Source organism: Haliotis asinina, chromosome 4 (assembly GCF_037392515.1).
Source record: "Haliotis asinina isolate JCU_RB_2024 chromosome 4, JCU_Hal_asi_v2, whole genome shotgun sequence".
NCBI classification, from domain to species: domain Eukaryota; kingdom Metazoa; phylum Mollusca; class Gastropoda; order Lepetellida; family Haliotidae; genus Haliotis; species Haliotis asinina.
In genome coordinates, this window is record NC_090283.1 from 10,565,468 (window position 1) to 10,709,646 (window position 144,179).

Below are 144,179 nucleotides of genomic sequence, written 5' to 3' on the forward strand. Positions count from 1 at the left end.
TCTATATAATGTTTTTTTGTGAACTGCCTGTGTTTATTACTGTATTACTTATGTTTATGTCTTCTTGGAATGCAGTTCAAGTAATTTGTATTATATCAAGTTTATTGTGATTGTGTAATCTACTATATTTGTACATATGTGTTATAGTTCTTTCATTGATTAATGTTGTTATGTTACAGGGTGAAACCCAAACAGATCATTTAATAAATTGTGGCTGCAAGTCGTAACTCACACCCTTGCAGGGGTTGGTCATCATTTAACAGCACCACCTTTACCCTGCAACATTTGCTTTCTGAAAACCCAGCTGATAGTTATATGAATCTGTGGAAGCAATAATTGACTATGAGATAGCATAAACCTGGTGACAGCTGTGAAATATCTTGTAACTGTTCAAACGGTTATAGGCATGGCTCGCATGGGCGACATGTCTACAATCAAGGGAGATCACCCAGACAGCTCTATCTATGTCACCACGACCTCATGATATTGTCAAAACAACTACTTCACACCTTCACCCTTAAGTTTATTCACACACACACACACACACACACACACACACACACACACACACACACACACACACACACACACACAAACAAACAAACAAACAAACAAACACACAACAGAAACAGAATATGTGGAACCAAGCATAAGAGACAGCATAAACCTGCTGACAGCTGTGAAATAGGGAAGACACAATATCTTGTGTAACTGTTTTAAGTTTATTCACACACACACACACACACACACACACACACACACATCTGTGGTTACAGTAAATTTGTACATTTCCTGATTCACTATTTAAATGTGCACATTTCCTAAATATTGCAGGAAATTTACACATTTCCTGGAGGGTCTGATATTTTTGACATGGCATGTTTAATTTGCATTGAAAACGGGATAATGGGCCACTGCTAATTATTCAAAGCCAGTCACAAAACATACACGCCAAAACGAAGAAATGGCAATGTTGAGAAGATATTGAGGTTATAATAACAAATCGCTTTATCTTGTTGGTAGGGAATGCGCTAATTATTTGAAGCCAGTCACAAAACAAACAGACGAGCTTAATCTTTTGACATGAAAACAGAACAATGACAATGGTAGGAGGATAATAATTATGTTACAAGATGACCTCCACGCGTCTACATTCAGCACACCACCAGAATTGATCAACGTTACAGAGTCGCAGTTCTTACCACGAGCAACACACCAACAGGACCATCCATCCACTGCCGTGTCACCATCATCATCAGACATCTCACTGTTTGAGGAGCTGCATCAAAACATCCAGCTAAATCACAAGAGAGCTGATGATAGACAATTGCTCAAGCTGAACGGATGATGAAACGCAGTCGTTTGTTGTTGCTAGGAAATACCAGTCCCCATTGTAGATCGTGTGTGTGATAATGGATAGAAACGAGAATGACTTGTATCGAGTTGCTGTGAGATCTGGCCCCGATTTCTCGAAACGAACTTAAGTTTTAACTCAAATCTCAAACTGAGAAGGGTACACAGGATTTTGCGACGACATTTTGCTTGATTCAGGGATCTTTTGTATATAAATGTGAGATGTAAGTAATCAGAATTATTCTGACTATCTGTGTATTGTGATTTGTTCTTATCGTTTACATTGTAAATGACGGAAGAAGCCAGATATGCCGATAAGTACCGTTGTCGTTCTGCGTGATTTTGCGTCAGTCATGGCGTCACGCTGCACTAAAAGTTTGACAGTTTCTTATGAATTACCAAATTATTTCATTGTATCTATTTTCAATTTGCTATTTTTTGCCACGATACTCTTCCCCTGAATATACTAAGCGTATTGAGCTGTTGTAAGCAATGATTAGAGGGCTGGATGTTAGGAAATTTCCGAAAATGCTACGCAGTGTAAAATTGGATTTTTTCTTTGTTTACATTTCAGTCAAGCGCTGTCTTTCGAGCACAGCGTTCGTTTTCATACAAAGTATATTTCGTTTCGTTTTGTCTAGACAGTTGGTATTGGTGACAAAGACCATTTGTAATTTGATTCTAAGATATATGGGGAATTCAATGATGCATTTGTCGCAGCTAACTATGAAGTATACATGATGTAATGGGCTTCTCAATACCGGCCTTCTCGAAACGTGATTTAGTAAACACTATCCAATATGGCGGAAAGCGCACTTCGGCGTTCGTGTAAGTGTATTTTCGAAAACATCCCAACCGATTCTGGGTACATCGGTGACGTTTCAGAATTATCATTCCGAGTTACATGAAAACTTGATATCAGTGATCATTAATATGCTATTTTTGAAATTCATTACTCCCAGTAATTATCCGATTTTCACATTTCAAAACATACTGCAAATAACGCTGTGAATCTCGATTTTGTACAGTTTGAAAAATGGCGACATTTACGAAGAAGCCTATTTTGAAAGGCGATTTTAAGCACTTTCGCTTGGTCTGAGATAATAGTGGATGGTATCAAGAAACTGGGAATTTTCCGCAGAATTCAAAACTGTGAAGTATTTATATATGCGTGGTATATTTAGAATTTTATTCGACTTCAAAGTGAGGGGTGAAGAGGAGGGACATATATGTCCCTGTGGCATCCAGGGGGTTAAGTCGTTTACCAAGATAGCAGGCGTAGTGACGTCATTACAGTGTGACGCCATGCAAAAATATAGAACAGTACAACATTCTTCCGCAACGTCTTCTGAAACCGGTTTCGGTTTGAAACCATAAGAATAACAGAAATACGCTATTTTGTCATTGTAATGCATGTAAAACGTGGATAATAAATATTATCTTACCTCACACATGAATGTAGCTTTCATTATTTCCAATGTACCCCGCTTACAGGCGATGTATTATTTTCAATGTATATCGCTGGGAATTCCGAACTCTTCTGGTGCTTCATGGTAGTACTTCTTTGTCTCGAACAACATTGAATCACACATGAAACACAGAAATCACCGATGTTTTGCGATTGAAAATCGACGGAAGGGAGATAACTCTAAATCTGTTTACCTTGTGTCGTCTGCATAATGGCGATTCGCCTCGCATCCGACAGAAGTGCTCCAAACAGTTTAAAATTAATATTCAGGTGTTCTGTAAGACACATACGTTGTTCACTGATCCCTCAGGGGCCATGAGCTCATGTACCCTCGAAGTCTGTTTATGTTCCTGCGGGCTCGAGGAACATAAACAAACCTCGAGGGTACATGAACCCATGGCCCCCTCGTGACCAGTGGACAACTTATTTATAAAATACCACACTCGGTCTCACCACTATGTGGTCTCTGGTCTCACTACATACGAATTATACGAAACGAGTGACCTTCCTCGCTTTCGCTCGGCCAGATACCATAGGAAGGTATTCGAGTGTAGTATTCTCCATGTCTTACCTACGAGGGCGAACATATATGGGTTTTTCATACAATGCCATTGGGCAAAATATCACTTTGTCATGGTAACGTGACGTCATTGAAGAATGCCACGACGTCACGGCTCCACATGCGGCGACGGCGGGCAGCCTGATTCCCTGGGTCTGATGCGCCTGCGCTAACGCTCCGACACTGACCCAGGCAACCACTGCCGAATGACGGCCTTCAGTGCAGGGAGACGCGCCATACATTTACTATAGGAATTTCGAAACACGAAATTCATCGTTACATGGGCGATATGCAATTAATGTCAGACCCCCTATTTTCATCGCCGACGTGTGTTTTAATATTTCGTGTCAGCCCGCTATTACCAGGTAATAGTACACTTTCTTCATTTGAGCAAATTTGATGACGAAAATATCGGCTATTATGTTCCGTGTCATCAATTGTTTCAGGGTAGGTTTAGCGGATATACTTTTCGATCCCCTTACAAGGTATTACAAGGTAAAGCGTTTAGGAAGATATGAATGATGTTATCGACAGCTAGGGTGTGTCATTCTGATATTTAGCCATAACACAACATGAAATTGTTGACATATGGACCAATATCATTCAGAAATGTTTATGATTATAATAAACATAGTGAATCAAATGATCAATGTACAAAAATACACACACCTATACAGCTAAAAACAATGAAATTGCGTTCTACATGCGGCGACGACGGGCAGCCTGGTTCCCTGGGTCTGATGCGCCTGCGCTAACGCTCCGACACTGACTCAGGCAACCACTAAACTGAATATCCAGAAATGCACGGTATGGTCAGCGTGTTAATACATTGGTATACGTATGTTGGAAGAACTTTTTAGACAGATGAACATTCCAATATTTGTAAACTGTTGAATTAAGAAGTAGTAATTGTTATGGCTTGAAGCCAGCATCTGCGTATACATCTGCTGTACATTGATTATTTTTCAAATGATAACCCTGGTGTTATTAGAATACATATAATGCAAATCATCTGACATCAGCAGTTATTCAGTCAGATATTAGTTACGCAGTTGGTTGAATGCTGTTATGGACGTTTTGCTCGTGTTTTCCTATAGTAAATGTATGGCGCGTCTCCCTGCACTGAAGGTCGCCATTCGGCAGTGGTTGCCTGCGTCAGCATCGGAGCGTTAGCGCAGGCGCATCAGACCCAGGGAACCAGCCCATGTTTGAAAGTAGATTTGGGTTCATTTTCCTCAATTTAACTACTTCGGTAATAAACAGAATATTATATTCGCGCCCATCAAATATACTGTGTGACTTCCCTAAAGGTGAAATTGGATAAGATGGGTTTTTTTTAACTATCTAATGTTCCTGGTTGATTTCAAATACGTTCGATTCTAGTTCCTGCCAAGGTTTCTGTGGAACTTCATTTTGAAGTATCGGTTCTCTCGGTTGCTAGTTTCTGTAGAACCAACAGATACCACACTGTGAGAGCATGTCCCTAAACTGTGCAAATATGTCTCCATTCCCAAATGACTCTGACGAACTTGCCTGAGCATTTGTCTTCGTGTTCTATGGCAAAATGATGCTATCACATTTCAACAGCAGTCCTCTTGAAACGTGATCTGTTACCTGGAATTAGAGGTGCAGATGAATTGTAGATACAGGTGAGGTACTCACGGTATGCACTGCAGTGTCTCCCTCATGCGTTCCTTCAAGGTGTGCTCTACCCAGTGTGTCTGGAATGTAAATCTCGGCTCCAGGTTTGTATTGAAGTCTCAGACCATGCTTCTGTAACTTCAGTATCATCTATTGAATCCTGGATATTTCCACCGAAATGGAAGAGATAGTCTAACCTAAAACCGCAGTGTTCAAACTGTTTCTGTTTTAAAATGTATCTTTTTAGACGTGAAATGTTTAATGATTCCATGAATGCTTCAATGTGCTCATTTCTGCGATAAAGTCGGTGGGGGTTTTGAAGGGAGGTGAATATAATTATGTACGCTGGTTGATAATGCCAGCGCACAGTAATTTTGCCAATCAAAGTCAAATTGCGTTTGGGCCAATATGAGAGAATTCTTTTGATATTGTCTGGTCTCTTTCTGGTGTTGATAACCACAGGTTTTGCTAAGAAGCGTTCAGTGTTATTCCCAACACATCAAAGTTTCCTACATGCCAATCTAAATTTTAGATTAAGGTCAAGGGTTAGTTTTATCCTACTTCCAGCAAGTGATCCAAGCCAAACTACTTTGGTTTTATCAACGTTTATATTCAGACCAGACAATTTATGAAAGCTTGATAGAGTATCTATGGCTTCCCCAAGAGAATTCTCTGATCCATCTACAAATAATTCCGTATCATCAGCATATTGACCTATTATGTATTCGATATCGTTTAAGGTGACTTAAGGTCTCATATGATAATTGGTCACACTTGAATCTCCCAAAGTGTGCTATATGCTTATATGCAGTGATCCATTGTACCCTCCTCATCTAATTCTGTCTAGTAGAATCCCTGTGGGTTTGCCCTTGAATCTCCCAAAGGATGTGTTATATGCTTATATGCAGTGATCCATTGTACCCTCCTCATCTAATTCAAGCTAGCAGAATCCCTGTGGTTGGCCCTGTTTGTAGGATGTAAACCTGTTTAGATCTTTATGTTGTGGTGCTGTCTAAAATGTGACCGCAGATGAATTCACGCAGAGATAACTCTGATGAATGTTTTTCCCAGCCAAGGCATAGTGGATGTTTTATGTTTCCATATTGTTTCACCAAAGGGTTTGCTGTTTGTCCCCAAAACGATAATAATTCCTGCTCTCATCCCGGTGTCCAATCAAGTTTTCCGGTTTCTTCTGAATGATGAAGTTGTTCCTAGTGATGAAGTTGCACATGCGACTAGCATCAGGGCTTCTGTCGTGTTCTGTCAAGACAACTCTAGACAGTGTGCGTGAAGCTGGGTATAGACAACTTTATTGGTTTTATTAATGAAATTTATCATTTTTGTCATTTTTTATTACCGTGGCCGTTTTACTCGGAAACGAACACAAGGACGCATCCTTTAGTTCCCAATATTTGCTACAGGAGTAAGGATGGGTGGGTGATGTAGTTATCGTGATTTTCTTGTATGATAGAAGTACTGTTAGTCATATAGCAACAACGTATGTATGTATGTATGTATGTATGTATGTATGTATGTATGTATGTATGTATGTCTGTCTGTGTGTGTGTCTCTCTCTGTGTGTGTGTGTGTGTGTGTGTGTGTGTGTGTGTGTGTGTGTGTGTGTGTGTGTGTGTGTGTGTGTGTGTGTGTGTGTGTGTGTGTGTGTGTGTGTGTGTGTGTGTGTGTGTGTGTGTATGTATGTATGTATGTATGCTTTATTCAGTAAAATGGCCACCGGCCGATTGTACACATGCATGACAGATGAATTCATTAAATAACACGAAGAGCCATAAAAATAAGTGTGACGGAATGGACGCCGAGGGGTAGCTGTTCAGGGATGAGAATACAAGATTAGCTAGATACGTTTTTCCATAGGTAGGAAAATATACTTAGCAAGTTTGTTTATAACAATGCTGTTCCGGTAGGTAAACAGAAGAGCTAGCTTGTTTTCAGAGGGATATACATAATAAAAACGTGGTATGAGAGATGCTCTCAGATCGTCATAGAATGGACATTCAAGGCAAAAATGGTTGGAATGACACACAATGGACATGAACGTTCAATACGTGCAAGTTTTAAACGTCTTCCATGTTCAATCATTAACATATGATCTGAACTACGAAATCGACAGAGGGCAATACGATACCTTCACATTGACAGCTTTAATGTAATATTCTTCTGTCACAGTCATTTTTATTTGTCTAAAAGAATCTAACTTAGTATAGCTTAGCTTAGTATAGATCTGAAGCCCATGTTTGGAGATCAATGTCAATGCACCTATGCTTAAATTGTATAAGGAAATTGTTAACATTTGTAATTAGTTGTTAAATCCACACATTTCCAAAACCATAACAGAAGAGAAGTTTCGTAACTCTCAAAGCCCAACAATCAAGGTTCTTTTCAGCTGAGCGATACTGATATTTATATACCTCATACAGAATAGAATTCTCATTTTAATTTATTAGTCTGGTCCAATATTTCACAATTTTATAATAAGCATTAACTTTCAAAGAGTAACGACCTAATTCACTACGTGCAGTATTATTTGCAGTAGTACGTGACAGGTGAAGTATTTGCTTACAAAACTTGTCATGGACATTTTGTATATTTGGTGAGGGATGGAACGCCCAAATTTCAGAACCATACATCAAGACTGGAAGAATTTTAACATAAAAATATATAATAAGACTTTCAATGGTAAGTTTGTGAAATTTTTCATAGAAGATCTATCAATAGAGAGTACTTTCCATGCTTGTTCGGCTTACGTTTTTTGAGTTTGATACCAACTTCCAGAACACGATAAGTGAACGCGGAGATATTTAAATGATAGAACTGTCTCTATAGGGGTTCCGTTTTAAAAGAATTTTTCATATGTCCTAAGTCTGTCTGCTTTTCTAAAAACAATAATCTTAGTCTTGTCTATATTTATTTTATATTTCCATTTGTTGCAATAGGAATTTAACTTATCGATTCTCTTCTGCAGCCCCAAAACTGTACTATCAAATAGAACAATGTCATCTGCGAACAACAGAATAAACAGCTCTATGAAGTCTAGATTAACGCACCTCTGTTTATCAGTAGACAAATATTCTACTACGTCATTAATAAAAAGAACAAAAAATGGGGATAACTGGCATCCTTGACGCACTCCATAAATACATTTTAAAAAGGAGGTATAGCCTGTTTTAAGTGAAACACATGACTTTACATTTTATATACATGTATATATGAATACAACCCTTTCAACGCCTCAGTGGGACCCTAGCTTGCAGCCTCTTAAGTTGTGCTTCGGATGACATTGTCATCACACATATATATACTGTATATTTCCCAAGTCAGTATAGCTATAAAGTTAGTCTGGCTTGTCTGTCCATTTTTATGTTAATAATATTTGAAATCTTGGTGGTATATATTCTATGCAAGAGCCTGTCAATCTGATTTTGTAGATCCTCCTCACACTTACACACGTGTGTCCGCAGACACATCTTACCTTATCCATATTTTTATTTTTATAAACCAACTATCACAAATGCTGGAGACTGACGGTGGAAGAGACATCTTATATCTTCTCAAGCCAAGGATGTTTTCTGTCTCCTATTTGCCGATGATGTCTCATGTGTATCTGACAGTGCTGTACAGCTCCAAAGGAAAATCAAGGTTGATGAAAAGTTCTGTGCAGGCACTGGAACGAAGGTGAATTTGAATAAAACTAAAATAATGTTTTTTTCGCAACGCAGGTACTCCCAGGGATTATCAACATTGTTTTTTAAATGGAATACAAACTGAGGTTGTTCACATATATAGATACCTAGCTAGTGTGTGTGATTATCATGGACAAAAGCGAAAACGTGTTTATCGTTTCAAGCGAGGAAAACCATAGTTTCTATCAAAAATCATCAAAAACAGTTTGGATATTTTAACCATTATGAAGATATTTGACTTTATAATTCCACCAATACTCTGTTATGGATCTGACATATGGGGAGTGAATTATTGAAATTATTGAAACTGTTCACACCAGGTTCTGCCATCCTCGATAATCTCCAGGGTATAGGTCAAGACTTATCGGAACGTATACTCTGGAGATATCGAGGATGGGTTCTGCAAGTTTTTTCTTAAAGTCAGTAAAACTACCAACAACAACATGGTTCTCGGGGAGTGTGGGAGAGCTCCCCTCCACTATCAATATACATATATCTCAAGAGCAGTCACGTGCTAGTGCAGACTGATGCAGCTTCCTGGAAACAGACGTCCTTATCAGTCAAATCAAAAGATGAAAACTCTGAATGTTAATGGTAAAATAACATGGACTTCTCACATTAGGCTGGTAGTATTTCAGTGTGTGTGTGTGTGTGTGTGTGTATGTGTGTGTGTGTGTGTGTGTGTGTCTGTCTGTCTGTCTGTCTGTCTGAAGACATAGGCTGTATATCCACTTTCATGGGCATGTTTAAACAGAGATTCTATGACTGCTTCACTCAATGCTGGCATCTCTATCTTCCACATCCAAATGTAATTACTATTCACAATTTAAATCATCGCAACTGACCAATTGCTCCAGAGTGACCCCTGAGTAATTATAGTCAATGCCCGCTTGGTGGTATATATAAGCTATGCAAGTGCCTGTAAATCTGATTTTGTAGATCCTCCTCACACTCGCGCACGTGTGTCCGTAGGCACATCTTGTACATATTTGACCAGAGACCATATAATAGATTCACTGCCAAATAGCATGTACTTCATTTGAACAGGCACCTGTGAAAAGTCACCTCCTCTTGGTGGGTGCTGGGTAACGCTAGGTGCTCTTCTCCCGTGTGGACCCGGGACAGAAAGTGTCCATAGCACCCCATTGCTGGGGAGGCGACCAAATTGGGCAACCTGTTTGCCGTGGGTTGCGTCCCGTGTCGGTGGAGGACGGTAGCCTGGTGGTTGAGGGCACTGGGAGCCCGAATCGTGTTCCTTTTCCTCAACACTCCACTTCGGCCCTTACTTCACCTAGACGGGTGGTAGAATAGGCCCGATTCTATCAATCGGCTGGTCACGCCAAGCGCTGTGTATGGACTTTATTTATTTGTCATTACACAAATTTGATTTGAATATGTTAACCTTTCGTCTTTGCACAGTTGTTCTCATAAGATGTTTATGATTTTGATATATAATGTTTTGCACTTTGCCTAGTATTATGTCTTATGGCTCATGGACCAATCTGGTGGATTTGGTTTTTGTAACTCTTCTTCTAGAGTATATCATCCTAGTATCCTTGGTGCCGTAAGTTGGAGACCCACTCGTTTTTTAGCATTGTCCTTGTGATACACCATGATGCGGATGATGAACTGATGAAAATTAACCATGGCTTATCAACCCCCACCACCACCAATGGAATTGTAGGGGAATAAGGACTAATTTCCATGAATTACAACTGTTAGTCCAAGATTTATCACACTCAGCGTTCTGTCTGCAGGAGACATATTTGAAAGATACAGATGCTCTTAGCCCGCGTTCGATCAGTGCATACCATTGTTTTTCGCCTCAGGGTGACGGGGCTACTGCAGGGTCTTCAATTCTAGTCAAACAGAACGTTATCCATGGCCCAGCTACACTTACTACTAATCTTCAGGCTGTTGCAGTGCGACTAACGTTGCTCGTTGCGTTTACACTATGTTCTCTCTATGTTTCTCCGTCTTCAACTTTTCACAAACTCGATCCTCAAGCTCTATATGATCAACTCCCAAAGCCCTGTATTATTATGAGAAATTCTGGGGTAGTGCAAGTATAAATGGTAAAGTACTGGGGGAATTTTGTTCAGATAATGATTTATGTATTTATAATGATGGTTCCAATACATAATACCGTCCTGGTTCTGATCTCGACGTATCACTCACTAATTCAGAACTACTAAATGAATTTGAATGGTCTGTTCGCGATGACCTCTGTGGAAGTGGCCATTTTCCTACTATGCTAAATCCTGCAACTCCATCTGATGTTCCTCCGTCATCAAGGCGGAATTTTAAAAACTGGACTTAACATGAAACACTGTGTGCTGCAAAGCTTAAACCTGGACGTTTTATTGACGTTCCTGATGCGATTAAATGATTTTCTGACGAATTGAATTCCATTACTGATGAATGTATAAAGTCCTCTGCAGTTCAACATATTCGAAAACCGTGGTTCAGCGATGAATGCAAACAAGCTAGGAAGGCAAGGAAAAGCGGGAAATTATTTCCGTCGCCATACTATGGTGCATAATTTAAATAAATTCAAAATTTTAAATGCTTAAGCACGGCGTACCTTTAAACAGAATAAACGACAATCTTGACAAAACAGAATAAACGACAATCTTGCCAAAATAGTGAGTGAGTGAGTGAGTTTAATTTTACGCCGCACTCAGCAATATTCCAGCTATATGGCGGCGGTCTGTAAATAATCGAGTCTGGACCAGACAATCCAGTGATCAACAACATGAGCATCGATCTGCGCAAGTGGGAACCGATGACATGTGTCAACCAAGTCAGCGAGCCTGACCACCCGATCCCGTTAGTCGCCTCTTACGACAAGCATAGTCGCCTTTTATGGCTTGCCAAAATAAATTTTCGAACGCCTATGTCCACGGTATGGAACATGGTCCAGAAAATTAAAGGTAAAGGTACTAAATCTACTGCTAGACACATAATAGATGATCCTGCGCACTAAACGCATTTGTGACAAGAGAGGCGGTACAACGAATTGGGCGAGTACACTTGGCTGCTACTGGTAGCCTGACGATTATGCACGTGCAATACATGCTAACCGTGACATGAAATCAACACCGCATATTCCTTCGAATGATAAGACGGCAATTTCAGGCATAAGATACTGATATTCCACGCTAACCTTTAGTTACGACGAAGACAAATAGATGATTGGGGCATTGACAAGCATTTTAGATATTCAACAATTTTGTTTAAAAAAAAACAGGAAAAAGTCATTTGCTTCGTGAAATGGATCGGTGGTCCTAAACATATTTGCTCAGTATATTGTGTTGTTTCAATTCGTTGGGATTGTACCTGTTCCCAAATCGAGTGTGCTGTAACAATTCATGCGTGAAACGCACGGGGATAATTAACTTCTCGATATTTATCAGACAACCTGTCTCCCTCTTCCTTCAAGTGGATCGTTCTGTGGGGTGTTCCCAAGTATGCAAATTGGGGTCAGTTGTCAGGTCGTGGATCATCTTATATGTGTTTACCACTAGCACCCATCATCTTAAACATGGAGATAAGTTACTAACCGATAAATCAGATATTGCAAATACATTGGGTGAAACCCTTGCTAAACACTCTTCCTCTTTCATTTATGTACCTAAATTCCTACAATATCAAAAATAGCAAGAAAAGAAACCTATTAATTTCAATTCAGATAATGAGGAAGACTACAATGAACTATTTTCTATTCATGGGCTCCATACTGCTCTTGGACAATCACATGATACCGCTACAGAGGCTGATTCATTATCATCTCCTAAGGCACCTACCGGAATCATGTTTAGAAAGACTCTTGAACATTTTTGATGATATTTGGACGTCTGGAAACTTTCCTTCTTCATGGCGCGATGCTATTATTGTACCCATCCCGAAACCAGGACGTGATCATACTGATCCTTCGAATTATCGACCCATTTCCCTAACTAGCTGTGTTTGTATAACCATGTAACGCATGATAAATAATCGACTTGTTTGGTACTTGGAAACAAATAACCTTATAACGGACATACAATGTGGTTTCCGTAAGAACAGGAGAACAGTCGATCACTTAGTGCGTTTGGAAACATTTTTAAAAACGCTCTAGTTAATAAACAACACGCTGTGTCAGTCTTTTTTTACCTTGAAAAAGCATATGTCACAACATGGAAATATGGCATTTTAAAAGATTTACATGGCTTCGGATTGCGAGGCCTTTTGCCTCAATTTATGGCCAACGTTTTAAAGGAGAGGCAATTTCAAGTCCACGTGGGTTCTACCCTGTCTGATCATTACAATCAAGATAAGGGTGTTCCACAAGGCAGTATTTTGTCTGCCACACTCTTTAGCATAAAGATAAATAGTTTATCAAAATCTTTAAACGATTCAATTGATGGATCGTTATTTGTGGATGATTTTAATATTTCCTGTCGTGGTAGAAATATTGAACGGCAAATGCAGTTGTGTTTATTAAACAAGATTAATAAATGGTGTCTTGAAAACGGCTTTAATTTTTCTCAATCGAAAACTAACTGCATACATTTTTGCCGTAAATACAAACCACATAAAGACCCTGAACTATCTCTAGATGGCTCGCCAGTTAAAGTTGTGAAGGAAGCCAAGTTCTTGGGTCTAATCTTTGATTCTCACTTAACGTTTTTGCCACATATTAAATCCCAAACTTAATGCCCGAAGGCGCTTGACATGTTGAAAGTGTTTTCAAATTCTAAAAGGGGAGGTCATCAAGCCACCCTTCTCAATCTATGTCGATTACTTGTCCGTTCTGAACTTGATTATGGCTCCATCGTCTATGGTGGAGCCTCCAACAGCAACCTAAAGCTTGGGTCTTGGGTCCTTTGGAACCTCACCTGATAGCAGTCTCTACGTCGAGGCAGATGAACCATCTCTTAGACAAAGCCGTATAAAATTATCTTTACAATATATCACGAAACCTGTCTCTAACCCTGCATATAACTGTGTCTTCATTCCTCTCTATGAGTCTTCTCTTGTTCCGCCACTGTCATTGGATCCAGGACAATATCTTCTAGATTACCAGATTAACAGCTCTATTTTTGAAAGCTGAAGCAAACAGCTCTTAAATATATCCAAAGACACCCTAAACGTAAACAATATATAACCTGTCCAGACTCTCTTTCTTGTCTTCAGGCGATTAAAAATTTATCATGTAAACATCCACTTCTAATAGAAATTATTGAATTGTATAATAATCTTGCTATTGGCGAATGCGACGTCGTCTTTTGTTGGTTACCCAGCCAAGTTGGTATTTCTGGGAATACGATGGCCGATCTTGCTGCAAGAGATTACAAAGCTTGCATTAGAACGTATATCAGTGATCTGATGCAGAAGTGGGACACTCAAGTAGGTATCAATAAATTACATGCTATAAAACCCTACATTGGTAACACCTACTTGGGTTGTCAGTCCAGATTTGAGGAGGCCATTATGCGACGATGTGGCATTGGCCACACAAGATATACACATGAATATTTGCTTAAAGGTGAGGATGCTCTCTTTTGTATCCCTTGTGATGAAAGAATCAGAGTCAAGCATGTCTTGCTTGACTGTGTTGAATATTCCATCACAAGGGATAAGTATTTCAAATCCCAAACTGTGAAGGGTCTTTTTAATGATGTCAGTTATCATTTAATTATTGCATTTTTTAAAGAATCAGATTTATCAAATGACTTGTAAATAATTAAATATTTTATTATTGGTAGTTTATATTAGTAACTGAGATTGGTAGTGGCTGTATCCTCAAAGGGGGGCTGAAGTGTTGTAAAATTATTGTAATCCTGAGAGTAAGTCCCGAAACATTCAAAGTAAATTTAAACTTACTAGACTTTTTAAACGTAGTATTCTTGTTGTTTTAATATTGGCAGATATTTCCCACATTCGCCAGTAGCTAGGGTCCATGCAGGCAGCAAAGGTACTGTAAGTCCCATGGTCCCTAGTATGGTGATCTACCTTCAGTTGTTGGCGATCTATAGCCCCGTGTTTTTACTGTATTGTCTCCTTTAATTTCAATGTTTTAGTTTTACATGCTAGCTTTATATTTATATCTGTGATATTCTAGTATTTTACTGTCCATCGTAGACAGTTTCTTATAGTGTACATATATTCCATTTCATTGTGAATGTTCTCGTCACGATATGGCTGAAATATTGCCGATGTGACGTTAAATACGAACTCACTCACTCATTTGAACATGTTTAACTGTTAAGTCAACGCGAACATGGCCCTGCTCAACTGACATTTTACATTTCAGACAGGGGTATTATCTTCTGTATAGAACATAAGATATATTAATAAACACAGCAGATGTTACTTTACCGGTAGAACACTTTCTAACTCTCTGGCGTACACATTATTTCATGGTGTAGTGTACATACCATCCTACGCTGTACAGAACAACACACAATTTAACAACATATAAAGTGTTTTCACGTACACCCTGTAAGAAATCATAACAGCTGTGCGTTTATTGCTGTATGTAATGTCAAAACGGGATCGCTTTGCCAGAAACGTTCAGAAAAATGTCCGATTTTCTTAATCATATTTCGTGAATAGTTTGTTTCATGTTTTTTTTTTTTTTCAAGTTATATGACGGTGCTCTATAATGTCTGACCCACACAAACATGTGACTGACCTGACTGTCGATCTGTCAACTCGGATACGATAACATACATCACCCAAACAAGTGAGCCTAACCACCTAATCCGTCAGTCGCATGCATTGCTGAAGATCAGCTGTAGCACGACTGAAACAGTCCTCGTGCCTTCGCTGGAAATAAATATTCATCTGTGATATCTATGCGTGAATTCCTCTGCAGTCACATTTCAGATAGCATACCAAACTTCATTAAATAAAGTATATCGTACATTATTAAAAAGCATCTACATACACTCTCCTGCCCAATGCTGCTTTTTATGCTCCACGTAACAACGTGAGGGAACGCGATTATGCCTTGATTATGCAGAACACAAGTTTTGTGAACTGGTACTGTCAGTTGAAGGGAGATAATATTGTGACGACTGTCCACCAGCGAGTAAGGTTTGCTCAACAGTCGAAGGGAGATAACTGAATTACCCAGTGGTGTATGATAATGTGACAGCATTATACCGACTAGATTTTCAAAAGGATATAAATAACAAATGTTGTCACAAATTGGTATTTTAGTAGCATACAATGCATACAGAAAATGTTGAAGCGCACATAAAAGTATTTGCACAAGACAGCACCAAATTCCTCGGACCATTTGTATATAATCACACGCAAAAGATATTGTGATTCACGCAAAACGTATGCCCATGTTTGTGGATTTTAGCTCAGCTTTTAATACTATGCAGCGTCATTTGATGCTACTTAAACTGTCTAATGGGAGTAAATCCTCCTATTTCTCTCTGGATAAAGAACTTTTCAATCAACCGTCTGCTATATGGGCGAGTCAATTCGGCACACTCTAAAACACGTGCCTTAAACACAGTCGCTCCGCATGGATGTGTACTTTCCCCAGTCCTATTTACATTGTATACTAATGACGGCAGAGGTGATGTGTATCCAACCCTAACAGTAAAATTTGGCTGCATTTGTTATATTAGTAAGAAGCGACGATGATTCACATTACCACCAGTTTAAACAACAGGATATTTCTGTAATATGTGTCATGACAAGCTGGTTCTTAATACGAAGAAAACAAGGGAAGTGATTATAGACTGTAGAGGAAAGAAACGAACGTATGGACCTGTTCTGATATATTGCATCATCGAAGTTGTCCCTGAATACAAATATCTCAGCACCATCATTGATGAAAAGTTCAGTTTTACTACGAACATTGAGAGAATCTACAAGAAATGCCAACAAAGGCTGTACATTTTACGGAAACTCAATTCTTTTAATGCCATTTCTTTCACACAAAACAAAATAAAACGTTCTTTGTTTTAACATACAACTCTGAAAAATAAAACAAATTGTCAAAAATCATTAATCAAGCCAGTAAGTTATCAGGAGTCTCCTTGTCCTTGGAGAATCTAACTCTTTCAGGCACACGGTATGTTGAAAAAATAGCTTCCAAAATTGATTACGACCTCATGCATTTTCTACATAACTAATATATACTCCTACCTTCCGGACGCAGCTTCCAAACATGACTTTTCAGTACTACCAACCAGCATTGCTATTTTAAACCAGTAACTTTATTCCAACTTTTAATCAGCTTTATTCTCATTCGTCAACCTCAAGTTTTACGCCCCGTGTTTATTATCCTCTGTATTTTTAATTAGCAGTTGTAGCATTCATTTAAATCAATGTCGTTTTGTTCACTCTTCTTTCATAACCTGTTTTGAATGTTAATTTTTTTCTTTATATTTGTTTAAATTATACATCACTTACAAAAAACACTCTCTCACCCAACTGTACATTTGTTGTATTTGAATGCAATACTTGTTATGTGTATCATGTCATAGTCCCCTTGTGCAAGCATTGTGTTGTATAGTGATTTTCACAATGTTACATATGCTGTCTGTTTGTTGGTCTTTAAACCACAGCAGCTGATGTTTCAACCAAGAATACAACATTCGCCCAAACGCAACATGGTCCCGATAACAACACAGCTGTCCGAAAACTTTATACGTTTTGTAAAACTTGAAAAACGAAATTTAGGGAAATTGGACCAAATGCGCCTGCATGTTTGTGACATAATGCCGACGATGGATAGAGCTGACGTGCAGTAACCAAAACAGCTACAAAAATGCCAAGACCAAGGGTAGTGAGACAGGGCGATGCAGATAAAAATAGTACGCTAATTACTTGAGCCATGATTGTCACCCCTATTCAATGAATGGCTTGGTCCACACTTTCACAATTGTGGAGAACACAGGACTGTGTAGACATCAATGTCAAACATCAGTGGAGCAATCAAAATAATGGACACAGGTTTCTTTAAACATATCTACTTCCAACGTGGAAGCGGATTGGTAAATAAGCAAAATGCCATTTATTAAAAGAAGAATTACTTACACCGCGGTATACCGTTTCACCCTTATTGGTATTGCTGGTATACGAACCTGCAACCCCTTCCGTTGAATGGCCTTGGCCCGTTTACACCGTCATCGCAGACGACGTCAATTGTACGTCGGAGGCAGAGGGAGTGCTCCTACAGAGGAGATGAGTTGCATTATTATGTCTCATCGGAACTATATCAGCCACACAGAGACCAAGTATGCGTTCGGGGGCGTAGCTACCATATGTAAAGAGACCAAGTATGCATTCGGGGGCGTAGCTACCATATGTAAAGAGACCAAGTATGCATTCGGGGGCGTAGGTACCACATTTAAAGAGACCAAGTATGCATTCGGGGGCGTAGGTACCATATGTAAAGGGACAAAGTATGCATTTGGGTCCGTAGCTATCATTTGTAAAGAGACCAAGTATGCATTCGGGGGCGAGGCTACCATATGTAAAGAGACCAAATATGCTTTCGGGGACGTAGCTACCAGATGTAATAAGACCAAGTATACATTCGGGGACGCAGCTATCATATGTAAATAGTCTGGGCTTAACCAGATTCAGATTTGGTTCAGTACCTCAAAGAAATCACCTATATTAATTAGGGCTGAAACAAATCCGCTGTCGGGTGAGTGAGTGAGTATGGTTTTACGTCGCTTTTATCAATATTCCAGCAATATCACAACGGGGGGACGCCAGAAATGGGCTTCACACATTGTACCCATAGGGGGAATCGAACTCGGGACGTCGGCGTGACGGGCAAACGCTTAAGCCACTAGGCTACCCTATCGCCCAGCTTCACATAAGATGCTTGAGACAAGAGCACGTCACTCCATACAATGGTTTCTTTCTCATACTCTGCGTCAGACTACACTGGAATATTCCGGAATGGACACAGAAATGTACACAACAGTTCAGTCTCTCTGTGTCGATAACCAACACATCCCCTTAGTTGCCTCTTACTCATGTATTTTGTGTCGATTCTATTGTGATCGCCTATGGCGCTGCAGTTGTCTGTCCTGAGCTGCGTCATCATTAAATACGTTAGAGATGTGTCCTGTGATATTTTCAGATTTTAATGTAATAATTCATATCTAAATTATTTATGTTAGACATGCTAGAAATATTGGAACATTGGCATAATGTTTCGATGTAGTAACTATACATTATTTCTTATTGTAAATACATCATGGTATAACTTATGTAAGTACATTGTGTTATCTCAAAATAAGTACGTCAATAACAATGTGATATTAGGTTATATTAGGTAATATGAACGCAATACTAATATGTAAGTATCTTAAAAGGGGTCAGACAGCTACTTGTTGCCTTTCTTACTTTAACGGCAGATTCCACACACCTTAACACCTCTCCTTTTCTTAAATGACAACAAAAAGCGGTTTAAAACCTAATGTTTGTGGTCCACCTATGGTTTTCGAAAACATGTTTATACATGCAAATGCTACACAGACTGGTCTGTCATAAGAGCCGATCTTACAGATTGTCTCATACAGATGATCGTTTTTCCGTGGTGAAGTTGTATGACTATGTCTAATAACAATGGATAGACTGGGATGGTTTCGACGTCAAAACCTAAACAATAACACGTGACACGGACACAGTTTATTTATGTCAAGGGCTATTTTTAGCACAACAACCCCGTTACGATTCCTAAGCGGGTCAGTGAACTTTCGCTTCTTTAGAACCAGTGTGTTATACTTGCTTTTTCTTGATTGACTTACAAGTTTGCAGCAGGCTATTTTCACCGTTTAAACCTTTCTTGGTTGAAAAATTAGAAATTAATTTGGAAGTGTTTCAAACCGGAAGTAGTTATATGCGTGCGCAGGTGTTACCAGATCATCTGTGTACGTCTAGTTTGCAAATTCGATGAAGTAGCAAGGAGAAATTCCAGATTTTCCAGTATTGCTTTATCTTATCATATCTACAGATAGTAACATAGTATGTATACACATTTATCTTGACAATTTGTGCCAAATGTGTGTCGAAAACTGTCTTTGTTTTCAGAAAACTGCACTTTTGTGCTCGTACTTCTGCTCGTCATTAGATTTATTCGCCAGGCTATCGTCTTTGTGTCGTCAGATTATCAGATCAAAGATGAAACTAACACTCTTGATTTGAATTTTTTTAAATATTTAACATTTTATGAACTCATATGTTTCATTTCGTACACTGATATGTGTCTCGAAAAGCGAATTATTTGAGACAAAATTCGTGTTTATTGGGAACGCTAAACCATCATGGCTGACGACCAGCTGACGCTAGATGTGATCATTTCATATGGAACACATTGTCATATTTTGCAAAGTATAACGTGCACTTGCAGTCATATATATGTGGTTAGTTCACCTGAGATTGTGTCTATGCCTGGCAATGACAAATGCATTGTTAAGAAATGTCTGGTATGAAATGTACATTATTTATGCAAGACAACTAAGTCACTTGAATCTTTTTGAGAAAGGAAGTAGCCAAGCTAGCTGGTCAGGATGACTTTTTCCAAGTCCCCTTCATTTATTGAATGGTAGATTGTCACAGGTGGATTTGTGTTTCAAATTCATGTTTAGGTTACAGGGAAGGTTACTTTTACCTATATAATTCTCACCTATAATATGTAGAGCGTATCAATTGTGGAACTTTATATTCCAAGTTGTGTTCAAATACAGTTGTTCAAGTAATCCTGCATATGGTTTAATCTTAAATTTCATGTGGCACTGTTTCACAAATGCTAGGTATTATTAAGCATGTATTCAAGTTCATTCTGAATATCATGGAGTTGATCTGATGACTGTACTTATGTTGTCCTTGCTCTCTTGCTGCCAGCTTAAAACTGGAATATTGCAGAGTGCAGTGTTAACAAACTTACTGCCATCTGTTCTATATGCACTGCTCTGTGTAAGACTTTGCCTTACGGGTTTCATATTTTATGATAAGTTTTGTTTTCTCCTTCCATAGCTTCAAGTAGAACATTGGACCCGTGAAGATCTGTGGTAGAATAGAACCTCAGCAATCTATGCTTGCCATAAAAGGCAACTATGCTTGTCATAAGAGGCATCTACCAGGACTGGATAGTCATGCTTGCTGACTTAGTTCACACCTGGCATCAGTTCCCAACGTGATACTCATGCTGTTAATCAGTGGATTGACTTGATTATTCACAGACCGCTGCCAAATAGCTGTAATATTGTTGAGTTTGGCATAAAACTAAATTCACTCACTCACTCAAGTAAACATTGCATTAGAATCAGATTGTTCTAAACATTGAAAACTAAACTGTCAAGCTTGTGGTTTTAGTCTTGGAGGGTGGTGCATGTTGTCACGTGTGCAAAGTTAATATTTTCTAGGACTATAGAGGGGAGTGATGAAATAAGTATGCAAGCAAATTGCAGTATGAACATATGGCAGGACAATTATTGACAGCTTGTTTTTCTCAGCCCCTAAACAAATAATAATATGACAAGTAATGTAGACATGATAGTAAATTACAGAAAATGGGAAACTTTACTGTCCTATTATGAAAGAAACTGATTATGACAAAGGTAAAGTTGTTGCAATATAGGGACAGTCTTGAACTGGTTGACAGGAACATAAATAAGAGTGTGAATACAGATAAAATCTAGCCTGCCATGCAACTGACTTTGATTCGATGGTAGATCCTTTACTGGCCCCACTGCCCTTTACTGACCATCAGCTGGTCGACCAACAGTCAATAGCATATGTTCTTTCAGTTTCGGAAAATTTATTTTTGTCATTGTACACTGTAGGAAATTGTTTAGTTTTCATTATTTTGTGAAAGGGGCAGAAAAATATGCCCAGGATTTCAAATTTGGTAATTTTATAGAAGCTAGTGTGAAATGTTGAAACATTTTGAAAATATGTCTGGATGGTATTTGCCCCAAGTCTATCACTGTCAGTTGATTTCATAAAGGTTGGATATCCAAAATGTTGTTTGAACCAACTGTCAAATGGTATATTGCCATTTAAGGTTATTTCTAAGTGTATGTTTTAGGGGAAGACTGGCAAAATATGCTGATTTGGTCAAAGTAGTGGGTTATGCAGGGTTTGTGAATGCAGAGCTGAAGATAATTTTTCAACATGAGGAGCATGTACGTCTTATCTTTTCAATATATGAGTAGTAGAAAAAGTTAAGAGTACTTTCAGTGTGCTGAATGGAATTTAATGGCGTGTAAGTAATCTTGTGCTTTGTTTCTTATATGCACCACAACATTGCTACTCTTGTGTGAAGAGGTTGGTCAACAATATAGCAATACTTTTTCAGATAAATACGCTCGTAAATGATTCTACACCATTTCTGTGGTGCATATCTGTTGTGTATTCTGATTGTTTACCTACTGTAGCATGCATATTTTTTATCCGTACATACGCCATTACGGTCCGTTATCTGGAGCTCTGTGAATGCTGGAAGAGAACATCAGCACATAAGTGTAGTTTGGTATGTCACTCATCGGTACAAATGCCTTAGTGTAGCAGATATTAAAGGTGTTTAACAGGTATATCATGCCTTTAACACTGATACAATATTTTTCTTAGGAATTTCAGACAGAACATCCACTTGACGTCACACTTGACTGCTTTTATTAAACAAAGGGTTTATATATTCTGAAACCAATCAAATGTTAGCTGTTTAGGAAGGTTCATCTTCATATCTAAATTCTTGATACAGCAGTTTTGATTTTAACAATTTTGCCATTTTTATAAAAGTGCAACTTTAGCTGATGCCTGTTAAATACTTGTTACAGATCAACATGACATACTTCCCCAGATACCATGATTTTTAATGAACAGGCCCAAGTGACAGTCGAGGTAGAAAAAAAATCATGCTAATCATGTTCATATATATGTTGTTACAGAATTCTTAGCAGTCGTCAGTAATCTCATCAAAAACGAATGGAAATTCACAGACCAGGAGTAATACTTGCTGCAAGGAAACCATACAAATAGTTGCTAGAATGTGGCGGTTTAAATAATGATATTTTAACCACTTTTGCTGATATATATTATGAAGAGTGTTCCAGTACATAGCATGCTTAGAGGCAGGTTTTAACAGACTTCACACTTTGAAAAAATAAAGTTGGACACATATGTTGAGGAGGTTGTTACTAGCATGAAATAACATGTCAGTAATTCCAACTGTGGTCAATATGGCCATAATAACAATGGTTTGTCTTGAATGGAAATGCTAGTTGTTTATTAATGTGTTATTTGGAAGGGAAGTCACCAGTTTAGACTACTGCTACTGCCACCACCACTACCACCTAACTTATGAAAGCTTCTTTCTGATTGAGTGAGTGAGTGAGTGAGTGAGTTAAGGTTCATAAAGCATGGGCTTTAAGGGGATAATAGTGTCTTACAGTACTTCAACTCCCTATGAGGATTCTTGTTGTCTGATGTTGACTTCCTGTTAGTCATCTCCATGTTCAGTCAAAGTTCATAAATAGTCATTCTGATGTGACCTGTATGTCATAAAAACTTTCAGTGGAAATCTTTTAAAACATTTTTGGGTGCAGGGTGCCCCCCCCCCCCCCTTTCCTTATCTAAGGCACATTAATAAATGAGGACAGCCAGAGGTTTGCTCTTAGTTCAGTGCAAATGTGCATCATAACCTGAACGTTGGCAATTTCAGATTTGCTTTATTTTTTATTGTTGTAATTGCAGTGATGGTTGGGCAAAATGGGGTAGGGGTGGGGATAATGTACACTCATGGAAACTAATAAGGGAACACATGAAGGTCCAAGTCTTCCTTTATTTATTTCCAGAATTTCACCTATAACAGTACAATACAAAGCTTGTGAAGCAACCTGGAAAAGAATAAAGGGACACTTGTACTTTCAGGTGTTCCCATATTTGTTTCCAATAGTATAGCTGGGGACAGATCCTGATCTGTACTTGTACATATCCTGAAACAAAAATAACCAAGAAAGTCCACGCAAGTCTAGAAAATGTGGCAAGTCTAGATTTCCACAGCTTCAGAAAATGAAAAAAAAATCTCAGGGCTCCTTTTTATTTCATTTTAGTTTCTTTCACTTTGAACATTTTTCAGTATATGTTCATTTCAGAGACAAATTGTTAATCTATTCATTTTCTAGAACCTTGTCTATTTTTCTGCCAAAATGTCTAGAAGATGCATTGCAAATTTGGCACTGGCGAAAGAAAGTCCTTTTGTAAGTTGAAAAAATCATTGAAATGTACTATTGTTAATGTTCTCAAGCAGAATCTCCTCCGCATGCGTTGTGGACATATATATTTATGGTTTAAATATGCTGATTAGGGAAACAAGTGTGTAGGTCAGTGACTGTAGGTACATAGCTGCCACTAGAGGAACATATTTTGAAAGCCTCAGGAACATTTTACTGTTGATCAAAGGCAGCATTGAAAATCATGGGTGAATATGGGGCTTACTCTAAATATGGTAAAGCAATTATCAGATGCACTTTCAGATTAGGGTGTGGTTTGTTCTGCTGCCTAGCAACCATAGCCAGCTTGGCATCAAGTCCATGTTTTTCACTAACAGCAGCATCACATAATGAAAACTAATGATCTCATTATAATGATCATATGATTTTATTTCTTGCTGTCCTATGTGAATTTATCATTATGACAAACAAATTTATCATTATGACAAACAATTCCATCATGGAAATCATTATTTAATGCCTTTATAAAAAATCACATCTGGTCTGATTTCTTTGTCATTCTAATTGGAGAAAGTTTTTAAAGAGAGGCAATATGCATTCACAGTGAATTTAATCATTTAAGCATATAGTTTGATCATTGATGATGGCATAAGTTTCATAATACAGCACATTCTGAAATTTCTGAAAATAGTAGATCACTGAGAGGTAGGTAGTTATAGGACCATGTTAAGCAATTTCAAAGGCTTCAGTTTTGCCCCACATGTTTGCTATCTCCTATTGCATGTGATTTGTATGGCATAATGATTTGCCACCATTCACCTGAAATGAAATGGTTGAGATTCTTCACTCAATCCCATTACTCACCTACTATGTAGAGAAGACATTTGGGTAGCCAACTGGTTAAAGTGTTTGCTCGTCATGTCCCAAGTTTAATTCCCCACATGGGTGTAAAGAGTGAAGCCCAGTTCATTGTGACCTTTCAAGTAATGTTTTTTTAAAAAATACTCCAAAATGTCTTTGATTTAATTGGAATTTCAAAACAATGAATTAAAATTTGTTGTCCAATATTTTTGTCATATTAGGCCTCAGACATAATGTAATACTCTGGAACTATTAGAACTAGGTGTTTCTGAATATCACCTCATGACACGTTAATACCTAGAAACCAGAGAAACCTCTTAAAGAGACATTTAGAATTTGGAGCAGGAATGATGGATAGCAATGTATCCTTCCTTACAAGTGATCACTTGCTTTGTAATGGTGTCAGAACCCACACAGAAATGTTGCTCTCACTGTAACAGTCATCCTCGATATCTCCAGGGTATACGTTCCGATAAGTCTCCACTATACCCTGGATGCATCTACGGCTTGGTCCACAAATTTTATTACCTCCCTTAACTGGCTCGCATGTGTATGTGTGTGTGTGCACGCGCGCACGCGCACACACACACACACACACACACACACACACACAGAGGGTATAGTTGAGACTTATCAGAACGTATACCCTGGAGATATGAAGGATGTGTAACAGTGTAATAAAGAAGTTGTTCATACATTTATTGTTATCCTTTCTTAGAGAGCAAAGCATGCAATTCATGCTAAAATCTCTCTAATGACAAGTTTTGTTGACTAAAAACTCATTGCTGAATTCATTCGTGAAGTACAGAAGGTCATTACTATATGTGACTTATAAGAAAGTTTCTAAAGCTTATGATATTTCTCTTTAGGCTCATTTAAGTATTAAGCTGGCTCACCTTTTAGGGCAGTTATTCATGTTGTATTGATTGCTTTGTAGATTCTGGCATGAGCCAGATTACGGTTGCCGCCTATGGCCGACCAACCTGAGTTCCAGCCCGGGGGGTCACGTCGACGAACACATCGTCACAGTGGGGCTGAGCCACGCACAACAGACACTCTGACAAAACTGCTGAGGTAAGAACTTTTTGTTTTAGAACACCATGTATTTCACAAGGGCTTGCTTGTGGTTGGATGTACAGGTTACATGATGTAAATGTGGTGTCAGCTTTTGATAATACAGTTACATGTGATGATTGAGACTTCTCAATAATTTCATTGCAGCACAATCTAATGAAAGGTATGATATGCCTCTTACACATGTTTGGGGTGGCTGTGTAGTTGAAGGATTCGCTCACCATGCCAGAAATCCATTTCGATTCTCCATGTGCTGACAAAGTATCCAGCACACTTCTGGGGATTTCACCAATGATATTTGTGGAATATTGTGCAAAACCATCTGTGGACATTTTCTGATACATGATTGGATGACAATGAAGGTCAAGGTTACTTGAGAGGGAAGAAGATGTGAGTTAAAAACATCAGGCAAGGTTACATGTTTTAAGACACATGACTTTAATTAAGCAATACTTTTCTTACAATACTTACTGAACAGGTATATACCTCCTTCGCATAGCTGTGTTTTTGAATAAAGATCTATGTTGTAACAAGCAAATTTAGATTGTTGTTAAAGGTTTGGGCTAGCACTGGGTACTTAGAAAGATTACTTACATAATGGGAACCTGTGAAGTTCTGGGTTAGAATATTGGCCTTCAGCAACCCATGCTTGGTGTAAAAGAGGTGATTCACAGGTGGTTAGGCTCACTGTCTTGTTTAACCCACCCATCATCGGTTCCCAAATTGTGCAGATTGATACTCATGCTGTTTACCGCTGGATTGTCTGGTCCAGACTTGATTATTTACAGACTGCTGCCATATAGCTGGAATATTGCTGAGTGCCACTTAAAACTGAACTCACTCACTTGAGTAAAGTAAAGATGTATATGTAAGACACAGTGTTCATGATCTTTTGAGTTTAGTCAACCTTTGGACATCAGCATTATTCTGTTCAGGTAACAATAAGAAAACAAGGCTGGAATTTCAGAATTTTTTATGTTTAATTCATGAAAATTCAAAGTATCTTCCTGTCAGCCTGGATTAATTTTAAATATGCAAGTTAACGTTACTTGTGGATCATGATTGAGTCAAATGTCAAGGTTACGGACTCATTAAATGTCTTGTAAATAGTTTCATGGGGAAATTCTTGCATGTATGGTTTGGAAACATCACTTTGCAAATGGATATGTTCTTTTACATGTTGTATGTATATGGAAGGCTTAACTTGAATATTTATGACCCGAATTCAATGAAACAAGTGTTGAAGAACATTTACAGGCTTGCTGAAGATAATACTCGAAAGATGTATTATCAGAAGATGCAAAAGATAAAATATCTTCTTGACATTTGGACATTATCTAGGACTTGTTCTTGATGGAGACCCAATATTTTAAAGAGAATGTAACTCCCAAATGTCTTTGGTGCTGCAAGTCATTATGCAGAGTCACAGGCCAGAAATTCATTGCTGTAACTTTGAATCACTGATCACCTTGATTGTTTGAGCTTGTATGTGGTCATATGTGTGGTCATGGGTTTCTCCATGGTGTTAAACATCAGAAATTTGCCTGCCTTCCCTTATTAGGCTCAAAAGCCCTGCCATAAAGTGGAATACTGTTAAGAGCATTGTTATTACGTTAACCCAAACCAAATTACTCATTAGTAATCTTGCTATGATTTTTATTGCAGTGGGGCTGAAGACCCAGCACCCACATCATCTGCAGTACCACCCTGCATTCTCAGTACGAAACAATTGGCCAAGTCAAAAACAGAAACAAAAAAGCCTAAGAAAAGACAGAGCTCTGGGGAGTCCATTGATTCAGAACCTAAAGTCAAAACAAAGAAGTCATTTCATCACAAGTCAGACAGCAGTCGGAAGCTTTCTCCACACAAGACTCACAAAGTCTTCAAGAATAACAAAGTCGCTTCAAAAGCTGTTCCTGATACTTCCAGCATCCCTTTGGCCGATACAAGTGACCCTGCTTCAGGGTCTCACATAATAGCAGATACTGTCACCATACCTTTACTGCCAGGAAGTCCGTCCAGATTCAGTCCAATCAAGAGTAAGTTGAGATCCAACATCAGAGCTACACTGAGTGAAGGTATCTCCTACTTCTCACGGAGACGATCATCAGTCAAAGGAAAAAGCAAAAGCAAAAAGATCAAGAGTGCAAGAAGATCTGAAACAATCACTTCAGAAGACAAAGCTGAATCTGATCCAAAACCAGAAGTACAGCTTGCTACCACGTCAAGATCGGAGGCCGAATCGGATCTACCACCCAAACGACAGTGCCTCAGGTCATCCATACCAGAAGCAGAATCTTCCATTACTCTGAAGGTTTCAACCCTAACTTCTAGAGGTGAACAGCCAACTGCTGAAAACCTCACGACTAAAGCACCTGCTGGTGAGAGTAGTAGTAAACACAAGAGGGGTTCAAGAGGCAAGAAAACGGGATCCTGTGCTAGTAGCAGGTATGAGACTAATTGAAAATACTGTTAATCGTTACGATCTATGTATAACCATGTGGTTGACTTGCACATCGACTTATCTGCTGTTGACAGTCTGGATGCTGTCATGCAAAGAAACCTTCCACTATGACAGTCATAAGTCTGTGTAAATATGCAGGAGCTACAATGCTACCATTGCACTGTATACTGAATCACCAAGGTGGTTTGTGTGTGAGATGGCCTTTTGAGTGATGGACTTCAGCAATCATGATTTTCTTTCAGATGAATTTGTATTATCTCCTCCAATAACTTGAACTACTTGAATTGTTTTCAAATTTGGGGATCACCTTCAATATCTGTATGAGAGATGCAGTGCAAAGTTTAGTTATGATATTTTTAAGGAATGTATTAATGTATAAATTTCTTTTGAACTCTTAAAAATTCCTGTGACAAATTTGTTCAACAAGTAATTTAAAGACTTTTTTATGGATTGTTTTCAAATTTGGGAAACAACGTCTATGTCTATGGGATGAATGTCCAAAATTATTGTTTAAGAATTGTTTAAAGGGCCAAAACATCACAATTTGGTCAAAATGTCCCCCAGTTTGTTTTGGATAGGAACATAACTGAGATGTTTTCATAACATGTCTCTGAAGTGGTGTCAGAATGTGATTAGTACAGTTGTATAGAGGATATTTCTAACGCTACCTACAGAAATGTATTTGATATCAGAAATTATTCATCCAACCTGCTCGTATTAACTCTTCAGTAAGTCATGAAATGGTCATGGTCACTAGATGTAAAATTGGGGAAACTGGTTTCATGTAGTGCACTATTGTTAACTTCCCTCTTTGAATATTACATTTGACATGAACTAACTCTTGGATGGGGCCCTGCTTTGAAAAATATGTCAAAGGCTAGTACAGTCGAACCTCATTTACTCGGACCCCACATATCTGGAAACCCTGCCTTCCAGACGATTTTTATGTGAAACAAAACTTATGTTCATTAATTATACTCCTTAACCAGACCCCGCGCTTCCAGACCTGGACTGCGAATTTTCAAACCATTCCCATACATTTCCATTGAAAAATGATCCAGTTATCCGGACAGAAAGATCTGTGCAACGTGCATGTGTATGTGTCACGTCAATACCGTTTACCGCACGACTATGTGATTTCATTCTTAATCTATCAGAAGGCATTTGGTGTGAATTGATTAATTAGCCATCAAAACACTAGTGACGCGTACGTCACTATATCACGTTGATATATGTACGTGAAAATTTGTTTGCTTTCGCTTAATTTTCACGTTTTGCTTGTTTGATCCAGTTAACCAGACGTCTCGCTATTCGGACTATTTTCGACTGAAACCAAAAAGTCCAGATAAACGGGGTTCGACTGTACTGCGCTTTATGTGAAAACATGTTTATACCAGGCATGGGTACTGTAGCACGGGTGCCTCTTGACATTCTAGAGATACTATTTTGCAAAGTATCTTTCAAGGTCTTGTTTGAAGTAGTTGTGAAACATGTCTGTTTTGACAGTTGCTGTTCATACCCATCACGTTCCTTGAACTTGAGTAAGCGTTCAGTCTTTAAAAATGGCTTGATAATTGTCAAGGATAGGTATTATTTTTTCAAACTGACAGTGACTGGTGGTGATAGGATTGGTTCTGTGTTGGCATACACTAGAAATGTTTTCCTTCAACGTGTAATGTAAAACTTTGGAATGAACCGATTTATGTTGAATATGACATTTTGTAGTGGGCGGCGTTCCTCTGCGTGGGCTCGGCGTCAAGGAGTCAATCCGCCTACCGGGTGCCGCAGCAGTGGTTCGGGATCTGCCCGGGAGCGATCAGGGAGTGGAAAACCGCCATCATCAAGCCTGATGTCTGGACAGGACGCCCCTGCCAACAATGCTGCAGGGGGGACAGGTCAGCGAGAATCTGACGGCGCACAAGGAGCCACGCCCACAGGGGCTGCAAGTAAGTGTATATTTTATTTGCTATCAAAGTATAACATTTCCTTTGGACCCACAATAGTCATTGAAAACATAACGTAATTCTTTGCCTCGAAAACTGAGGTTGTATCAAAATTTCAAATATCAGTTTCTTTGCTTATAATGAGAGAAACCATGGCCTCATCATTACTTACTGAAACATCACATTCCTGAAATTTCTTCCTGTAACAAGGCATTTCCTGTTCACAAGGGCATAACACATTTTCACTTTTTAGCATGTGACCATTGGTCTTTGAACGCAGCCTCAAAGCATGCATCAAGAATTTCTGAAACATCAATATCTTTCCCAAATATGGGAAAAAGGGAGTTAGAAAGCAGCCAGTTAGGGACATAGGCTGGTTCAACTCTTGGTCCATACAGCTAGCTTAGCGCTTTTAGTTTTAACTAAGAGGCCTGTCAGACTTTCTTTCATACATTTTCTTGCATGCAGCTACTCATGTGGGCACCTCAAGACTTTCCTATGGTTAACTGACCAAATGCTCTGCCAAGTTATCTTTCTAAGCCCTACTCTTTACACTGAACCTTGCCAATACTTCGTTGACACCAGGAACTGTTCAAGCTGTCATTATAGCTTGTTTGAATCTTTGGCAACGATGGTTAGACAGCCTTTTAATTATGCACTGACAGCCTTTTTTTAAGAATATCTCCACCAGCACCATGTAGTGTTCCTGTACACCTTAAACTGCTGTGTAACTTTGCACTTGGGTGTTACAGTTTCAAGCATTCCAATGGCTTGCCATCTTTCATTTTCATTTAGCCATGGCATAGAGAAATGCAAGCAGATTCTTTCAAATTTTCTTTTTCAAATCTGTTGACATCCAAACAATGATGTATGTCATAATGATTTTAGGTTTAGAGACACACTTTTAAAAGGGATTGTTTTTTGCCATTTTTTCCCCATTGCTTTCTTGAAAACATGAAAAACCCATGCAAAACAAAAACTACTGAGCGGGCACCTGTTTGGGTTATTTATTAAGTGTATGATTACATTCATTACCATGCTGTGCCATGCACAGACTGCTGTCCCTTCAATCTCAGCCATGGTGTATTGTATAGTTATACCATGGTTTTGAAGTAATTGAACTGCCTTCGACAGCAACTCTCTGATTGGCTCTTTGCAATTTTAGCCACACCTACATTTAAGAAACGTAACTGTCTCAAATGGATGTAAACATCCACAAAGAACACCAGCATATGCTACTCTTTTTATAAAACTAATAGAGATAAATCCGTCTAACACAGAAGATTCAGTTTCCTTTACATTGGCAGCTGGTGAGAGAGCAATGTCATCAGGTGCATCATCCCAGAGTTAAGCACTTTCAGTTTCATCACATCCGTAGCTAGACATGGCTATCTCAAACATAATAATTTTAAATTCAAACATCAGATTTCAAAATTGACTGCAGAATGTGGGCATTGTACAAGCAAATACACCACAGCGTGGTCACTGGAGATTCTTCAGTGAATTGTTGAGGGCATAACCACTAGTATAACACTACTTAAAATGTGTCGAAAAAATTTCTCAATTATAATCAGCAAGTTTGTTGGTCATCCTAACTTTCGCCTTCGAGTATATGTCAAACACAAATGAAGATATTATTTTGAACATGCTCTGTCTCATGTAGACATTGGTAAGATAAATATGTTGCTAAAGTAGAGCATTCTTTTGCGTGACGTTTCCTTCTTAAAGATCACATATATTCTAGGGTTTACAAATGCATAAATCACTCATTGACATCATTATAAATGAAACCCTGTCATTAAAACTGCTCATTTCGATCTTTAATTACCTACCCGTGAAGGTCCCGGGTTAGAATAGGCTTTCAGCAACCCATGCTTGCCATAAAAGGTGACTATGCTTGTCGTAAGAGGCGACTAACGGGATCGGGTGGTCAGACTAGCTGACTTGGTTGACACATGTCATCGGTTCCCCATTGCGCAGATCGATGCTCATGTTGTTGATCACTGGATTGTCTGGTCCAGACTCGATTATTTACAGACCGTCGCCATATAGCTGGAATATTGCTAAGTGCGACGTAAAACTAAAGTCACTCACTCACTCACTCACTCACTTTAATTACCTTAAATCGACCTTTCAACCTTTCAAAACGAAATTTCAACCAATCAGAACGGCACGTCTCCGTGACGTAATAGTAGGTATAGATATGAGGTCCATGCAGGTCTATCTACATTTTAGGGGTTAAACTATTTCGTTTACAGGTTTGTACAAACCTGAAATCGTGACAGCAGTTGTAAAAAATGAAAGCTATATTTTCTCTCAATCCACTATCATTTAGTTTTGTCTCCTGCTTTGCCTAGTTTCCAAGTTAGAACCCTTGTTTTCATAGATGACCTTGCTTCCGAGGAAGAAAGGGTTATATTCATGCAAAATCCTTTTGGTCAGCAGTGTGTAAAAGCAGTCTTGATTTTATAAACTCCTGGAAGTATGGTAGGGGGCGAACCTTCCGATTTAGTATATACCACAGGTTTCCACAACGCTCGCTTCACACACACAAACAACCAATGTAAGCACAAACTACGGTGTCTGGTGGAAATTTGTGCATATTGACACAATTACCTGATACCAAGGAGCAACTGACGGCAGCACAACAGTTTGGCATGTCTTTGGTGATGTCGAGAAATCAGAAAATGATGAGCTTCCTACATATTTTCTATACAACTAACTGAAAATCGTTCCTTCTATGATGTCACTGTAGGGCTCTGGCGACAGACAGAGTTACGTATCCTGTCTGTGGTTTCGTTTGCGGGCGAGAGAGAAGCAGACAGCTTTTTAGCAACTTTTAAGTGCTTGGTATTAATTAACCACAAGTTTTTTTTTTTAAAAAAAATGGTGTTCTGTTTATGACTAACCAGAAGCCTTTCATATACAGTGGTAAAAAGAGTACCAAAAAACTGACTGTATTTGTTCTTTAAATCAAAGCAGCATCCAAACATGTCAACTGAAACAATCAACTCACTATAGTTCTGTTTTATTTTCATCAGAGAACGCAATAAAAAATTCATTTTGAACAGATGTCTATCCTAAGTTCTCCATATATGTTTTGCCAGCATATTGATGATATCTTTTTCATATTCAGTAGACAATGACTTCCAATAACAGCAATTAAGGCTGTTATATGTGTTATTGTCTAAACTGTGTCATGTGGAACTGGAGTGTTTTGATTGATAGCAGAGTATCAGAGTTACTTCCCTTTGACCATTGCATATATTGATTGGCTTCAAGATCCCTTTGTATGATGCATGGACACAAAACAGTTTGTTTCACAGGCAGTAGGAGTTCAGGAGATAAATATATCAAGTGAGTTATGTGCAAAATTAAGAATACAAGACTGACAATGTCAGCGTAGAAGCTATAATAACCAATAGCATTACAGGTATCACCAGAAGGCCAAGTGAAGCAGTGAAAGTCTGCAAAATACATGTGTTCCTAGTGAACTCAAAAACAGCTAATCGAACAGTTTTTAATGTCATCTGCACTGAATGCACCATATTATGATGGCATTTGATTGTTAGTGATATGGCTTCTCAGTGGTGAGTGGTAGCAGGTAGTATTTTTTCCTGTTATTGTTTTCCTGTTATTGTTTTCCCATCATTAACCAATGAAATATAAGTATTTTACATGAAGTAAGATAAGTAGTTACCAAACTTTGACTCTTGACAGCAAGTACCTTTAGCAAAGAAATAGCATTATTAATGTCTTTGATTTCCTCACCATTTCTAAAAAAATTAAATGCATTCAATTTGAACATTATGAATAGATTCTTAGCAGCTACTTGTCATCAAGTTTGTAGGCAAAGGAGCTCATGGGATAGCCAGTGTTAACATGGATAATCTCCACAGTTTAGACCAAAATAGAGCCATGATTTCCAGTAAATTTCAATTTACAGAATCAGGTTATTAATATGTTCTTCTTGTCTGACTGGCAGATGGCCATGCACCAATCACATCCAAAGTGTTCGTTTGGAGGCAGGCAGCCATTGTGGAAATGGTTTCTTGACTAAAGTCTCAATCTGCACCAGTGTCATCCTAGTTTTGCCCCTGCAACACGCTTTGCTGGGCTATTTAGATGAACACCATTCGTGCGTCTGTGCTTATTTGTCTTTTCTGGGGCATAACTATCAAAGCGTTCAATATTTCTTCACCAAACTTAGCACATAGATAGATCTGGTGGTATACTAGTACATTTTGGTAGTTTTGGAAAACTGAATAAAATATTTTTTACATTTCCATGTTCCATGATTCCAAGTTCAACTTTGACTGAATTCATTGGGTGTGCACTTTTCCGGACCAGAACTTCAGAACCGTGCACTAACTTGGCACATTGATAGATCTGGTAGTGTACTGGAATTTAGCCGTTGCAGGGCATATCAATGACTTGGTGCTTCTTGTGGAAATTAACCTGACCACTGGTCTGGAACTAAGGCCAGGTCAGGACGTTCTTGTTCATTTGCCATCAAACAAGTGACAACTGAAAGCATAGTAATTATTTTGATGCAATATATTCTGAGTACAGTAAACTACAGTTATAGCAAGCTGAAATTGAAAACTACTTTTTGTTCATTACAGTTGTAATTGTGATATGGATTTTGCCTAAAATACACATGTTGACAGGACCAAAAGGCACTTCTACCATTATTTTGTAGTTGGTTCTAAGTGTGTTGGTTAAAAGCAGTGTCAAGATGACTGCCACACATTTATGTGAAAACCTAGCTCTCACAAAGGAAAGATGTTATTGCAAGTTTGTAGATGGAGGCAGTATCTATGGTGTAAAATATTTTGGGATTTGTGTTCAATATTCATGTTCTCTTTGGATCCACAGGGTTTTACATGATGCATGATTCTTGCATATTTGATGCAACAATTTTATTAAAAACACTCAAAATATTATGATACAAGTCATTCTTCATGTAAGTTTTATGGCTGACCCTCAGAATTCAGGTCAATAAAATCAATTTGATAAACAAACAGCGATAGTTTTCTATGATGGTTTGACTTTCACAGAGCTGTTAGATTATTCCGGAGAACTCGGAGGAGCCTGTAACAGTAATCCTAGCTGTTTGAATCAACTATTCTGTAGTTGCATTAGGTGGTGTGACATACACTGTTACATAATGAGAATGATTAACGCAAATATCATGCCAGTGAAGTGCTCAGTTTGAACTTACCTTTGAAAGTGATAACAAAGTTCATAAATATTGTCAGTAAATAATCTTACATTTTTCATGCTAAACGTCTTCAGTATATATTTTTTCAGTTCCTGATAATATCTTCATGTTACAGTAAATAAATCACAAAAGCAATTATTTGTTCAGTATACAGGAGTTTGTTCTGACTTAAATTAACAGTGGAGATATTACGAACTTATATAAATCAAATGACAAAACAAGAATATTGTATGACAAAACTTTTGCTTTGGGAATTTCACAAAGACATTAAATTTTCATGACTTGCAAATATGCATATTGTGAGTCACCATGACGCCTATTGTCCAATTTGTGTAAAACCCTTGGACCAGTTTGCTGAGTTTGGATCTAGTGAAAACTGTTCTACGCAGATCTACCTTGAAATGTTTGGGAAACTTTCTTTGATACCTTTTGTCATGCGACATTTGAAGGTCCCTGGGTAGAACAGGCCTTCAGCAACCCATGCTTTCCATAAAAGGCGACCATGCTTGCCATAAGAGGCGACTAAGGGGATCGGCTGGTCTGACTCACTGACTTGGTTGACACCTCATCGGTTCCCATTTGCGCAGATCGATGCTCATGTTGTTGATCACTTGGTTGTCTGGTCCAGACTCGATTATTTACAGACCGCCACCATATAGCTGGAATGTTGCTGAGTGCGGCATAAAACTAAACTCACTCACTCACCTTTTGTCATGCACTGGTCCCTCAAAAGAGATCAAGATAGATTGAAAATCATGGAATTAATTAGTTATGTTGACATTCCCCTAATTATTTGGGAACATTTCCTTAATATTGTTTCTTTCACAAGCATACTAGATCCCAAATGAGATCAACATACACTCAAAATCACTGATTGTAATAGTCCTATTGACTCTCTCCTAAATTTGAATAAATGCATTTCTTCAGATGGTAGACTTTACCTCGGCAGAAAACACTTGACTGTCAAAGATGAAACAGCAGGTGAACATTTCCATTAATGTCACCCCAATACGTTCAAGAGAGGTAAATGCAGATTTCAGTACAGCCATCACTGTAGCCCTGTTTTTTTAATGAAATTTTTTACATGTATGTATTTTGTAGTGAGGGTTGAATGCATATGGTCAGTTTCTTGAAATAGTTCGAATGTTAACCATGATTTTACCTTTACACTTTGACCTTACTGAAAGGAAAAATGTCATGTGGGTTCAAATAACCCCAGATATAACAAATACCTGACTTTTAGAATGTGGATTCAAAACCGGGATGGGAATCAACCCTTTGAAAAGTGTAAGAGTCCGTACTTTACTGCAAAACTGAGATGTCTTATTTAACATTTGTTGCATTAAATTGCAGTGTCATTCTTAGTTCAGATAAGAGAGAGTCATGTGGTACTACTTTTTAAAATGAGCACCCTTTGTTGACCATGAGAGCCTCACCATGTCCTGGTGACTGCCAGTTCTGGGTTATCTGGGGCAATAATGATCAGATTGTGCACTTAAACAGGATATCTAGCCTGGAAAAGGTGCATTGTAAATATTCTCATTAATATTATTAATGTCGGTTATCACGCAAGTGTGTTTTTGGTTGGTTAATAAACATTGTGTTTTGGGTTGGTAAGTATCCTGCATTACGAATAAACAGTGTGTTTTGAGATGATTAATATCCTGCATTAAGAATAAACATTGTATTTAGCGAGCCTTTTATTAACCATCCCAAAACACACGAGTGTGATAACTTATTTATCATACAGTGTCATTCTTACTTTATAATTTAAAAAATGTAATGTTCCATCATACCTATGACATGACAAATATGTGATGTGTGACATCACAGGCTCAGTGACGCAATTTTCTACTGATCACTCATTTGATTATGTTGCATCATGTAGTTCCCAGTAAGCTTGTATACTAAAGAGTGTAGTATTGTTAGCAAATCTTAGTTTACGTTTGAGAAATAACAAGAAACTTGGGTGGAAGTTCAGAAACCATTCATTAACCTTTAGAACAACAAATACACTTTACTAATGTTTGCATGACGTCCTGTGCCATCCTCTCGCAAATACTGACAGTTGGTCAGGAAATTGATGTTGGTATGTTTGTAAGACTATGGATTTCTTTATTCATTTTTTAAACTACTCCATCTATCATAACCAGGCATGAATTTTCTGGCATCAAAGCACTGACAGTACTGTAAACCAAGGTCGTTTGTCCGGACGCAGTCACAGACCGTTGATGCCATGTTTGTTTACATTGTGAAAGTTGTCCCTAAAATTTCCGTATGACGTCTCTAATTTGCATCGATATCTGTGTATGACCCCAACAGATACCAAAAATATCTGTTGGCTCCATCCTGCCAAGAACACTACCCATTGTGTGATGGTGATTATGATTATTATAAATGTCGCTTTCTGATTGGCTGAGTGCTTATTTTCAGTGTGTGCCACATACAAGCGAGTAGCATTTCTATGTAGCCCGTTGGGAATGCTGAATTCATTTGGCACTTTATAGTAGTAATTCCTTGTCTCGATTAAAATTGAATCATATATGATCATGCTGCTCGGGGAACATGAACAAACATCGAGGGTACATCAACCCATGTTCTCCTTGTGAACAGTGAACAACATATAATGTCCATTGTAAAGGCATGGGTTGTAAGTCAATCTGGGAAATGTGGTGACACTCTATTGTCTATATTGTTATTAAACAAATATTTAACAAGGTTTGCTGAAACGAAAACAAGCAGTGAGGTACATGAGCCAAAGGTTACTCTTGCACCAGTCGTTACTGCAGCTTGTGTGAAGCAACAATGCCATTATGTGAGATCATTATGAGTTCACACTGACCTTGTGCAATAGCTACACAGTAAGTAATAAATCTGTAGTGTTGAGCAGCCACTAACTGTGTATAACATAAGCCTGCAGGAATGTTTATTTGGATCCTGTCCAACAACTTCATATTTTACAAAGGCCATTATATTTTATTCAACTACCATTCCTTGAATATTTTACCATTGGGCCTTTGTCGTCCATGAAACTGAAACGCTAATGCCATTGATAATGTGAAGTGAGTGGTTTCCAATTTTCCTTCCCATAAGCAATATTTATGCCGATTGATGCATTGTTAAACATTACAGTAGAAGAGTAATGTCAATATCACACATTTTGTGTAACTGATACTAGAGTTGTCTTTAGCCTGTATACCACTGCTCTTTGTTTTTGAAGAAACTGGTGGGAAGTATGTGTATTTCTTGTCACTAATGCAGATAGGAATCAATGCAGCACAATAATTTCACAACCATGTGTGTAATATGATGCCTCTATTCATTATGTATTGAAATGAGAGTTGAAGACATTATTTTGATCAAACACAAGTGCTTCTAGTAAATATTTCATCAGAAGTACCAGAAGTTAAAATGTCTGAGCTGAGGGAGGAGATTTGAGGATGGATGTATTACTAAGAAATATCTTGTCCATTATTTCGACAGCGTCCTAGAGTATGAAGAGTTTCAATACATGTATTTGGTATAACTGAACTGTCCAGAAAATGCATGTTTGAATCTTGTAGAACTGTGTATTAATACCATTTTGAGGCTCTTGGTGATACACATTATCTTTTCACCTTAATTATTTGTCATGGTAGTCATATTACGTTGGTTTACATCGCAGCAAGAAATGAGTTATCATGTTGCAGTATTTACCCCTTTATTGGACCTATGAAACTTCCAAACAGAAGTATTTTTAGTACACATCGAAAAAGGGGATACTTTTCCCAACATCACTTTCTGAATCAGTACATGAGTAAATGTGTTGAACAAATGTTCTGCACATTTACTATTGATCAGGTAACTGGTCATTTTGGTGTTGTAAACTGTGATGCTGATTGTTCAAACTAACATCTACAAACTGTCAGTTTAGTCACATCAGCCAGCTGTGAAAAATAAATGTGTCAGCTTGTTACCTTAGCAAATAGCATGACCATTGCCACACACTTTTTTCAGCCATTTACGAACATTCTTTCATGTATAGTTACAGACATAAAGGTCACTAGGTATTCTGCCTGTCATATCTGACTCAACACAAATTAGGAAGTTGTGTGTGTATATATTCGTACAGCAGACAGTCCAGATATTTATAGTACCACTCACTGCTTGAGCTTTCTTTGCTGTGCAAAGTGGTAAGTTTTCACCTATTCAGATTAATGAAGGTCCTTTTTGTTTGCATATTGGGCAACACTGAGAAACATTACTTTTGTTTGAAGATAATGACCGGCTAAAATCTCATTGGAAATATTTTATTCTGACAGGTTTGCATTTTTTGTTATACATTTAGCCTTTGGCCTGCTGAATTAATTTCAGCATAAGGCATTGTAAAGAGGGCGGGTGATTTCCAACAGTCATTGTGTCATTAAAAAGGTGACAAGTGAAACAATATTTTGAACATTGAATATGGATAGAAAAATGAACATAATTATCAAAACATTTCGTAATATTTACAAACACACAAGGGTTAAGTACCGAGATGAACTAAAAAACTGTAAATATTTGTGAAGTTCCCTGAATTACAGGATGGTAGGTGGAATGAGTTTGGCATCAGGCATCTGTTTAAATCGTGAAATAAGCACTTGCCTTCATGTAGCAGTTCTCCAGTATCTCAAATATAACTGAGTTAATATTCATATTTTTTCATTGGGTGGCACCAACACTAAGGCAAATTATGAAATATAACAGGAAAATACGGTATGAAAATTGTCAAAATACATTGGTATTTTCAAGGTCATTGTGCCAATATGCTCAAATGACTATATTTATTTATTATGGTTTATTTTAATGTGTCATGCTATAAAAAAATGCAGGACATAATAACGGACAATCAGATGCTGCAACTCAGGTTTCAGGGGGATTGTTTCCATATGTTCCATACTCAGTCAGATTTACCTGTCTTGTACTGCAGACAGATTAGAATCAAACATGGTGCGCTTCACTGGACATGACTTCAAATGTTGTTATTTAGATCCCAGTGAAGTTGCTATTTCTATCGTTTATGTGTTATCGATCAAAAGCGGATGATCTCCATAGTGGATGGGTGTTAGCTTGATATTTTCACTTTATTAGAATGATAAATAAACGATCAGAAACATTGCACTTGTTCATGACAGTGTTCAGGCAATGATTGCCAGATGTGATGTCACTCACTGGGGGACGTCATCAGATTCGTTCCCTTATTTCAGAAATGCAGTTATTACGTTTGCATCACTGTAGTTGGTTATAACTTTTAGAAAAAACAAAAAATGTAATCATGATAAATCATACTGGATAACATCATGGTTTAGGCGATAAAATTTGCAATTTCCATGCCAGTTTGACCTTCACTGCCCCTGTGACCCGGAAGTGGTAGTTCTGATTTGTATTTGTCAACACAAAATGGAAGTTCATCAGTATCATTTGCTTAAATATGGATTAGACGAAATCAAGCATGTTGATCGCTTTAAAAATGCTCATGATATTATCATTGATTGTAGATAATAGTATTATGGAGAAAATTGTACAATATCTTGAATTATTTTCTGCCCTACACTAATAACATTTTCATATCAAGCAGCAAGGGACAGCCCAAGCTAACCAGCTGTTGACAGGCTAGTGAAAGTAGCGAAATGTGTTTGAATGAATTTCTTTATATGCTGGTGTAATATGATAGAACATTTGAAAAATGAAATATTGTCAACTATTACGTTTCAAATAAATATATATGTCCTATATGCAAGTGAATAAATACTAAAATAAATAATTCAAGAACAAATACAACCAATGCACAAAATTTAAGCTTAATGTTTGGTTATTAATGTACAAAGATTGATTGCGCCTGTGCCCCAAGTACATGTGCACAAAATTGATGACTTATCTTCCTGCCCAGAACAAAATTTGTGACGCCCCTACCCCTCTTACAAAATCCCTCTCACACACGCATGTGCGCGTGCACACACATGCACGCATGCACACACGCACGCACACACACACACAACTAAATTGTGAACAGTCCCTAAACATATATACATTTGTTTTGCATGAAATATTTTTTGGAGGTACTTGTTTTCACAACAACTACGAAGATAAAGGTAGTAACATCTACTGGACATGTTGAATGAAGTTTTCATTCATGGAGACCTGGGTAGCACTGAATTTCATGATTTACTAAGGAATGGAACCCTTCAAAGCATGGTAGAGGGCAAATGTAAACATTGCAGATCTTGCAAGTGAAGGTGGTCTGATGTCCTTTGGCAAACCACACATTCATTGCACAAGATCTTTCTTTTAGGGGTTTTATCCTCAGTCATACCTGAGAAATGGCGAGCTGTCAGTCTGGCAAGACACTCCAGGATGGCCAAAGGACATCCAGATCGTGCTCTACCCTGTCGCTCATAATCGTTGAGGCACCTGGTTGCAATGGCCAGTCTGAACTTTACAGAACTTACTCTCATACCTGTGTTTGCAGCTTTGAAGATTATCAACGGCTTACTAAATGAAACTTACATAAGGTACAAAAACACCTGTTTCCAATACTTAAACACCTGTGGAGCACCAAGAAGTACTTCAACTGCTTATCTGCCTGGTCCACACCTCCCACGTGCTGACTATATAGCTGAACTGCTTTTGGTTTTCTTACCTCTCTCAATCTGTTTTGTGATGCCCAAGATCTTACTCTTTTAAGAAAACAAGAACCATTGTGAATGCTGGTCAAAAGGTTTACTTTTCTTTTATCAGTCCATGTAATATACAAGAATTCATTATTCTTACATAAATGTGGATCATCACCAGCCTTTGGTTTTGCATCCTTGACAGGCTGTGGTGCATCCAGTTTGGAGGCCCTCAGTGTGCCACATGCACCAGTCTGGTTTTCACTTTGTTCCTGGAATAGAGAAGGAGATGTGAAAAAGTTGTCCATGTACACATGGTGACCCATACCATACAGATTCTGACACAGTGATGTAACAACCTCGTACATCAAACTACTTGCTCTCCCTCCATCCTGCCTGCCTGTGTATACATGCCAGTTCCACATGTACCCAGTCATACTGTCTGCCAGACTCCATGACTTGATACTCCGCTTGTGCGGTTTATTTGGCATATACTACAGCAAACCAGATTGTTCCTTGAAAGGAATCACTCTTGTCCACTGTTACCTCCCTGCTTGGGTGGAAGTGCCTCTGCCATCCTGGAACAAATGTTTTCATGACAGGTCTTATTTTGAAAAGTTGTCATGCCTTGGATCCTCTTTGGGAAAATGTTTGGCATTGTCATATATGTGGAAAGACAAAAGTATTGCTAATCTATCCCTTGCCATGATAGCTTTGGACTTTTCACATTTGCATAGAGGGTCAACTGACCAGATTACCAGATTAACATGATTGTTCCTTTGACAAGCCCATCACTAAAAGGATAGAAATAAAAGCCCTCATTTCGGAGGTACTAACCAGTTTCCATTTCTTGGCATGTGAATGTACTTACAAAGTGTCCATCTTTTCAGTTATAAAGTGTGCTGCATACCTGTTCGTTTCAGTGACAAGGAAATCAAACACTTCATCACTGAAAAAAAGTGAAAAAGGATCATACTCACTCAAATTTTCAACTGTACTTCTTGGCCCAGAACAATCAACAAAATCTCATACCCATGGTGTTTCACTCACTTCGATTCAGAAGTCCTCTAAACATTCTTCTTCAGCGTTCCCAATGTCCAAATTATCAACTTCTTCTAAATCCATGTCCTCAAACCCGAAAAAGTCTTCGCTATCCAAGTTTCTGAAAAGTTTGTGAAAATATGCATTTCACTGAAATACAGAAAATATCAAGATTGAGGAAGATTTCTGTGAACCATGACTACCCAGGTCAGTGAAAAGTAAATAAGTGAGGATGTTTACAACTGATAATTACATCATATCCTGATTATTTGGCGGGAAAATAATACAGGAACTTTCTTGAAGGCACCCATCATAGTTAGGCATGATGGTCTGGTTTCCACAATCGCAGAAAAAAATGCAAGTATTTCAATATGTTTTAGATATATGTAACAATTTGTCTTTGCAACCTGTAGCTGTTATTGCGTTGAACCTATGGTTTAGGTTTTATCAATAGTTATTATTATCTTAGATATGTGATTATGTGTGAAAGTGATTTAACAACAAATTGGACCCTTGAAGGTCCCAGGGTGGCAACCCATGCTTGCCACAAGAGGTAACTGCTTGTCATAAGAGGCGACTAACAGGATTGGATGGTCAGGCTTGCTGACTTGGTTAACACGTCATCGGTTCCCAGTTGTGCAGACCGATACTCATGCTGTTGGTCACTGGACTGTCTTGTCCAGACTCGATTATTTACAGGCTGCCACCATATGGCAGGAAGGTTGCTGAGTGCAGCGTAAAACTAAATTCTCTCACAAACTCATACCCATCAACAGCTGGTCATTGCTGATGTTTTCACGACTTATATCCCAAAAAAAACCCATACCATTTGTTTAAATATTAGGCTTTATTTCAAAAACTTGATTAATATGTGTATCTGAAATCTGAAAACGAAATTAAAGTTCTAAAATGACGAAAAACAGATTTGTGAAACATTTTGATGTGATTGTTTACTACCGTTGCCATGATCATTTCCATGTCAGTCAGTCAATGATGTAACAACCCATAAAGATTTGGTGTATAATATCGTTTCCTAGAGTGGTTGTTTTTTCCAAAATAAGTTTGATTATTGATTTTATATTATAGAAGAATAAAAGATTTTGATGAATTGAAAAACAATGATAACATTTGGATGAAAATATCAGACTGTATCAGTGTATGTGGCTGAATGTGAAGCGCCTAGTGTAAACAATGGCCTTTGTGGGAGCCTGTGTACCAGTAAAACTAGCTAATACATTTTTAATTCGCAGGTGTTTCATTTTGAGGTACATAAACTTCTTAAACTTGATAAATTTAGAAAGCTGAGAATTTATTCATTCCTTACATAATTCAGATCACAGGTAATTTGTATTTGGTAAATAGTAGTTGCAAGTTATGTTTAAGGATGTCATTAGGTTACTGTTCTGTCGGATGGGTTCGATGGCAGCATTGACAGGATTAAGAACTGCACGTGCAACAGTGTTAAGCCATATAATATGAACATGTTAATTTCAGATAATTTTTTTTTTTTTTTTTTTTAAAGGAACCAGTCGTTTGTTGGGTAGGGTAGGTCAAACAAAATGTTGTAGGTGGGTGCTCATATAGCATCATTCAAATTCAAACATACGTGTTAGGTTGATTGTGATAAAGATGGACATTTTAAAATGGAATTTAAAATGCTTTTGTCTTTTGAGGAGGGTCATAAGAATATATGTTTGAGGACATAGGGTCATTAAAACATATATATCCACATGCATCAAAACCCCATAATAGTTTAAAAGAAAAACCTTTGGAGACCTTGATATAATACACTGTACATATGAAGTTTTACTTCCTTATTAAGTATTTAATAGTCTTCTTAGAAGATCCTGACAGAACACAATGGGTTAACAGTCAGGTGGCCTAGCTCCAGTGCTGTACTGTGAAGCCAATGGATGTATTGTGATTCTTTCCTTTTAAGAAGCAAGTCTAAGGATGCCAGTTTGTAATAGGGACATGTATTCTCTAGAAATTATCATGTGAACTATTAATTATTGCTTGGAGGCTTGTGCAAGTCTGCGGTACGGGTGAATGTAAATTGGCTTTCTAGTGGTCAGTTTGTGAGTTGGAGTTTTGTTAGTGCTTTTTACACTAGTTTTTAAAACAATTTATGCCAATTATGCTATCAAAGAAGCAAACACTCATCTAAAATAAACATACAAAAGATATTAATCTATCTTCTGTGTATTATTTTCAAGAACAACAGATCAGCAAAGTGCCCACAGTTTGTAGATATTTACGACTTGCAAAATAGTGGAATGTATGCTATTCTAAATCTCCCATGTGTGTTGAAACTAGGGTTTGTAGTTGAAGTATAAAAAGTATGTTTGCAGTGGCCACATTGGCTGGTTGACACTATGACTTGTTTGACATCAGCTGTTTGTGTTCATCTGTTATCTCTTCTTCAACCATGTCTCATTGGATATAGATAATCTTTCCACAGATAGGTTTCCACAGATAGGTCATTTAACTAGGATAGTGAATTACTGGGATGTTCATGTGACCAATAGGGTTAACAGCACTTTATAGGTAAAATATGACATTATCTACATCAGTCAAAGAGAACTGTCCCATGAAGGATCTTTGGAGGATTACACTCAGAAGGGTTGTATTTTGTTGGGAGTTGTTCAGAGGAAATAGCATTTTTACACCATCTCACTGACTGTCTCACCTAAAAGTTAACCGAAATATAGCTAATTTCTTTTAACTGCCCTCCAACATCACTGTCAGTTTTATGTAGGCCCAGAAATAGCCATGTTTCATTCTGATTTCCAGTGAAGGTTGGTGATGGGTCAGTTGATAAATCATGTTCCAAATATTCATTTTGATTTAGGTGATTTCAGTTGTACTTCGGTTTAATCTCTCTCCTTGTTCAGCTACATAACAGTCTAAGGGGTGAAGGATTGGACTAGTCTAACAACATCGGTGCAATATTTAAGCCCAGTTGGTTTGAGATGTGGTAATTTTGCTGCAGTAGTGCTAATAGATGGGTAACATATCACCCCACTATAATGAAAGGGTCTTTTGTTGTTTGTGAACAATGGATAATTGATTAATGATTAACAAAGAAAAGTGTCTGAATAAAGACCTAGCTCACAATTTGTAGACCATGAAATATTTTGTAATATTGCTAACCAAGACACCAAATATGATTATTTTCAAGGCTCTTCTTCAAAATATTTCATAAATTACCTGTGTGTTTTTTTTATTGAACTTTGAAAAGGGAATTGTCAAACTCTATTTGTTGAAGTTTATAGTATACTATAGTAAATTGTTTACTGTGGCATATTATTTATGTTAATCATAACAAGTGAAACTGCTAGTTTTAAGAGATTATTTATGAAGAATCGAAACATGAAACAGGAAATTTAAACAGGAAATAACAGAGATAAGTATTGTTCTTGTTGTGTGCATCTCAGAGACTAATATATAGTCTGGTATTATATTTCGGAGAAATTGAAACTTGATGCAAAGCATGTGAAATACTGTTTTTTCTTTGTCAGAAGTGTTGATACCACAAAACGTGTTTATCCAGTCATAACATAGTACACCAGCACAAGTGAGCTTCTGTAGCTCCAGTTGAACATAGCTATCAGAAAGTAATTTGTGTATATACACGTGAGAAGAATCTAAACAAAAAGTGGAAATCTGCAATAGCATTACTAGGTCAGCCATCCTTACTTTCCTTATCAACAGATAAATGCAAGGAGATCCGTTTCAAGTGTGCCATTGGCTTTTTTCATACACTTTGCCAACGATGTGTGTATCCAACGTTTAGCTGATTGTGGGAAATATCAGTGATTTATCACCACTTGACTGATGGACTGTACCCACCAGGGAATGGCCTGCATGTTGTATTGTAACAGTTTCCTGTATGCCTCTTAGCATGGCCACAGTTGAGTGACTTCTTAAGTAGTTTTACCAGTGCCAACTAGCATGAGTTGTCTAGTTAGGTCAGGCGAACAGCTTGCCCTCAGTCACAGGGACCTTGCTAGCTCGCACTGTTTACACTCAGGCTGTAGCTAGGCAAACACCAGCACAGCCGAGAGCAAGCTACATGCATACAGACAGTCTATCTGTTTCTTATTGATCTTCTGTACACCTAGCCATTGGTGAGAAGTACAAGCCAGGTGACAGGCTACCTGCCATTTACCTGTGTGTCTGTCTACCTGTACTGACAAGGTTCTGGTATACCTGAGATGTACCTGATACCTTGCCAGCACAGAACAAACAGGAAGTGCAGTACTGACGCGCCAGTCGCTGTCGATCAGTTTGGGATACTCTCTCCATGAATGGACTTCGTATGTGGATGTTTTCGCAGAAGACAAGCAAGTAGGTCACTGAATGTGGTTAATATGTCAGCTGTTCTCCCTTTTGTTATCCTTATGGGTTAAATGTCCTTTCCAAGCTAGCTAAGAATCTCTTGTTTGTCCTGGGAAACAATTAGATACGCAGTTTTGTTGTGTCATGTCTGAGTGTGATCCTGTCTGACTATTTTGTTGTTATTAGCTTCGACAGGCAGGTCTCGGTAGTTAATACTACATTGTACTGCTTCAGTAATCATGGATCGGATTAATGAGGCAAGTAGAGGCCAGTGTGTTGGTCTGTCCTGGGTTGTTTAGTTCAGATTTAGTTTGTATACCTATTTGTGAGTCATCTGAAGACGTTAGGGAAATCTTTACTGATTGATCTGTCCTACCTTTCTGCCTGTCTCAAGGCTACAACACTGTGTCTCCATATTCGCGTCTCTTCATATGAGCGTGTTAGATGTGATATTGAACACATTGTCAGTGACAAAATAGAAGTCATTTGAATGTTTCTTACCACACTCAGGCTTCTAAATCAGGATTTTGCCATGTCCAAACAGTATTATGTGTACTTAGAATGTTAATGTGTTTGCTCATTTGTACTGCAGAAAGGAGCTGTCATGACTTGATCAACTTGTGCTTTTTTTCAATCTTCATCTGACATGTCTCATCAGTTGACAGCACGAAAGATTATATTTAAGATATAGTACTACCCAGTGAGTTGTTCTGACAACTTTCAAGTAATCGACATTTATTTTTATTACCTTCCTCTTTCATTGTAGGTCACCATGAGTCAGTATTGTAGGGTTAAATGTGGTATAATTGACTTCAGCTGTATTTCAACAACCACCTGTCCTCACTGTGGCTGATTGTGAGGACATTCAAAGCATCTGTGTATGACATGGGTTTTGTCTTCAGGAAACACATTAGTCCTCAAGTATATTGGGTTTTTCAATGGCTGTCCCAGTAGTTCAGTTTGGACGGAAATAGAGTGATCTGCATGGCTGTTGCTAATGATAAAATCTCCAACCTCCTTATGTTTGGAGCCCAAAGCAAATCAGTGAGACAGTCAAGAGTTTGGTGAAGAACAGCAATTATTACATGATGTACATGTGAATTCTGTCTTTGAAGTTCTTCTGCTAGGCCCAGAATTGATTATGGACATATGACATTTGAAATCCACTCAGAGCTCAGTCTTGCGTAATACATCACAGTGTCAGAGCAGTTAATGCAGTTAAGGTTGTAATTAACAGTCGCCTCTGAAATTGTCATGGCATTGTGTCTTCTATCTTTTATTATAGCCAAGCTTTTAGTCCAGATAGTTATTATTTGATGTTCAAGATAAGTACCTCCTGCCATCCTTTGTGTGTGAAACTTGACAGTCGTTGATCTATGTTGTTTGTGTCAGTAAATGCTAAATATAGAGTCTTTGTCTTCCATTCTTATTGTCTAGCTTTCAACTTCTGACCTTTTCCTGTAACATAGGTGAAAATGAATATATCAACTTCTGTTATTGTCATAATCAATTTCTAATGTGAAACAGCAATATGTCTGTCACAACTAACTCATTTTCTTCCTTGATATTTTAGAGCTAATGATTCAGCAGCCCAGCTCAGCTATATTAAAGCTTTCATCACACAACTGATTAATGTTATTTGTAGGTTTCATTTTCCAATTCCTAGATCTGTGCTTGGTTGTATTCTAGACAACAGTTTTTTGGTCTGGATCGGATGGGATTATATTAGATATCTGATTCTGTTACTAGTATTGATACACCTAGTGGGGAGTCCAGGCTAGAAGAGAATTTGCAGTAACCTATACCTGTTTTACTAGAATCCCAACAGGGAATTTACCCAAGTGTGTTGTTGGCATATGATGGAAGCATGGAAATAATTATCTGGACTTGACAATCTGGTGACTGAAGTTCTGAGTAATGATCCATGCTGTTAAGGTACACTGGCACGCTTTTACATTATGTAACCTTTAATGGCCAGTTTGAGGACTACTTCTAATCAAGGAAACACAAGGAAGTCTTGCAACCAGTTAATAGTTTCACATGTTACTATGACAGATGTACGTGACCTTGTTTCAAAGTCATGTAGGAGGCATTTAGTATGTTATGTATTTGGGTCATGTAAAAACTCAGACATTTTTGTCTTTGTAATGAAGCAGGGCCTTGACTCCACCAGTTGACATTGTGGCCTAGTTAAAGGTGAGGTAGGACTTTCTCCCATATTCAGATCAAATACTTTATCTGACTATATGAAAGTAAAGTGAACTTTTGTCATGGCCTGCTTGTTGGCTGTAGGTCAGTAATTGATTTGTCTGTAAACATTTTCTGCTTAGACACTTCACATACACCAATGAATTACTCGGGTTGGAATCTTATTTTCAATATTGCTGACAGAACAATTACATAGCTCATTTTGTTCTGAAGTAAAGACGTTTCATGTATATGTAGCTGGTATTTGAGGTCAGTGCAATGGTTTCATCTGTCTCTTTATCTATTATTTTGAATTTTGATCTTGATTTGCTTTTGCCTTTTGACCTTGCCTGAAAGTGCTGACCAAAATGAGATAGTAGTAACTAAACAAAAACGTCCTTGTTTATGCAACTGGTGTTAACATTAATGGAACCTTTAGAACAGAACATGCTAACCATTTTACCAAACGCTTGGTGTCATCTCTGCAATCAGTTCATTTAGTTCTCACCATTATTCAGAAACCCAAGGCTTATGACACGGTGCAGTTGACATTTATAAAAACAGTAGACATCATCTCTCGGAACTTACAAAGAAATGAAGCTAAACTTTTCACATGGTCGTTCCCATCAGTGACATCTGACTTTGTTCCAGAAGGTTGGTTCAATTCCCTTAGTTATACCAAAAAAATTATACAATGTAACTTGCTGTCATTCAGCATTCCCTCCAGCATGGAATCGTCACTTGGAGTGAATAGCATGTCCATGTTTTACAATAACGTGGTATCTCAGTTGGCAATAAAAAACTGGCTCAAGTTTAGACTTCACAAGTAACCACACACACACAAGCGCTTAGATGTGGCTATGAAAGTGACACAGGGAATGGAATAGTTTTCAACACTGCATTCAACCCAGTTTCAAGTAACTTGCCAACCTTGTGATATTTTATTCCCTGTTAATATCTTAGGTATTTCACCAGTCTGCAAACTGATATCATTTTAATCAGCCATAAGTGAATTCTGAAAGGGCAGCTTCCAGTTCTACCTTTTCATATTTAGAGAACTTTTTGTATCAATGTGAAACAGATATTTCCAAGAATTTGATTTGATTTGTGAATGATGAAGGTACATAACTTGGTCCCTCAGGCCTCTCGTATATGAATTTATTAGGATGCTGCAGATGACAGTATCTGTCTGATGTGTGTCCTAGTGTCATATCAATAACAGAATATGTGACAGAAAGCATTCCATCATGGAACCATTCAACAGAACACCTTCATCATTTACAGCTGTCTGTGCAATCAATCTATGTTAGTATACCTCCACATCTTCAGTTCTTAATGAGTAATATGTAGCAGCAACCAATATGCACATATCAGAACATGAAAGTTTATGTGACTTTGTTGTGTCATACTTTACAGTATCATTGTCATTGTGTCAAGATGAATTGTGTCAGTTTTGAAGTGCAAAGGAAAGGGGAACAACTTTCTCAACTTCCACTCATTCCTCAAGCAACAGGCCAAGTCCAGTGTGAAAGTGTGCTTCCTTACTGAAATTAATACTCTGTTGGCTAAAATTCAGTCATATTTTAAGGAATTGTTCAGAAATAATTCACTACTATACCATGTTGAATTATCACATCTAGATACTGAACAGGTTCCCAATCCAATGTTTAGTAACCCAAGTCGTGAAACCCACACTGGCTGCTTGGGCAGGTGATACTAACAGAGCATCAGATACCCATGTAGTGTATTTAGTCTCATCTCAACCATCTAACATCTTTCCCTCTTCCCATTAAGTTCTACCCATGAATAATTCTAGCCTTCGGTTCTCAGCACATCATTTAGTACTGTTTCAGATCAGATCATTCTAAATTAGACTAATGTTACATATGACATACCATAATGTCATCTTGTCATAGCTGTCAGTTCCATGTGATCTTTCAAGCTCTGTTAAAAGGTAGAACAATAGCTTTTCGTATGGTAGGAAACACAGCATAGCATATTAGATATCACATAATGTCATGAAACATTGTCAGTGGGTGGCAGATGTTTTATTCACATTAATGTCTGAGTTGAAATGTCAAATCTCAGAGCTAGTGTCACCTGATTTCAAGACTAATCATTGTGATATATCTGAAACACTGATGTTTTACTTTCAGACATCTTTGCTGTTGTCTGGATAATGTGAATCTTAACAGATTGTATCCAAGTTACATGAAATATGTACACCATGAGTCATTTTTTGAGTTTTAGATATGTACAAAGTAAAACCCTTTTTAATCTTAGCTGCTATTGTATAATGATGGGATTTAGGTGTATAGGATGAATATTTTCAGGTCAGCCATGTATGTTTCTTAGAGAAGGCATGTTTCATAACAAATGTGTTCTCCGTGTCGACAGTGAAATGTAGGTCAGGTAATTGAAGTGGTTGAGAAACAGCCTGGTAGTGATTGTGAGAGGTATACAAGTGTTAGCTCAAGTCATAACACATTTCTGTGTTACAGAACCAGAATGCTAGAAAGAAGTCTCAACAATAGCTCCCACTTGCAAAACAGTGCTGGGACTGTTTTTACCACTGTAGTGTCAGTGCATGTCATGACCAATTTATCATATATCTTTCCTTTCTCTTAATTTATTCCAAAAATAACTGACGATGAGGAGAGGTGCAAAAAACACTGACAAAATTTATTTCAGCAATCATATTTTTTGTATTGTTCTGTATTCTATATATTTTGGGATGGAAATGTCATTGTTTTGTTTATACGTGAAATGTTTGCAAGAACAAGCTGAATAAAGCAAATGTAGACAAATGTCAGAGTTGAGTGGGAAAAGGTCACCAAACATGATCATTTTGTTGTTTTATTTTGGGTTTAATCCCTTTGTGGAAAATGTCTTCAAAGTGACAGGTGGCTCAGCGAACAAGTAATTAAATTGGTCAGGCTTTGTTGATGGTACATTATGAAGTTACCCATCTATTCTGGCCTAAATAGGATAAACATCAAATACAGTGCCTCATCAGTAGTCCTGAAAGTGTTCTTGCCAGCACTATGTTTGCAAACGCTACTTGATTTTGAATTCGTCAACATTAGGGTAAATTGATTTGATACTTGTTTGTGATACTTGTCATTTCCAGGAAAATACTTTAAAAGTGAAAATCAATGTAGTTAAGGAACGAAAAATACCTTGTTTGTAATTTGCCCGGTGTAGGATTGTTTTCAATCATGTATTCAGCCATAATTCTCAAATTTTTCTATGCTGGATGGAGAACTGCCTGTTAATGAGATTAAACAAGTAGTCATTGTGTTACTTAACTCTTTCACTGATATATTGTCTGGTGTGTTCTTGTGTACTTCTGCTCCATGCTGTTCCTTAGCTGTTGTATCAGCCAAGGATTGATTATGATGATATAGATTAAAAATAATATATAGGAAATGTCAACCTCAAAGACTGACATAGTTTCTCTTTGAATTTATTGAATTGCAGTTTTTATATTTGACAGGTATTGAGAACATGGTATTGCCATTGACTTCCAACAGCAGACTTTGAAAATTCATTTTGTGAAAGGGTTGTGCAGTTGACTAATGGTTAAAAGCATCACAGTCAGAAGACCCTTCATGCACAATTGACCCGTGAAGGTCCCTGGGTAGAATAGGTCTTCAGCAACCCTTGCTTGCCATAAAAGGTGACTATACTTGTCGTAAGAGGCGACTAATGGGATCGGGTGGTCAGACTCGCTGACTTGGTTGACACATGTCATCGGTTCCCAATTGCGCAGATCGATGCGCATGTTGTTAATCACTGGATTGTCTGGTCCAGGCTTGATTATTTACAGACCGTCACCATATAGCTGGAATATTGCTGAGTGTGGCGTAAAACTAATCTCACTCACTCACGGACAATTTGTGAAGCCTATGCTGTTTCTCCACTGTGACATAGATGGATAGTCTTAAAAATGGCATAAAACAATACTCATTCACTCACTGTTTGTAATTAGTGTCATTTAATGGTTGATAATGGTTCATTATCTTCTAAATGTTTTCGTGATTCTCTTTGTCATAAGAACATGACTTGCAGACAGGTTGTCAGGTTCCCCTGAGTGAAAATCAGATATTGTGTCATGTTTGAAATGTTCATTTAAAACTTGACAGACTAGCCTTGCCCTAAGTTATGAAATGTTTGTTTGTGTTAAACAGATCATCACACCTATTATGTCATGCTAAAAGCAGTGATTGTTTTTCCTGCTTCTGAAATCTGATATCGTATTATAGTTCAACAGTCTGAAGTCCAAGTCTAGATGTTTTTTGGTTTGTTGTGTCTGCTCAGTCCATATTGTGAAAATGACCATGCATGCCCTACTTCTCATTGCCAGTTCGCATTATTTTCACACTTATTGATTTCTTTGTCCTGATGATTTGTTTTTGTAATTATGTAATACATGTTAAATGATTACTTACGTAATGGTAATTTTACAAGCGGCCATGTCATCAGGACGTATTCGTGATATAATCAGTTTGTAGACAACCAAGTGTATAATCATCATCAAGATTTAATGAATTTTTGTTCAATCAGATTCTAGATAATAAGCATTCCCAAAGGTCATTACATTGATGATATAGGGAAGGGTCCTTCTTGTCACACAGATAGAAAGTTTTTAATAGTTACAAATGTTAGACCATATATTCACTCAAGAGGACCTTGCATTGCACAAACAGTGATGAACATGTTACATGATATTGTTTCATCCACAAATGTCTAGTCTCAGATGGTGACATAACATAACAACTAGTCCATGAAATTAACATATTGTACAGACAATAACCCAGATAATGCATTATCTTATCTTATAGTTAAAAAAGAGTCAATTATAGTGAAAAGGAGCCCTGGGACTTCCTTCATTTTGAACTTTGGAAATCTTGATTTATCACACGTTCTTGACTTGCTTGGACTTTCTTGGATGTATTTGTTTCAGGGTCTAGATGACAAGTCAATGGTGACAATAACATTATCTTATCATTATTTTGAAGTTGACAGACCATCACATGAGGGATGAAGCCAGAATCATATCTGATGATGACACATCGTCATATCCGGTCAATGTGAAATTATTGTTCCCAGATAAGCAATTTTATCTCACCATGAGCATTATAGCAGTGAGGGTTTGGCTTGACATCAAGAACTGCTGTGCAGTGATTCTGTGCTCTGTAACTATTGATATCTTTAACATGCACATATAAATAATGTTTGGCTGATATATGTCATGGACACTATAAAGTAACATGTTTGGGTAACTGTAAATGATAGCAGTTCAGTTGTTTCTCCTCATGCAACAAAGATTGAGTAGTGACTGGTTGGGAACTCTATTCAGCTGTCACAAAATGTTATTTCTGTCTCCACATCATTTTCACACATTAAAAATTTAGAGATGATGTGGAAAAGTTGATGCTCCCTAACCAAGAACCAAGAGATGTCTTGGTGCCCTTCATTATTTGGATATTTCTAATTAGGTATATTTCTTATATCAAGGGAATCAGAATACAATGTGGTATCCCAAAGCGAGCTCAATTCGACATTCTGGTGATTTCGACGATTGCATTGCCAGCGCTAGATCGAGGAAGTACGTGCGCGATCAGAGTCCACAAACAGTTTCATCGGTAGGGCGGATGCCCAGTTCCAGTCGTGAGACGTTTTATTGACAATTGAAATCAAGGAATTAAGTTATGTAAAGAGCAAATAATCAACAATATTATTTACCCTCGATCGTTAATACCCCTTAAGATGCAAAATCAATTGCCTGTATAACAAAAAATAGCAAGCAAAATTCAACAAGATCAGTCATCTGCTGGTGACAGGTTATGTATGAAACAGGAAGCCACGTGATCAAAACACTCTCTCGCAATGCGGAGAGAAAAGTATGGCTCATCGTCGAAAACACATACAAAAATACCCAGATGTGACAAGCGACTGCAATTTCGCCGATACGATGTTATAAACGCTATTTTTGTTGGAAACACATGATACTTTTTTGTGAAATAGATGAATTTTCCTTTATCACTCATGGTTAGCAAGATCAAAACTTAAAATGATATTAAAGATAAAAATTACGTTTTTGTCTTATACCGTCGAAAACCACTAACACTGGGATTCATATATATGGTATACTTCATTTTAAAAGCAGTTTCACATTCAGTGCCATGTAACTTTCTATGTAACCAGTAGGGCTGCACAGTATTACTGGTATACTAGTATATCGCAGTATGCTTTTCAAACGATATGCACTGCAGTATTATTTCTGAAAACCAGGATATTGGGTAAAGAACATTTAAAGGGCTTTTTGTGGTTATTTTTATGTTTTAAATTAAAATTATATTCAAAACATATGTTTCCTTTGTTAGTCAAATGCAAAACAGCCTATTGTAAAACTATGAATTGCATAAGAAAGAAAATAGAATCTCTGACTAAGCAAATTAATTTTTAGATTGCTGTTATCAGAACCATACGACACATATTTAGGTACTAATGTAGAAAATAGGATTGGCATGTACAATTAGTGGTTTTTCCTGTCAAAGACTGAAGTTCCCAGAAGTTCCCAATGTATCGCAATATGTATCACAATATGGGTGGCTGAATCGCATATATTGCAATACAGTCGTTTTGCCAATACACAGCCCTAGTACCCTTGATAAGATTCTGTTTGCTGCAAATAATGCTTGTTGAAAATGTTACTGATGGATTGAAGGGTCACTGACTTCGTTGATGATTGTTCATATGTTCCAGTTAGTCACTGGATTTTCTGGTCCAGACTCCATTATCTTCAGACTGCTGCCATGCTCACTCACTTACACCAGTTAGTAATTGGTTCATATCAGTTAGTGGATCGTTTGGTTCACAAAACCACTATTCAGCATACAGCTAGAATATTGCTGATTGCAGTTTTAGACAATCTTCCAGGGTTAAAGCAGTTTTCTGTGGTTAGAAGCAAATACTAACTCAAACAAATTGTATCTGTATACAGTCCAAACACTACTTGATATTCTGTCATGACTGATAACTGGGTGTTGCCCTGTCACGATGTCCTGAGGTTTGCACCTGTAGTTGTTGAACCTTGGACACTTAACAATTAACATTAGTGTTATGACACCCTTTTATACTTATTTTGTAAAATGCATGATGCAATAAAGGTAAAGGTTACAGTTGTCTCACTGGCTGACATGGGGTCAAAGAGGTCATAGTTAAATCATTTTGTCCACCTGTCAGTAAGTTAGATAACACTTGACCTCCCAGCCAACCTGGCTGTGCAGACTATGTAGGACTCAGTGACTCAACCAGCTTAACTCTGTCATGGCTGGTAGGCACATTTTTACAAGGATGGTGATAAGTTGATGTTTTTCCTCCTATTTCTTGCTGGATGTGTTTAGGTAGGTTAGCTGAACAATTGGTTGCAAACTTGCCAATGTGCTGATAAAGTGATCAGCATGAATAACAGTGGGTGATATAGATAATGTTCATATCTGCATATTGTTAGCGTCCCATATGCACAGTAAGGTCATGGTGTTCTAGATTATGTTGGTGTTCTTGTTTCCTTCTTGTAACAGTCAGTAACTGGCATAACTCAGACCATCATGTATTGTAACATGAGGAAATACATGTTTTCTTATGAAATGGCTGCTTACCTCCCTTTTTCTTAACCTCTCTGGTCTTATCAGTTAGGTGTGTTTATGTTTCTATAAGAATCAGTTCTTGAAACCTGCATGATAATAATGATAAGAATAATACTTACAAGGTTTTTTTCTCAACATAAAAGTCTTGCAATTCTTAGCTGTATTTTGTGGTATACATGTCAGCAGGACATGAAGAATGAAATATTTTTAAAACACTTTCTTTACAGTTTATTATGTTGGTATGAATTGGACATCTGTTCTTGTGTTTTGAATATTGATCATTTTTTCATTTTACTGTCATTTAGCTGGAATTGTTGAGTGTAGAGTGTTCAAGATCAAACAATCACATGTTTGTCTTTAAAAAAAAAACTTGTAAAAACCAGGACTAGCCCCAAAATAACATTTGTGTTTATTTTGATATTTACTGATAATAGATACTTGGTGATAAGTTGTTTACAAGCATCTGACGTCATTTCGGAATTCTTTTTATATATATACCTATTAAGGAGCGGCAGATGGGATAGGTTTGAAATATTTCTGAATTTCTCAGTTGAATTTAGTGTTTGTGTAATAATCATTTCTTACTAATTGTCAGTAGCTGTGTAAGTTCTTACATTTTGATACATTTTATTCATTCATTCTTTCATTCATCCAGTCACTCACTCATCCATTCATTTATTCATTCATCCGTCCACCCATTTTCTATTCATTCATTCTTTCACATGGATGACATAAGTGACAAGGAAAATTTATGAAATTGTCTTGAATACATTAGACTGTTTATGGGTTTGGTCTCAGTGTCAGTAGGTGATAAGTATGACTCACCTGGTTGTAGACAAGGCAACATGATGCACAAACAGGTCCACAATGATCCATCAGTCCATTCAAATGACAGCTTCAGTACATTTATTGTATTTGCTGTATTAAAGGCACCAGAATACACACAGCCTGTCCAACCAGTCAGTGTCAGTATACACCTACCTGACCATGCCTACCCAAACACCATTATACCCTGACCGTTCATATGCTCTGATTTTTTACTTGACATGAGAGTGTAGTAAGAGATATAATTCCCTTGTGACGAAGTGAAAAGAGATATTATTCCCTTGTGACTAAATGAAAAGAGATTATAATTCCCTTGTGACTAAGCGAAAAGATGTATTATTCCCTTGTGACTTAAGTGAAAAGAGATATAATTCCCTTGTGACTAAGTGAAAAAGTTTTTTTTACACAGTGAATTTTTCATACTACTCAAAACATGTTAAAGACACAATTTGAAGGTTGTGTGCTGCAATATTCACCACATATGTTAGGTGGGGATAGTAGGGATACAGTCTAATATATTGGTTGTTGTTTCAGCACCGGGGTCCGGTGGACCAACCAACATGACATCGGAGAGCGAGTCAGATGACACTGACATGGGTCGGCTTCAAGGTCAGTCTAGTTTACAACCACTTCAAATTCCCAGCATGGGTAACAAGTTGCTGATCACATTCATTTGCCTGTCTCTTTTAATTGTTTGCCTATCGTAATTAATGATTTCATATTCATGGTTCACCTCTTTCATTTCATTTAGTTGAGACTCTTCTTTTTGCCTATGACAGATGTGGGTAATTTGCTTGTTTTCTTTGTTCTTATTGCAAACTATAATGATTCATTAACTCTCTCTTTTGTGTGTGCACTTAGATCAGTGACTAGTTATACACCAAATCTGTCAAAGTTTAGATGCACATCTGCAGATATTCAGGGCTTAAACATTGACAGGTCTGAGGAGCCGGACCAGCATGTATATTAATAAATTCAAGAATTAAAAAGTATGATGTACCAGTTTATTTCTTTCACTGGCATTATTGTCAAATGTACTCTGTCATAAAGTGTCAGAATTTTGCACATCATTAAATGTAACAGTGAAGTAAAGAATTCATGTTTTCCATCATATTACTGTCACAGAAACTGGCAGAATGTTTTAGAGCCCAATAGAAATTTCCTTTAGAAATGTTCAGTTTTTTAATTTTGTCTTTATAAACATTTAAGAAAATGATCAAAAGAGTCCACATGTAAGTTTCATTGTTTATTTGCTGTAAGGTCGGATGTACTTTTGGTCACAGAATTCTAAGTATTGGATTTGAACCAAAGTGGGGCAAGGCAGGTTCCATTTTGGACCTTTAGATTTGTTTAGCTAGAAGTCTGTTACCAGAGTGTCCTAGACAGAATTTTCAACCCTTGAGAGAGACAATCACAAAAAATGAGGATATGTTTCTGTATGGTCCAGTTGTTGTTATGTGATGCTATCCTCTGGTCAGCCTTGCAGGTGTGTTGTGGTTTTAGTCGAGTGCATTGTCTGTGTGAAGTGAGACGATAATAAGCCTAGTTTCTGTCTGACCATGTCAGTGTTACTTAATGTGGGCATTGTTCAGGATTCAGAGAAGTTACATAAATCTGGGATAAGTAGTGGCCGCCTCCTTGTTAAGGATACACCTGACCCTCTTTACACAAAGGGAAGTTAGGGCTACAACTCTTGGAAGTCTGCAATGAGAGCTGAGATGGTTTATGGAAAATGTTGAGGACTATGTATAGTAATCCCTGTGGCTAATAACTATGTGGTTGATAAGGTGTGATATGAAAAGCAAAGATTCTCTGTAACTGTGTTTAAGGTTGGATGGATAATGTAGAAGGCGAGGAACTCACTGTCAGCCTTTTGCCAAGAATGTGTGGAATGAAGATGTTCAAATTTTATACCATGGAAAATCATTGAAATTATTGAATGAAGTAATATCCCTTCCCCTTTGTTTCTACATGTGAGATGTAGGATACAGTTGTCATTAAATACTGAGAATAATTCATCTGTAATGAAATAAGAAAATTTTAAACATTTCTATTTTCCTGTTCAAGCAATTTTAATCCAACCTATCAAAGTCTTAATTAGTAATTTTTGGACTCTTGTCTCAATTGACCTATAGTATTATAGTATTTTTATTGCCTTCAGTTTTCAAGCTATTCTCAAACATGTATATCTTGTTAAGTATTGAGAGACACTTTATGTCAAAAAGTTGTGTTCAACTAGGAAAAGTAAAGCACTGTCCTCCCCACACACTGCTACCACCATCCAGCGAAAAGCACCTGTTCACATCATACCCAAATGCATATTCAGTAGTATGGATGAGGAGGTTGTAACTGGAGGAGATGATCCTGTCTTCTTGAAGCTTCTCTTGTCAGCCATGAAAGTCGGATGCGCAGAGTGGCTATAGTTGTTGTGTTCAGTGTTAAAGGGTCTCTCTGTTCTGTGATCCCCCCAGCCGACAAGTCCCTAGAGCCACAGAGTGAGTGTAGTGTTGGTGTAGTGCTGTATTATGAGGGCACCTTTGCTCTGTTCTACACGTGTTTCAGCTCTGCTTGAAGCCCGGGGCCTGCCATCTCACCTGTTTGGGGCACTAGGACCACGTATGCATCAACTACTCCACAGAACCATGAGTGGGGGAACCAGTAAGTCCACGTCTCACCTGGGCAGAAGATTCTGCATGGTGGAAACATTACCATTACACCTAGTAACAATAGCAATACTCTTCATGTCTCTTTACAGACAGTGCCAACTATAAATGTGTAATCTATTTGAATCAACGGTTTTTCACAATGCGCTTGTAGTTTAGCTCTTTGCTTAAATGCACAGCTTCTTTTCCTGGTATATTAGTAGATGTTATTTTAATCATTTCTGCTAGTTGTACAGTATAACATTCATCAGCCTCACCATGAGTTTCATTGAATCATTCCTTCCAGTCACTGTTGTGAGTGACATGTGACTGATGATGTCGCCTTGTGTTCTGCAGTGAGCAAGGTCCAGCAGCTGCTTCAGGGTCTCCAGGCCTCAGGTGATGAGGGCCAGCAACTCACTGCTGTCATGGAAATGTGTCAGGTCAGTGAATTCCACCAGCATATGTATCATCAGCTACCCTCACTTATGTCATGTAGGCCTGTGTCATGGCCAGAATGTCAGGGCTAGGTGCTGCCTATAAACTTCTCCCAAGTCTGACACAAATGAAGCTCAAACTTGTCATGTTTTTTGACAGTAATGATGATACCTGAATTTGTTAATGAGGTTTAAATCTGATTTTCATGGGGAGGAAATTGTAATGGTGGCAATTTAAGATTTGTTTTTCAAACTGTTCTCACTTCATAAGCAGTCATGTAACAAGTCAACTAGAAAAAGGTGTTCTTATTAGTGTTTGAGACTTGAGAATTGTAGTTATGTCCTTGATTTCATCTGCTGTGATTGCTCAGTCCCTTAGTAGGAGATAGTGGCTTTGGCAAACCCTTCATCTTTCATGTCGTGTGTGAAGAATATATAGGTGTTCTTCCCAATAATGACAAACTGTTGATTAAGGTGGTTTTAAAGTGTGTGAGTTTTATGCCACACTCAGCAGTATTCCAGCTTTGTAAATAGTCCACAATCCAGACAATCCAGTGATCAACAGCATGAGCATCAATCTGTGCTATTGAGAACCAATGACATGTGTTAACCAAGTCAGCGAGTCTGACCACCCAATTCCGTTAGTCACCTTACTACAAGCATAGTCACCTTTGGCAAGCATGGGTTGCTGAAGTCCTGTTCTACAAAGTACATTTAATGACTTGTGTAGTGATATGATTCCTACCCTTACAACATGAAGAAATAATCAAAATAGAGGGAATCCAGCCTTATATTCCCTTACCTGTCTTCTCCTCACACCCTTCATTATTATTTTGGATGGGCTCTTAGTCATGCTTGAGATGGTGAATATAATCAGGTTTGCCCTGATATTTCTTTGTCATCACTATGCTCATATCCAGGCTCTCACCAATTTGGTCAACCCTCTGCTATGACCAGAATGCTATGAAAGTGTTGTGATGTCAAACTCATGTCACTTTTCCCCCAAGACTTGAACCTGGGGAAATATAGACATGCTTAATTTTGGACCTAAGCATTTCAGGGACTGATAGGCAGTTTGGAAAATAACATTAACAAGGTTCCGGGACTATGAGACAGACTAATCTTTCTCCTTCCTCCCATCCAGTTGCTGGTAATGGGCAATGAAGACAGCCTGGCAGGTTATCCAGTGAAGCAGGTGGTGCCGGCCCTCATCACACTCCTGCAAATGGAACATAATTTTGACATCATGAACCATGCATGTCGAGCTCTCACATACATGATGGAGGCTCTGCCCCGGTCTTCAGCAGTTGTTGTAGATGCTGTGCCTGTCTTCTTGGAAAAGGTAACTATTACAACTTGATTTTGTTTGCTTATCTGTTGCTAAAATTGCAAGGATTATGCAAATGCATAGAATTTATTGATTTCTTATTATTGGTAAAGATCTAATTTCAGTGAAAATAGCAATTGGTCTTATTAAGTAGTCACTTGTGAGCTTATGATGGATAATACTTATGAGAAGTCTGCTGAAAAGGATTTCAAAAACAACCTGGGATCTGTAGACATGAGCAGGTTTCTTTCACTTTACTTGTGGACTTGTGGTAAAAATGTTATGAAAGAAAACATGATGATCCATGATGATGATGAGTACTTGAACCTTGGACAATTGATGTGTTTCAGCTGCAAGTCATTCAGTGTATGGATGTAGCTGAACAAGCTCTTACAGCTCTAGAGATGCTGTCTCGGAGGCACAGCAAGTCAATCTTGCAAGCTGTAAGTTCACTCAAGTTTTGACCACAAGTTACAAGCTAAATGCAATTCAGTACTATGGTACTTCAAAGTTGACATTTTCAGTGTTTATTCTTCACATTGGTCTTAACTTCTAATACATGGTTGTCCTTTTGGCTTCATTAATGAGAATTCCAGGTGATACATGCTTTTCTTTAACAACATGTTTCTGTGGGGTATTATTTCTAACTCCATCTGTCCGTCTGCCCATGCACAATTGTCTTTTCCAGAGTAGAGCCTAAAAAAATGAGATATTTCTTCATCAAATTTTGCACATAAATAGGTCTGGTTCTGAACTGGTGCCTTTGGTAATTTTGAATTTCTTATTAAAATATTTTTGTGTTTCCATGTCAACAAGTTTGACTTTGAAATTGGTTGTAGTGCTCCTTTTGGAGCAGAACTTTAAAACCTTTCAGTGCTCTCCTTCCACTTTATGGGTATTCAAAAACATAAAGACATTAATCAACAGCAACACTCTATTTCCAGTATCAACATTACCGAGATAACTCAAACCACTCAGGCAGTCTGTTATTGATACAAGCACAATAGTAAATGTGTCTAAATAGGCATGTGTATGTTTTCATGAGATCAGTGTGAACAACAGAGTAACATTTGACATAGTCATGACTAGTTGACATATTCAAGAAGATTATTTCACTATTGCAGGTATATTGGTGACTTTGTCGTCTTTGGTTGCATTTGTACTTTATACTAATCAAATGACTTACTTATGTACTGACAATATAACATGACCATCACTATGAGAATCTTTACTGATACTGGTGGATGTTCTGCCCGTTTACAGGGAGGAATTGCTGCTTGTCTGATGTTCATAGACTTCTTCAGCATCTCTGCTCAGCGCAGTGCCTTGACTGTCACTGCCAACTGTGTACAGAGTTTATCGTCAGAAGAGTTCCACTATGTCAGGGACTCGCTGCCTCTCCTGAGTGGGCGACTCAGCCACCAGGTATGTACTGGCTAGTTCAATCTCGGCTCTTGCAGTAAAGTGAAACCAAAATTAAACCAAACAACAAATATTTCATTTGTGATAATGTTACCTTATTGTGTTGTCAGTATTCTTGTCAACTCAAATCTGGATACTATGGTCCCCAGTTAGATATCATGTGTTAGATCACAAGGGCAACTGCATGACTGGTGACATCTTAAATTATGTAAATATAATTTGATTATTGGTTCCTGCTACAACATATAAATATGGAAATGACACATGTAAAATTAGCTCTTATGACATATTGTATCAAAAACTTGTATATAAACCCACTCATGCTTAATACCAAGCTAATAAATGGTCTAATAAATTCATCTTATACTAGTATGTAAGTGTAGCAGGGCATGGAGTCATCCCACAGATGACATCTTGTCAGCTTGCTGACGGGGTTAACCTCTTTGGTCATGTGGAGAAGGCATCCAACTTCAGATCAGAAGATCAGTGCTCCAAATCTCAGCACAGGCCTCGAAATTTTATGTTCTCTACCTGAGATAATATCGGCTGTACTGAAATCATTCCAAGAGCATAATTAAGGTCCCAAACCTTTTGTCCCAAGCTATCAGAACAGTACCATGTTAAATCATTTATACAATTCCTGTACCAGACATTTTTGAGTCCAGTAGCCCCCATCATTTTCTGTACTTTCTCTTAATAATGGGATAGTTGCTGTTCTTACAGGAGTATAGAGATTACAGTGCTCAAGCTTTTGTACAATTATTTGAGGTCACAACATGTAGATGAAATGTGTTGTCTCAGAAGGACAATGTTGCCTGAGGAAAAATGTTATTGTCATCTGATGTTTTAATTTCTTCATCTACTCTGTATGTTTGTTTCAGGACAAGAAATCGGTGGAGAGTGTATGTCTGTGCTTCTCTCGCCTCGTGGACAACTTCCAGAGTGACCAGAGATTGTTGAAGGAGATAGCTGTGCATGGCCTGCTCTCCAACATACAACAGCTGGTCAGTGCATATGAACTGCCTTCCTGGCATCACTACAGATAAACACCTTTCAGATTGGGGGTCAGGATCTGTCACATGCAACCTGTACTGGTTGTAAGTGGCTATCTAGTGGTCAGGGTGGTCAAACTTGGTGACTTGGCTTGATCATTTTACCCAATCAGTTGTTCACAAAATTCATCTCTCGATTATGTGGTCACCACTTATTTTTAACAGGGTGCCAATAGAGTTATAATATTGTAAGGGTGGGAAGGAAACAAAATACTGAATGAAGTCTCTTTATGAACGTCTTTCATAACAATTACTGAAGGGTATGGATACCAAGTGATGGGTATTGTGCAGTCACTAATAAACAACATTAGAGAATCCTCAGGCTGGGCTAGCTGCATCTTGATAAATTTAGAAAGTGTGTACACAAATGACAATGCTTATGGCCAAAGGTCAGTTCCTTCATGAAAGAATAGATCACCAGATTGAAAATCATGTTAAGACATATTTGTCATATACATTGTCTGACGTTTCCCTGTCCTTTTGTTCAGTAGTTAGCTAGGTTCTTACTGTATCTCACTATTTATGTCTCATTTACAGCTGGCATTGTTACAAGGAAACTTTGCTCAAAATAATGACTACATACTTCTCCAAAGACTCTGAGGACCATCCTAGTTTTACAATGACCATAACTAACCTGTCTTGTCATGGCAGTCTTGCATCAATAACGAGACTATCTTTGGTTGTTTGTTACTTATGGAGTATATATATTGCTGAGTACTGTGTTTCTGTTTCAGCTGGTGGTTAGCCCCCCTGTTATCAGCACAGGCACATTTGTGATGGTCATACGCATGTTGGGAGTCATGTGTGCTAGCTGTCCTGATCTGGCGGTTGTACTGCTCAAACAAAGTAGGCCCATACAACTTCATGCCTTTATCTCTGTTTTTCTTGTTGCGTTTAAGGAGGAAGTTTATAGATTGTTATGATAATTTCAAGGTCAGTGGGGTAGCTTTGTTTTTAAAAAGACATTGACTTTTCATGTTTCACATTTGACATCCAATCTAGTTTTTCACTATGATTTTGGATTTGTGGTATAAATAACATCAAACACACTTTACAGTTCTTGTTTTAACCTGTGCTTGTGTCACATAATGGGGAGATGCACACACTCATTGACTTGACTTAGAACATAAAGGAGAGTCTACAGTTTCAAACTTTGACACAGCCCAGTAGTTTTGAACTATTTACCCTTATTCTTGTAGTCAAACATGGATAGATTTTCATCCTGGAATTGGTTTTCTTCTTGCAGAAATAGCAGAGACCCTTTGTTACTTGTTAATAGGAGCCTCTGAGCAACCTGAGAAGAATATTGAGGTCAGTGCACATTCACTGAAGAGCAATAAGGTTGGTTCCTGAGTAACTCACTTGCACTCCTGTTCTGTCTCAGTGATTGGTGACTTCCAAGTTTCAACCCACTGAAGAACTAGTCTCCAGCAACAGATGCTTGTCATTACAAGTGACTGACCTGATCAAGTCATCTATTTCGTTGACTTGGTCAATGCATTTCATTATATCCCAGTTGCAATAATAGGTGCTTGTGACAATCACTGGATTATCTGGTCCTGAGTTGATTGTTTACAAACAGCAGTCTTTTACCTGTAATGTTATGTGTGACATAAACCAGTATGTCACTCAATCTTTTATTGCTTTGTACAAACTTTCACCGTTTCGGCAAAGAGCTACAGTCATGGGTTCAGATCTCCGTTTGCTCCATTTATGTTTCTGCATTTATCAACAACTTTGTGAATTTCACCTACTTATAAATTTCAAAATACAACATCACTTCATACTTTTTCACACATGAAACTGACTCAGAGTGAAAGAACTGGAATACTGCAATTCACTAGCCGTCTGTATATTGCTAGATCTTAATTAGAAAATATTTCTTCCTAGTTATAGATTTGTGTGGCATATACTAAAGATTTAGATAACAGTCAGTGCTAACTAAAGTCCTGACTACACTGTCCACAAGTATGGCGAAAACATTGAAATCCCTTACAGTAATATGCCTACCAGCAAAGGAAAGCCAACTCTGTTTTTTGTCAAGTTTTTAAATAGAAGACATAAACAATTGGTTTTATGAGATTTCATTATGTTTTTTTTTGAACTTGCATTTCTTTTGCTGTTTAGCATAGGTTAATGTTTGAAGTAATTATGTTAGTTTACTCTGAATAAATTGTGACTTTCCTCCTTTATGTGTAGTAAAGCATCTTAAATTTTGTTCCTGGTCTTTATTTCAGCTTGTTTCCCGAACTCCCCAGGAATTATATGAGATAGTTTGTTTAACAGGGTGAGTGCAACGTCTATCTGTTAAACATTGAAATCTTAACCCATTCAATGTAATAGCCATATGAAAATCATGCTGTCATGAAAACAAAATTGAAATCAGTTTCTCCATGCCCACTTTTACCTGACCATAAATAGTAAAACAGTGTAATCATTTCTTTTTGTGTCCTCCTAAAGGCAGGTGAGTAATATAATTTTTAACTTACCTTACCATAGGTCTTATGCATATTACCTCAAGCTTCGCTAGAAGAGATCAGACAGTCGTTGATTCGCCATTCCCTGGATGGCTACCTCATGTAATCTACGAATGTAGTCACGGAAGTGACGTGATCTCCCCACTCGCGCGAGAGCGCAGAATCCAAAATTCACTTTTACCTCTAGCGTTCGTCTGTTCGGACGTGTTTGGTTCGCTTAGTTTACCTACTTTGTGGTTTAATAAATTTGTTTTCTCACGGGTAGGTATGGTTTGTATCCCTTAGGTGTGCGTGTTTAGGTAAGTATCATTTAACTGCACTTACTTTGCTACCTCGTGTTGTTTTTTTCTCTCACTTCGGGGTGGGTTCGCCCGCGTCGTGTGTGAGTGCGGCATGGCGTCCGTGGGGGTATTATATCTTGCTGGTTTTTTCTTCCTCCATGTGATTTTACATGTCGATTAGTATTTTTGCCCATGTTTCACAGCATTTATATGTTTTTCGTGCCACGTTGCGATGTACGCAGACAGCCATTTTGGTTGTTTGGCCTTCGCTGTCACGAGCTTACGGGCGTGCCTACTTTACAGTGGGGGTGCTGCATTTCTGGTATAGGGGTGTTTTTTCTACCTCCTAGCGTTGGTTTCAACGCATTGTTATGTTTGTTTGTTGCACTTAACTGTGTATATCTCCCCAGTTTTGCACTATCTGCTTGGGGCAGGAATCGGCGAATATCCCCACCCTTGGTGCCCGGATTGTGCGTCTCTAGCCTGCTCTTTTGACGGACACTGCCAGTACTGCGAGGCGTTATTGGTGGCGGATTTCGAGACTTATTGCGGCTAAGAGGAAGTTTTTTTCACAGCGGTAGAGAAGGTTGTCGTCTCCAGCGTCGTCGTTGGGATCTCTGCCGGACGACCCTGACTTACAACCGCCTTCAACGCCTGTGCCGACGCCTGGGATGGGGCGTTCGTCTGTGACGCCTGTACGTTTGTCCCCGGAACCACCTCGCTCGGATTCCATCGTGGATCTGTTTTCATCCAGATGCCTTGTCTCATCCGGAAGTCCAGAGGTTCCTGCGCTCTCTCCTGACGCCCGGTGCTGCTGCGATGCCAGCGTCTGGACATCTCGACACCAGCGCCTATGCCAACACCAGCGCCTTTGCTTACGCCAGCGCCTATGCCAGCGCCTGTGCTTGTGCCTACGCCTATGTCTACGCCAGCGCCTATGTCTACGCCAGCGCCAGCGCCTGTGCTTGCGCCAGTGCCTATGCCTACGCCAGCGCCTATGTCTACGCCAGCGCCAGAAGCTGTGCTTGCGCTAGTGACTACGCCAGCGCCTATGCCTACGCCAGCGCCTATGTCTACACCAGCGCCAGCGCCTGTGCTTGCGCCAGTGCCTATGCCTATGCCTACGCCAGCGTCTGTCTACGCCAGCGCCAGAGGCTGTGCTTGCGCTAGTGCCTATACCTACGCCAGCGCCTATGCCGACGCCGGACCCTATGCCAGCGCCAGCGCCTGCGCCTTACCGTATACCCAGGGTGTTGCATACGTTGTCCAGGGAAGAGGTTTTACAACGACAGTTGGATGAAGGGCGCGCTCGGCGCTTGGAGGCAGAGCGCTCTCGGCGCAGATCGCGCTCCAGGTTCCCTGGGAGTCGGTGATCCTGTACCCTCCACAGTAGTCTTTGTCGGCGCTCTCGGTCCCCGCTACGCCCTTTGAATGAGCTACCAGGTGAAGACGTTGCTTGCGCTCCCAGTCCATATCACCTCGACGCTCCTCTAGAACTCGGCGTTTGCGGTCGCCGGAACCACCTTGGATCTCGTCCAAGGAATCTGCTGCTCATGCATCGACTTGGTCTCCTACATCGCGGCGTGATTCGAATTCCGTTTCCTATGAGGACCTGGAAGAACAGGTTTTTGGCCCGGACTTCGACGAGGAGGCAGGAGGCGACGGCGATGGTGATGACACTTAACTACCCTTATCAGTCGTCTTCGAGTGGATTGCTGACAGGTTACCGTACTGCCCTTCACCTTCGGCTAATTCCAACAACCCTGCAGCACTTCATTTATCGCCGGAGCTACTCATCCCGCCTGATCCTATGGTGGCGGACGCCGTGGCTGTATTAGATGCGGTCTTTGAAAAATTGTCATCTAATCCGAATTTCTAAGTGTGTAAATCCAAGAAGTCAGATTACAAGATACACAGCCTGGTTTTCGCGGACAGCGTGGCGGTCTTGGTTGAATCTATGTAGCGGTTATTGGGCTCCTCGCAGCTCTCTTACAGAGTGCAGGATTCTAAGCGGGTGACCATTGAGACTGAACTCAAGCGGATGCTTAAGCCGTTGTCTGCTCTGGTGTCAGCTACCTCGGCGGCGGCGATGGACTTGTCTGAAGACAACGCCTCGAGGATTGATCACCGTACCAGATATTCCTCTGCTGGTAGGCGTGAGACTGGGTGTCCTTTGGAGGGACTGGCTGCATCCTCGAAGATCCTTACTTTACAATTTGTCTACATATACTTCAAGCGGAGAAAGTTTTCTTTCACGTGCTTTACGCATTTTGTCACGAAGATTTTTCGAGACAACTACAGAGTGCCACGCCTAACTACACCTCTTATTACAAGAGAGGGCAGCATTTATCTTCGGGGAAAATTCCAACACATGTACTTGGAAAGCAATTTGTCTGCGTCAGTTTTCAAGCGGCGGAAGGGTTTTCGCGCGCTTTACTCCTTTAGACACGTGCTCGCCATACAGCATGGTTACTGTTAAGCCTACAGGCTAGCAGGGTATCACCGTTTACAAGATTTCATGGTGATCAGTTACCTGCTACACCGGTGACGTCACGTCTACATTTTGATTGGTCCCCGAGAGACAACGCCCTGCAAAGGATCCCAGGGACGTTACATCTGATTGGTCATCGAGGGACAACGCCCTGCGCAGAATGTGTTGTTATTATACTAGTGTAAGGAAGTTGTCTGCAGTGACTTAGTCATTTACGATGGAAAGATGTCGTTACACTCTAGACTAGCAGTCTACAGCGGCATTGGATTTCTCTAGTCGGCATAGAGATCCTCTAACAGTAGTCTCAACGCTGCCTATCAGGAGGCGTGCAGCGATGTATGGCAGTTTCTGATCGGACAGACAGCCAGCTATAAATAGACTTCCTTGAAATGTCAGCACATTCATAATGAACAGCGTGGTTATTCTGAAGTCGAAGAATGACGCATCTTTACGGCATACAAGATTATCTTGAGAGGGGTGGACTTCATTATCAGGCTGTTAAGTCAGCTTGGATGACTAACTAACTCCGCGGGACTTGATTCATCACATCGCCGTCCCAGGTTCGGGGGTCGAAGTTCAAGGCTATGTTAAAAGCAAGCTCTACTCTGTCCGTTATCACTATGTCAGTGATAATGTCTACTCGATTTGCTCATGTCACCTTAGGATATGATCGGACGTAGACGTCTACTATTACGTCTATGACAGCGTTTTCTTGATCATGATTTCATGACAGGTTTACGACATTGGACGTCTTGACACCACACCTGTGGTAGGCTCGCTGGTCAATGTTTGCGTAGGAAGTTACTTATTAGAGCCGTCATTCAACAACCATCTTTAGGTAGACACTTCTCTCCAAGGATTGAGTGCCTATCTAGTCAAGAAGGTTGCAGCAGGATTCTGGAAGAGTGGAGCTCAATCTCTTCACATCACCCAGTTGAAGATGAAAGCGGTGATGCATGTCTGTCATTGGTTGACAGCACCGAGAGACAAGCTACTGATGATCCATACGGTCAACTCAGTAGTAGCTTTCTAGGTAAACAAGGGTCAAGGAGGCCTCGACCTCTACTACACTTGTCGTTTCTACCCTTCGATGTGGTCGAGTCTGATCCTCCAAAATAAAGTATCTCACATACCAGGAGCCTGCATCTTCATGGCAGACGCCTTATCTCACCCCCTACGTCTATCACCAACGGAGAATATGTTGTGTGGAGAGACGTTTCAAATAATCGGCTTCTAGAGTGGGACCAATTGTTGTTCCATCCTCACAATCGGACACTGCACCTGGTTCCGTCGCGGTTTCATCTTTGCGCCTGGACCATCTGTGAAAGTCTTGAGGGCCAAGGGGTACTCATCTCAAGTGGCGAAGTTAATCGCCCGGGAGCACAGGGTTTCCACTCAGTCACTTTATGGACCTGGAGGCGTGAGCGATCGACGCGATGTCCCTGTCGTGGGAAGGTCTGGACGCTTACACGTTTCCACCACCAGCCCTTTCTCTCAGAAGTGGTCGCTAAGGTCAAGCAGACTCAGAACCTGCAACTGCTTTTGGTCGCACCTTGGTGGCCAGCCAGGCCATGGTTCCCCAACCTTCGACGACTCGCAAGCGGAGAACCATACAAACTTCCAGAGTGGTTGCATCTACTTCGGCATCCACACAGTCGACAACTGCATCCGGATCCACTGCGATTCCATCTTCACGCATGGGTCATTTGCAGAGGGCGTTAAAGGCTAAGGGCTACTCCATGCACGTGGCGAGCGTTATAGCTCGCGCGCATAGTTTCTACCTGATCCCTATATGACGACAAATGGCGCTCGTTCGAGAATTTTTGCGCTCATAGATCTCAAGATCCTATGGCAACATCCCCTCAGTTTGTGTCAAAGTTCTCTTTCTACGGAACTTTAGACATCTCAGAGGCAGTACCTTAGGCACCTATCTGTCAGCATTGAATTCTGTCCTTGCGATCAAGTCAGGTAAACAGATCTCCAAGGTACCGGAACTGATTGCGTTTCTCAAAGCTTTCAAGCTGGAAGACCAGAAGGCCAAGTTTCGTCCTCCAGCCTGGGATCTTAATGTCGTTCTACAACATCTTAGAGGACCGCCGTATGAGCCGTTAGAGGAAGCCTCTTTTGAACACCTATCCAAGAAGACGGCTTTCCTACTAGCATTGGCGACAGCGGCTAGAGTCAGTGAGATCCATGCTCTTGACATCACACAGATTCACTTTGAACAGTCAAGGCACGGACGAGTCCATTTGGGTCTGCTCTGGGACTTTGTGGCTAAGAACCCGCTTCCCGGGCAGCCCAACAGGTTATTTTCCATCCCTCCTTTGTCTACGATCCTTGGTCATCATGACTTGGAGGAGGAACTGCTATGTCTGGTCAGAGCTCTGAGATGTTACATTAAAAGGTCAGCCTCTAGGAGACGGTCCCGCAAAAGACTATTCATCCCATTTGCGTCGACCTGCAAAGGAGAGGTAAACAGGAACACGATTGCCCTTTGGCTCAGATCGACAATCCTGGCTGCCTACGACGACAAGCTCCTGCCTCATCCGGTAGCAAATAACCCGCACGAGATCAGGGCTTTGGCATCTACAATGGCCCTCCATCGATATTGCACGGTAGCGCAGATCATGGAGGGTTGTTTCTGGAAATCATCAACTGTCTTCGCTTCCCACTACTTGAGGGACCTGACAGTTGAAGATGTGGAGGGGTTACAGTCATTTGGTCCACTGGTAGTTGCTCAGCAACTTACCCGACCGTCCGCCCATTAGGTAATAACGCCGTTACTTACCGTTGGTCTTAAGATTAACCTCACCCTCAGGGTGCGTCGGTTTTTCTTTGGAGTTCTATTGGGTTACTCTTTGTCCTGCTCCAGGTGTTATCCTGAGACCGTTGGCATTGGTTTCCCAAGTTCTCCTGTTGCATGTGCACTGTTTGCTGAGGGATGGTCCTCCGGAGTCCACACCACCATCCATCTGTCGAAGCCATATGCATAAGACCTATGGTAAGGTAAGTTAAAAATTTATTAAAATCTAAATATTTTAGATATTTAAATACTTACCTTACCATAGGGCGGTGACTCCCTCCCAACGCTGGATGCTCCTCCCCACTTTGGACTCTTCGGACCTTCCGGTTGGCGGTAAAAGTGAATTTTGGATTCTGCGCTCTCGCGCGAGTGGGGAGATCACGTCACTTCCGTGACTACATTCGTAGATTACATGAGGTAGCCATCCAGGGAATGGCGAATCAACGACTGTCTGATCTCTTCTAGCGAAGCTTGAGGTAATATGCATAAGACCTATGGTAAGGTAAGTTAAAAATTATATTACTCACCTGCCTTTAGGAGGACACAAAAAGAAATGATTACACTGTTTTACTATTTATGGTCAGGTAAAAGTGGGCATAAATGCTATGATTTGGGTGTTTACAGAGAGTTGTTACCGAAGTTGCCAAATGATGGCATTTTTGCCATTGACTCGATGTTACGGAAAGGCGGGTGTGTAAATACAGATTCTGTGATATGGCAGTGGCAGGATGACAGGGCAATGTGGCGGCCGTACAACACTATTGACAGCAAGATAGTTGAGGTAGGTAAACCACCATAGTCAATTACTTACACCAAGATAGTTAAGGTAGGCAAACTACCAACCCCATTACTGACAGCCAGATAGTTAAGGTAGGCAAACTACCAACCCCATTACTGACAGCCAGATAGTTAAGGTAGGCAAACTACCAACCCCATTACTGACAGCCAGATAGTTAAGGTAGGCAAACTACCAACCCCATTACTGACAGCCAGATAGTTAAGGTAGGCAAACTACCAACCCCATTACTGACAGCCAGATAGTTAAGGTAGGCAAACTACCAACCCCATTACTGACAGCCAGATAGTTAAGGTATGCAAACTACCAACCCCATTACTGACAGCCAGATAGAAGAGTTTGACAATCTACACTACCCCATTACTGACAGCCAGATAGAAGAGTTTGACAATCTACACTACCCCATTACTGACAGCCAGATAGTTAAGGTAGACAGACTACCCTACCCCATTACTGACAGCTAGATAGTTGAGGTAGACTACCCGTACCCCCATTACCTGACAGACAGATAGTTGAGGTAGACAAACAACTCTGCCTATTACTGACAGCCAGATAGTAGAGTATGACAATCTACACTACCCCATTACTGACAGTCAGATAGTTAAGGTAGACAGACTACCCTACCCCATTACTGACAGCCAGAAAGTTAAGCTAGACAGACTACCCTACCCCATTACTGACAGCTAGATAGTTGAGGTAGACTACCCGTACACCCATTACCTGACAGACAGATAGTTGAGGTAGACAAACAACTCTGCCTATTACTGACAGCCAGATAGTAGAGTATGACAATCTACACTACCCCATTACTGACAGTCAGATAGTTAAGGTAGACAGACTACCCTACCCCATTACTGACAGCCAGAAAGTTAAGCTAGACAGACTACCCTACCCCATTACTGACAGCTAGATAGTTGAGGTAGACTACCCGTACCCCCATTACCCGACAGACAGATAGTTGAGGTAGACAAACAACTCTGCCTATTACTGACAGCCAGATAGTAGAGTATGACAATCTACACTACCCCATTACTGACAGCCAGATAGTTAAGGTAGACAGACTACCCTACCCCATTACTGACAGCCAGATAGCTGAGGTAGGCAAACTACCCTCCACTATTATTGACAGCCGGATAGTCAACTTAGGCAAACTACCCTACCCTATTAATGACAGCTAGATAGTTGAGGTAGACAGACTACCCTACCCCCATTACCTGACAGCCATATAGTAGAGTATGACAATCTACACTACCCCATTATTGACAGCCAGAAAGTTAAGGTAGACAGACTACACTACCCCATTACTGACAGCCAGATAGTTAAGGTAGACAGACTACTCATCCTCGTTACTGACAGCTAGATAGTTAAGAAAGGCAAACTACCCTACCCCATTACTGACAGCCAGATAGTTAAGGTTGGTAAACTACCCTACCCTATTACTGTACTACCCTGTTCAAAGTGGGGGTAACTCCTGCTCAATCACTTGTTACCTCTGCTTTGTCTTAGTTGACTCTTGGATGATTATTTCCTGAACTTTGACATGTTTCAGGCTGCATATCAAGCTGGTGAAGATGAGGTCAGCCTTTCCACAATGGGCAGGTCCTACGCTGTTGACTTTAACTCAATGCAACAAATCAACGAAGATACTGGTACAGCACGTCCTGTACAACGTAAACTGAATCCCCTCGCCCCTGCATCGCAGCAGAGCTCATCAGGTAGTGACAGACTGCCAGAGGTAGCATTTAGCATTCAGGAGAATTACTTTCAGTCATGAAATTAATGAGAAATATGTGAGTGCCCAAATTTAGTGATTTCTCTGTATGTCAAAACATGTTGTTTCGCAAAGTTCACTGCACATTGATGAAAAAATTGCAAGTTCTGTAATCAGACCATGTTGTAATATTGTGATATATCATTGTAACAGAATTTCATTTAACATGGGGCAGTAGTTCAATTTCCTACATGGATACAATGTGTAAAGCCCATTTATGATGTCCCGTGCCATGATATACCTTGAATATTGCTAAACATGGTGTAAATGTAAATGATCTCACTCACTATTAGCAATTTCAACTCACCTGACTGAAAACTGCATGGTTCAAAGGCCTATGATATTTTCTGAAACTTTGTGTGAAAGATCCAAGCAATGGGGTGTGCAAAGGATTCTCATAGATTTTTGACATGGCTGACATTATCTTTGTCATTATTTAGGTAATCCTTGTAGGTCTATTTGTCTGCTAATTTAGAGCTAAAATGTACCATTTATTATCTTCCAGCCACATCTGTCTCATCAGACCCTAACTTAGAAAGATGTGACTCCCGTGCTGAGATCTTGAAGGAGGATAGTGATCTGGCTACAGCCTTCATTCAGACACTGTTCTCAGTGCTGTATGAGGTCTACAGTTCATCAGTAAGTCATCACCAAGGATATACATGTTTCATTTTACCAAATTGTATATATATATCATTTGTGAAGAGGCAAGCTGTTTTTTAAAGTTAGTCCTTTCGGCAGTATTATCAAACAGTGCACGAGAAGTTTGTTTGAATGTTTCATTCAAATCTGTTAAACACTTGCATCAATTTTGTCTGTTGTGACATTTAGAACAATACATGTTTATCTTAATCATCTCTAGGTGCCCATTAGAATTTTAGACCCTTAAGAACCATGCTTGCCATGAAAGGTGACTATGCTTGTCGTAGGAGGCGACTAACAGGATCGGGTGGTCAGGCTTGCTGACTTGGTCACACATGTCATCGGTTCCCAGTTGTGCACAATGATGCTCATGCTGTTGATTACTGGATTGTCTGGTCCAGACCAACGCTATAAAGCTGGGACATTGCTGAGTGTGACATAAAACTAAACTCAATCACTCATTCACCATTAAGATTAGGTCCACTAAGTCATAAGCAACCATGCTTGCCACAAAAGGCGATTTGTCGTAAGAGGCTACTGACAGGAACGGGAGGTTAGCCTCACTGACTTGGTTGACTCATCGTTGGTTCCCAATTCCACAGATCGATGCTCATGCTGACGGGTGCTGGGTAAAACCAAACTCACTCACTCACTTATCAGCTCTGGGCAAGTCATGCCACTTATTTAGGTCCTAATTAGTTTTTCTAGTATTATCAAGATCCAACAATACTTTCAGCAGTACACCTGTGAAAGTAGGACTATTGTGAAAATATACTTGGTACTTTTGTGCTTCAACAACAGGCTGGCCCTACTGTGAGACACAAGTGTCTGCAGACACTGCTGCGAATGATCTACTACGCATCATCTGACCTTCTCAAAGAAGTACTGAGGAACCAGCCAGTGTCAAGGTCAGATCACATGTACATTTTCCATGTTCTTACCATTTACTCCATAGGCAAAGCTTCCAAGTTCAGTTGTATCTTCATTCTGTCATAATCAATGCTCCTAACATTACCATCTGAATGACCAGTACCTTAGCACTGATTTCCCCTTGCTCACCAGCTTCAAATGATCAACCAACCAAAATGCCCTTCCTAAATGCAAGTTCTACATAAATCAGTGTTCAAAATCATGGCTTCATCTTTGCAAGCCATTACTCAGATGTTCCAATGAAAATCAAAGAGCAAACAAACTATGGAACAGCCAAACATATTTACAAACAAGAGACAATCCCCATTGTTGGTAGTTATGGTTAGTCCAGGGATCTTTCTTGTTTTAATCTGTGAACACCCTAAATCCCTGCCATTTTATTTTGAACTGTAACAAGGACTCCACACACATTCATTCTTAATTACAAACACTATGACATTATTAAAATTTCGTCATTAATATTTTGTCTTCTATGTTGTGATACTCTGAAGTCACAATGAATGGTTTCAGACAGCCATTGTTTCAATGTGGGTGTTATGTTTACAGCCACATTGCTGCAATGATGGCCTCTCCAGATCTCAAGGTGGTCGTAGGAGCAATACAGATGGCAGATATACTGATGAAGAAACTGGAGGATATCTTTGGCATATATTTCAGAAGAGAAGGTGAGTAATTCAGTGTTTCATCATTTGTTTACAAAACTATTGAAAATAATCAGAGTGTTGGGAATCTATGGACTAGAAGGAATGAATGATTGATTGAAGGAATGAAATGATGGATGGATGGAAGGAAGGATAATTGAGTGAGGGAATGTATGTATGGATTTTCATATTAATCATTCTGTATTTAAGTTTTGAGCTGAACTAGACGTCAGTCTAATGTGCCTTATTTGTGCTTTAGTCATGCAGTGATCAATTGTTGTTAGCAAAATTGCCAGTTAATCAGGCTATGCATGGTGCTTGTCATGATGCGCTCATCAGCTAATGTTAGCCTCAGACCCACGAAGGTCCCGGGGTAGGATAGGCCTTCAGCAACCCACCCTTGCCATAAAAGGCGACTATGCTTGTCGAAAAAGGCGACTAACGGAAATATTGCTGAGTGCGGCATAAAACTAAACTCACTAATGTTAGCCTCAATTTTCAATGTCGTGTCTATCAGCACTAATCCTCCCTCCCCTCCCCATGCTAATTTTGTATTAGAATTGGACCCCAGCAACCTATGGTGTTCATAGGCCCTCAGCTTTATGAACTGTTGGTCACATTTTTAGTCACAAGTTTTCTTGGTTTTGACTGATTACTTATTGCTGAGTGCTTACCTTTTATGTTTCATGAATTGCTTTTCACCCTGCTTCGTTATTCTCAGTTCTCTTATACAGTGATAATATGATACTGTGACATGTAACTCTACCTACCATTTAACTCTTTATTTTTGTGCTGTTGTTCCAGGTGTCATGCACCAGATCAAGTTTCTGTCAGAGATGGACCTGCAATCCCCCTCAACCACCTCCAAGTCCATCTCCACTTCCTCCTCCCACAGCCTCTCCAGCAACAGCAGCGGGGGCAGTACCTCAGGCTCAGGGTCAGGGAGCATCGGTGGGGACACCATTGAGAAGAAGGAGACAGAAATCACAACCATCTCACCAGGAGCAACTGCTCAGCCTGATGAGTCCCCTCAGATGTATGTAGCTGTTGTCTGTCATTAATTACAGCTCGTGTATGATACAGACTTCCAAATCGAGTCCATGTGGGCTATAGCAAACTTGAGAAAAGGAAAGTTTGATGAAGTTGGAATTAGAACTTGGGACTAAAGCTTCAAACTGTGGAACAGCCTTTTCATGAAAGTTCGAAAGGAAGATCAGATGTCATCCTCACAAAATATTTGTTGTACTGAAATCTGTGTGAGATACCGTAGTTACAGATGTACAGTCAGGATTTTATATCTGGACCCTTTTGTGCTTCTGATGTTCTGATCCCTAATCATCTTGACATGTGTCTGGGGTCTTTACATTTTTGTTCATTTTAGAGCTGGAACACTCTAAAATATGTGTCTTTTTCAGGCGTTTAAGCGATGTTCTCAAAAGGAAACGACCTCCAAAACGAGGTCCAACCAGAAAAGGCAACAAATCAGATGATGTAATGGAAACTGGTGCTCGTGGTGGACCCGTCCTCAGTGGTAGAACTTCCAGTCGGGGGAAATCTTCAAGTGAGTAGATTACTTATGACATCAATAAAAGGAAACAGTAATGTTGTATTAGAAACAACAGAGAATTTGGTACAGTTACAGTATACCGGATACCTAGTGTCACATCACCCTAACCCTGACAAAACCCCTAAACTTAACCCTAACTGGTTTACTTTCAGTGATGGCAGCAGGTGTCCTGTATTCTGTATTTCTGTATTTTAATGACATTGTGTGACTATAATCATGAGTGCAAGTAGTCATGATATGCTGGTGTTGTTGTTGTTTTAGGCAAAGACAGTAAATCTAGTTCTGGTCCAAAGGCAACCTTCTTGACAAGTTTGAATCCAAGAAGTTGGGGTCGTCTTGGTGGTTCCTCCAGTTCTTCTGACAGGCCACCTCTACCAAAGGTTTGTTTCATTTGATCTAAGTCTCATTGGAATCTAAGTACTTACTGCCGCCGTGATATTGCTGGAATATTGCTGAAAGTGGCGTAAAACCAAAATCAGTACTCCCTACAGCTCACCACTGCTTGAAGTCAGATATGTGTACATCCCATAATATTTGGCGTCAGAGCAACCTTTAAATCAGATCGGGAATATGACAGTTGGAATGTACTTCCTTAATAATGTATTTTCAAGGAGGATGTCACACCAAACCACAAATGACAGTCATTACTGACATGGTAAATGACTGATTCCATCAAAAGGATGGAGATAATCATTGGTAATGGAAGATACATTCCATATCCATAGCAAGGACTGCTGTGCAGTCGCAGTCATATAGTCTTAATTAAAAGTCACTAGATTTACACGAGGTTCATCAAGCTAATGAAGACTTCTGCCTGATTGGTCACTTGATGTTGACTTTTTGTCCGTCGTTTTAATGGTCGATCAAGAGGTTGTTGTTATGTGATCTGTATTGGGATGTCCTCAGGTATTGTGAAGGACTCTCCAAATGTGTCAGTTCAAGATCATGTGATGACCAGATTGATTTTTTTAACTCACCATGTTGCTTTTTTTTTACAGGACACATCTGTACAGAAGATATCCTACAACACATCATCAGCAAACAGGGAGAAAGTCCGAGCATGGATCAAAGAGCAGGGTAAGCAAGAATACTAACCAAATTGAAGCTTGTTGTCATCACTCCTGTTGTCATAAGAGGCAACTAACGAGATTGGATGGGCAGACTCGCTGACTTGGTTGATGCATGTCATCGGTTCCCAAATGCGCAGAGAGATGCTCATGTGGCTGATCACTGGATTGTCTGGTCCAAACTCGATTATTTACAGACCTGCACTATATAGCTGGAATATTGCTGAAATTGGAAATACAGCAGACTTTAATAGATTGCAGCTTCTGTGTTGTTTCTTATAACCTTTATCAAGTGAAGGGGCAAAAAGAAGACCTGAAATGCTTCAAACAATGAAATAGTTTCAAGTTCAAGACAAAATAAGAATATATTCCAAAACTTTGTGTTCCTTATAAGGATGTTTCATAACTTTCATAAATTATCCCCTTTAATAAACTTGTTATCCATGACACGTCACTATCTTTGTACTCTTCCAAGTTCTAAATGCTTACCAAAGAATTGACTTTTGTCAGGAAATATTAAGAAGTAATGAATGTTTTAAGATAAGCACGTTTTATTGTGTTTTCAGCTACCAAATTCCTAGAGAAATATTTCTCAACAGAGGCTCCTGGTGGGAGTCACCCAGCCCTCAATGTTCTCAACAGGTTGTGCACAGCCACTGAACAACTCTCTCTAGACGTGAGTCAACTACTGTTATCACTGATCACTGTCTAACTGCAGCAGTATAGTACAGTCATAAGGAATGAACCTGGGTCTGTTGCTACTCCTTTTGTATGCCATCTCTGTTTGAAGCAGGGGAGCCTTCTGGCAGGTTTAAGGCAGTGGGGCAGCCTTGTGCATAAAGCATTGCAGTCGTTACACCAAAAGATTCAGTTCAGCTCTCCACATGAGTGCAATATAAGTAGAATATTCCTTGTTGCTAACATATTGCTAAAGGTGGAAAAAACCTCACCACTCTGATAGGTCAGAGGACACCATTTGTTCTCAAGGCAATGTTTAGATGATCATGTGATTGCCATGCTTCTGTACATGGATAGTCACAGACGTTCTTTCCATATAAATGTACTGTCTTCTATTTTCTGCTTTTTGTTAAGTATGTTAATGTTCTTGTTGTCTTTGTAGCGATTTACTTCAACCTTGTGTCTGGGTTGTGTGGTTTCAGAATGAAGAAAGCCTCTCGGCTCTAAAGGAGATTTCCAGTATTATGAAGGAGAGTGATGTCTCACCTTTTGAGATCATTCATAGTGGCCTTGTAAAGAAACTTTTGATGTACCTCACATCCACGTCAGGCTCCGTCCCCCGGGACCTCCGCATCAGGCTGTTTCTTCACGTCTTCCTAGGATGCCCCGTACGTTCACAGATAGTAGAAATTCATTCAGTTTGTTAAAGCAAGATTTCTGTTGTTGAAAGCTAATGAAAATTGATAGAAGGATTTAACTGAGTTTCATACACTGCTGGACATGTAAACACGGATAGACAGCCATTAGTTTATTAGAGACTAGCGTATCTGTTTTGTCCCAAATGTTAATCCATGTACTTGAATTGCCACTGGTCTGAAATGAGCTGAGCTGCCAGTTGGATTTGACCACTGGTGTTTGTCGTCCATCTGACTCCTGGAAGACTTTCCATGCAGTGCCTCGGTTTTGTATGAATGTTTTGGTAATGTTTACAGCTCCCCGAGGTGACCTACATCAAGGAGAGGATAGAAGATCAGCAGGGACAGTTGTACCCACTTGTCAGCAAGATGATGGGGTGTCTGCATCAGTTAGAACAGGTACCCCAACACTGCAGATTTCAGACTCACCTCTGATTCTCATTAACTTGATTTGAGTCTTGGACAGTTCCTTTGCAATAGGTCACAACCTGCATGAGATGTGGAAAGGAATATTTTTTTGTGAGAGGTTATTTTTTGTGTGTGTCATTTAAGTTGTTATAGAGTCTAAACTTCTTAAATGCACTGTCTTTTCATTAAGTTGACCCTGTTGTTTTTTGGTCAGTCAGTTTGACTGATGGCAATAATCCAGAACTCATCCACATTTACCCTAATTCTCTGAGGTGGTAGGGTAGCTTCTTCACACCGAAGATTCCCCACATGATTATAATGTGTGGAGCCCATTTCTGGTGTCCTTTTCCATGATATTCCTGGAAGGTTGCTAAAAGCGTCATTCACTCTGACTCACTCATTCATTGTCTTAGGTGTCAGAAGCAGCTGCATAACACCATGACAACATGGACTGAAGATCATTCTATCACCTGCTAGCCAAACCTCATCCTTTGTAGGTTGATATGTTAGACCTTATCCCAATTTGTTGTATCAGTTCCAGGTTAAAGTGCATGATCTGCCAGGAGGCAACAGTTCAAGTGGGCGGGGATCAAATGCCCTTAAGTTCTTCAGTACACATCAATTAAAAGTAAGTGCTTTGTTTAATAAGAATTTAAGAAAGAACCGCTTTTGAACAAACAACTTTTTACTTCAGAGTTGGCTGCCAAATGACACTCATTTGTTTTTTGTTAATATCAACACAAAAGTATAACACACACAGGACAGTGTATATATCCATTTTACTTTGTGTTTGTTATCTGAAATATATTCTTCTGTATTGTTTCACTCGTGTGAATTCCAAGGACAAGTTGGTCCTCAGTGGCCCCTTTGTTTTTGTTTCGGCTATTTTAGATGATGTTCTTGTGTTTAATTGAATAACAGGTTGTCTCTGCATGCTGATGTGAATCATTAGCTTGCCCAGCAATTTTGCATTAGTTGTTGTGTCAGTGGGAGAGTTGTTGTATCACTGACTCTAGTGTAAAATTACATTCACACAATAGCTGATTTCTTTCAGTGCCAGTTACAAAGACATCCCTCTTGTTCATCTCTGCGGCAATGGAAGGGTGGTCCAGTGAAAATAGACCCTCTAGCTCTTGTCCAGGCAATAGAGAGGTACCTTGTCATGAGAGGCTATGGGAGAACAAAGGTAAGCAATGGAGAATCACACCATGTACTTAAATGACCCATGGTAGGATTGTAAGAGTATAACAGTAACACTGTATCCGGTTTTTGTAATTGCATAGATGGATCTTCATGATCTGGATAACTGGATGTCTGGTCTAGACTTGATAATAGCCTTTAAAAACTGATGAGTGCAGTCACAAAGAACAAACGAAATAACAAATACTGCTAAACATTGTACTGTCATCATTGATCATTCTGTAAGTGAGGCATCACTTAGTAGGTATTGCTTGAACTATTGGACCTCATACAATTCATTGTGTACTTGACCTGTGAAGATGTTCTTCATGCTTATCGTAAGAGGTGACTAACGGATACATAGTCAGACTCGCTGACTTGAGTGACACATGTAATTGTTACCAAGTGGTGCAGATTGATGCTTATGTTGTTGGCCACTGGTCTAGGTTTGATTATTTACAAACCACCGCCATTTAGTTGGAATATTGTGTAGTGCCCAGTAAAACGAAACTCACTTATTGTGCACTTATATTTTGTGAGAATAGTTATTATATATATGTTTCCCTTTCTTGGTTGTTTTGTTTCTAGTGTATATCTTAGCATGAGTGTTTCACAAACTTCAAACTGATTTTATTGTGCATCTTCAGGATGGAGAAGAGGAGATAAGTGATGAAGAGAACTCAGATGATGATGTAGAGGACACTATGGTAAGTCCTTCATAACTGTGTCATAAAGCTGTTCTGTACAGGGGCAGCTACCTGGATGGTGTGGTCAGGCTTGCCAGCTTGGGTGACATGTCATTGGTTCCCAGTTGTGTAGATCGATGCTCATGTAGTTGATGGCTGGGTTGCTTGGTTCAGACTTGATTATTTACAGATTGCTGCCATAAGCTACAAAGGCTGTTGGTGTTGTGCACTATGAGTCTAATCCAATAAGTTAGTCCATAGCTCATTCCTGACTCTGATTCATGTAACCTTATTAACAGTGAACATAGTTCCTTCAAGATTTTTTGTGGTCTTGTAACTATCATATTAATCCTGCCTTTAACATTCACAGACACATGTAGGCCTGTATTGACTTGCTATCTCTACATTTTAGGGTGTGTAGAAATGGATAAAATCATCCAAGATGTAAATAATGCCATATTTTGTTGTGCAGAATAGCATCCCTTATTAATCTCAGAAATGTAAGATGATGGTTTGACCCCAAATTGAATTGATTCCACTAAAGTTCTAAAAGAGTATAAAATGCTTCACTATGGTTTTTCCTCACATGTCAAACTGTATGACTACAAATGTTCCTGTCCTCTAGGCGGCAGTGTTCATCAGTCAGGGTACAGCACGGCACCGACTGGAGTTCCTGATTGGAGACCGTGTCCTGCCCTACAACATGACAGTGTACCAGGCAATCAAACAGTTCAGCCTTAGTGGGGAGGGCAGTGAGACTGACACAGACTCAGAGAACCCTCTCAGTCACGCTGGTATCTGGGTACAGACCCACACAATATGGTTAGTTCTGTTTGTTAGGTGACTCCATGTTATTTGTCACCTTGTTTTGTTGCCTTGTTCAGACTGAGACCCGTGAAGGTCCCGGGGTGGAATAGCCCTTGAGCAACCCATGCTTGCCATAAAAGGTGACTATGCTTGTCGTAAGAGGCGACTAACGGGATCGGGTGGTCAGACTAGCTGACTTGGTTGACACATGTCATCGGTTCCCCATTGCGCAGATCGATGCCATGTTGTTGATCACTGGATTGTCTGGTCCAGACTCGATTATTTACAGACAGTCGCCATATAGCTGGAATATTGCTAAGTGCGACGTAAAACTAAACTCACTCACTCACTCACCCTTGTTCAGACTGAAACCCATTTGATCGCTAGATCCCCCTAACTTTGAGTTAAAATGGGTCCTTTATTATGGTCTTTGATCAGTTTGCTCATGGGTTTTATATAGCAGTAATGGCTCTGACTTTGGCAGCATCTCGAGTGTTTTTGTGAAATTCTTAGGGACGAATGTTAAAAATGCAGCTGTGGCTTCAAACTCTGTGAAGCAAACTTCAAGGACTCAAGGTTTATTTCAAACACATGTTGTCATTTGGGGACCTCAGTAACCTGATGCAATGATAAAGTGAATATGTCAAGAATGTTTTAATCTGAGGCCATGAATTAGCAAATTACATGATTTAACAATGTGTTAGTTCTTTCATTTAGTTTCAGTTTTCATTTAGAAAAAGCTGTATGGTTTGACATTTAGATGCTTTCTTGACAACAGAATTAATTATAAGCATGTAAGCTTCTTGCTTTGTATCAAATTAAAAATGTAAAATAATATTTAATGATTTATTACTTTCACCCCAAAAAATAGTTTTTTTTCTGTGTAATAACTACTTAAATGACGTCTTCTTCATCGGTGCATCAGGTACCGACAGGCTGCTGAACAGGAAGAGGTCACCGCTACTAGTCCAAAGAAAACAAAAGCTGAGTCTAAAGGTGCTAAAGCTGCTCGAAGGAAACACGATGATCTGCATAAAGGTAAGTGTACATCTGGAGTATGTCATCTTGGTTAAGAAATCATTAAAGCAAGTGGTCACAGTAGCTATAATAATATCAGAAAGATTCAAATGCTACAAAGCTAGAAATATCACCACAAAACATTGCAGACCTTCTGAAATTAGCAGAGAAGTCAGAGGAAAATGTTTCAAATACAAGTATCCTAAATATCATATCATCCTAGAGACATAATCATTGGTTTAATGTATGAAGTTAACAATGAATCCAGCATCATATGATTTGCACTATACAAAATGTGTTTTAAAGTGCGAGTTGTAAAGGATTCTTCACTTGAATAGCCACGTAAATACTGAAGCATCCTTCATCAGTTTATAGTGGTTTTCTAAACAAATTGTTGATGCTACATGTGATAAAACAAAATGATGTGTTTTGGTTTTCAGATAGCCATTGTTCTGTGATAGTTCCCCTCTTGAATGCCTTCCTCACTGACAAGCTGCCAGCGTTTGTCACAGTCCAGGACCCGTCTCTTGATGTTATTGCTTTGTTGCGGGTGTTGCATTCTCTCAACAGGCTCTGGGCGACTCTCTTTGAAGTAAGCTCATCCATGGATTATTTGACCCAGGCAGGACATATCATGTCATGGACATTGTGTTGTGTGTGTGTGAGTTAGAATACCTCAGGACAAGTTTGTTTCTGCTACACAGTTTGGTCTGCCAGAAAATAAAAAGCACAAAGTGCATTTTTAGACATGTTGTCCTCAACAGTTGAAGGGTCAGCTAGCGTGCAAGAGTGTCCTGGTAGCTACCACTCCATGTTTTGTTGACACTTGGCAGTAAATAATAGTGGTTGGAACCCCTGACCTATGTCACCCCCACATCAGACTGAAATAATGTTTGAAATGGTGTTGAGCGAGACTCACCTACTCAAAACTGTAAACAGTAAGGACCAAGAAGTACAGTAATTTTTTGTTATCCTTTCTCATGCTTATTTGCATGAGTGACAAATATGGCTGGTCATGTGACCAACATTTGCACCAAAATATTGATGAAAGGGAGGGTACTCGTGGGTGAGTATGATTTTACGTTCTCTCTTGAAGAAGGGAACTTCTAGAGATTTCAAGTGTCAACTAAAAATTCAGATAGAAGAGGGAGACAAGCAAATAAGCATGAGTTAGGATAAGCATAAAACATCAATTTTAGTCAGAAAATTACATCATTCCCTGAACCTTTCAGATTAACAATTCATGTTGAGTGTTTCTCCACAGACAGTTGTTCAGCAGTTTGTGGTTTGTTCCAGGTGTCCTTCTTCCCATCCCCGGTGCTACCAGCATCAGACTTCACCAGCAATAAACTAACAGCGAAGGCCAACCGCCAGCTCCAGGACCCTCTCATTATTATGACAGGCAACCTCCCCAACTGGCTGGGGGAAATAGGCACTGCAGCGTAAGTAGCATCTCTCTTGCATTATTATTATGACAGGCAACCTCCCCAACTGGATGGGGAAAATAACACTGCAGCTTTAGTTGCATCTCCTTTATTGTTAGGACAGGCAACCTCCCCAGCTGACTTTTGAAAATGGGCACTGCAGCATGAGGTGCATCTCTCTCTCTTAGGTATATCTGGTTGTAAGGATTATTGATTGACTGTACTGTTCTTTACTTTTTAAGCAGTACACATTTTTAAAAAAACTTCAGGTCCTTTCTTTGTCTATTTGTAGGCCATTTTTGTTCCCCTTTGATACACGGCAACTACTGTTCTTTGCTACATCGTTTGACCGAGATCGGGCCATGATGCGTCTTCAGCAGGACAACTCTGGTGACAGTATACAGAACGACAGTGAGAGAGTGGCACCACGCCTGGATCGTAGGAGAGTAAGTGCTTGCCCAAAATAACGATGAAAATTCTTAAAGTTCTAAATGTGACAGCCCTTATGCATTGGTTTTTGGACTAAACTTTGATTATTGTTTTATCATACTGTGTTGAAGTTGTATATCATATTGTAGTGTAAACAAGGTAAACAGGTTTGCTTCTTTGGTTATTTTATAACCGATTACTGAATGTTTTCTGTTTTTTAATTGCACTTACATTTCGAGTATGATAATGTTGGTAAACTGTTGTAGTTTCATAGAAGTGATTGGTGCATATGTGTTTTGCACTTTGAGGTGTATGCTGTTTAAGTCATGTAATGATGTATATTTGCAGAGAATGGTTAGTCGTGTTGACTTGCTCAAACAGGCTGAAAAAGTCATGGAGGAACTAGGAAACTCAAAAGCTCTATTGGAAATACATTATGAGAATGAGGTAAGTAGCAATAGATTCATGAATAACTTGGTTTATAAAAGCGTGATCCAGACACCCCACCAATACCACGCACCATACCTTATTTCGTATCTCTTTCCACTAAGTAGGAGCAGCATACAGGTTTGATATCCGTTCATCCAAGATGATGGGGACAGATTTTCTCTAAAACCGTTACTGATAGGGAAACTGAATGTGGTATGTATTTTCAGGACACAAGTGTCTTCATTGAGTTCAAAAACGGATACTGTATTACAATTCCTTGTGGAGTTAAAGTCCTTATCATGTGTTTCTTGGCTTAGTGCATGTTATCCCCAATGGGAACACATTTTTCCGTAACCATTCTAGAAAGGAAAACCAAGTGTGGTATGTGTTTTCAGCCCATGAATGTCGAGGTGGATTTATAAAACAGGAACCAAATAGAAACTGAACACTGTGACAGGAGATACTGATGACCATGTCTTCTTGACTTTAGCCCTCCTTTAATTTTTTTCGATGTCCAATTCCCGTTTTTTCATTATCAGTCGTTGACATACTCACAGGTTATCACATTTGATAATCATGGATGCTCATCAGTATTCCAGTCATCCTGAACCTTTGTCAGTTGTCCTGGCTGTTACATGACATGAATGTATGTCAGTACTCTTTAGAATTTTCCAGTTTGTAAATGCTCTGCTCCTCTGTTCCCAGGTGGGTACAGGCTTAGGCCCTACATTAGAATTCTATGCTCTGGTGTCTCGGGACTTCCAGAGGACTGACCTGGATATGTGGAGGGGGGAGGCTGTAAAGGCAGCAAACCCATCAGGTAAGATGTTTTTATATACAATATGCCCTTATTATAAAGTCACAGTTTGTCCAGGAGAAACTATTTTCAATATGTCCAGGATATCCATTGTATCAATTAATTTGAGTTATGTTAGTTGACCAATTAAGTTATGTATACTACAACAGCTTGTGTCATTGGCATAATAACCAGAGGAAAATGAATTTTTGCTCAAAATCACATTGGCAAATAGCATCATACCCAGTTTGGCATTCAGGGTATTAAATGGACAGGAAATATGTTCTGTCAAAACATGGCATTATATCCAGGGTGGCATTATAACCAGGGTGCTCTGTAGTTTCTGGGTGGCCGAGTTCTTCAAACATACCAATTTACTGTGCAGAGTAAGGCATGCCAGAAACCAGGGATATTAGCATTGAATCACAACTGACCTAATTATATTTTGTAGTGTCTTACCACTATAATACCTGTTTATGTGGGTTCAGTTAAGGTAGTAAATAGCTAGAGTCTGCATCACTTGGGTCTTTCTTCTACGTTATACTTACATTCTATGATGTTCTAGAACCAGCATGCTGTTAGAAGGTTTGTTAAACCAAACTCACTGGCTCATGTTCTCATTTGTAAATATGTCCTATGTCACGCAGTACACCTTCTAAGTTCTTTCTTTTGTGGAGTGGGAAAAACCTGGAACAAAGTTTTGAAAAAGATGTTCCAGTGGTTAAGTTTTATATTTTAGTATCTATATAAAAAAGTCATTTTTTTGTCTTTAATAATAATATAACAATTTGTTAACAACACAATTCCAGATCCAGAAAACAAGATATCCTACATACACTCACCTTGTGGCTTGTTCCCGGCACCTCTGGCCAGAAACACCAAAGCTGCAGCTGTCAACAAAGTCAAATCAAAGTACAAGTTCCTGGGGAAATTCCTGGCCAAAGCTCTCATGGATTCAAGAATGGTAAGAGGAAACAACTTGTACCTTCCAAAACTTATTAGGTATTTCTCCTTTCTAATTTCTCATTGATTAGAAACACCAGGGCATGAATCAATGCTGTTCTTTTCAGATAATGGTTTATTTTGCCCAGACCTGATTATTTATGGGCTGTTCTGATAATTAAGCAATATTTGGGTAAACTAATCTTTATAATGTGTTAGTGTTAAGACCCAGGAAGGTTCAGGTTAGAATTGATCTTCAGTAACCCATGCTTGTCAGAAGAGGACTGTGAGATCAAATGGTCAGACTCACCAACTTAATTGACACAATGTCCTTGTGTCCCAGTTGTGCAGATCGATGCTCATGTTGTTGATAACTAGATTGTCACACCCAGACTTGATTATATTCAGACCACCACCATACAACTGGAATATTGCTGATAGTGGTGTAAAACTGAAACTTGCTCACTCATAGTGTTAAGCAAGGCAGCATCCTTTTCAGTATTGACACGAAAGTTAGTTGTTCATCATAAGATGCTTGGTTTATGATGCAACTTCAAATAAACAAAATTACCTTCCTATCTCTCTCAACGTCTTACATATGTCAACTTGCTTTTGTTTCCAGGTTGATCTTCCACTGAGCCCTGTATTTTACAAGTGGTTGTTGGGGCAGGAGCACAGCGTCACATCCGCTGACCTGCAACACATAGACCCAGTTGTTGCTAAATCTTTCCGCCAACTTGAAGATATTGTACACCAGAAGAAGAGAATTTTAAGTGACAAATCACATGTGAGTGGCATGTCATTATAGGGACTTACATAGTAGAGCGTCCTTCATTATGTAGTATATTGTATCTCCATGCCTTTGATAAATACTTTAGACCCTCTCCTCCATACTGCTTCAATTAGGAAGGGCATTACCACCTCCAGTGCTCCAATCTCTAACTTATGGATTTAGTTAACTGGTGGGCAATTTTTGTCACTGCCACAAAACAGAGGCATGATAGTGATAGGGAGCCAGGTATCATTTTAGCCATCCAATATATATCTGATAGATGTTTTGTATATGTTATGGATCTTTAATGAGGTATGATAGGTTTCTCTTGGCAGTCAGTACTTTTATTCCCATTGGGTTCAATTGACTCTTAGGTATTCTATACCAGTAAGTAGACATTTCATGCTGGTAAGCTTCATAACCTCATAACTGTGACGTATAAGTACAAGCACATTCATTATACTCAGCAGATTTGAATTCATAGATGCATGATGAAATATTCAGTCATTATGTTTACAGCTTTATGCCTTTGATCAGTTAATAAAGATCTGTAAAGACACATTCGGAAGTTGAAAAGTGTAAGTGGGTAAGGCATAAGGAGTCAGTTAAGTGTCAGCATGATATAAGGGGAGGGTCATGTCCTGTCTGAGGGTTGACACCTTGATTTTGTGCATGTAGACTGAGGAGTCTCGTCAACTAGCCCTAGACAGTCTGACCCTGGATGGGTGTAGTATAGAGGACCTGGACCTCACCTTCACACTACCAGGCTACACAAACATTGAGCTGAAGAAGGGGGGCAAGGATGTGCCAGTTACACTCGACAATCTTGAGGACTACTTACAGGTATGGTTTTATCCTCGTTATTATCCCATCACTAAGTGGGAAGGGGAGTTCGTAAACAAAAAGCATCTTAGGATTTGTTACAGAGTTGTGGCGCTTGTTATATGCTTCTTGACTTAATGTATGGCATCGTCATCAATGCTGTGGTGGAGTTAGAAAACAGGAACCAAGTAGGAACAGAACACTGTGGCAGGGGATATTGATGACCATGTCCTCTTGTTATCTACTCTTTCAACTGAGAATGCACTGCCAGTGCTCAGTAAGTGGCAGTGGATGTTACACCTCAAAACTATCAAGATATTTTGTTTGGGCCATTGTGTATGTAATAGCAGATGTATTGGCTGGAGCATGTTTTGATTGGCTTTCTTTAAGAATAAGGGAGAGGGGATTTGTTTGATTTTGGGATTTGATGGAACTTGCGCTTGTCTTTGTTTTGTATTTTGGGAAGGGCAGGTGCAGTTAGAGTCAATGTCAGTCTAACAGCAAATTCTACAAGTCAGTATTGTGAAAATACACATGCTATTTTGAGGGAGCCTTCTATTTTTTGTTGACTGATATATTCATGTAACGAAAATCGTTATGATGATATGAAATATCTGAAAAAAGTACTTTTATGAAGTTTGTATCTCGCATGTGTGTAGTGTCATGGATGCTAAGGATCTGATCCACCTTGTGTGTTCTAACATCATAGTTTGTGTTTTTTTCTGTTTGTACTGTACAGCTGGTGACACACTGGAGTATCGTGGAAGGTGTGTCGCGCCAGTTTGATGCATTCCGGGAGGGATTTGAATCTGTGTTCCCTCTGTCCTCTCTACAGTGCTTCTACCCAGAAGAGGTGAGTTCACACTTCTTTAATCTCATGATTCAGTTCAAATTTTTAAGAAGACCTTTCAAACATCTTTGGTGGTTACACATCTGTTATGTCTGTTTATGATGGTGTTTGATGTTCATGCTATTATAGCTTGTTTTGTCAGACCGACACTCCTGGACCAGCTGCACACCAGCAGTGGTGACATGTTGGTAACTGGGACATAACATTTACCATACTCATGAATTTGAGCTTTTGTTCCTAATATCTATCACTGGATTGCTTGGTCCAGACTTAGTCTTTTACACACCTTTGTCATATAACTGTAAGATTGCATTAACAAACATCTTGACCAGGTGTATAGAAGCAAGATGTAACTCCTCTGTCTCATCCCTTGGTGTGACCCAGCTGTAATGTTTTGATGGTTGTTCCAGCTGGAACAGTTGTTCTGTGGTAGCGGGAGTGAGCTGTGGGACATGAAGATGCTGATGGAATGCTGCCGCCCTGACCACGGCTATACACATGACAGTCGGGCAGTCAAGTTCCTCTTCCAGGTGCTCAGTGCTTACACCCCGGAGGAGCAGAGAGACTTCCTTCAGTTTGTTACAGGCTCACCAAAACTACCTGTTGGAGGTTAGTAGACACAGACACTCTCCATGCATGGGATAATCAGGGAAGAGTCTAGATGCCACAATTTACTGGGCAGAGTTGCCTCCCTTAATTATACCAGGAACTGACAATCATGAGTTTTAATTTGATAACTGCTTCTGAGATTACTTTTGGTTTATCATCTTTATTTCAATCGACCACACTTTTGGTTTTCCACACATTTAGCTGAAACGGTGTCATACAACAACAGATTAAAGTGGAATTCTATATATTTTTTTTTCTTCAAGCCATCCGAAGTTGTTCTTTTTATTCCTATGGGAATCCATAATATCCATTGTCTCAAAAGAAGAACAAGTAAAGGGTTTCCTCATTGGTTGAGATATTAGTGAAGTCTCATGTTTATGATGACATAGTGTCTGACTGTTGTGAAGCAATTTCATTTCAGCATTATCTCAAAAGAGAAATTGTGTGATCTCTCCAAATCAGTTATTCAAACCATAATATATGTTGCAGGATTCCGAAGTCTTTCCCCACCTCTGACCATAGTGAGAAAATCCTTCGAGTCCAATGAATGCCCGGACAATTTCCTACCATCTGTGATGACTTGTGTCAACTACCTGAAGCTCCCGGACTACTCCACAGTGGAGAACATGCGAGACAGGTTGAGTGTTGCTGCCAGAGAGGGACAGCTCTCCTTCCATTTATCATGAGCTGTCAGGAGCCACTTCAATACTTTGTGGGCATTTTCGTAGGACAAAGCATTGTGTCAAATCAAACAGGCGGATTATGATGAAACAAAATAATATTTGTGACTGGAATGATATTTTGTTTATGGACTTACACAGTGGAGTGTTAAACAGATTGAGGTCACAGTGTGTGATGTAGGATGTACCTATGGAAACCTTCCCCTAAGTTGCCAAAGGGAAAAATTAAGTGGTGATTCAAGGGATCCCATGAAAATATTTGCATACTGACGAAATCTGTGAATTTCTTCAGACCAGTGGTCAAAGATACAATTCAGACAAGTCATGTTCAAAAGTGTGTTTTCAAGATATGCCTTCTGGATTGAAGGAAAGAAGCTGTCATTTAACAACCAGGATGCATCTAATGGGAGTTCAAGGCTTCGATGTGGTGATACAAAAGAGTCTAAATAATGTAAAGCTATTGTTTGATAGCTTGAGCTGTGTACATGATTTGCAGTGACAAGACAATATTACTGTGTACCTGTGCTGTTGAAGTATCTGTACACTCTAAGGCAAGGTGTTTGTGTATGCGAGCATTGTCATGCAAGCATCCTCTATATAGTGCACACCCTGAGCCGGCTCACCTTGAACATTTGGCATTTAATTTGTATCTCATTTCTTGTTTTATACAGACACCTATTCCTTATTTCTGATTGTGTTGTTGTTATGTGTTTGATATGTAGAGCAGGATCTGCTCAGTGTACATAAATACATGTGATATAATCGTAAGAGCTCCATATGACTGTAACAGTCCTAGAGGGTCCACATGGACAGTGGTACAACCATCTTGCGTATGAGCTCTACTGGACAATATTAAAATGATGTTCATCATGCATAAATGCTTCAACTGCAACCTGCCTGAGTGGCTGTCATCATCAGAGCATCTTAAATCAAGGGGTGTGGAGTGTCTGCTCTTTCAGCAAGCAATAGCAGTCTGGTGTAGCTTTTTGAAAATCATGGGATGGTTTATAAAGACATGTAATAGACACAACTAGCTGCCTGTATTATTTCTTTATCCACAGTGGCAGTGGGGTAGCCTTGTGGTTAAAGTGTTTGCTGTCATTGCAACGACCCCGATTTGAATCCCCACATGGGTAGTGTGTGAAGCCCATTTCTGGTAGCCCCCATGGTGATATTGTTGGAATATTGCTAAAAATGGCGTAATACTAAGCTCACACACTCACTGTGTATCCACATATACTGCAAAGGCTACAATGTCCTGTCTTGCTTCCCATCAACTATGTCACCTTTCTGGAGTGTCAAAATTTTGCTTTTAAGTTACCTTGACTATAAGAAACTTGTCATGAAAAATAATATTTGAATTGAGTTTCCAACATGGGTGCAATGCCTGGGGTCTATCTTTGGTGATTGTCTTGATATTATGAAAAATACAAGCAGTTCAACACAAACACTTTGATTTTCTCAAAGTACAGTTAAAGAAAACAAGTACTGACATTAAGGACAGACACACCCAACTTCTAAAAGAATGATCCATCAATTAACGTAAAAATGTAATTTCTTGCCAAAGTGAAGTGTTTCAAATTTCCACACCCCTGACTTCTTTTGTGCTAGTTCAACAAATAGTGGGGAACTACATCATACTAGAAAGTGTATTTATGTAAGTTTTTGTATGTAAACAAAACTCAATTAGTGCCACTCAGATTAATATAAGTCTCATTTGTTCCTCTTTATGCTTCTCTGAAATTGTTAGTTTCACTTTCTGATCAGAAGATCTGTATGAAAGGGTTATAATTTTGCATTATCACAGCTTGCAAATTCTCTTTTAATAACATATGCAGAATGGTATGCAGAGGATATTAAACTGCTTTTACTGAAACGAAGTGTTGCATCTATAAAGGGCCTGACTTCACTGGTATTAGAGTACCAATATTATAAAAAACATGTTCAATTACTGTACAGATTCAAGTTAATCATCAAACTTTCATCTTAAACACTTGTTTACGAATAGGCATATTATCCATTGATGTAACCCAAGTTCGGTGAAGAGAAATTTGTGTTCTGTCCATATATGATTATGTTGATGTTATGTCTCATTATCTTTGCAATATGCCATAGTCATCACTACAATCACTAATTGATCTGAGACTGATCGTTTCCTGTCATTCTTATGTTTACGCCAAAGACTTGCTACATCCTCTTAGTGATGGTAACAAGACAATGCTCATTGGTTATTATGAAGCCACGGATCTCCTCCCTCAATGGTGTGCTGACAATGGCAAGAAGATATATCTTGACATCAGGCTACCTTTTGACACAGCTGTGTAAGGGCTAAAGTAGTCACTAACTCTTCAAAAGCACGACATTATGAGACCTGCTTTATATAACATACACAGAGCTGTTATTCTTGAAAAGTTTGTAGCCCTTAGAATATTTAACTTTGATCAAAACGTGTTACGAAAGGGCTAAAGTAGTTCGTAGGGCTACGAACGTTTGAAGAATGTACAGGCAGGTTATTATGGCAATATGTAAAACACCTTTCAAGATGGTGAGCTGTATTCCATCTAAATTTGTGTGTTTAAATTAGAATTCGTGACTGGGGGTATGTTTCTCCTTATATGATTTAATGCTAATTGATTGTATGACATTGTTAGACATAAGGGAGACCCAGGAGGCTTGAGATTGGCTGTTCTGGAAAATTTAATTGAGGGGACCTCTGAATTTGAAAGGAGCCCTTGAGGTGTTTCATGCTTATTTTCCAAAACTGATTGTGTATTGGTCATACAAGTGTTTGTGAAATGTGCTGAAGATGTTCTACAAGTCCACTTCAAGTGTTTCATTTGCTATACTTTGTGATAATGTAACAGGTCTACACAGCAGAATCTTAATATGGCTTATAGACATAAGTAACTGACAGTGGAGCAAATACCATCTGTGCTTGGCATAACTTTGTTGTGAAGCGATGGCTTCTTTACAAACCTGAAACATTTGTTTTACAATAGAGTTGCTGTCCGAAGTCCTGTTGGAACTATTTATCTGAAAGTCACTGTCCACATTTGAAAAATACCATACATTGTGTTTAAACTAAGATCATAGTACTAATAGGCCAGAGTGTTTTTGATAGACATAAAGGACATTCCTCAATAATTAAAACTTAGCACTTTGTAAGAATTTGGAGATTCATTGCACGAGTACCTAAAGTATCACTGGTCATGAACTGTTGCAAACTTTTGCAGCTCCTTAAATTCCATTTTACACTATACAGAAATTATGCCCTAAACTATTACAGGAGCAGTTATTTTGAAATTATGCTTTCAATTTTTAAGCAAAGGATTTCACATATATACTGACTCAAAATTATGTTTTGTATTCATCCTTCCTAATGACTCAAGTGTCTCTGTATACACAATTTGAAACTCAAAGACAAGGGAACGTTACCTCTTTTTAGTTGCTTTAGCCTTGAGCATCTGATAGCCAACTATGTCGCTACATGTATTATCTGAAACAGCAGATAAGGTGAAATGTCTGTGTTCCTAATCCTTTCATCTTAGCTGAAGTACAGTGGAGCATCGTTAGTGGAAAGATTTTAATTAGACACTAATCAAGTATAAGACGTTTCATTAAAATTGTTTGAAGGTTCCTACGACAGTGTCCATATTAACAAGGTCCCGCTGTTAGTTCAGTTTGTTAGAGTGTTCATCATGGAAATAATTCATACTGTGGTATTTGGAAATATGTCACTTGTTAGTTAGCCCAATTCCTTGACCTAGTCAGTCAAGGGTTCATGACGGTGCGGATGAAGTAGACTTGTTGTTAAAGGATGTATTCTAATGGAATAGCATGGGCTGAACTTTGACCAGTAACTTCGGAATCAACTGGACCATATGGAGAGAATGCATTTAGTTAATTAAATGTCACACAGGCAGAGATATAACAAACCAAAAAGTCCAATCTCCATATCATTCAAGCATACCATGAAACTCATTTCACCTCAGTAGCAGTGAGATATCTTCTTGCTGCAAAGCAGTAATGAAATGGATCACTTGAATCCAGATGGTACTGGTGACAGTGTGTTCTCGTCAAGGAATACTGTTCATCAACTGGTGAATAAGATTGAACTACACCATTTGATAGCAAAGTCTCAGCATGGGCAAGTTCTTTAAGGTTGTTAGAAGTATGGTCAAGGAATGTAGGGTGTAGGTAGCTTATGTTGACACTGCAAAGAGCTGTATCAGTTGTAGCTCACCATAGGTGTACACAGTGTTCATGTTACATGTCTCTTCAACACAGGATATCGAGAAAGTCTGAGTGAAAATTTGAGTGTTCTATTCTTTGATATTTGCCAAATTATGATTTATATGAAAGGCTAAAGAGAATAAATGATATTTATTATATTACAGTGCCTGTCTCTGTGTTTGTTTGTAATTGACAAATTTATTTTCTTTCAAGGGATGAAAGAACTTCAGGACAGATTCTGGAAGTGTGATATATATATCAATAACATGTACCTGCTTATAGTACCAAATTTGGCATCCATCAAAATCAGAGTTGTTTTTCAGTAACCCATGCATGTCGTAAGAGATGCGGTGGTCAGGCTTGCTGACTTGGATGATACATGTCATTGTAATTGTTAATGTTCATGCTATTATCACTGGATTATCTGGTCCAGAGTTGATTATTTACAGACCACCACCTATAGCTGGAATATTGGGGAGTGCACCCTTAAACAACAAACCAGTCAACCATCCCAAATTTGGTATTTGTCATCATGCTACAAGTTGTCCCACGTGATGTCAGTCTCCTCTGAATTCAACTAGTTCCCCGTAGGGAAGGCGAGGCTTATCTGGTTGATCCCGACAGTAATCATATGCTTGTCTCAAAGTAACAACTCGAGCACAATGAAAAATGCAAATGACTCATTAGATCAGGTATGCTTCCTTTGAGGAAAAAATCCTACTTGGATAACTGTAGCGATTCTAGAGTTAATGCATGCACCGAAGCTCATCAAACAAAGCTGTAACCAATCAACCTCTATATCGCTGAGGATGAAGACTTATGGATGGACAACTTTCTTGCAGTGGATGCGACGTTTCGGTGTCGATTCTAACACCGCTATCAAGCAAAGGATGCTTCGCTTCACAACGCTGTGAGAATCTACACCGAAACCTCGCATCCATTGCAAGAAAGAAGCTGTCTATCATACCAACTTCTAAAATGCCACTTGAAGAATTCTGTATATCTACCAGGATTCTACAAGTCCATTTCAGAGATAAAGAATCCACGAAGGAAGAAACTAAACACTTGGAAAGACGATAAACGCCTGTATTTTCCACAAAGTTACTGGAATGCTGAATCAGTGGTGTACACGCACAGAATGCAGAATCAGTGGTGTACACGCACAGAATGCTGAATCAGTGGTGTACACGCACAGAATGCTGAATCAGTGGTGTACACGCACAGAATGCTGAATCAGTGGTGTACACGCACAGAATGCTGACAATGCTGTATGTTACTTCCGTATGATAATAATGTCAATATTTTGTCTGTTAAAAGAACAGTTTCCTTCAACGTTTGATGCATATCATCTGGTACAAATCATCTGGTACAAATGCTTGTATTCGTCGCTCGATAAAGACATACGAGGAGATGTCAATAACTTTTGAGCCTTGCATAGAAAAACACAAAATATTGGTATGAACCACATTCATTTTTCAACCCCTTGTGAGTCAAGACACTTGTTCCATCTTTTCTGCTAGGCGCTGATGCCATCTCTGTAGAAGGCGCCATTTGGGTCCTCAAACCAAGCCTCAGTAGCAGCAATAAGCTCATTATCATCCTGAAATCTACGACCACGCAAGTGTTTCTTGAGATTTGGGAACAGATGGTAATCGCTTGGTGCCAGGTCTGGAGAGTTGGGGGGAAGCGGCAAGATTTCGTACCCGCATTCCCTGACAGCAGCGGCTGCAACGCGAGAGGTGTGTACTGGAGCATTGTCTTGATGTAGAAGAATATCACGTCTGATCTTGCCCCGGCGCTTCTCTTTGATTGACTGTCGCACATGCCTCAACAAGTTAGCGTAATATTCCCCATTCATTGTTCTTCCTTTTGGTAAGTAATCTATGTGGATAACGCCTTTGTTATCCCAGAAGACTGTCGCCATTACCTTCTGCGCTGATCTGGAGGCTTTGAACTTTTTGGTCCTGGGAGAAGTGACATGTTTCCATTCCATGGATTCTTGTTTGCTCTCAGGATCATAGTGGTGAATCCAGGTTTCATCACAGGTTACTAGCCTAAAGTGAAAATCTTCTGAATTCTTGTTGTATCTGTTTAGCATGGAGTTGCTAATGGTGACCCTTGTTTGCTTCATTTCATCTGTAAGCATTCTTCGCACCCATCTTAGACATGACGAGATGTTCATGACGAATTGTCTCGATGGATCCGTGTGAAATGCCTGTGGTCTCCTCTAACAGGTGGAGTGTGATTCGACGATTTTCCAGCGCAAGTCTATGCACTCTGTCAATGTTTTCCTGACTAGTGCTTGTTGTTGGACGACCTTGACGGGGGTCATCTTCAAGACTCTCTCTACCATGCTTAAATTCATTGACCCATCGTTTGATGGTAGCAGCTGAAAGCCTTTCTTCAATGTTCTTCGCCGAGTTTCCTTCAAGAACTAAAACCTTAATTACTGCTCTATACTCAATTTTATTCATTTTCACTGCCGTGAGGGTGATCTCTTTCTGTCAGCGTGAGCTGTTCAATAACTTCTGAGAGTTGGATACCAAAACTTATATATCACATCAGCTACACCCCAAGGTTCAATGTCGTACCATAGGCTGTGACACCTGGGTATGAAAAATGCTCAAGGCTCAAAACTTATTGACATCCCCTCGTATGTGGTGGTATGGGTAAAGGTCTGGACTTTGGCGGAATATGATCCCCTGCACTAGTCTGAATGGTAGCTGTCGCTATAGAACAGTTGTATTAACATCCACACACACATAAGTCTTGTAGCAAGATAAAGATAATTAAAATGGAGGGCAACAACTGGATCCAGCACTGGATATACTGATCACCCGTCAAAGTCCCCTACAGTGTCACCGTGTGACGTTCAGTCATGACAGACGCATTCCGACTCAATGATAGAATCTAATCCAAAGACAAAATGTTGAATGTTTGTTGCCTTCATACGCACATGCGTTTTTAATCAGTTCCATGCAGAAAGAATCGATCTTCATCAAACCAATGGATTCAAGTCCTCGGATTCCAGCGCTGCCGTGGTAAACAACAAGCCAAACGTGCATCCGCCGTTGAAGGTGCCCGATGACCCTTCTTGAGTTGAACCCAGCTCTCCTAAGACAATCCCAGACGTTTCTCGTATAGACTCCGCGAAATGGTAACCACATGAACATTGTAACCCATGCAAGTTAAGAAACCGACATGTTGCACGAGCACGGACCACTGAAATTCGCAGATTTGCGCCTGGACATGCACCCCATGATGTTTGGGAGACACCTGACTCACAAATATTATTTTCATGGTAATTGTCCATCCTCGATATCTCCAGGTTATACGATCCGATAAGTTTCCTCTGTACCTTGGACGTATCTACGGGTCGCCCCGATAATTTCATAACCTCCCTTTGCTGACTCCGCATTCTCTTAGAAGCCAGTCAGCTAGGCAGTCTTTACAACAGAGCTTGCCAGTGTCAGCATAAATAGAGGTCACAGCTGCGAAGGTTTGCTCTCAGTGCGACTCGGATTTGGAGGAAATCATACAGACAAATTGATAGGTCTGAAAACGTATATGCAAAAACCCCTTCTACCTCTTTCAGAGACCCCCTGGATGGTTTGTGTTGCCAAGTTTAATCAGTTAGATAGTTTAAAATTGCGAAAGTGAGTTGTGACTGGTTCGCTCAACTTCCCAGAGTAGACACCTGATTGAATAAAACAAAACAGTCAAGGCAGGTAATAAATTTATCCCGTAGATGCGTCCAATGTATAGTGGAGACTTATGGGAACGTATACCCTGGAGATATCGAGGATGACTTATCATCATACACAATCTGAAATTGGACGCATTTCTGTAAGCGGTTAACGTTTTTTCCACGTGTGTTTCCGTCGGTGTGTTTTGGATTTTACGATGAGCTCGTTTGTGTCTTTCTCATCGCATGAACGTTTATAAAACATCTTACAAAGTTAAAATAACCAACTGACAAGCCACAATTTTGTTTAAACTTGATGTCATATATTATGACCATGAATGTAGATAATAATAGGCTGGTGAACCGTTCAATTCTTGTATCAGCGGTAGCGAGGTGGCTTGTTGACATGTTGTGCGCATGCGCCAAGTTTCTATAGTCCGTTTCTGTATGTGTTCAGCATTGGCGGCATGCAATGCTAGCAAATATTCCCCAAAGTTAGATTTCAAAATCCAAGCAAACTTAAATTCACGATGAGCAATTCAATAGAAACTGTTATTACAGTCATGAAGTGCATTTCTCTGGACAGACTCACCGGGTGTTTACATTACAGTTTCACTGACCCGTGTGCCAAATCACAGGGCCATGTTCTAAAGAGCTGTGGTTGTGAGACAATATTTGTACTTCATTAAAATCAAATCTGTTTAGACAATAAGAATCTGGGAATCCATTAGCTTTATCACTAATATCGATATGTTTATACTTTTAACGGGAATCAGGTTAGATGTATACTAATCAACATACAATCTAAAGTACTTTCTACTGGAAGTAAAATACGCAAAAATCTAATCCAAAGACAAAATGTTGAATGTTTGTTGCCTTCATACGCACATGCGTTTTTAATCAGTTCCATGCAGAAAGAATCGATCTTCATCAAACCAATGGATTCAAGTCCTCGGATTCCAGCGTTGCCGTGGTAAACAACAAGCCAAACGTGCATCCGCCGTTGAAGGTGCCCGATGACCCTTCTTGAGTTGAACCCAGCTCTCCTAAGACAATCCCAGACGTTTCTCGTATAGACTCCGCGAAATGGTAACCACATGAACATTGTAACCCATGCAGGTTAAGAAACCGACATGTTGCACGAGCACGGACCACTGAAATTCGCAGATTTGCGCCTGGACATGCACCCCATGATGTTTGGGAGACACCTGACTCACAAATATTATTTTCATGGTAATTGTCCATCCTCGATATCTCCAGGTTATACGATCCGATAAGTTTCCTCTGTACCTTGGGCGTATCTACGGGTCGCCCCGATAATTTCATAACCTCCCTTTGCTGACTCCGCATTCTCTTAGAAGCCAGTCAGCTAGGCAGTCTTTACAACAGAGCTTGCCAGTGTCAACATAAATAGAGGTCACAGCTGCGAAGGTTTGCTCTCAGTGCGACTCGGATTTGGAGGAAATCATACAGACAAATTGATAGGTCTGAAAACGTATATGCAAAAACCCCTTCTACCTCTTTCAGAGACCCCCTGGATGGTTTGTGTTGCCAAGTTTAATCAGTTAGATAGTTTAAAAATGCGAAAGTGAGTTGTGACTGGTTCGCTCAACTTCCCAGAGTAGACACCTGATTGAATAAAACAAAACAGTCAAGGCAGGTAATAAATTTATCCCGTAGATGCGTCCAATGTATAGTGGAGACTTATGGGAACGTATACCCTGGAGATATCGAGGATGACTTATCATCATACACAATCTGAAATTGGACGCATTTCTGTAAGCGGTTAACGTTTTTTCCACGTGTGTTTCCGTCGGTGTGTTTTGGATTTTACGATGAGCTCGTTTGTGTCTTTCTCATCGCATGAACGTTTATAAAACATCTTACAAAGTTAAAATAACCAACTGACAAGCCACAATTTTGTTTAAACTTGATGTCATATATTATGACCATGAATGTAGATAATAATAAGCTGGTGAACCGTTCAATTCTTGTATCAGCGGTAGCGAGGTGGCTTGTTGACATGTTGTGCGCATGCGCCAAGTTTCTATAGTCCGTTTCTGTATGTGTTCAGCATTGGCGGCATGCAATGCTAGCAAATATTCCCCAAAGTTAGATTTCAAAATCCAAGCAAACTTAAATTCACGATGAGCAATTCAATAGAAACTGTTATTACAGTCATGAAGTGCATTTCTCTGGACAGACTCACCGGGTGTTTACATTACAGTTTCACTGACCCGTGTGCCAAATCACAGGGCCATGTTCTAAAGAGCTGTGGTTGTGAGACAATATTTGTTCTTCATTACAATCAAATCTGTTTAGACAATAAGAATCTGGGAATCCATTAGCTTTATCACTAATATCGATACGTTTATACTTTTAACGGGAATCAGGTTAGATGTATACTAATCAACATACAATCTAAAGTACTTTCTACTGGAAGTAAAATACGCAAAAATCTAATCCAAAGACAAAATGTTGAATGTTTGTTGCCTTCATACGCACATGCGTTTTTAATCAGTTCCATGCAGAAAGAATCGATCTTCATCAAACCAATGGATTCAAGTCCTCGGATTCCAGCGTTGCCATGGTAAACAACAAGCCAAACGTGCATCCGCCGTTGAAGGTGCCCGATGACCCTTCTTGAGTTGAACCCAGCTCTCCTAAGACAATCCCAGACGTTTCTCGTATAGACTCCGCGAAATGGTAACCACATGAACATTGTAACCCATGCAGGTTAAGAAACCGACATGTTGCACGAGCACGGACCACTGAAATTCGCAGATTTGCGCCTGGACATGCACCCCATGATGTTTGGGAGACACCTGACTCACAAATATTATTTTCATGGTAATTGTCCATCCTCGATATCTCCAGGTTATACGATCCGATAAGTTTCCTCTGTACCTTGGGCGTATCTACGGGTCGCCCCGATAATTTCATAACCTCCCTTTGCTGACTCCGCATTCTCTTAGAAGCCAGTCAGCTAGGCAGTCTTTACAACAGAGCTTGCCAGTGTCAACATAAATAGAGGTCACAGCTGCGAAGGTTTGCTCTCAGTGCGACTCGGATTTGGAGGAAATCATACAGACAAATTGATAGGTCTGAAAACGTATATGCAAAAACCCCTTCTACCTCTTTCAGAGACCCCCTGGATGGTTTGTGTTGCCAAGTTTAATCAGTTAGATAGTTTAAAAATGCGAAAGTGAGTTGTGACTGGTTCGCTCAACTTCCCAGAGTAGACACCTGATTGAATAAAACAAAACAGTCAAGGCAGGTAATAAATTTATCCCGTAGATGCGTCCAATGTATAGTGGAGACTTATGGGAACGTATACCCTGGAGATATCGAGGATGACTTATCATCATACACAATCTGAAATTGGACGCATTTCTGTAAGCGGTTAACGTTTTTTCCACGTGTGTTTCCGTCGGTGTGTTTTGGATTTTACGATGAGCTCGTTTGTGTCTTTCTCATCGCATGAACGTTTATAAAACATCTTACAAAGTTAAAATAACCAACTGACAAGCCACAATTTTGTTTAAACTTGATGTCATATATTATGACCATGAATGTAGATAATAATAGGCTGGTGAACCGTTCAATTCTTGTATCAGCGGTAGCGAGGTGGCTTGTTGACATGTTGTGCGCATGCGCCAAGTTTCTATAGTCCGTTTCTGTATGTGTTCAGCATTGGCGGCATGCAATGCTAGCAAATATTCCCCAAAGTTAGATTTCAAAATCCAAGCAAACTTAAATTCACGATGAGCAATTCAATAGAAACTGCTATTACAGTCATGAAGTGCATTTCTCTGGACAGACTCACCGGGTGTTTACATTACAGTTTCACTGACCCGTGTGCCAAATCACAGGGCCATGTTCTAAAGAGCTGTGGTTGTGAGACAATATTTGTTCTTCATTACAATCAAATCTGTTTAGACAATAAGAATCTGGGAATCCATTAGCTTTATCACTAATATCGATACGTTTATACTTTTAACGGGAATCAGGTTAGATGTATACTAATCAACATACAATCTAAAGTACTTTCTACTGGAAGTAAAATACGCAAAAATCTAATCCAAAGACAAAATGTTGAATGTTTGTTGCCTTCATACGCACATGCGTTTTTAATCAGTTCCATGCAGAAAGAATCGATCTTCATCAAACCAATGGATTCAAGTCCTCGGATTCCAGCGTTGCCGTGGTAAACAACAAGCCAAACGTGCATCCGCCGTTGAAGGTGCCCGATGACCCTTCTTGAGTTGAACCCAGCTCTCCTAAGACAATCCCAGACGTTTCTCGTATAGACTCCGCGAAATGGTAACCACATGAACATTGTAACCCATGCAGGTTAAGAAACCGACATGTTGCACGAGCACGGACCACTGAAATTCGCAGATTTGCGCCTGGACATGCACCCCATGATGTTTGGGAGACACCTGACTCACAAATATTATTTTCATGGTAATTGTCCATCCTCGATATCTCCAGGTTATACGATCCGATAAGTTTCCTCTGTACCTTGGGCGTATCTACGGGTCGCCCCGATAATTTCATAACCTCCCTTTGCTGACTCCGCATTCTCTTAGAAGCCAGTCAGCTAGGCAGTCTTTACAACAGAGCTTGCCAGTGTCAACATAAATAGAGGTCACAGCTGCGAAGGTTTGCTCTCAGTGCGACTCGGATTTGGAGGAAATCATACAGACAAATTGATAGGTCTGAAAACGTATATGCAAAAACCCCTTCTACCTCTTTCAGAGACCCCCTGGATGGTTTGTGTTGCCAAGTTTAATCAGTTAGATAGTTTAAAAATGCGAAAGTGAGTGGTGACTGGTTCGCTCAACTTCCCAGAGTAGACACCTGATTGAATAAAACAAAACAGTCAAGGCAGGTAATAAATTTATCCCGTAGATGCGTCCAATGTATAGTGGAGACTTATGGGAACGTATACCCTGGAGATATCGAGGATGACTTATCATCATACACAATCTGAAATTGGACGCATTTCTGTAAGCGGTTAACGTTTTTTCCACGTGTGTTTCCGTCGGTGTGTTTTGGATTTTACGATGAGCTCGTTTGTGTCTTTCTCATCGCATGAACGTTTATAAAACATCTTACAAAGTTAAAATAACCAACTGACAAGCCACAATTTTGTTTAAACTTGATGTCATATATTATGACCATGAATGTAGATAATAATAGGCTGGTGAACCGTTCAATTCTTGTATCAGCGGTAGCGAGGTGGCTTGTTGACATGTTGTGCGCATGCGCCAAGTTTCTATAGTCCGTTTCTGTATGTGTTCAGCATTGGCGGCATGCAATGCTAGCAAATATTCCCCAAAGTTAGATTTCAAAATCCAAGCAAACTTAAATTCACGATGAGCAATTCAATAGAAACTGTTATTACAGTCATGAAGTGCATTTTTCTGGACAGACTCACCGGGTGTTTACATTACAGTTTCACTGACCCGTGTGCCAAATCACAGGGCCATGTTCTAAAGAGCTGTGGTTGTGAGACAATATTTGTACTTCATTAAAATCAAATCTGTTTAGACAATAAGAATCTGGGAATCCATTAGCTTTATCACTAATATCGATATGTTTATACTTTTAACGGGAATCAGGTTAGATGTATACTAATCAACATACAATCTAAAGTACTTTCTACTGGAAGTAAAATACGCAAAAATCTAATCCAAAGACAAAATGTTGAATGTTTGTTGCCTTCATACGCACATGCGTTTTTAATCAGTTCCATGCAGAAAGAATCGATCTTCATCAAACCAATGGATTCAAGTCCTCGGATTCCAGCGTTGCCGTGGTAAACAACAAGCCAAACGTGCATCCGCCGTTGAAGGTGCCCGATGACCCTTCTTGAGTTGAACCCAGCTCTCCTAAGACAATCCCAGACGTTTCTCGTATAGACTCCGCGAAATGGTAACCACATGAACATTGTAACCCATGCAGGTTAAGAAACCGACATGTTGCACGAGCACGGACCACTGAAATTCGCAGATTTGCGCCTGGACATGCACCCCATGATGTTTGGGAGACACCTGACTCACAAATATTATTTTCATGGTAATTGTCCATCCTCGATATCTCCAGGTTATACGATCCGATAAGTTTCCTCTGTACCTTGGGCGTATCTACGGGTCGCCCCGATAATTTCATAACCTCCCTTTGCTGACTCCGCATTCTCTTAGAAGCCAGTCAGCTAGGCAGTCTTTACAACAGAGCTTGCCAGTGTCAACATAAATAGAGGTCACAGCTGCGAAGGTTTGCTCTCAGTGCGACTCGGATTTAGAGGAAATCATACAGACAAATTGATAGGTCTGAAAACGTATATGCAAAAACCCCTTCTACCTCTTTCAGAGACCCCCTGGATGGTTTGTGTTGCCAAGTTTAATCAGTTAGATAGTTTAAAAATGCGAAAGTGAGTTGTGACTGGTTCGCTCAACTTCCCAGAGTAGACACCTGATTGAATAAAACAAAACAGTCAAGGCAGGTAATAAATTTATCCCGTAGATGCGTCCAATGTATAGTGGAGACTTATGGGAACGTATACCCTGGAGATATCGAGGATGACTTATCATCATACACAATCTGAAATTGGACGCATTTCTGTAAGCGGTTAACGTTTTTTCCACGTGTGTTTCCGTCGGTGTGTTTTGGATTTTACGATGAGCTCGTTTGTGTCTTTCTCATCGCATGAACGTTTATAAAACATCTTACAAAGTTAAAATAACCAACTGACAAGCCACAATTTTGTTTAAACTTGATGTCATATATTATGACCATGAATGTAGATAATAATAGGCTGGTGAACCGTTCAATTCTTGTATCAGCGGTAGCGAGGTGGCTTGTTGACATGTTGTGCGCATGCGCCAAGTTTCTATAGTCCGTTTCTGTATGTGTTCAGCATTGGCGGCATGCAATGCTAGCAAATATTCCCCAAAGTTAGATTTCAAAATCCAAGCAAACTTAAATTCACGATGAGCAATTCAATAGAAACTGCTATTACAGTCATGAAGTGCATTTCTCTGGACAGACTCACCGGGTGTTTACATTACAGTTTCACTGACCCGTGTGCCAAATCACAGGGCCATGTTCTAAAGAGCTGTGGTTGTGAGACAATATTTGTTCTTCATTACAATCAAATCTGTTTAGACAATAAGAATCTGGGAATCCATTAGCTTTATCACTAATATCGATACGTTTATACTTTTAACGGGAATCAGGTTAGATGTATACTAATCAACATACAATCTAAAGTACTTTCTACTGGAAGTAAAATACGCAAAAATCTAATCCAAAGACAAAATGTTGAATGTTTGTTGCCTTCATACGCACATGCGTTTTTAATCAGTTCCATGCAGAAAGAATCGATCTTCATCAAACCAATGGATTCAAGTCCTCGGATTCCAGCGTTGCCGTGGTAAACAACAAGCCAAACGTGCATCCGCCGTTGAAGGTGCCCGATGACCCTTCTTGAGTTGAACCCAGCTCTCCTAAGACAATCCCAGACGTTTCTCGTATAGACTCCGCGAAATGGTAACCACATGAACATTGTAACCCATGCAGGTTAAGAAACCGACATGTTGCACGAGCACGGACCACTGAAATTCGCAGATTTGCGCCTGGACATGCACCCCATGATGTTTGGGAGACACCTGACTCACAAATATTATTTTCATGGTAATTGTCCATCCTCGATATCTCCAGGTTATACGATCCGATAAGTTTCCTCTGTACCTTGGGCGTATCTACGGGTCGCCCCGATAATTTCATAACCTCCCTTTGCTGACTCCGCATTCTCTTAGAAGCCAGTCAGCTAGGCAGTCTTTACAACAGAGCTTGCCAGTGTCAACATAAATAGAGGTCACAGCTGCGAAGGTTTGCTCTCAGTGCGACTCGGATTTAGAGGAAATCATACAGACAAATTGATAGGTCTGAAAACGTATATGCAAAAACCCCTTCTACCTCTTTCAGAGACCCCCTGGATGGTTTGTGTTGCCAAGTTTAATCAGTTAGATAGTTTAAAAATGCGAAAGTGAGTTGTGACTGGTTCGCTCAACTTCCCAGAGTAGACACCTGATTGAATAAAACAAAACAGTCAAGGCAGGTAATAAATTTATCCCGTAGATGCGTCCAATGTATAGTGGAGACTTATGGGAACGTATACCCTGGAGATATCGAGGATGACTTATCATCATACACAATCTGAAATTGGACGCATTTCTGTAAGCGGTTAACGTTTTTTCCACGTGTGTTTCCGTCGGTGTGTTTTGGATTTTACGATGAGCTCGTTTGTGTCTTTCTCATCGCATGAACGTTTATAAAACATCTTACAAAGTTAAAATAACCAACTGACAAGCCACAATTTTGTTTAAACTTGATGTCATATATTATGACCATGAATGTAGATAATAATAGGCTGGTGAACCGTTCAATTCTTGTATCAGCGGTAGCGAGGTGGCTTGTTGACATGTTGTGCGCATGCGCCAAGTTTCTATAGTCCGTTTCTGTATGTGTTCAGCATTGGCGGCATGCAATGCTAGCAAATATTCCCCAAAGTTAGATTTCAAAATCCAAGCAAACTTAAATTCACGATGAGCAATTCAATAGAAACTGCTATTACAGTCATGAAGTGCATTTCTCTGGACAGACTCACCGGGTGTTTACATTACAGTTTCACTGACCCGTGTGCCAAATCACAGGGCCATGTTCTAAAGAGCTGTGGTTGTGAGACAATATTTGTTCTTCATTACAATCAAATCTGTTTAGACAATAAGAATCTGGGAATCCATTAGCTTTATCACTAATATCGATACGTTTATACTTTTAACGGGAATCAGGTTAGATGTATACTAATCAACATACAATCTAAAGTACTTTCTACTGGAAGTAAAATACGCAAAAATCTAATCCAAAGACAAAATGTTGAATGTTTGTTGCCTTCATACGCACATGCGTTTTTAATCAGTTCCATGCAGAAAGAATCGATCTTCATCAAACCAATGGATTCAAGTCCTCGGATTCCAGCGTTGCCGTGGTAAACAACAAGCCAAACGTGCATCCGCCGTTGAAGGTGCCCGATGACCCTTCTTGAGTTGAACCCAGCTCTCCTAAGACAATCCCAGACGTTTCTCGTATAGACTCCGCGAAATGGTAACCACATGAACATTGTAACCCATGCAGGTTAAGAAACCGACATGTTGCACGAGCACGGACCACTGAAATTCGCAGATTTGCGCCTGGACATGCACCCCATGATGTTTGGGAGACACCTGACTCACAAATATTATTTTCATGGTAATTGTCCATCCTCGATATCTCCAGGTTATACAATCCGATAAGTTTCCTCTGTACCTTGGGCGTATCTACGGGTCGCCCCGATAATTTCATAACCTCCCTTTGCTGACTCCGCATTCTCTTAGAAGCCAGTCAGCTAGGCAGTCTTTACAACAGAGCTTGCCAGTGTCAACATAAATAGAGGTCACAGCTGCGAAGGTTTGCTCTCAGTGCGACTCGGATTTAGAGGAAATCATACAGACAAATTGATAGGTCTGAAAACGTATATGCAAAAACCCCTTCTACCTCTTTCAGAGACCCCCTGGATAGTTTGTGTTGCCAAGTTTAATCAGTTAGATAGTTTAAAAATGCGAAAGTGAGTTGTGACTGGTTCGCTCAACTTCCCAGAGTAGACACCTGATTGAATAAAACAAAACAGTCAAGGCAGGTAATAAATTTATCCCGTAGATGCGTCCAATGTATAGTGGAGACTTATGGGAACGTATACCCTGGAGATATCGAGGATGACTTATCATCATACACAATCTGAAATTGGACGCATTTCTGTAAGCGGTTAACGTTTTTTCCACGTGTGTTTCCGTCGGTGTGTTTTGGATTTTACGATGAGCTCGTTTGTGTCTTTCTCATCGCATGAACGTTTATAAAACATCTTACAAAGTTAAAATAACCAACTGACAAGCCACAATTTTGTTTAAACTTGATGTCATATATTATGACCATGAATGTAGATAATAATAGGCTGGTGAACCGTTCAATTCTTGTATCAGCGGTAGCGAGGTGGCTTGTTGACATGTTGTGCGCATGCGCCAAGTTTCTATAGTCCGTTTCTGTATGTGTTCAGCATTGGCGGCATGCAATGCTAGCAAATATTCCCCAAAGTTAGATTTCAAAATCCAAGCAAACTTAAATTCACGATGAGCAATTCAATAGAAACTGCTATTACAGTCATGAAGTGCATTTCTCTGGACAGACTCACCGGGTGTTTACATTACAGTTTCACTGACCCGTGTGCCAAATCACAGGGCCATGTTCTAAAGAGCTGTGGTTGTGAGACAATATTTGTTCTTCATTACAATCAAATCTGTTTAGACAATAAGAATCTGGGAATCCATTAGCTTTATCACTAATATCGATACGTTTATACTTTTAACGGGAATCAGGTTAGATGTATACTAATCAACATACAATCTAAAGTACTTTCTACTGGAAGTAAAATACGCAAAAATCTAATCCAAAGACAAAATGTTGAATGTTTGTTGCCTTCATACGCACATGCGTTTTTAATCAGTTCCATGCAGAAAGAATCGATCTTCATCAAACCAATGGATTCAAGTCCTCGGATTCCAGCGTTGCCGTGGTAAACAACAAGCCAAACGTGCATCCGCCGTTGAAGGTGCCCGATGACCCTTCTTGAGTTGAACCCAGCTCTCCTAAGACAATCCCAGACGTTTCTCGTATAGACTCCGCGAAATGGTAACCACATGAACATTGTAACCCATGCAGGTTAAGAAACCGACATGTTGCACGAGCACGGACCACTGAAATTCGCAGATTTGCGCCTGGACATGCACCCCATGATGTTTGGGAGACACCTGACTCACAAATATTATTTTCATGGTAATTGTCCATCCTCGATATCTCCAGGTTATACGATCCGATAAGTTTCCTCTGTACCTTGGGCGTATCTACAGGTCGCCCCGATAATTTCATAACCTCCCTTTGCTGACTCCGCATTCTCTTAGAAGCCAGTCAGCTAGGCAGTCTTTACAACAGAGCTTGCCAGTGTCAACATAAATAGAGGTCACAGCTGCGAAGGTTTGCTCTCAGTGCGACTCGGATTTAGAGGAAATCATACAGACAAATTGATAGGTCTGAAAACGTATATGCAAAAACCCCTTCTACCTCTTTCAGAGACCCCCTGGATGGTTTGTGTTGCCAAGTTTAATCAGTTAGATAGTTTAAAAATGCGAAAGTGAGTTGTGACTGGTTCGCTCAACTTCCCAGAGTAGACACCTGATTGAATAAAACAAAACAGTCAAGGCAGGTAATAAATTTATCCCGTAGATGCGTCCAATGTATAGTGGAGACTTATGGGAACGTATACCCTGGAGATATCGAGGATGACTTATCATCATACACAATCTGAAATTGGACGCATTTCTGTAAGCGGTTAACGTTTTTTCCACGTGTGTTTCCGTCGGTGTGTTTTGGATTTTACGATGAGCTCGTTTGTGTCTTTCTCATCGCATGAACGTTTATAAAACATCTTACAAAGTTAAAATAACCAACTGACAAGCCACAATTTTGTTTAAACTTGATGTCATATATTATGACCATGAATGTAGATAATAATAGGCTGGTGAACCGTTCAATTCTTGTATCAGCGGTAGCGAGGTGGCTTGTTGACATGTTGTGCGCATGCGCCAAGTTTCTATAGTCCGTTTCTGTATGTGTTCAGCATTGGCGGCATGCAATGCTAGCAAATATTCCCCAAAGTTAGATTTCAAAATCCAAGCAAACTTAAATTCACGATGAGCAATTCAATAGAAACTGTTATTACAGTCATGAAGTGCATTTCTCTGGACAGACTCACCGGGTGTTTACATTACAGTTTCACTGACCCGTGTGCCAAATCACAGGGCCATGTTCTAAAGAGCTGTGGTTGTGAGACAATATTTGTTCTTCATTACAATCAAATCTGTTTAGACAATAAGAATCTGGGAATCCATTAGCTTTATCACTAATATCGATACGTTTATACTTTTAACGGGAATCAGGTTAGATGTATACTAATCAACATACAATCTAAAGTACTTTCTACTGGAAGTAAAATACGCAAAAATCTAATCCAAAGACAAAATGTTGAATGTTTGTTGCCTTCATACGCACATGCGTTTTTAATCAGTTCCATGCAGAAAGAATCGATCTTCATCAAACCAATGGATTCAAGTCCTCGGATTCCAGCGTTGCCGTGGTAAACAACAAGCCAAACGTGCATCCGCCGTTGAAGGTGCCCGATGACCCTTCTTGAGTTGAACCCAGCTCTCCTAAGACAATCCCAGACGTTTCTCGTATAGACTCCGCGAAATGGTAACCACATGAACATTGTAACCCATGCAGGTTAAGAAACCGACATGTTGCACGAGCACGGACCACTGAAATTCGCAGATTTGCGCCTGGACATGCACCCCATGATGTTTGGGAGACACCTGACTCACAAATATTATTTTCATGGTAATTGTCCATCCTCGATATCTCCAGGTTATACGATCCGATAAGTTTCCTCTGTACCTTGGGCGTATCTACGGGTCGCCCCGATAATTTCATAACCTCCCTTTGCTGACTCCGCATTCTCTTAGAAGCCAGTCAGCTAGGCAGTCTTTACAACAGAGCTTGCCAGTGTCAACATAAATAGAGGTCACAGCTGCGAAGGTTTGCTCTCAGTGCGACTCGGATTTAGAGGAAATCATACAGACAAATTGATAGGTCTGAAAACGTATATGCAAAAACCCCTTCTACCTCTTTCAGAGACCCCCTGGATGGTTTGTGTTGCCAAGTTTAATCAGTTAGATAGTTTAAAAATGCGAAAGTGAGTTGTGACTGGTTCGCTCAACTTCCCAGAGTAGACACCTGATTGAATAAAACAAAACAGTCAAGGCAGGTAATAAATTTATCCCGTAGATGCGTCCAATGTATAGTGGAGACTTATGGGAACGTATACCCTGGAGATATCGAGGATGACTTATCATCATACACAATCTGAAATTGGACGCATTTCTGTAAGCGGTTAACGTTTTTTCCACGTGTGTTTCCGTCGGTGTGTTTTGGATTTTACGATGAGCTCGTTTGTGTCTTTCTCATCGCATGAACGTTTATAAAACATCTTACAAAGTTAAAATAACCAACTGACAAGCCACAATTTTGTTTAAACTTGATGTCATATATTATGACCATGAATGTAGATAATAATAGGCTGGTGAACCGTTCAATTCTTGTATCAGCGGTAGCGAGGTGGCTTGTTGACATGTTGTGCGCATGCGCCAAGTTTCTATAGTCCGTTTCTGTATGTGTTCAGCATTGGCGGCATGCAATGCTAGCAAATATTCCCCAAAGTTAGATTTCAAAATCCAAGCAAACTTAAATTCACGATGAGCAATTCAATAGAAACTGTTATTACAGTCATGAAGTGCATTTCTCTGGACAGACTCACCGGGTGTTTACATTACAGTTTCACTGACCCGTGTGCCAAATCACAGGGCCATGTTCTAAAGAGCTGTGGTTGTGAGACAATATTTGTTCTTCATTACAATCAAATCTGTTTAGACAATAAGAATCTGGGAATCCATTAGCTTTATCACTAATATCGATACGTTTATACTTTTAACGGGAATCAGGTTAGATGTATACTAATCAACATACAATCTAAAGTACTTTCTACTGGAAGTAAAATACGCAAAAATCTAATCCAAAGACAAAATGTTGAATGTTTGTTGCCTTCATACGCACATGCGTTTTTAATCAGTTCCATGCAGAAAGAATCGATCTTCATCAAACCAATGGATTCAAGTCCTCGGATTCCAGCGTTGCCGTGGTAAACAACAAGCCAAACGTGCATCCGCCGTTGAAGGTGCCCGATGACCCTTCTTGAGTTGAACCCAGCTCTCCTAAGACAATCCCAGACGTTTCTCGTATAGACTCCGCGAAATGGTAACCACATGAACATTGTAACCCATGCAGGTTAAGAAACCGACATGTTGCACGAGCACGGACCACTGAAATTCGCAGATTTGCGCCTGGACATGCACCCCATGATGTTTGGGAGACACCTGACTCACAAATATTATTTTCATGGTAATTGTCCATCCTCGATATCTCCAGGTTATACGATCCGATAAGTTTCCTCTGTACCTTGGGCGTATCTACGGGTCGCCCCGATAATTTCATAACCTCCCTTTGCTGACTCCGCATTCTCTTAGAAGCCAGTCAGCTAGGCAGTCTTTACAACAGAGCTTGCCAGTGTCAACATAAATAGAGGTCACAGCTGCGAAGGTTTGCTCTCAGTGCGACTCGGATTTAGAGGAAATCATACAGACAAATTGATAGGTCTGAAAACGTATATGCAAAAACCCCTTCTACCTCTTTCAGAGACCCCCTGGATGGTTTGTGTTGCCAAGTTTAATCAGTTAGATAGTTTAAAAATGCGAAAGTGAGTTGTGACTGGTTCGCTCAACTTCCCAGAGTAGACACCTGATTGAATAAAACAAAACAGTCAAGGCAGGTAATAAATTTATCCCGTAGATGCGTCCAATGTATAGTGGAGACTTATGGGAACGTATACCCTGGAGATATCGAGGATGACTTATCATCATACACAATCTGAAATTGGACGCATTTCTGTAAGCGGTTAACGTTTTTTCCACGTGTGTTTCCGTCGGTGTGTTTTGGATTTTACGATAAGCTCGTTTGTGTCTTTCTCATCGCATGAACGTTTATAAAACATCTTACAAAGTTAAAATAACCAACTGACAAGCCACAATTTTGTTTAAACTTGATGTCATATATTATGACCATGAATGTAGATAATAATAGGCTGGTGAACCGTTCAATTCTTGTATCAGCGGTAGCGAGGTGGCTTGTTGACATGTTGTGCGCATGCGCCAAGTTTCTATAGTCCGTTTCTGTATGTGTTCAGCATTGGCGGCATGCAATGCTAGCAAATATTCCCCAAAGTTAGATTTCAAAATCCAAGCAAACTTAAATTCACGATGAGCAATTCAATAGAAACTGTTATTACAGTCATGAAGTGCATTTCTCTGGACAGACTCACCGGGTGTTTACATTACAGTTTCACTGACCCGTGTGCCAAATCACAGGGCCATGTTCTAAAGAGCTGTGGTTGTGAGACAATATTTGTACTTCATTAAAATCAAATCTGTTTAGACAATAAGAATCTGGGAATCCATTAGCTTTATCACTAATATCGATATGTTTATACTTTTAACGGGAATCAGGTTAGATGTATACTAATCAACATACAATCTAAAGTACTTTCTACTGGAAGTAAAATACGCAAAAATCTAATCCAAAGACAAAATGTTGAATGTTTGTTGCCTTCATACGCACATGCGTTTTTAATCAGTTCCATGCAGAAAGAATCGATCTTCATCAAACCAATGGATTCAAGTCCTCGGATTCCAGCGTTGCCGTGGTAAACAACAAGCCAAACGTGCATCCGCCGTTGAAGGTGCCCGATGACCCTTCTTGAGTTGAACCCAGCTCTCCTAAGACAATCCCAGACGTTTCTCGTATAGACTCCGCGAAATGGTAACCACATGAACATTGTAACCCATGCAGGTTAAGAAACCGACATGTTGCACGAGCACGGACCACTGAAATTCGCAGATTTGCGCCTGGACATGCACCCCATGATGTTTGGGAGACACCTGACTCACAAATATTATTTTCATGGTAATTGTCCATCCTCGATATCTCCAGGTTATACGATCCGATAAGTTTCCTCTGTACCTTGGGCGTATCTACGGGTCGCCCCGATAATTTCATAACCTCCCTTTGCTGACTCCGCATTCTCTTAGAAGCCAGTCAGCTAGGCAGTCTTTACAACAGAGCTTGCCAGTGTCAACATAAATAGAGGTCACAGCTGCGAAGGTTTGCTCTCAGTGCGACTCGGATTTAGAGGAAATCATACAGACAAATTGATAGGTCTGAAAACGTATATGCAAAAACCCCTTCTACCTCTTTCAGAGACCCCCTGGATGGTTTGTGTTGCCAAGTTTAATCAGTTAGATAGTTTAAAAATGCGAAAGTGAGTTGTGACTGGTTCGCTCAACTTCCCAGAGTAGACACCTGATTGAATAAAACAAAACAGTCAAGGCAGGTAATAAATTTATCCCGTAGATGCGTCCAATGTATAGTGGAGACTTATGGGAACGTATACCCTGGAGATATCGAGGATGACTTATCATCATACACAATCTGAAATTGGACGCATTTCTGTAAGCGGTTAACGTTTTTTCCACGTGTGTTTCCGTCGGTGTGTTTTGGATTTTACGATAAGCTCGTTTGTGTCTTTCTCATCGCATGAACGTTTATAAAACATCTTACAAAGTTAAAATAACCAACTGACAAGCCACAATTTTGTTTAAACTTGATGTCATATATTATGACCATGAATGTAGATAATAATAGGCTGGTGAACCGTTCAATTCTTGTATCAGCGGTAGCGAGGTGGCTTGTTGACATGTTGTGCGCATGCGCCAAGTTTCTATAGTCCGTTTCTGTATGTGTTCAGCATTGGCGGCATGCAATGCTAGCAAATATTCCCCAAAGTTAGATTTCAAAATCCAAGCAAACTTAAATTCACGATGAGCAATTCAATAGAAACTGTTATTACAGTCATGAAGTGCATTTCTCTGGACAGACTCACCGGGTGTTTACATTACAGTTTCACTGACCCGTGTGCCAAATCACAGGGCCATGTTCTAAAGAGCTGTGGTTGTGAGACAATATTTGTACTTCATTAAAATCAAATCTGTTTAGACAATAAGAATCTGGGAATCCATTAGCTTTATCACTAATATCGATATGTTTATACTTTTAACGGGAATCAGGTTAGATGTATACTAATCAACATACAATCTAAAGTACTTTCTACTGGAAGTAAAATACGCAAAAATCTAATCCAAAGACAAAATGTTGAATGTTTGTTGCCTTCATACGCACATGCGTTTTTAATCAGTTCCATGCAGAAAGAATCGATCTTCATCAAACCAATGGATTCAAGTCCTCGGATTCCAGCGTTGCCGTGGTAAACAACAAGCCAAACGTGCATCCGCCGTTGAAGGTGCCCGATGACCCTTCTTGAGTTGAACCCAGCTCTCCTAAGACAATCCCAGACGTTTCTCGTATAGACTCCGCGAAATGGTAACCACATGAACATTGTAACCCATGCAGGTTAAGAAACCGACATGTTGCACGAGCACGGACCACTGAAATTCGCAGATTTGCGCCTGGACATGCACCCCATGATGTTTGGGAGACACCTGACTCACAAATATTATTTTCATGGTAATTGTCCATCCTCGATATCTCCAGGTTATACGATCCGATAAGTTTCCTCTGTACCTTGGGCGTATCTACGGGTCGCCCCGATAATTTCATAACCTCCCTTTGCTGACTCCGCATTCTCTTAGAAGCCAGTCAGCTAGGCAGTCTTTACAACAGAGCTTGCCAGTGTCAACATAAATAGAGGTCACAGCTGCGAAGGTTTGCTCTCAGTGCGACTCGGATTTAGAGGAAATCATACAGACAAATTGATAGGTCTGAAAACGTATATGCAAAAACCCCTTCTACCTCTTTCAGAGACCCCCTGGATGGTTTGTGTTGCCAAGTTTAATCAGTTAGATAGTTTAAAAATGCGAAAGTGAGTTGTGACTGGTTCGCTCAACTTCCCAGAGTAGACACCTGATTGAATAAAACAAAACAGTCAAGGCAGGTAATAAATTTATCCCGTAGATGCGTCCAATGTATAGTGGAGACTTATGGGAACGTATACCCTGGAGATATCGAGGATGACTTATCATCATACACAATCTGAAATTGGACGCATTTCTGTAAGCGGTTAACGTTTTTTCCACGTGTGTTTCCGTCGGTGTGTTTTGGATTTTACGATGAGCTCGTTTGTGTCTTTCTCATCGCATGAACGTTTATAAAACATCTTACAAAGTTAAAATAACCAACTGACAAGCCACAATTTTGTTTAAACTTGATGTCATATATTATGACCATGAATGTAGATAATAATAGGCTGGTGAACCGTTCAATTCTTGTATCAGCGGTAGCGAGGTGGCTTGTTGACATGTTGTGCGCATGCGCCAAGTTTCTATAGTCCGTTTCTGTATGTGTTCAGCATTGGCGGCATGCAATGCTAGCAAATATTCCCCAAAGTTAGATTTCAAAATCCAAGCAAACTTAAATTCACGTTGAGCAATTCAATAGAAACTGCTATTACAGTCATGAAGTGCATTTCTCTGGACAGACTCACCGGGTGTTTACATTACAGTTTCACTGACCCGTGTGCCAAATCACAGGGCCATGTTCTAAAGAGCTGTGGTTGTGAGACAATATTTGTTCTTCATTACAATCAAATCTGTTTAGACAATAAGAATCTGGGAATCCATTAGCTTTATCACTAATATCGATACGTTTATACTTTTAACGGGAATCAGGTTAGATGTATACTAATCAACATACAATCTAAAGTACTTTCTACTGGAAGTAAAATACGCAAAAATCTAATCCAAAGACAAAATGTTGAATGTTTGTTGCCTTCATACGCACATGCGTTTTTAATCAGTTCCATGCGGAAAGAATCGATCTTCATCAAACCAATGGATTCAAGTCCTCGGATTCCAGCGTTGCCGTGGTAAACAACAAGCCAAACGTGCATCCGCCGTTGAAGGTGCCCGATGACCCTTCTTGAGTTGAACCCAGCTCTCCTAAGACAATCCCAGACGTTTATCGTATAGACTCCGCGAAATGGTAACCACATGAACATTGTAACCCATGCAGGTTAAGAAACCGACATGTTGCACGAGCACGGACCACTGAAATTCGCAGATTTGCGCCTGGACATGCACCCCATGATGTTTGCGAGACACCTGACTCACAAATATTATTTTCATGGTAATTGTCCATCCTCGATATCTCCAGGTTATACGATCCGATAAGTTTCCTCTATACCTTGGACGTATCTACGGGTCGCCCCGATAATTTCATAACCTCCCTTTGCTGACTCCGCATTCTCTTAGAAGCCAGTCAGCTAGGCAGTCTTTACAACAGAGCTTGCCAGTGTCAACATAAATAGAGGTCACAGCTGCGAAGGTTTGCTCTCAGTGCGACTCGGATTTGGAGGAAATCATACAGACAAATTGATAGGTCTGAAAACGTATATGCAAAAACCCCTTCTACCTCTTTCAGAGACCCCCTGGATGGTTTGTGTTGCCAAGTTTAATCAGTTAGATAGTTTAAAAATGCGAAAGTGAGTTGTGACTGGTTCGCTCAACTTCCCAGAGTAGACACCTGATTGAATAAAACAAAACAGTCAAGGCAGGTAATAAATTTATCCCGTAGATGCGTCCAATGTATAGTGGAGACTTATGGGAACGTATACCCTGGAGATATCGAGGATGACTTATCATCATACACAATCTGAAATTGGACGCATTTCTGTAAGCGGTTAACGTTTTTTCCACGTGTGTTTCCGTCGGTGTGTTTTGGATTTTACGATAAGCTCGTTTGTGTCTTTCTCATCGCATGAACGTTTATAAAACATCTTACAAAGTTAAAATAACCAACTGACAAGCCACAATTTTGTTTAAACTTGATGTCATATATTATGACCATGAATGTAGATAATAATAGGCTGGTGAACCGTTCAATTCTTGTATCAGCGGTAGCGAGGTGGCTTGTTGACATGTTGTGCGCATGCGCCAAGTTTCTATAGTCCGTTTCTGTATGTGTTCAGCATTGGCGGCATGCAATGCTAGCAAATATTCCCCAAAGTTAGATTTCAAAATCCAAGCAAACTTAAATTCACGATGAGCAATTCAATAGAAACTGTTATTACAGTCATGAAGTGCATTTCTCTGGACAGACTCACCGGGTGTTTACATTACAGTTTCACTGACCCGTGTGCCAAATCACAGGGCCATGTTCTAAAGAGCTGTGGTTGTGAGACAATATTTGTACTTCATTAAAATCAAATCTGTTTAGACAATAAGAATCTGGGAATCCATTAGCTTTATCACTAATATCGATATGTTTATACTTTTAACGGGAATCAGGTTAGATGTATACTAATCAACATACAATCTAAAGTACTTTCTACTGGAAGTAAAATACGCAAAAATCTAATCCAAAGACAAAATGTTGAATGTTTGTTGCCTTCATACGCACATGCGTTTTTAATCAGTTCCATGCAGAAAGAATCGATCTTCATCAAACCAATGGATTCAAGTCCTCGGATTCCAGCGTTGCCGTGGTAAACAACAAGCCAAACGTGCATCCGCCGTTGAAGGTGCCCGATGACCCTTCTTGAGTTGAACCCAGCTCTCCTAAGACAATCCCAGACGTTTCTCGTATAGACTCCGCGAAATGGTAACCACATGAACATTGTAACCCATGCAGGTTAAGAAACCGACATGTTGCACGAGCACGGACCACTGAAATTCGCAGATTTGCGCCTGGACATGCACCCCATGATGTTTGGGAGACACCTGACTCACAAATATTATTTTCATGGTAATTGTCCATCCTCGATATCTCCAGGTTATACGATCCGATAAGTTTCCTCTGTACCTTGGGCGTATCTACGGGTCGCCCCGATAATTTCATAACCTCCCTTTGCTGACTCCGCATTCTCTTAGAAGCCAGTCAGCTAGGCAGTCTTTACAACAGAGCTTGCCAGTGTCAACATAAATAGAGGTCACAGCTGCGAAGGTTTGCTCTCAGTGCGACTCGGATTTAGAGGAAATCATACAGACAAATTGATAGGTCTGAAAACGTATATGCAAAAACCCCTTCTACCTCTTTCAGAGACCCCCTGGATGGTTTGTGTTGCCAAGTTTAATCAGTTAGATAGTTTAAAAATGCGAAAGTGAGTTGTGACTGGTTCGCTCAACTTCCCAGAGTAGACACCTGATTGAATAAAACAAAACAGTCAAGGCAGGTAATAAATTTATCCCGTAGATGCGTCCAATGTATAGTGGAGACTTATGGGAACGTATACCCTGGAGATATCGAGGATGACTTATCATCATACACAATCTGAAATTGGACGCATTTCTGTAAGCGGTTAACGTTTTTTCCACGTGTGTTTCCGTCGGTGTGTTTTGGATTTTACGATAAGCTCGTTTGTGTCTTTCTCATCGCATGAACGTTTATAAAACATCTTACAAAGTTAAAATAACCAACTGACAAGCCACAATTTTGTTTAAACTTGATGTCATATATTATGACCATGAATGTAGATAATAATAGGCTGGTGAACCGTTCAATTCTTGTATCAGCGGTAGCGAGGTGGCTTGTTGACATGTTGTGCGCATGCGCCAAGTTTCTATAGTCCGTTTCTGTATGTGTTCAGCATTGGCGGCATGCAATGCTAGCAAATATTCCCCAAAGTTAGATTTCAAAATCCAAGCAAACTTAAATTCACGATGAGCAATTCAATAGAAACTGTTATTACAGTCATGAAGTGCATTTCTCTGGACAGACTCACCGGGTGTTTACATTACAGTTTCACTGACCCGTGTGCCAAATCACAGGGCCATGTTCTAAAGAGCTGTGGTTGTGAGACAATATTTGTACTTCATTAAAATCAAATCTGTTTAGACAATAAGAATCTGGGAATCCATTAGCTTTATCACTAATATCGATATGTTTATACTTTTAACGGGAATCAGGTTAGATGTATACTAATCAACATACAATCTAAAGTACTTTCTACTGGAAGTAAAATACGCAAAAATCTAATCCAAAGACAAAATGTTGAATGTTTGTTGCCTTCATACGCACATGCGTTTTTAATCAGTTCCATGCAGAAAGAATCGATCTTCATCAAACCAATGGATTCAAGTCCTCGGATTCCAGCGTTGCCGTGGTAAACAACAAGCCAAACGTGCATCCGCCGTTGAAGGTGCCCGATGACCCTTCTTGAGTTGAACCCAGCTCTCCTAAGACAATCCCAGACGTTTCTCGTATAGACTCCGCGAAATGGTAACCACATGAACATTGTAACCCATGCAGGTTAAGAAACCGACATGTTGCACGAGCACGGACCACTGAAATTCGCAGATTTGCGCCTGGACATGCACCCCATGATGTTTGGGAGACACCTGACTCACAAATATTATTTTCATGGTAATTGTCCATCCTCGATATCTCCAGGTTATACGATCCGATAAGTTTCCTCTGTACCTTGGGCGTATCTACGGGTCGCCCCGATAATTTCATAACCTCCCTTTGCTGACTCCGCATTCTCTTAGAAGCCAGTCAGCTAGGCAGTCTTTACAACAGAGCTTGCCAGTGTCAACATAAATAGAGGTCACAGCTGCGAAGGTTTGCTCTCAGTGCGACTCGGATTTAGAGGAAATCATACAGACAAATTGATAGGTCTGAAAACGTATATGCAAAAACCCCTTCTACCTCTTTCAGAGACCCCCTGGATGGTTTGTGTTGCCAAGTTTAATCAGTTAGATAGTTTAAAAATGCGAAAGTGAGTTGTGACTGGTTCGCTCAACTTCCCAGAGTAGACACCTGATTGAATAAAACAAAACAGTCAAGGCAGGTAATAAATTTATCCCGTAGATGCGTCCAATGTATAGTGGAGACTTATGGGAACGTATACCCTGGAGATATCGAGGATGACTTATCATCATACACAATCTGAAATTGGACGCATTTCTGTAAGCGGTTAACGTTTTTTCCACGTGTGTTTCCGTCGGTGTGTTTTGGATTTTACGATAAGCTCGTTTGTGTCTTTCTCATCGCATGAACGTTTATAAAACATCTTACAAAGTTAAAATAACCAACTGACAAGCCACAATTTTGTTTAAACTTGATGTCATATATTATGACCATGAATGTAGATAATAATAGGCTGGTGAACCGTTCAATTCTTGTATCAGCGGTAGCGAGGTGGCTTGTTGACATGTTGTGCGCATGCGCCAAGTTTCTATAGTCCGTTTCTGTATGTGTTCAGCATTGGCGGCATGCAATGCTAGCAAATATTCCCCAAAGTTAGATTTCAAAATCCAAGCAAACTTAAATTCACGATGAGCAATTCAATAGAAACTGTTATTACAGTCATGAAGTGCATTTCTCTGGACAGACTCACCGGGTGTTTACATTACAGTTTCACTGACCCGTGTGCCAAATCACAGGGCCATGTTCTAAAGAGCTGTGGTTGTGAGACAATATTTGTACTTCATTAAAATCAAATCTGTTTAGACAATAAGAATCTGGGAATCCATTAGCTTTATCACTAATATCGATATGTTTATACTTTTAACGGGAATCAGGTTAGATGTATACTAATCAACATACAATCTAAAGTACTTTCTACTGGAAGTAAAATACGCAAAAATCTAATCCAAAGACAAAATGTTGAATGTTTGTTGCCTTCATACGCACATGCGTTTTTAATCAGTTCCATGCAGAAAGAATCGATCTTCATCAAACCAATGGATTCAAGTCCTCGGATTCCAGCGTTGCCGTGGTAAACAACAAGCCAAACGTGCATCCGCCGTTGAAGGTGCCCGATGACCCTTCTTGAGTTGAACCCAGCTCTCCTAAGACAATCCCAGACGTTTCTCGTATAGACTCCGCGAAATGGTAACCACATGAACATTGTAACCCATGCAGGTTAAGAAACCGACATGTTGCACGAGCACGGACCACTGAAATTCGCAGATTTGCGCCTGGACATGCACCCCATGATGTTTGGGAGACACCTGACTCACAAATATTATTTTCATGGTAATTGTCCATCCTCGATATCTCCAGGTTATACGATCCGATAAGTTTCCTCTGTACCTTGGGCGTATCTACGGGTCGCCCCGATAATTTCATAACCTCCCTTTGCTGACTCCGCATTCTCTTAGAAGCCAGTCAGCTAGGCAGTCTTTACAACAGAGCTTGCCAGTGTCAACATAAATAGAGGTCACAGCTGCGAAGGTTTGCTCTCAGTGCGACTCGGATTTAGAGGAAATCATACAGACAAATTGATAGGTCTGAAAACGTATATGCAAAAACCCCTTCTACCTCTTTCAGAGACCCCCTGGATGGTTTGTGTTGCCAAGTTTAATCAGTTAGATAGTTTAAAAATGCGAAAGTGAGTTGTGACTGGTTCGCTCAACTTCCCAGAGTAGACACCTGATTGAATAAAACAAAACAGTCAAGGCAGGTAATAAATTTATCCCGTAGATGCGTCCAATGTATAGTGGAGACTTATGGGAACGTATACCCTGGAGATATCGAGGATGACTTATCATCATACACAATCTGAAATTGGACGCATTTCTGTAAGCGGTTAACGTTTTTTCCACGTGTGTTTCCGTCGGTGTGTTTTGGATTTTACGATAAGCTCGTTTGTGTCTTTCTCATCGCATGAACGTTTATAAAACATCTTACAAAGTTAAAATAACCAACTGACAAGCCACAATTTTGTTTAAACTTGATGTCATATATTATGACCATGAATGTAGATAATAATAGGCTGGTGAACCGTTCAATTCTTGTATCAGCGGTAGCGAGGTGGCTTGTTGACATGTTGTGCGCATGCGCCAAGTTTCTATAGTCCGTTTCTGTATGTGTTCAGCATTGGCGGCATGCAATGCTAGCAAATATTCCCCAAAGTTAGATTTCAAAATCCAAGCAAACTTAAATTCACGATGAGCAATTCAATAGAAACTGTTATTACAGTCATGAAGTGCATTTCTCTGGACAGACTCACCGGGTGTTTACATTACAGTTTCACTGACCCGTGTGCCAAATCACAGGGCCATGTTCTAAAGAGCTGTGGTTGTGAGACAATATTTGTACTTCATTAAAATCAAATCTGTTTAGACAATAAGAATCTGGGAATCCATTAGCTTTATCACTAATATCGATATGTTTATACTTTTAACGGGAATCAGGTTAGATGTATACTAATCAACATACAATCTAAAGTACTTTCTACTGGAAGTAAAATACGCAAAAATCTAATCCAAAGACAAAATGTTGAATGTTTGTTGCCTTCATACGCACATGCGTTTTTAATCAGTTCCATGCAGAAAGAATCGATCTTCATCAAACCAATGGATTCAAGTCCTCGGATTCCAGCGTTGCCGTGGTAAACAACAAGCCAAACGTGCATCCGCCGTTGAAGGTGCCCGATGACCCTTCTTGAGTTGAACCCAGCTCTCCTAAGACAATCCCAGACGTTTCTCGTATAGACTCCGCGAAATGGTAACCACATGAACATTGTAACCCATGCAGGTTAAGAAACCGACATGTTGCACGAGCACGGACCACTGAAATTCGCAGATTTGCGCCTGGACATGCACCCCATGATGTTTGGGAGACACCTGACTCACAAATATTATTTTCATGGTAATTGTCCATCCTCGATATCTCCAGGTTATACGATCCGATAAGTTTCCTCTGTACCTTGGGCGTATCTACGGGTCGCCCCGATAATTTCATAACCTCCCTTTGCTGACTCCGCATTCTCTTAGAAGCCAGTCAGCTAGGCAGTCTTTACAACAGAGCTTGCCAGTGTCAACATAAATAGAGGTCACAGCTGCGAAGGTTTGCTCTCAGTGCGACTCGGATTTAGAGGAAATCATACAGACAAATTGATAGGTCTGAAAACGTATATGCAAAAACCCCTTCTACCTCTTTCAGAGACCCCCTGGATGGTTTGTGTTGCCAAGTTTAATCAGTTAGATAGTTTAAAAATGCGAAAGTGAGTTGTGACTGGTTCGCTCAACTTCCCAGAGTAGACACCTGATTGAATAAAACAAAACAGTCAAGGCAGGTAATAAATTTATCCCGTAGATGCGTCCAATGTATAGTGGAGACTTATGGGAACGTATACCCTGGAGATATCGAGGATGACTTATCATCATACACAATCTGAAATTGGACGCATTTCTGTAAGCGGTTAACGTTTTTTCCACGTGTGTTTCCGTCGGTGTGTTTTGGATTTTACGATGAGCTCGTTTGTGTCTTTCTCATCGCATGAACGTTTATAAAACATCTTACAAAGTTAAAATAACCAACTGACAAGCCACAATTTTGTTTAAACTTGATGTCATATATTATGACCATGAATGTAGATAATAATAGGCTGGTGAACCGTTCAATTCTTGTATCAGCGGTAGCGAGGTGGCTTGTTGACATGTTGTGCGCATGCGCCAAGTTTCTATAGTCCGTTTCTGTATGTGTTCAGCATTGGCGGCATGCAATGCTAGCAAATATTCCCCAAAGTTAGATTTCAAAATCCAAGCAAACTTAAATTCACGATGAGCAATTCAATAGAAACTGCTATTACAGTCATGAAGTGCATTTCTCTGGACAGACTCACCGGGTGTTTACATTACAGTTTCACTGACCCGTGTGCCAAATCACAGGGCCATGTTCTAAAGAGCTGTGGTTGTGAGACAATATTTGTTCTTCATTACAATCAAATCTGTTTAGACAATAAGAATCTGGGAATCCATTAGCTTTATCACTAATATCGATACGTTTATACTTTTAACGGGAATCAGGTTAGATGTATACTAATCAACATACAATCTAAAGTACTTTCTACTGGAAGTAAAATACGCAAAAATCTAATCCAAAGACAAAATGTTGAATGTTTGTTGCCTTCATACGCACATGCGTTTTTAATCAGTTCCATGCAGAAAGAATTGATCTTCATCAAACCAATGGATTCAAGTCCTCGGATTCCAGCGTTGCCGTGGTAAACAACAAGCCAAACGTGCATCCGCCGTTGAAGGTGCCCGATGACCCTTCTTGAGTTGAACCCAGCTCTCCTAAGACAATCCCAGACGTTTCTCGTATAGACTCCGCGAAATGGTAACCACATGAACATTGTAACCCATGCAGGTTAAGAAACCGACATGTTGCACGAGCACGGACCACTGAAATTCGCAGATTTGCGCCTGGACATGCACCCCATGATGTTTGCGAGACACCTGACTCACAAATATTATTTTCATGGTAATTGTCCATCCTCGATATCTCCAGGTTATACGATCCGATAAGTTTCCTCTGTACCTTGGGCGTATCTACGGGTCGCCCCGATAATTTCATAACCTCCCTTTGCTGACTCCGCATTCTCTTAGAAGCCAGTCAGCTAGGCAGTCTTTACAACAGAGCTTGCCAGTGTCAACATAAATAGAGGTCACAGCTGCGAAGGTTTGCTCTCAGTGCGACTCGGATTTGGAGGAAATCATACAGACAAATTGATAGGTCTGAAAACGTATATGCAAAAACCCCTTCTACCTCTTTCAGAGACCCCCTGGATGGTTTGTGTTGCCAAGTTTAATCAGTTAGATAATTTAAAAATGCGAAAGTGAGTTGTGACTGGTTCGCTCAACTTCCCAGAGTAGACACCTGATTGAATAAAACAAAACAGTCAAGGCAGGTAATAAATTTATCCCGTAGATGCGTCCAATGTATAGTGGAGACTTATGGGAACGTATACCCTGGAGATATCGAGGATGACTTATCATCATACACAATCTGAAATTGGACGCATTTCTGTAAGCGGTTAACGTTTTTTCCACGTGTGTTTCCGTCGGTGTGTTTTGGATTTTACGATAAGCTCGTTTGTGTCTTTCTCATCGCATGAACGTTTATAAAACATCTTACAAAGTTAAAATAACCAACTGACAAGCCACAATTTTGTTTAAACTTGATGTCATATATTATGACCATGAATGTAGATAATAATAGGCTGGTGAACCGTTCAATTCTTGTATCAGCGGTAGCGAGGTGGCTTGTTGACATGTTGTGCGCATGCGCCAAGTTTCTATAGTCCGTTTCTGTATGTGTTCAGCATTGGCGGCATGCAATGCTAGCAAATATTCCCCAAAGTTAGATTTCAAAATCCAAGCAAACTTAAATTCACGATGAGCAATTCAATAGAAACTGTTATTACAGTCATGAAGTGCATTTCTCTGGACAGACTCACCGGGTGTTTACATTACAGTTTCACTGACCCGTGTGCCAAATCACAGGGCCATGTTCTAAAGAGCTGTGGTTGTGAGACAATATTTGTACTTCATTAAAATCAAATCTGTTTAGACAATAAGAATCTGGGAATCCATTAGCTTTATCACTAATATCGATATGTTTATACTTTTAACGGGAATCAGGTTAGATGTATACTAATCAACATACAATCTAAAGTACTTTCTACTGGAAGTAAAATACGCAAAAATCTAATCCAAAGACAAAATGTTGAATGTTTGTTGCCTTCATACGCACATGCGTTTTTAATCAGTTCCATGCAGAAAGAATCGATCTTCATCAAACCAATGGATTCAAGTCCTCGGATTCCAGCGTTGCCGTGGTAAACAACAAGCCAAACGTGCATCCGCCGTTGAAGGTGCCCGATGACCCTTCTTGAGTTGAACCCAGCTCTCCTAAGACAATCCCAGACGTTTCTCGTATAGACTCCGCGAAATGGTAACCACATGAACATTGTAACCCATGCAGGTTAAGAAACCGACATGTTGCACGAGCACGGACCACTGAAATTCGCAGATTTGCGCCTGGACATGCACCCCATGATGTTTGGGAGACACCTGACTCACAAATATTATTTTCATGGTAATTGTCCATCCTCGATATCTCCAGGTTATACGATCCGATAAGTTTCCTCTGTACCTTGGGCGTATCTACGGGTCGCCCCGATAATTTCATAACCTCCCTTTGCTGACTCCGCATTCTCTTAGAAGCCAGTCAGCTAGGCAGTCTTTACAACAGAGCTTGCCAGTGTCAACATAAATAGAGGTCACAGCTGCGAAGGTTTGCTCTCAGTGCGACTCGGATTTAGAGGAAATCATACAGACAAATTGATAGGTCTGAAAACGTATATGCAAAAACCCCTTCTACCTCTTTCAGAGACCCCCTGGATGGTTTGTGTTGCCAAGTTTAATCAGTTAGATAGTTTAAAAATGCGAAAGTGAGTTGTGACTGGTTCGCTCAACTTCCCAGAGTAGACACCTGATTGAATAAAACAAAACAGTCAAGGCAGGTAATAAATTTATCCCGTAGATGCGTCCAATGTATAGTGGAGACTTATGGGAACGTATACCCTGGAGATATCGAGGATGACTTATCATCATACACAATCTGAAATTGGACGCATTTCTGTAAGCGGTTAACGTTTTTTCCACGTGTGTTTCCGTCGGTGTGTTTTGGATTTTACGATGAGCTCGTTTGTGTCTTTCTCATCGCATGAACGTTTATAAAACATCTTACAAAGTTAAAATAACCAACTGACAAGCCACAATTTTGTTTAAACTTGATGTCATATATTATGACCATGAATGTAGATAATAATAGGCTGGTGAACCGTTCAATTCTTGTATCAGCGGTAGCGAGGTGGCTTGTTGACATGTTGTGCGCATGCGCCAAGTTTCTATAGTCCGTTTCTGTATGTGTTCAGCATTGGCGGCATGCAATGCTAGCAAATATTCCCCAAAGTTAGATTTCAAAATCCAAGCAAACTTAAATTCACGATGAGCAATTCAATAGAAACTGCTATTACAGTCATGAAGTGCATTTCTCTGGACAGACTCACCGGGTGTTTACATTACAGTTTCACTGACCCGTGTGCCAAATCACAGGGCCATGTTCTAAAGAGCTGTGGTTGTGAGACAATATTTGTTCTTCATTACAATCAAATCTGTTTAGACAATAAGAATCTGGGAATCCATTAGCTTTATCACTAATATCGATACGTTTATACTTTTAACGGGAATCAGGTTAGATGTATACTAATCAACATACAATCTAAAGTACTTTCTACTGGAAGTAAAATACGCAAAAATCTAATCCAAAGACAAAATGTTGAATGTTTGTTGCCTTCATACGCACATGCGTTTTTAATCAGTTCCATGCAGAAAGAATCGATCTTCATCAAACCAATGGATTCAAGTCCTCGGATTCCAGCGTTGCCGTGGTAAACAACAAGCCAAACGTGCATCCGCCGTTGAAGGTGCCCGATGACCCTTCTTGAGTTGAACCCAGCTCTCCTAAGACAATCCCAGACGTTTCTCGTATAGACTCCGCGAAATGGTAACCACATGAACATTGTAACCCATGCAGGTTAAGAAACCGACATGTTGCACGAGCACGGACCACTGAAATTCGCAGATTTGCGCCTGGACATGCACCCCATGATGTTTGGGAGACACCTGACTCACAAATATTATTTTCATGGTAATTGTCCATCCTCGATATCTCCAGGTTATACGATCCGATAAGTTTCCTCTGTACCTTGGGCGTATCTACGGGTCGCCCCGATAATTTCATAACCTCCCTTTGCTGACTCCGCATTCTCTTAGAAGCCAGTCAGCTAGGCAGTCTTTACAACAGAGCTTGCCAGTGTCAACATAAATAGAGGTCACAGCTGCGAAGGTTTGCTCTCAGTGCGACTCGGATTTAGAGGAAATCATACAGACAAATTGATAGGTCTGAAAACGTATATGCAAAAACCCCTTCTACCTCTTTCAGAGACCCCCTGGATGGTTTGTGTTGCCAAGTTTAATCAGTTAGATAGTTTAAAAATGCGAAAGTGAGTTGTGACTGGTTCGCTCAACTTCCCAGAGTAGACACCTGATTGAATAAAACAAAACAGTCAAGGCAGGTAATAAATTTATCCCGTAGATGCGTCCAATGTATAGTGGAGACTTATGGGAACGTATACCCTGGAGATATCGAGGATGACTTATCATCATACACAATCTGAAATTGGACGCATTTCTGTAAGCGGTTAACGTTTTTTCCACGTGTGTTTCCGTCGGTGTGTTTTGGATTTTACGATGAGCTCGTTTGTGTCTTTCTCATCGCATGAACGTTTATAAAACATCTTACAAAGTTAAAATAACCAACTGACAAGCCACAATTTTGTTTAAACTTGATGTCATATATTATGACCATGAATGTAGATAATAATAGGCTGGTGAACCGTTCAATTCTTGTATCAGCGGTAGCGAGGTGGCTTGTTGACATGTTGTGCGCATGCGCCAAGTTTCTATAGTCCGTTTCTGTATGTGTTCAGCATTGGCGGCATGCAATGCTAGCAAATATTCCCCAAAGTTAGATTTCAAAATCCAAGCAAACTTAAATTAACGATGAGCAATTCAATAGAAACTGCTATTACAGTCATGAAGTGCATTTCTCTGGACAGACTCACCGGGTGTTTACATTACAGTTTCACTGACCCGTGTGCCAAATCACAGGGCCATGTTCTAAAGAGCTGTGGTTGTGAGACAATATTTGTTCTTCATTACAATCAAATCTGTTTAGACAATAAGAATCTGGGAATCCATTAGCTTTATCACTAATATCGATACGTTTATACTTTTAACGGGAATCAGGTTAGATGTATACTAATCAACATACAATCTAAAGTACTTTCTACTGGAAGTAAAATACGCAAAAATCTAATCCAAAGACAAAATGTTGAATGTTTGTTGCCTTCATACGCACATGCGTTTTTAATCAGTTCCATGCAGAAAGAATCGATCTTCATCAAACCAATGGATTCAAGTCCTTGGATTCCAGCGTTGCCGTGGTAAACAACAAGCCAAACGTGCATCCGCCGTTGAAGGTGCCCAATGACCCTTCTTGAGTTGAACCCAGCTCTCCTAAGACAATCCCAGACGTTTCTCGTATAGACTCCGCGAAATGGTAACCACATGAACATTGTAACCCATGCAGGTTAAGAAACCGACATGTTGCACGAGCACGGACCACTGAAATTCGCAGATTTGCGCCTGGACATGCACCCCATGATGTTTGCGAGACACCTGACTCACAAATATTATTTTCATGGTAATTGTCCATCCTCGATATCTCCAGGTTATACGATCCGATAAGTTTCCTCTATACCTTGGACGTATCTACGGGTCGCCCCGATAATTTCATAACCTCCCTTTGCTGACTCCGCATTCTCTTAGAAGCCAGTCAGCTAGGCAGTCTTTACAACAGAGCTTGCCAGTGTCAACATAAATAGAGGTCACAGCTGCGAAGGTTTGCTCTCAGTGCGACTCGGATTTGGAGGAAATCATACAGACAAATTGATAGGTCTGAAAACGTATATGCAAAAAGCCCTTCTACCTCTTTCAGAGACCCCCTGGATGGTTTGTGTTGCCAAGTTTAATCAGTTAGATAATTTAAAAATGCGAAAGTGTGTTGTGACTGGTTCGCTCAACTTCCCAGAGTAGACACCTGATTGAATAAAACAAAACAGTCAAGGCAGGTAATAAATTTATCCCGTAGATGCGTCCAATGTATAGTGGAGACTTATGGGAACGTATACCCTGGAGATATCGAGGATGACTTATCATCATACACAATCTGAAATTGGACGCATTTCTGTAAGCGGTTAACGTTTTTTCCACGTGTGTTTCCGTCGGTGTGTTTTGGATTTTACGATAAGCTCGTTTGTGTCTTTCTCATCGCATGAACGTTTATAAAACATCTTACAAAGTTAAAATAACCAACTGACAAGCCACAATTTTGTTTAAACTTGATGTCATATATTATGACCATGAATGTAGATAATAATAGGCTGGTGAACCGTTCAATTCTTGTATCAGCGGTAGCGAGGTGGCTTGTTGACATGTTGTGCGCATGCGCCAAGTTTCTATAGTCCGTTTCTGTATGTGTTCAGCATTGGCGGCATGCAATGCTAGCAAATATTCCCCAAAGTTAGATTTCAAAATCCAAGCAAACTTAAATTCACGATGAGCAATTCAATAGAAACTGTTATTACAGTCATGAAGTGCATTTCTCTGGACAGACTCACCGGGTGTTTACATTACAGTTTCACTGACCCGTGTGCCATATCACAGGGCCATGTTCTAAAGAGCTGTGGTTGTGAGACAATATTTGTACTTCATTAAAATCAAATCTGTTTAGACAATAAGAATCTGGGAATCCATTAGCTTTATCACTAATATCGATATGTTTATACTTTTAACGGGAATCAAGTTAGATGTATACTAATCAACATACAATCTAAAGTACTTTCTACTGGAAGTAAAATACGCAAAAATCTAATCCAAAGACAAAATGTTGAATGTTTGTTGCCTTCATACGCACATGCGTTTTTAATCAGTTCCATGCAGAAAGAATCGATCTTCATCAAACCAATGGATTCAAGTCCTCGGATTCCAGCGTTGCCGTGGTAAACAACAAGCCAAACGTGCATCCGCCGTTGAAGGTGCCCGATGACCCTTCTTGAGTTGAACCCAGCTCTCCTAAGACAATCCCAGACGTTTCTCGTATAGACTCCACGAAATGGTAACCACATGAACATTGTAACCCATGCAGGTTAAGAAACCGACATGTTGCACGAGCACGGACCACTGAAATTCGCAGATTTGCGCCTGGACATGCACCCCATGATGTTTGGGAGACACCTGACTCACAAATATTATTTTCATGGTAATTGTCCATCCTCGATATCTCCAGGTTATACGATCCCATAAGTTTCCTCTGTACCTTGGGCGTATCTACGGGTCGCCCCGATAATTTCATAACCTCCCTTTGCTGACTCCGCATTCTCTTAGAAGCCAGTCAGCTAGGCAGTCTTTACAACAGAGCTTGCCAGTGTCAACATAAATAGAGGTCACAGCTGCGAAGGTTTGCTCTCAGTGCGACTCGGATTTGGAGGAAATCATACAGACAAATTGATAGGTCTGAAAACGTATATGCAAAAACCCCTTCTACCTCTTTCAGAGACCCCCTGGATGGTTTGTGTTGCCAAGTTTAATCAGTTAGATAATTTAAAAATGCGAAAGTGAGTTGTGACTGGTTCGCTCAACTTCCCAGAGTAGACACCTGATTGAATAAAACAAAACAGTCAAGGCAGGTAATAAATTTATCCCGTAGATGCGTCCAATGTATAGTGGAGACTTATGGGAACGTATACCCTGGAGATATCGAGGATGACTTATCATCATACACAATCTGAAATTGGACGCATTTCTGTAAGCGGTTAACGTTTTTTCCACGTGTGTTTCCGTCGGTGTGTTTTGGATTTTACGATAAGCTCGTTTGTGTCTTTCTCATCGCATGAACGTTTATAAAACATCTTACAAAGTTAAAATAACCAACTGACAAGCCACAATTTTGTTTAAACTTGATGTCATATATTATGACCATGAATGTAGATAATAATAGGCTGGTGAACCGTTCAATTCTTGTATCAGCGGTAGCGAGGTGGCTTGTTGACATGTTGTGCGCATGCGCCAAGTTTCTATAGTCCGTTTCTGTATGTGTTCAGCATTGGCGGCATGCAATGCTAGCAAATATTCCCCAAAGTTAGATTTCAAAATCCAAGCAAACTTAAATTCACGATGAGCAATTCAATAGAAACTGCTATTACAGTCATGAAGTGCATTTCTCTGGACAGACTCACCGGGTGTTTACATTACAGTTTCACTGACCCGTGTGCCAAATCACAGGGCCATGTTCTAAAGAGCTGTGGTTGTGAGACAATATTTGTTCTTCATTACAATCAAATCTGTTTAGACAATAAGAATCTGGGAATCCATTAGCTTTATCACTAATATCGATACGTTTATACTTTTAACGGGAATCAGGTTAGATGTATACTAATCAACATACAATCTAAAGTACTTTCTACTGGAAGTAAAATACGCAAAAATCTAATCCAAAGACAAAATGTTGAATGTTTGTTGCCTTCATACGCACATGCGTTTTTAATCAGTTCCATGCAGAAAGAATCGATCTTCATCAAACCAATGGATTCAAGTCCTTGGATTCCAGCGTTGCCGTGGTAAACAACAAGCCAAACGTGCATCCGCCGTTGAAGGTGCCCAATGACCCTTCTTGAGTTGAACCCAGCTCTCCTAAGACAATCCCAGACGTTTCTCGTATAGACTCCGCGAAATGGTAACCACATGAACATTGTAACCCATGCAGGTTAAGAAACCGACATGTTGCACGAGCACGGACCACTGAAATTCGCAGATTTGCGCCTGGACATGCACCCCATGATGTTTGCGAGACACCTGACTCACAAATATTATTTTCATGGTAATTGTCCATCCTCGATATCTCCAGGTTATACGATCCGATAAGTTTCCTCTATACCTTGGACGTATCTACGGGTCGCCCCGATAATTTCATAACCTCCCTTTGCTGACTCCGCATTCTCTTAGAAGCCAGTCAGCTAGGCAGTCTTTACAACAGAGCTTGCCAGTGTCAACATAAATAGAGGTCACAGCTGCGAAGGTTTGCTCTCAGTGCGACTCGGATTTGGAGGAAATCATACAGACAAATTGATAGGTCTGAAAACGTATATGCAAAAAGCCCTTCTACCTCTTTCAGAGACCCCCTGGATGGTTTGTGTTGCCAAGTTTAATCAGTTAGATAATTTAAAAATGCGAAAGTGTGTTGTGACTGGTTCGCTCAACTTCCCAGAGTAGACACCTGATTGAATAAAACAAAACAGTCAAGGCAGGTAATAAATTTATCCCGTAGATGCGTCCAATGTATAGTGGAGACTTATGGGAACGTATACCCTGGAGATATCGAGGATGACTTATCATCATACACAATCTGAAATTGGACGCATTTCTGTAAGCGGTTAACGTTTTTTCCACGTGTGTTTCCGTCGGTGTGTTTTGGATTTTACGATAAGCTCGTTTGTGTCTTTCTCATCGCATGAACGTTTATAAAACATCTTACAAAGTTAAAATAACCAACTGACAAGCCACAATTTTGTTTAAACTTGATGTCATATATTATGACCATGAATGTAGATAATAATAGGCTGGTGAACCGTTCAATTCTTGTATCAGCGGTAGCGAGGTGGCTTGTTGACATGTTGTGCGCATGCGCCAAGTTTCTATAGTCCGTTTCTGTATGTGTTCAGCATTGGCGGCATGCAATGCTAGCAAATATTCCCCAAAGTTAGATTTCAAAATCCAAGCAAACTTAAATTCACGATGAGCAATTCAATAGAAACTGTTATTACAGTCATGAAGTGCATTTCTCTGGACAGACTCACCGGGTGTTTACATTACAGTTTCACTGACCCGTGTGCCATATCACAGGGCCATGTTCTAAAGAGCTGTGGTTGTGAGACAATATTTGTACTTCATTAAAATCAAATCTGTTTAGACAATAAGAATCTGGGAATCCATTAGCTTTATCACTAATATCGATATGTTTATACTTTTAACGGGAATCAAGTTAGATGTATACTAATCAACATACAATCTAAAGTACTTTCTACTGGAAGTAAAATACGCAAAAATCTAATCCAAAGACAAAATGTTGAATGTTTGTTGCCTTCATACGCACATGCGTTTTTAATCAGTTCCATGCAGAAAGAATCGATCTTCATCAAACCAATGGATTCAAGTCCTCGGATTCCAGCGTTGCCGTGGTAAACAACAAGCCAAACGTGCATCCGCCGTTGAAGGTGCCCGATGACCCTTCTTGAGTTGAACCCAGCTCTCCTAAGACAATCCCAGACGTTTCTCGTATAGACTCCACGAAATGGTAACCACATGAACATTGTAACCCATGCAGGTTAAGAAACCGACATGTTGCACGAGCACGGACCACTGAAATTCGCAGATTTGCGCCTGGACATGCACCCCATGATGTTTGGGAGACACCTGACTCACAAATATTATTTTCATGGTAATTGTCCATCCTCGATATCTCCAGGTTATACGATCCGATAAGTTTCCTCTGTACCTTGGGCGTATCTACGGGTCGCCCCGATAATTTCATAACCTCCCTTTGCTGACTCCGCATTCTCTTAGAAGCCAGTCAGCTAGGCAGTCTTTACAACAGAGCTTGCCAGTGTCAACATAAATAGAGGTCACAGCTGCGAAGGTTTGCTCTCAGTGCGACTCGGATTTGGAGGAAATCATACAGACAAATTGATAGGTCTGAAAACGTATATGCAAAAACCCCTTCTACCTCTTTCAGAGACCCCCTGGATGGTTTGTGTTGCCAAGTTTAATCAGTTAGATAATTTAAAAATGCGAAAGTGAGTTGTGACTGGTTCGCTCAACTTCCCAGAGTAGACACCTGATTGAATAAAACAAAACAGTCAAGGCAGGTAATAAATTTATCCCGTAGATGCGTCCAATGTATAGTGGAGACTTATGGGAACGTATACCCTGGAGATATCGAGGATGACTTATCATCATACACAATCTGAAATTGGACGCATTTCTGTAAGCGGTTAACGTTTTTTCCACGTGTGTTTCCGTCGGTGTGTTTTGGATTTTACGATAAGCTCGTTTGTGTCTTTCTCATCGCATGAACGTTTATAAAACATCTTACAAAGTTAAAATAACCAACTGACAAGCCACAATTTTGTTTAAACTTGATGTCATATATTATGACCATGAATGTAGATAATAATAGGCTGGTGAACCGTTCAATTCTTGTATCAGCGGTAGCGAGGTGGCTTGTTGACATGTTGTGCGCATGCGCCAAGTTTCTATAGTCCGTTTCTGTATGTGTTCAGCATTGGCGGCATGCAATGCTAGCAAATATTCCCCAAAGTTAGATTTCAAAATCCAAGCAAACTTAAATTCACGATGAGCAATTCAATAGAAACTGTTATTACAGTCATGAAGTGCATTTCTCTGGACAGACTCACCGGGTGTTTACATTACAGTTTCACTGACCCGTGTGCCAAATCACAGGGCCATGTTCTAAAGAGCTGTGGTTGTGAGACAATATTTGTACTTCATTAAAATCAAATCTGTTTAGACAATAAGAATCTGGGAATCCATTAGCTTTATCACTAATATCGATATGTTTATACTTTTAACGGGAATCAGGTTAGATGTATACTAATCAACATACAATCTAAAGTACTTTCTACTGGAAGTAAAATACGCAAAAATCTAATCCAAAGACAAAATGTTGAATGTTTGTTGCCTTCATACGCACATGCGTTTTTAATCAGTTCCATGCAGAAAGAATCGATCTTCATCAAACCAATGGATTCAAGTCCTCGGATTCCAGCGTTGCCGTGGTAAACAACAAGCCAAACGTGCATCCGCCGTTGAAGGTGCCCGATGACCCTTCTTGAGTTGAACCCAGCTCTCCTAAGACAATCCCAGACGTTTCTCGTATAGACTCCGCGAAATGGTAACCACATGAACATTGTAACCCATGCAGGTTAAGAAACCGACATGTTGCACGAGCACGGACCACTGAAATTCGCAGATTTGCGCCTGGACATGCACCCCATGATGTTTGCGAGACACCTGACTCACAAATATTATTTTCATGGTAATTGTCCATCCTCGATATCTCCAGGTTATACGATCCGATAAGTTTCCTCTGTACCTTGGGCGTATCTACGGGTCGCCCCGATAATTTCATAACCTCCCTTTGCTGACTCCGCATTCTCTTAGAAGCCAGTCAGCTAGGCAGTCTTTACAACAGAGCTTGCCAGTGTCAACATAAATAGAGGTCACAGCTGCGAAGGTTTGCTCTCAGTGCGACTCGGATTTAGAGGAAATCATACAGACAAATTGATAGGTCTGAAAACGTATATGCAAAAACCCCTTCTACCTCTTTCAGAGACCCCCTGGATGGTTTGTGTTGCCAAGTTTAATCAGTTAGATAGTTTAAAAATGCGAAAGTGAGTTGTGACTGGTTCGCTCAACTTCCCAGAGTAGACACCTGATTGAATAAAACAAAACAGTCAAGGCAGGTAATAAATTTATCCCGTAGATGCGTCCAATGTATAGTGGAGACTTATGGGAACGTATACCCTGGAGATATCGAGGATGACTTATCATCATACACAATCTGAAATTGGACGCATTTCTGTAAGCGGTTAACGTTTTTTCCACGTGTGTTTCCGTCGGTGTGTTTTGGATTTTACGATGAGCTCGTTTGTGTCTTTCTCATCGCATGAACGTTTATAAAACATCTTACAAAGTTAAAATAACCAACTGACAAGCCACAATTTTGTTTAAACTTGATGTCATATATTATGACCATGAATGTAGATAATAATAGGCTGGTGAACCGTTCAATTCTTGTATCAGCGGTAGCGAGGTGGCTTGTTGACATGTTGTGCGCATGCGCCAAGTTTCTATAGTCCGTTTCTGTATGTGTTCAGCATTGGCGGCATGCAATGCTAGCAAATATTCCCCAAAGTTAGATTTCAAAATCCAAGCAAACTTAAATTCACGATGAGCAATTCAATAGAAACTGCTATTACAGTCATGAAGTGCATTTCTCTGGACAGACTCACCGGGTGTTTACATTACAGTTTCACTGACCCGTGTGCCAAATCACAGGGCCATGTTCTAAAGAGCTGTGGTTGTGAGACAATATTTGTTCTTCATTACAATCAAATCTGTTTAGACAATAAGAATCTGGGAATCCATTAGCTTTATCACTAATATCGATACGTTTATACTTTTAACGGGAATCAGGTTAGATGTATACTAATCAACATACAATCTAAAGTACTTTCTACTGGAAGTAAAATACGCAAAAATCTAATCCAAAGACAAAATGTTGAATGTTTGTTGCCTTCATACGCACATGCGTTTTTAATCAGTTCCATGCAGAAAGAATCGATCTTCATCAAACCAATGGATTCAAGTCCTTGGATTCCAGCGTTGCCGTGGTAAACAACAAGCCAAACGTGCATCCGCCGTTGAAGGTGCCCAATGACCCTTCTTGAGTTGAACCCAGCTCTCCTAAGACAATCCCAGACGTTTCTCGTATAGACTCCGCGAAATGGTAACCACATGAACATTGTAACCCATGCAGGTTAAGAAACCGACATGTTGCACGAGCACGGACCACTGAAATTCGCAGATTTGCGCCTGGACATGCACCCCATGATGTTTGGGAGACACCTGACTCACAAATATTATTTTCATGGTAATTGTCCATCCTCGATATCTCCAGGTTATACGATCCGATAAGTTTCCTCTATACCTTGGACGTATCTACGGGTCGCCCCGATCATTTCATAACCTCCCTTTGCTGACTCCGCATTCTCTTAGAAGCCAGTCAGCTAGGCAGTCTTTACAACAGAGCTTGCCAGTGTCAACATAAATAGAGGTCACAGCTGCGAAGGTTTGCTCTCAGTGCGACTCGGATTTGGAGGAAATCATACAGACAAATTGATAGGTCTGAAAACGTATATGCAAAAAGCCCTTCTACCTCTTTCAGAGACCCCCTGGATGGTTTGTGTTGCCAAGTTTAATCAGTTAGATAATTTAAAAATGCGAAAGTGAGTTGTGACTGGTTCGCTCAACTTCCCAGAGTAGACACCTGATTGAATAAAACAAAACAGTCAAGGCAGGTAATAAATTTATCCCGTAGATGCGTCCAATGTATAGTGGAGACTTATGGGAACGTATACCCTGGAGATATCGAGGATGACTTATCATCATACACAATCTGAAATTGGACGCATTTCTGTAAGCGGTTAACGTTTTTTCCACGTGTGTTTCCGTCGGTGTGTTTTGGATTTTACGATAAGCTCGTTTGTGTCTTTCTCATCGCATGAACGTTTATAAAACATCTTACAAAGTTAAAATAACCAACTGACAAGCCACAATTTTGTTTAAACTTGATGTCATATATTATGACCATGAATGTAGATAATAATAGGCTGGTGAACCGTTCAATTCTTGTATCAGCGGTAGCGAGGTGGCTTGTTGACATGTTGTGCGCATGCGCCAAGTTTCTATAGTCCGTTTCTGTATGTGTTCAGCATTGGCGGCATGCAATGCTAGCAAATATTCCCCAAAGTTAGATTTCAAAATCCAAGCAAACTTAAATTCACGATGAGCAATTCAATAGAAACTGTTATTACAGTCATGAAGTGCATTTCTCTGGACAGACTCACCGGGTGTTTACATTACAGTTTCACTGACCCGTGTGCCATATCACAGGGCCATGTTCTAAAGAGCTGTGGTTGTGAGACAATATTTGTACTTCATTAAAATCAAATCTGTTTAGACAATAAGAATCTGGGAATCCATTAGCTTTATCACTAATATCGATATGTTTATACTTTTAACGGGAATCAAGTTAGATGTATACTAATCAACATACAATCTAAAGTACTTTCTACTGGAAGTAAAATACGCAAAAATCTAATCCAAAGACAAAATGTTGAATGTTTGTTGCCTTCATACGCACATGCGTTTTTAATCAGTTCCATGCAGAAAGAATCGATCTTCATCAAACCAATGGATTCAAGTCCTCGGATTCCAGCGTTGCCGTGGTAAACAACAAGCCAAACGTGCATCCGCCGTTGAAGGTGCCCGATGACCCTTCTTGAGTTGAACCCAGCTCTCCTAAGACAATCCCAGACGTTTCTCGTATAGACTCCACGAAATGGTAACCACATGAACATTGTAACCCATGCAGGTTAAGAAACCGACATGTTGCACGAGCACGGACCACTGAAATTCGCAGATTTGCGCCTGGACATGCACCCCATGATGTTTGGGAGACACCTGACTCACAAATATTATTTTCATGGTAATTGTCCATCCTCGATATCTCCAGGTTATACGATCCGATAAGTTTCCTCTGTACCTTGGGCGTATCTACGGGTCGCCCCGATAATTTCATAACCTCCCTTTGCTGACTCCGCATTCTCTTAGAAGCCAGTCAGCTAGGCAGTCTTTACAACAGAGCTTGCCAGTGTCAACATAAATAGAGGTCACAGCTGCGAAGGTTTGCTCTCAGTGCGACTCGGATTTGGAGGAAATCATACAGACAAATTGATAGGTCTGAAAACGTATATGCAAAAACCCCTTCTACCTCTTTCAGAGACCCCCTGGATGGTTTGTGTTGCCAAGTTTAATCAGTTAGATAATTTAAAAATGCGAAAGTGAGTTGTGACTGGTTCGCTCAACTTCCCAGAGTAGACACCTGATTGAATAAAACAAAACAGTCAAGGCAGGTAATAAATTTATCCCGTAGATGCGTCCAATGTATAGTGGAGACTTATGGGAACGTATACCCTGGAGATATCGAGGATGACTTATCATCATACACAATCTGAAATTGGACGCATTTCTGTAAGCGGTTAACGTTTTTTCCACGTGTGTTTCCGTCGGTGTGTTTTGGATTTTACGATAAGCTCGTTTGTGTCTTTCTCATCGCATGAACGTTTATAAAACATCTTACAAAGTTAAAATAACCAACTGACAAGCCACAATTTTGTTTAAACTTGATGTCATATATTATGACCATGAATGTAGATAATAATAGGCTGGTGAACCGTTCAATTCTTGTATCAGCGGTAGCGAGGTGGCTTGTTGACATGTTGTGCGCATGCGCCAAGTTTCTATAGTCCGTTTCTGTATGTGTTCAGCATTGGCGGCATGCAATGCTA

At 39.8% G+C, this 144,179-nt stretch overlaps 2 protein-coding genes across 8 annotated transcripts; one reads left to right on the forward strand and one right to left on the reverse strand.

Annotated features, from left to right (window-relative positions):
- Positions 1 to 19,590: 19,590 nt before the first annotated feature.
- LOC137281258 (E3 ubiquitin-protein ligase TRIP12-like) lies at positions 19,591 to 98,137 on the forward strand. Of its 7 annotated transcripts, none has more exons than XM_067812405.1 (42): positions 19,591 to 19,717; positions 25,727 to 25,863; positions 27,529 to 28,311; positions 30,053 to 30,273; positions 58,707 to 58,781; positions 60,735 to 60,830; positions 61,172 to 61,257; positions 62,396 to 62,593; positions 62,929 to 63,021; positions 63,842 to 64,003; positions 64,882 to 65,004; positions 65,787 to 65,898; positions 66,299 to 66,393; positions 67,290 to 67,339; positions 73,729 to 73,885; positions 75,450 to 75,615; positions 76,177 to 76,310; positions 77,115 to 77,221; positions 77,790 to 77,908; positions 78,689 to 78,920; positions 79,300 to 79,445; positions 79,713 to 79,831; positions 80,450 to 80,528; positions 81,085 to 81,194; positions 81,679 to 81,864; positions 82,189 to 82,290; positions 82,835 to 82,927; positions 83,354 to 83,485; positions 84,126 to 84,185; positions 84,790 to 84,986; positions 85,897 to 86,009; positions 86,429 to 86,580; positions 87,285 to 87,430; positions 87,705 to 87,858; positions 88,190 to 88,288; positions 88,976 to 89,090; positions 89,876 to 90,030; positions 90,631 to 90,795; positions 91,459 to 91,623; positions 92,342 to 92,455; positions 92,863 to 93,061; positions 93,551 to 98,137. In XM_067812405.1, exons 2-42 carry the CDS (start codon positions 25,760 to 25,762, stop codon positions 93,745 to 93,747), a joined length of 6,111 nt encoding a protein of 2,036 aa, XP_067668506.1. In that variant the 5' UTR covers positions 19,591 to 19,717; positions 25,727 to 25,759; the 3' UTR covers positions 93,748 to 98,137. The 7 variants fall into 7 exon arrangements, with proteins under 7 accessions (XP_067668506.1, XP_067668509.1, XP_067668507.1 ...); XM_067812408.1 differs by having other exon boundaries at positions 66,299 to 66,363; XM_067812406.1 differs by having other exon boundaries at positions 60,747 to 60,830.
- Positions 36,927 to 42,614, reverse strand: LOC137282053 (piggyBac transposable element-derived protein 4-like). The gene is made up of 3 exons (XM_067813802.1): positions 42,058 to 42,614; positions 41,826 to 41,923; positions 36,927 to 36,961 (listed from the first exon to the last, which is right to left on the reverse strand). The coding sequence occupies exons 1-3, from the start codon at positions 42,612 to 42,614 to the stop codon at positions 36,927 to 36,929; spliced, it is 690 nt and encodes a 229-aa protein (XP_067669903.1).
- Positions 98,138 to 144,179: the final 46,042 nt, after the last annotated feature.

What these genes read in the sequence shown, in the direction of transcription:
- LOC137281258 (XM_067812405.1), top strand. Translation starts at nt 25,760, where the DNA reads ATGGCCGACCAACCTGAGTTCCAGCCCGGGGGGTCACGTCGACGAACA. An exon ending in ACTCTGACAAAACTGCTGAG is followed by an intron (nt 25,864 to 27,528) that starts GTAAGAACTTTT and finishes TTTTTATTGCAG; the next exon opens with TGGGGCTGAAGACCCAGCAC. An exon ending in ACGTCTTCCTAGGATGCCCC is followed by an intron (nt 81,865 to 82,188) that starts GTACGTTCACAG and finishes TAATGTTTACAG; the next exon opens with CTCCCCGAGGTGACCTACAT.
- LOC137282053 (XM_067813802.1), bottom strand. Translation starts at nt 42,614, where the DNA reads ATGCCAAATAAACCGCACAAGCGGAGTATCAAGTCATGGAGTCTGGCA. An exon ending in TACTTCTTGGTGCTCCACAG is followed by an intron (nt 41,924 to 42,057) that starts GTGTTTAAGTAT and finishes CATTGCAACCAG; the next exon opens with GTGCCTCAACGATTATGAGC. An exon ending in GACAGCTCGCCATTTCTCAG is followed by an intron (nt 36,962 to 41,825) that starts GTATGACTGAGG and finishes TTATTGCCCCAG; the next exon opens with ATAACCCAGAACTGGCAGTC.